This window comes from Saccostrea echinata, unplaced genomic scaffold (genome assembly GCF_033153115.1).
Source record: "Saccostrea echinata isolate AGI-Se365-2 ecotype Australia unplaced genomic scaffold, CSIRO_AGI_Sech_v1 ptg000051l, whole genome shotgun sequence".
In the NCBI taxonomy this organism is placed as follows: domain Eukaryota; kingdom Metazoa; phylum Mollusca; class Bivalvia; order Ostreida; family Ostreidae; genus Saccostrea; species Saccostrea echinata.
This window is the reverse complement of record NW_026889800.1, coordinates 3,254,687-3,371,830: the sequence shown is the minus strand read 5'-3', so window position 1 is coordinate 3,371,830 and position 117,144 is coordinate 3,254,687. Positions and strand designations below refer to the sequence as shown.

General features: G+C 34.3%; 5 protein-coding genes across 5 annotated transcripts; 2 read left to right on the top strand and 3 right to left on the bottom strand.

Annotated features, from left to right (window-relative positions):
• Positions 1-1,717: 1,717 nt before the first annotated feature.
• Positions 1,718-14,858, bottom strand: LOC133203481 (proprotein convertase subtilisin/kexin type 5-like). The gene is made up of 4 exons (XM_061339259.1): positions 12,279-14,858; positions 11,927-11,977; positions 2,134-2,215; positions 1,718-1,896 (listed from the first exon to the last, which is right to left on the bottom strand). Exons 1-4 carry the CDS (start codon positions 14,856-14,858, stop codon positions 1,718-1,720), a joined length of 2,892 nt encoding a protein of 963 aa, XP_061195243.1.
• A 3,617-nt stretch (positions 14,859-18,475) lies between these two features.
• On the top strand, positions 18,476-39,737 carry LOC133203480 (uncharacterized). Its single transcript, XM_061339258.1, has 7 exons — positions 18,476-18,905; positions 22,076-22,117; positions 22,208-22,338; positions 27,377-27,691; positions 37,302-37,394; positions 37,483-37,518; positions 39,544-39,737. The coding sequence occupies exons 1-7, from the start codon at positions 18,476-18,478 to the stop codon at positions 39,694-39,696; spliced, it is 1,200 nt and encodes a 399-aa protein (XP_061195242.1). The 3' UTR covers positions 39,697-39,737.
• Positions 39,738-40,549: 812 nt separating this feature from the next.
• LOC133203772 (glutamine--tRNA ligase-like) lies at positions 40,550-71,324 on the bottom strand. Its single transcript, XM_061339560.1, has 22 exons — positions 71,157-71,324; positions 68,828-68,981; positions 68,487-68,596; positions 68,190-68,265; positions 67,767-67,891; positions 67,383-67,452; positions 66,605-66,676; positions 65,926-66,011; positions 65,542-65,628; positions 65,190-65,289; positions 53,704-53,891; positions 53,072-53,202; positions 52,433-52,525; positions 47,940-48,077; positions 47,665-47,752; positions 44,473-44,558; positions 43,977-44,139; positions 43,549-43,641; positions 43,030-43,157; positions 42,357-42,423; positions 40,852-40,977; positions 40,550-40,652 (listed from the first exon to the last, which is right to left on the bottom strand). Exons 1-22 carry the CDS (start codon positions 71,268-71,270, stop codon positions 40,602-40,604), a joined length of 2,346 nt encoding a protein of 781 aa, XP_061195544.1. The 5' UTR covers positions 71,271-71,324; the 3' UTR covers positions 40,550-40,601.
• Positions 71,325-75,189: 3,865 nt separating this feature from the next.
• On the bottom strand, positions 75,190-110,686 carry LOC133203771 (regulator of nonsense transcripts 2-like). The gene is made up of 43 exons (XM_061339558.1): positions 110,519-110,686; positions 109,256-109,390; positions 108,657-108,767; positions 107,477-107,651; positions 106,690-106,882; positions 106,480-106,524; positions 106,117-106,201; positions 105,756-105,832; positions 105,455-105,535; positions 104,999-105,148; positions 104,497-104,714; positions 103,704-103,746; positions 103,161-103,292; positions 102,711-102,803; positions 102,000-102,039; positions 101,805-101,863; positions 101,518-101,610; positions 101,259-101,331; positions 99,798-99,941; positions 99,016-99,033; positions 97,673-97,767; positions 96,907-96,992; positions 96,560-96,668; positions 96,336-96,393; positions 96,014-96,069; positions 94,213-94,329; positions 93,622-93,807; positions 93,437-93,478; positions 92,939-93,040; positions 92,002-92,061; positions 91,046-91,184; positions 89,603-89,742; positions 89,214-89,397; positions 87,939-88,031; positions 87,719-87,798; positions 87,225-87,308; positions 86,373-86,468; positions 85,413-85,494; positions 85,113-85,213; positions 84,621-84,683; positions 83,989-84,067; positions 76,275-76,386; positions 75,190-76,100 (listed from the first exon to the last, which is right to left on the bottom strand). Exons 2-43 carry the CDS (start codon positions 109,365-109,367, stop codon positions 76,091-76,093), a joined length of 4,116 nt encoding a protein of 1,371 aa, XP_061195542.1. The 5' UTR covers positions 109,368-109,390; positions 110,519-110,686; the 3' UTR covers positions 75,190-76,090.
• LOC133203442 (uncharacterized) lies at positions 82,297-83,586 on the top strand. Its single transcript, XM_061339223.1, has 4 exons — positions 82,297-82,377; positions 82,519-82,767; positions 82,833-83,320; positions 83,421-83,586. Exons 1-4 carry the CDS (start codon positions 82,297-82,299, stop codon positions 83,584-83,586), a joined length of 984 nt encoding a protein of 327 aa, XP_061195207.1.
• Positions 110,687-117,144: the final 6,458 nt, after the last annotated feature.

Below are 117,144 nucleotides of genomic sequence, written 5' to 3'. Positions count from 1 at the left end.
TTATTTATTCCTAAGACATCTGGTAAAATGTATGGCAATATCTATCAATGTACGGCGGTAAATGTTCTTATATCTATCAATGTACGGCGGTAAATGTTCTTATATCTATCAATGTACAGCGGAAAATGTTCTCAAATCTATCAATGTATGGTGCTAAAAGTTATAAAATCTGTCAATGTATGGCATTAAGTGTTATCTACTGAAACATTTTCATGCCTAGGCTTTTATAAAGAATTGACCTACAGTATTCCCCCACCCATCCTCCTGGTACTTTGTCAGCAGAGAGCTCCCCACTCAGGGGCTGGTCTTTATTCTTATTGTAGACCTTGGCTAGAGCCTGACAGCGAAACTGACCCGGCGAATCACACTGGTCCAGGATAAAGAAAATCTTCAGCCAATCAGTCACTGTGGAAATAAGCAAATAGTGGTAAATGATTGCAACCATACAAATGGGACATTATATAGAAAATATTAAATATTTCCTAATTCATGTTTTGCTGTACTATGAATTTGGACCATTAAAAATTCGCTTTTTCTGTGCGCATGCAATTGCCATTTTTCGGAGATTTTGACCTGAACATAACAATTGCATTAGTTTCCATCCCCTGAGGGCAACAGATGCATCATTTTTGCCATAATAGATTCTTTTCCCATCTGTACTTTTTACTATCACAGAATCAATTTGGAAAACTAGTATGATATAACTCATGTCCTTATTAAATGTGCTATGACCTTCACTCGGCTATATCTCAAAGGTTCATCGTCATGTCAAGGTCATACACTAGTGAAGATCATGATTGACTAAAATACGCTAATTAAAAACGTTTGCATATTAATGCAATGCTAGCATTCTCTTTCGCCTATTATATCTTCCCAATCGTTTGAAGTAAATAGGTCTCTTGATTTCATCAATTTCTCAAATGGTGATCACAAAATTTAAACTTGAGTTATTAATACACTTAGTACTTACCACTGCCACTAATATCTGATAGCCCGCCTTGATTCTCCACAGCACACATTATATATGTCTTCACTTTGTCACGGAAATACCTTCTGGGCTGAAATCTAACATTATAACTTCCAATTTCCCCTTCATCTCCAATTTTCGCACCTGAAAAATAGAACAATGACAAAACTTTGGGTGGGGTAAGGGGGGAGGGGGGGGGGGGAAGTATCAATCTGCAGTACTTCTTTATGTGTGCATACAACTTATCCTAAGATCCTATCTAAGATCCTATCCTAATTCCAGAAAAATTGACGTAGTTATGTTTGGAAGGGGTGCGGCTGCCACGTTTGTGTCAATATACTATTTTTTGGTTCTGTTTGCCTAACCATGCCTCCCTCCCCCCAACACACCAATTTTTATACCTGACCAGACACTCTATAACATTAGCAAACGAAGGCAGAGTTTATTTCATAGTGTCTTCCTAAGCAAATAATTGATTGTTTTATGAAATGAAAGGTATCATAGGTAAGATAAGGGCTGCCTACAAATTGAATGAATAAAGGTTACACATTAAAAAACTACAGGCAAGTTCGTCTTCGTGCAGCATCGTACATTACAGATAAAAATTGAAATAATTATTTACATCAGATTTAAATATTATATAGTAGCGTTCTTAACATGAAGAGTCCATATTTGAAATGAACGTTAAGTTTGGAACAGTTTAACGCTTTTGGAAACTACGATAAAACTACAAGTTTTTAAAAAGGATGACTACCTCGCCGTCGTACCTCCGATCATCTTGAATTTTTCACCAGTCTGAGCACGCCACCATACTATCCAGACTTCCACATTCTTTACAAATGGTCTGGCCTTTTCGTTCAAATGACAATAAACTGACAGAACTTTTGATTTCCCGATTTCCTCTATCTTCACAGTTACATTAACTACATCTGCAATGAACAAAACAGATGGTGTTTTTTAACTGCAGTAATGTAAGAGTAGATTTAATACTTCATTCTTAAAATAATATTTATTCAAATGAAAACTGGCAGCAGAGATGCGAAAATTTCGAAAATTGTATAGAGGTCTAAATCTTTTATCGCAATAGAACTAATAATGAAGCAAATTTTTTTTTTCTCAAATTAAATTCTGCCTCAACATTCTTGATCAGTTTTTTATTCAGTTACCTTCCCATTTCTTTTTGCTTTTATCAATATGTCTCGTATTATACATCTCCATCGCTGTCAGGTGTTTCTTGTTTTCCGAACCCTGTGGTAAAATTCAACAAAGCTGTGAATAGATTGAGAGACACTCTTTATTTCCTCAACATTGGCAATACAAAAAGAAAATTATAATTACCAAAGATGAATCTCCTCGCCACAAGAGCCACAGTATAACTAAAACTACAAAGAGAACCATTGTTAGTTTTTATCAAACTGCATAATCCAATGTGAAATTATTCTGTTCATTTTATGTCGATGAATTATATACGTGTCACTCAATAGTTAAATATTTTGTTTCGGACTGTCTTTTCTACAAGAAATCCTTTAGCTTCGGATAACATACCAATGTATTTTGGTCTTAAGGTCGGACGAATCATTTTTAGCTAATGCTTTAATAACCTAGTCAATTAGGAAAAAAATTCTAATCTAAAGAAGAGAAAAAGGGAGAGGAACGGGGATAAAACATTGGAAAAAAGGTGGTGGGGGTCGAAAGAGGGATACATCCCTTCCTATCCCCACGTACAGGTCCTTCCCATTTCACATCTAAAGTAAAAGATCTGGTATTTTATATCAGATTTGTTAACTTTAACTTTTTACAATTTATATTTCATTATTTGAACGATTTTCTTATAAGTTTGAATTCAGTAAGATCAATACAATACGGACAAAACTCTAAAATGCGTGATGTACTTAAATATTTTATCAAGTACAAGTCGTTAGAACTCTAGGAATACCATTCTTTCTCCCAGTTTCAATAGTTTATAATTGTTTGATTATCTAAAGTTGAAAATTTTAGAGGCAAGATAACAATAATTTTTTTGGTTCAAGTATTTCTTTATAAGTTCGATAATTAATACCCTAAGATGAATTATAAACATTTTCAATTTTGAATATTTTGGTCAACATTTTTCCCCCATACTAAACTGTACATCTGTTTCGTCGTGATGAAATTGAAATTTTCAAATCAAGTCAAGCTTTGAAAAAGTATTCTACATAATATGTACATTAAATGTGTATTATTAAGTTATTTATTTTCAAATAATTTTGGGGAAAACTATGCATTTTGTTGCCCTCAAGAATACGGGCGTGCCTGCTGCGTGGAATGGTTATTCATTATTCATAGTTTAAAAGTTTAAATGTCAAACAGACGATTTCGTTGGCTTGCCAAAGATGGACAGACTGCAAAGTAACGCACTTAGGAAAATATTACATTTACATTGAAATTGTGAAATACCTTATCAAATTGTAATATTTAAGTCTGCTGATCTTATAATTACGATAAAAGTATAACAAGATAATTAGGAATAGTTAAATGGATATACATCAAAGTTTCGGTACATGTAGGTGGGAAGAATTCAGGCGCGGATCCAGGATTTTTTTTCCAGGGGTGGGGGGAGGGGGGTCCACCCCTGTCAAAAAAATTTCCAATCCAGAAATTTCTTGACAAGCAAAAAACAAAAAACAAAACAAATGTAAATTGAAAAGTCCATTCCCAAACGTTAAAATATTTATTTCATGGTGATGGCGCGCGGTTCACTTTTTCTGGGGGAAGGGGGTCCAAAGTATTTTTTTTATTTGTTCAGTATATATACTTTAATGACTTTGCAAATTCCAGGGGGGGGAGGGTCCGGACCCCCCCCCCCTCTAGATCCGCGCATGGAAGAATTGCTTTTGCTTTCCGTGCAACAACAGTCTTAAAATTTGAAAAAATTAGTAAATAAAATCAAACTGAAAACGACATGATTGTTTGTTAAAAAAAAATAAAAAACGCTCCATGCAATGTTCGAACCAAACATTCATCTGATACGGACATGTAACGCTTACCCCTAAGCTATCGTCGCCACATATTCATTGTGGGTTTTAAAATGACAATAAAGCATTTTTTATGCTTTCTGGTTCTTCTCTCCATTTTCTTTCTTTGAGTTAAAATATACATAAATAACTATTATATACGTTTTAAAATCGTGGAGAGTTGACCCAAAGATACCAAATTTATAGAAGACATGTGTACAAACTGTCAAATTTTGTACCAAATTAATTATCTAGCCATATTTTAAAACACATCTTAGCAAAATTAATCAAGACACAATGTCGGAAAAATATTTTCTTTCTTCAAAGAACCCCAGACATCAAATGAATGTTAAAATATCACGTTACAGATCAATAAAATTTTCACTTTTCAAGTGCGCCCGGATTCCTGCCGAATGCCAATCAAAAGCGCCCTCTTCTTTAAGACAACTCATCCCGATGTAAAGATACCTCTCATTCATTCTTTTTTCAAACATTTTTATACGTCTTACGATTAATGTCTATGTGCTAATGTATTTCTGTCTCAAAACAATTTACGTAAATCATATTTCTTTTCAAGCAAAAATTTTGCAATTTATATAGTTTTCTTATGAAGTAGGCTGACTTTTTCTTCTACCTCTTGCACAACTTCAATATCTTACGAAGTCAAAATAACAACAAAAATTTAGTACATCCTTGTGCAATTTTAAGAATTATTTCATCAAAAATGAAATCATAAATATTTCTCATAATACATACGAAATACGTATGAAGATACAGGGATGACCAGATGATTGAACATTGAAAATGATGCCGACTGTTCCGACCTATTTTGACTTCCTTTTAAAGGTTTCCCTTGGAATAATTTAAAGTTTTTGAAATCATTATTTATTTTTTTTTTTTCTGAATATATGCTGTCCTCAAGTACTATTCTTGAAAGTTGCTTGTACACGCATGTACATGTATTCGCCGGAAATTCGGAGTTTGGATAGGCTAATCATCCTTTTGAGTATTAATCTACAGTTTGCATAGTAAATGTTTTTTATCATGTTTCGTGTTTCGGTAACGATTCTGATGCCAAATATTTTTATTATAACATGTTAAATATTAGGGATGGGTATCGCCAAAATTTTTATATCACGACATATCACGATTTCTTCCAGAAATATCACGATAATATCATGATATGTTTGAACACAATTTTTCTTATAAATAAGTTGTGAAAACATGTCTTCACCTTTTCATTTTTATCAATATATTGATAAGGCATGTTTTACTGTTTTACAACATTTGTTTACACATCCTGTAATTGTAATGCAAAAGATTAAACAACAAAATTTATTATTCCAACATTTATTATTATACGTATCACGTAATAAAAAATTGCGATATACCAGTATACCAAAAAAAATCGTGCTTATCGCCGTTTGAAGTTTCATTTTAAGGAGGCTGGGGGGTCAACAAATTAACCATCAGATATAACTTAAGTTTTTAGATATGATATCTTAAACTGTCAACTATCATTTGGCAAAGAAAAATTTCATAAATTTTAGTTTTAAAATCTGATCATTTTTGTATATCTTTATATGGAGCTCTTCTTTTAAAGGAGATCAATATAGTCTAAAAATGGCCACAACCACCCAGCCCTCTTAATAATAAAGTAAAATAGTTAAGACCGGTGCTATACCATTCTCTATCCAGAGTTGTCGTTCCCGCTACGCTCCCACATTGTGAGCGAGCGGAAGACAACTCTGGATAGAGAATGGTGCTATACATCTGTACAACATATAATATTCGTGAAAAAAAATAAAAAATTTTCAATAACTAGTCTGTTATTTGTGTTTGTAAATATGTATCTCTTGTACCAGTGATCCGGTTTTGAGAGAATAAAGAATTAAAAAACAAAACAAATAAAACCAGAATACATATTAAAAAATAAACATTTGGTGGAGCATGAAGACTAGTGGCGAGTTGTCTGGGGGGGGGGGGGGGGGGGGAGTCTCTATGTCATGATAGATATAAATAAAGACACCAAGAAAATTAAAAATTAGGAAACGATAATTGAACTTTCTTTCTTTTTTTTTTCTTTTTTAATTTTATCAAGTTAAATGTGTGTCAAGGGCACTCAAGGCTTATTAATAGGGAAATCAACCAGGTTACTCTTTCCAGTTTTATAAGTGTTGGCAAGACAATGACCAAGCACCAGACAGCTCAGTTACGCTACAACTCCATATAATTTCTGTCACATTAGAAGTCCAGTTAGCACTGTATGGGCAGGGGCGTAGCTTGGCTTAAAATTCTAGTGAGGCAAAACCATAGCGTCAGGAGGTATGGGGCCACCTAAGGCCCCAAGTAGGTCAGGGCAGCGCCATGGTGGTGGTGGGTGGGGGGTGGGGGGTAGAGGGGGGCACCACACACCCCTCCGGACAGAATATGGATTTGGGTGTTTTATCAGACTTCTCCTGCACATAAGTATAGTTAATTTTACCAGTTTCATAGCGTGGATATGATACCACATATTATTAAAATATCTAAAAGAGCATCGTCAGAAACCCACGAAGCAAGAGAAGCTAGACCACCACAGGTTTTCGACGATGGTTAAAGAGTTAATAAATATGTTTTCTAAAACTAACACATTTTAAAATGAATACATTTTTTTTTAATTTTGTTTTTATATCGTCAAAACTAATAATTGTCAAACATTTATCAGTTTTTAATTTTTTCCAATCATTGCCTACTTGGAGTTTTCAGTAATGGAGGTAGAGCCCAAACCTTGTTGGTATGAACGTACATTATAGAATTGCTTAAATTATAATTTTTACAAGATATTTTCTGCAATGTATTATTAACTATATATGGGAGGGAGTGTTGGTGGTTAAAAATCTAGTGAGGCAGTTGCCTCATTGCCACAATGGAAGCTACGCCCCTGATGGGTCTATGGACAATAACCTGGTAAAACATTTTCCCCGTTTTGTATCGTAAAAAAGAAACAGGGTCTTCTTAATCTAGCTGTGACATATTCATTTATGGTCATTAAGAATGCCTACATTGTAAACTTACGAAGAAACGTTGAATTTTCCATCTGATCTCTTGAATATTTCGTCTGCCGTGTTTATCTCTTTGTTCCATATTTTCTGCATTTCGAACCCAATGTTTAAAAAATAGTATGCTGATAAAAATCGAGGAAAGTAGATCTTCGGCGATAACCAATCTTACACTGCAATTATTGCAATAATATTGAAGGAAAATGGATTTGACCAATTTAGCCCAGTGCTGGTGCCTAAACCGTAATCAGAGGAGTAGTAGAGTATACAGTACTATAGTATTCACTGAGCCCGAAGAGCAATGTGATTATACTAAGCTGAGATTGCTGACCAAACACAATATGAATTCATTCATTTCATGATTTGATAATCAAATGATACAAAATCGTTTAGGAAACCCTCTCTTTTATTTATTTATTTATTTATTTATCTGTCTATTTATTTATTCATTTATCTATTTATTTATTTATTAATCTTAATTATCGTCTTCTGAAGAGAGACGTCAGATTTCCCTGACAACAAAAATAAGCATATTCAATCATAGCAATTAAGACTATATTTGATATATTTTTGTGTAAAATGTAAAAAATAAAAATATTTTGTTTGTTTATTTGCTTGATTTATATGCTCCCTTAGAGAATTTTTCAAATTTATATTGGGTTCTTGTGGAAGGTTGAAAATTTAGACCAGTAATCGGCACTCATGGTCGGTGAGGAAATTATACCGCAACACGACACCTCTATTCACAAGGTTTTATCCGAAAGACAGGAATATTTTTAGATGATTGAATTATTCCTAGTCCTCTGATTAGATGAAATGCAACATTATAGGGGGAAAATATGTAATTTCAGGCGTCAACGCATGAGTATATTTTATATTTTTTTTTTCTAAATTGGACAAAAATAGAGTTGGGACTTAAAATGTTTCGTCCATCTGCTTCTGAGCTTTCAGGTGAACAATTTACTTTCTCCCCCGCCAGACCCATTCTATCACAAAGTGTTTCCAGATTAATACCAACGGCAAGCAAGAGCAGTTGATCTGCTGGAGCCTTTTACAACTTTTGGTATCCGTTGACAAATTAAACCATTTTTTTGAAACGATTTAATTTTTTTTTAAACACGGGCATGACCAAGATTACCGCGAAGACAGACAAGATATGACTTTCCAGACACTCTAAAAAGCGAAAGGGATCACAGTGCTGCTTTACAGAATTTCACTGAAGGATCTCTCTGAAGGAAAACGGGATCATGCATTAAACATCAATTTGATGCAAATGTTGAATTTTAAGGTAAAAGTGATCAATCATAAAATAGTAAAGAATACATTGTGAACAAGAAAAATCACAGACATCCCTGGGTAGACCAGAGGTGGGATCATGTGCATAAGAGGAGTAAGCATCCCCTGTCGACCTTTCACACCCGCTGTGACTCTTGTGCATTGCTCAGGTAGAGTCCGAATTCACATCGGTATAAAAATGATGGCATAACAATTGATGAGGAACATGTCAGTCATAACAATCCAAAAAGGGGTTGTAAGCTAATATGGAGGTAGAATGGTGAATAATTTTAAAACACTATTGAAAGCTAATTGTGACTCACATGCAAACGGAAATTATTGAGGAAAGGAGCCACCAAAATGGCAGGGTACAGAAGAACACCACACAGAGCGACTGGAGTAGCACCTAAAATACCCAGTTAAAACCAAACTAGATTCCTATTATGCCTGAAAAGATAATTATGACATCTTAGAGTCGAAGACTGGTTGCAATGAAATAAGAAGATAACGAACAGTATTTTAATTAATCTCGAAAGTCCAATGAAACGATACAAAATTGGAGCAGAGCAAACACGGACCTCAAAATTTAGAGGTGGGATCAGGTGCTATGGAGGAGTGAGTATCCCCTGCCGACCGGTCACACCCGCCGTGTGCTCCTTGTCATTTTCAGAAAAAACAGAGAAAATCCGTAGACAGTTCCGTGTATAAATAATGGCCTAACAATTAGTATGAAAAACATCAGTCAGCATTTGACTCAATGATAGGTTGTATGTACTGACAAGGTCATTGTATCGACCATAAAACTTGCAAAATGATGACTTCAAGCGAGACTGTTGATATCCTTGTTTCATCAACTTGTATGTCAATAGCTTGCCTCGTTTAAGAAATTGTTTATACGTAGAGCATGCTCTTGCGTATCGAATCAACTGAGAGACATAAACCCCATATGCAGGTGATTTTCTACATACGATCGCGAGGGATGTCCGTAAAGTCCCAGGACAAGCTAAAATTTAAATAAAAGTTGCGTCATAGATATTCATTATTAGCATATTTATAATCCTTTACTATATGTGAAATACAAATTGAAAATTTTTATTCAATTTTAAGTGTATAATTACAATAATGACTTCATTGTTAGACTTGGGATAGTGACCCGGAGCACAACAAAGTTTTAATGAAAAAGTTATTTATCACTTTATACATTTCATTTGTATTTTGTAAAATTCCGCGGAAATTTGGATGGCTTTTACATTATGAGGTTGACAAAAGTTATAACGTCAAACCTGTAAAATTTGAACGTTCAAAGTTTCGAAATGGCAGAGAAATCGAGGTCAGAGCTTATTAAAACAGGGTCGTCATTGTTCGAAAAAGGGACGTTTTCGGAAAAGGTGCAGCAGAGTGTAGTGATAAAATTTTGTGTAGACATCGGAAAAACACCTACAGAGACCCATAAATTCCTTAAACAGTCGGGAAATAATAGCAAAGTAATCTATTCTTTAGTGTTTAAGTGGCACAGAAGATTTTCGGACGGAAGGGATAGTTTACTGGATGACATGCGTGAAGGAAGACCATCTTTCCGAGATTGTAGTGCTGTAAAAAATGAAGTTCGTAACGTGACTTTGCCGTTTTTCCGTACATACAGTCGTTTTACGCGGACAGAGGTTTGATGATTTGCAGGATATGAGACAGGAAGTGTTAAATAGTATTTTACGTATGAAACCAGAACAGTTTGTGCACATTTTTGATGACTGGTTGAAGCGACATATAAGAAATTTGTTGAGTTAAACGGTGACTACGTTGAGAAAACTTAAATGTATTTAGCTTTTGGCGTCGAGTAACGTCAAGGATTTTCGTTTTAGTGCTCCGGGTATGAGTGTGTATCATTTTTGTATCTGATAGAATATAACAATTTGTGCCTTGTTTGTGATTAAAACTTGCATATTAATAAACTGAAACACGAATTTAATGAAAATAATAGTTTCATATATTTTATCAATGTTTGTCAGTAATTATGAATGTTGTCCACGAACTTTACGAACAGCCCTCGTAAGTTAGGGAAGTTGACGATTTAAAAGTTGAAGTCATCACGTTTATCATAAAGCTTCGTTGTAAGGTTACCATTTTACCCTTTTCTAGTAAAATATCTAGATATGAAACAGATGTGTCAGACTGTGTGGTATCTTTTATTTCAAGCTCACTTGGATATATCGAGTCGAAGTAACTATTCTTAATTGATAATACGTCGTCGATATATCGAAATGTCGAGTTGAAGGTCACAGCAAGTGTTTTCTTCTTCTCTTTCTCTGTAGAAGTTTTTGAATAAATTCTGCTTCATATGAATACAAAAATAGGTCTGCTAATAACGGGGCGCGATTGGTACCAATGGGAATTCCAACAGATTGTTGGAAGACCTTATCTCCAAAAACTACATATTAGATATTTTCAATCAGAAACTCAAGCATCTTTTTAACATCAACTTCAGAGTACTTGTGTGTATAATCAGAATGCTTTTTAACAAAATAATTTTGCAAATGACCAGTGACATGTACAAGGTAAGTATATATTGACAAGTTCCATTTTTATTGAAAAAGCAGTTGTCTATGATATCAAAAAGCCTGGACTTCAATTTATCATGGGGTATGGTTCTATAAAGTGTTGAAAAGTCGTACGTTTTGATGTTATTGATTTTATAATAGAGAAAAAAAATTGATTTTAAATTTTCTTAAAGAAGAAAGAAAATATGCTGAAAGGAGTAGAAATGTAAAATATAGATCAATACAAGAAGGGGAGCATGTTTTAGTTCAGCAACGATAAGAAAATTTTTAAAAAATACTCATTGTGTAGATATTGAACATCTAAAACAAAATTCTCTTATGAGTTCTTCCTCTTCCTCTTCTTTCAACTTAAAGAATTTGTAGAAAATTTAAAAATCAAAATTTTTTCGAAAGATAGTAACATTAAAACATATGACTTTTCTACCTACTCTTTATACAACCATTCCTCACGGTACATTACAAACTAGGATTTTTGATATCATAGACAACTGCTTCTTCAATAAAAAGAGAACTCGGAATTTTTGCATAGCTTGTGTCTGGTCATCAACAAAATAACTTTGTTAAAATCACTCTGATTCTACACACAGTTACCCTGAAGTTGATATTAAAAAGATGTTGGAGTTCCTCATTGACAACATAAACATATATGTAGTCTTTGGAGACCAGGTCTTCCAACAATCTGTTGGAATTTCGATTGGCATTAATTGTGCTCCTTTATTAGCTGGCCTTTTTTCCTATGAAGCAGAATTTATTCGTAAACTTCACAGATTTGTATTGTTTTTAAATTTTTGTAGATCGATCACTTCACCTTTTTCATTAAGATACAGATAGTTCCCATTTGGCTTACTTCTATCTGTTTTCAAACGCGGAATGATTTGATAAGTGGCAATAAATATTTTAAAATCAGTTGTACTATGAATAAAATGTCAAGATTATAGAAATCCTACTAAATGCATATTCAGTCGACATAAACATCTTAATTGAACAACCTTATACAAAAGGCTCAATTTTAACACCCCCTGTACACATTTATTTCGAATCCTAAATATAGATCCATCGTCAGAAATGTTAATTATCGTCATTATCATCAATTACGACATTGATTTCACCAACTTCTAATTCTTCTTTTTTCTCGTTTTCGTTTTCCTGAAATATATAATGCTATCTCATAAATATGTAATGTTATGTTATAAACTGTACCATATGTTACTGAATAAACCAGGATGACTTTATATACATGAATATATTTTCTCCTATTTATTGTAATCATATCAAATCAATATATACCATAATTCCATTATATTTAAAAAGGTCATGAAGTGTAATACATTTGCTTTTGTATTTCAGACTGAGTTGGCAACCTTAGTTTGGTTATTTTCCTACTATTTACCAATGTCAACTTGTACATTGTAAGTTTTTCCTTTCAATATTAAAAATTAATGTGTACCTTTAATATTCTCCGTCCGTAAATCAGGAGTCTAATTCCAAAGGCAACATCTGCAGCAATAATGATGAAGAAAATCCCTGACCAAACGTAAACAGGATGTAATGATTTGCAGTACTTTTGATCTTCGAAGTACAAAAGATATGTATGCAATGGACATTTTTTTCTACACCAGATATCGTCAATATATTCCTTGCATTCACTTTTACGCATACAAGTCATATTTTCTGCTGCTAAATAGTAATCCCCACAAGATGACAAACAGTCCCCATTCCTTTCAAAAAGGCCAATTTTTTTAAAAGGCGCTTCTTTAGGACAATCAGATTTACATTGCATGCCATGGGGATATGTATTTTCCGGACACTTATTTACACAGTTAAGGTATATGTGATACGATGGACATCGTTTAACACAGTTCTTTTTATTTATAAAGTCTGCATGTTTTGGACATTTTTCTACGCATTCTTTTTCATATGCATTCATTTTATTGGGACAATCTTCATAGCATTTTTTTCCGAGTTTGACATTTGGACATGAACTGACACAACTTCCTTCATTGTTGAAGGAGGCTAATTCCGGACATTCATCGATACATCGTCGCTGGAATTCAACTTTATTTTTGGGGCACCTGCTAATGCAGGTATTATTAAAAGATATTGTCGTGTTTGGACATCTCTCTTTGCATAATCCTAAGTACTCAAACTTAGCCTCTGTCGGGCATTTAGGCAGACATTTGTCTCTGTATCCAAATGACCCGGGAGGACAAGTATCATAACAGCTTTTGTCTGCTTCATAAGTGTTGTTTTTACAGCTTTCTAAACAGTCTCTTTCATAATCGTATGGACGATGAACGGGACACGTCACCAAGCATGTACCATTATCACGATACAAGTGAAGTGGACAATCATCGATACAGCTTCTGTCCATTTTATATGTATTAATTTTACAATTCTCTGTGCAGTTTCTGTGATAATCGTATGGCTGATGAACGGGACACGTCACCAAGCATGTACCATTATCACGATACAAGTGAGGTGGACAATCATCGATACAGCTTCCGTCCATTTTATATGTATTAATTTTACAATTCTCTGTGCAGTTTCTGTGATAATCGTATGGACGATGAACGGGACACGTCACCAAGCATGTACCATTATCGCGATACAAGTGAGGTGGACAATCATCATAGCAGTTGAATCCTAGTTTGTAATGAGAACAGTTCTTCACACAGTGTCCTCTGTAAATGAATGGAACTTCTCGTGGACATTTCAAGACACAGTTTCCATCAAATACATGATAATTTTCTGGACATGAATTGTAACAGTTTTTGTTAAGTTTAACTTGTCCTTGTTCACAATCTTCTACACAATGATAGAGTAGTCTGCTGTACTTTCTGAAGCTCTTTAAATAAGAAGCTTGTGAAGGGCATTTATCTACGCACGTGTCATTGTATACATAATTTCGTGAATATCTGCCATAGCAATTATATGTGCAGTAGGTATCAAACAAAAACATTCCTGACGGACATTTAATTTCACAGTAATATCCCTTCTTCCAATCATGTAGCTGAACTGGCATATCACTTGGACAGGTCATTACACAAGATTTATTGTACAATTTTGTGCCATACGGACACTGTTTAATACAACGAAAGTTGTACCCAATCTCTGGACAAACATCAGCGCATTTTTTTCCGTCATCAAATTTACCAATGTCTTGGCAGGATATGCATTTACCTTCGATATGATATTGTTTATATGAAGGACATTTCAAGACACACTGGTTACCCAGTACGTATTTAAACCCAGGGCAATTTTCCACGCAGACAAAAAGTGCATCATTGCTATAATGTTGTTCGTCAACCAAGCTAACATTATCAGGACAGGTCCTGAAGCAGGTATTATTAAACGTAAATTGTGCGATAGATGGACAAGAATCGTAACATTTATTTTCATACATAAATTTTGAACATTTATTGACACATTCTTCTCCTTGCTCAAACATTCCTATTTCTGTGCAATTAACACATTCACCTTCATTAACTGATGTGTCCGAACTAGGACAATTTTCGACACAATCCAGGTGAAAGCGGCGGTGAATACAAAAAGATGAGCACAGAAAATTGCTTCCAGTTTTGGTCATATATGGATGATCAGTTGGACATTTTTCAAAACATGATGAATTATGTATCATTTTTCTGCTGGAATTGAAGCAATCAGCATAACATTCGCCAGAGTCCATGACAAAATTATGTGGACATTTAGATGCACATACCACAAAAGCAGAAATCGGTTGTTGTATTTCGTAAGATGATGTGATATTGACTTTTCCTCTATCCTTGACCGGTAAATGGACATGAAATGGATCGGATTTTGGACATTGAAGAAGGCATGCATTTGCATATAACACCTCATTTGTCTGACACATATCAACACAAAGATTATTGAGGGAAACATACTTTGAACATGACGACACACATTTGTACAGTAAAGCATTAAAAGGGGATGTTTCTCTTGATATAAATTTTAAGGAGTTTGGACATTTTTGAAGACAGAATCCGTCATCATAAAAAGGTTCATCCATTGGACATTCCCTTTCACAAGTGGTATTAGTTTGAACAGTTAAGAAGGGGCAAGATTGCAAACAAAAAAGGGAGTCTTCGTTTTGAAATATATATCCACTGACGCATTCTGCGATACAAGATTTCTCGGTTTGGTTTATAAAGTAACCATATGGGCAATTTTTTAAGCAAATTGTGTCATACAAAAAGCGACCTTTAGAACATTTTGTAAGGCATTTATTTTCTTCAACAACTGTGTTGTTGGGACATGATACGACACATTGTTTTCCATAAGTATACTGACCCATGGGACAATGTGAAACGCACGTATTTCCAGAAACATATCGATTTTGTGTACAGTTGTATAAACAGTAGCGTCCTTCAATTTTTGTAAATATAGAACAATTAGAAACGCATTTGTTTTCTTCAATATATTGGTTCTCAGAACAACTACTTACACAGAGATTTCCTGATAAATACCGATCTTTAGAACATTTCGTTAAACAATGTCCATTTTCAATTATTTTTGACTCCGAAGGACATTCTTTGACACAGCTGCCATTATAAACGAGCGGACGGTCTTTAAGACACTCAATCAAGCAGCTATTGTTATATTGGACAGTGAAGGTCGGACATTGCTGGAAACACTTCATGAAATAGCATACGCTAGTGAATGGACAATTACTTTGAGGACAAAAACCTTTGTTTAAATGTTTGTCTCGGCAGTATCTTACGTCACCTCTTTGATGGTCCTCTATACCTTCCCCGCATCTTTCTGTACATATTCTTCCGGATATTAAAGGTGTCAAGCCAGAGCATCTTTCAACACAAAAAACGTTCTGTGGATACCTAGATACCCCGCCTTTATATAAGGTATTAGCGGGACATAAGACACACATTCCTTTGTAAAATCCTTTTGGATATTGACATACAGTCGTTCCAAAAATCTATAAAAATAATAATAATAATGTATATAAGAGGAGTATTTTAAACTTTGACAAGAATTAAGAGTGCATAATATTTTCACTAACAGGTTTAAACTGCTACTGACGATGAAATATTACCTAGAAGAAATATAGACAATAAATATGATTGAAACGGTGAAAAAAGACAAATAGTGATTGATCTAAATCATGTAAAAAATAAGAATCGTGAACAAAAACACGGACCCCTAAAATACAAGACGTGGGAGCAGGTGCCAAGGAGGAGTAAGCATACCCTCACTCCCGATTGAAGGGTCACATCCACCATGACTGAAAACAAGTATTAAAACGATGACCTATAGCTAACAAATTGTATGAAGCAAATCGGTTAAATTATAACAAAGCAAAACGTTATATTTGCAAACAGTATGAAACACTTTGTATGAAGTGCATAGATTTTCAACTTCTACTGGAAAACCAATTTATCAATTTCAGCCAAATTTGGCATATAACATCTATGGCTGAAGCAGGATGACAATGATATGGTCTTTGTCTATGAGACCTGAGATGTGTTCCTTTTTCATAACAATTAATCATCCTTTTGAACATGGTCTAATTATTAATATTGATATACCACAAAAGAAATTGCTGAAGCCTGGTTAAAGCCGACCCATGTTTTTCTGAGGAGTCTCAAAACGTAATTTAAGGCCACTTTTTGGACTTCAACGGTGCAAATAATTCTCTTGGGGTTTGCATGTAGAGACAGTATGATGCAATATATTGGTACCAAATGGCGGCGTGTTTACATTCGCAGATGAAAGTAGGTCAACATTGTAATGTGAATACTTTATTTCAGAAATTGAATAAATTTACCTAGTACTTTGTAAGGTGACTCTTTCAGCCCATTACACTTAGTAACCGTCTCGAAATGGTCCTATAAAGGCTTTTGACATGCTCCGGTGATATGTCGGTCCAGATGCGCTGGATTTCACGAAAGAGATCATCCTTATTCTCAATTCTCCCTACCTTTCCTTGAACCTCTCTTTTTATAAAGAGGCGCAGATTTTCAATAATGTTGATGTCAGGATTCTAGGCCGGCCAGCTCATTGTTCTAATGCCGTTTCTGCGCAAATAATCCTGGGTTGAACATACTCAGTGTACAGATGCATTGTCGTCTCGGAAAATATAATTTCCAGTTGGAAATGACGGACTAAAACTGGCCAAAAATTGTCGTCTAAGATTTTCTTTTATTTATCAGCATTAATTATATTCTCATCCATTTTAGAAATAGTGCCAACTCCGATCCAAGCAAGGTGATACATCCCATTATCATAACATGGAAACATGGTTTGGTCTTCCGTGCCTTTATCAAATCCGGCCTCCAACCCTTGTTCCGGCTTCTCCAAATATAAACGTAAAAATCGACACCAAGAAAAGCGCTTTCTTTGGTTAAACTCTCGAATAACTTTTCCCCCTAGCAACCCGTCTCATGAATCCATGTTTGTATAAATGTAATTGAGCAGTTTGTTTAGATATTGGCCGTTCTTTATTTTAATTAAATTTGTCCGTTATATCTGTAAACTCTCTTTGCATCTTTACAGGCCTTTTAAGCTTACGATAGTCTCGGTCTGTCACGATAGGTTTTCTGTCTCGTCTCGGGATGTTTTCAATGGAACCTCGACGTTCTACACGCTTCTTAAAACTTTCTGGACACATCCAATGTTTCTGATAGGTAGCTGCTAGTTTTCCCTTCTTGTTGAAGCTACCAAGCGATTTCTTTTACCTCGTTGCTCAACTCCTTCTTTTTGCGCCTAATCTTGCTTTCGCTGATTCATTTTTGTTTACGAAGCAGACGACAACAAAATCACGTGACACATGAAATGTCACATGATTAATCAATGTTATAAATAACTACCGAAATTCCAGTTCTATTACTAAACTACTTTATTCATCTGTTAATATGTAGGTAAAAACGCGAATTGTAAACAAGCCGCCATTTTATATGAATACACACTGCATCATACTGTACTTATAACACACACACACACACACACATATTTATTTTTAAAATGAAAAACCTAAGGAATAAAATTTGTTCACAATCTCCTTCACACAATCTTTTTAAACCATGCAAGGAATATTAAAGAGATAAAATAAAGTTGTGCATTTCAAACATCTTAAAACCAATATCAATAAATTTTAATATTTTTTCTCTCTCTCTCAATTAATTTTGATTTTCGTAAACTTTGTTACAGTTTCATAAAGATTCAATACAGCGAGAGATCCTATTTTTTTTACATTTTTATTCTATCTTATGTCATGGCAACCAAGACACTTAGAAACTATATTGCTATATGTTTCTGGTTACAAACTATAATTATGAACAAATTTTTCATCAAAATCCTTAAAGACAGATACGAGGTAGTATTTGTCAAGAAATATCTAAATAAATTGAAATAACTTACTGTTAGAAAAGCGAAATTTAAACAACATAGTACTCCAAATAAATGTCGCGACTCCATGATATTAAAAATTAATACTTTTAACACTTGTGGCCTTTACACAAATATATCTACCCTGTCTAGTTTCTTTTTAGGTTCTAAGTATTTAAAGTATTGATTTTAGTCATATGTTTCTAAAAATATCCATTCCAATTTTTGTTCTTGGTTTCTTTTTTAAAGTCAGTGTTTAATATTCAATTTGTTCTTCGTGGCAAAATGGAGGTTACACAAATCCCGCTTCCTTACGGAAAAAGCTATCATATTTTCTTGTCGTTTTGCCATGAAGACGAAGAAACTGCACATTCCTTATTGAAGAACCTTGAGGATCATTACAAATTGAGGTGTTTGTATCATATCAGAGACTTTGTTCCGGGGGTGACAAGTATGGATAATATTCTTAATGGTATAGAAAACAGCATGAAGATTGTCTACCTTATTTCCAGCAGGTTCAAGGAAAATGAAACATGTAAACGAGAAATTTCTTACGGGATCACGGCTTCCCACAAACAATGTGAAAATACCATGATACCTGTTTTACTTGAGAGAATAGAAATGCCAAGAGAATTAGAAACGCTCAATTATATAGACGCAACCATTCAGGATATAGATATTGCCTCCAAAATCTATGATGCATGTCTTTTTGAAGGTTGGTATGCCTTTGCTTTTTTTTTATTCTTTTACATCACGGTTTTTTTCTATATAGCCGAAAGCACATTTAACATTCCTGTTAATCACAGCTTTTCATTGTTAAAATAAGCCCACATAGTCTTCTATGAAAGATATGAACATTTTAACTATTTTGTAAACCTATTGTACAATTTTTCTCTAGAAAATATAGGTAACTTTGCAAATCATGTCCATTAAACTAACTGAAATTCAATATAAAGATTTTGGTTTAGGTATATTTGGCATTATTAGCAATGTAACTCGTGTAGCCCACTAGCTTTTTTATTTACCGTAGGTTTAAAAATGACGTTTGTTTATTATTTTAATATTTTCCGACAATTACTTTATTTTTTTTAAGTGTACTCAATGAAATATGAAGAAAAGGAACAGTAATCCATCTCAAAAGTTCGTAATTTGGAGCAGAACAAAAACCATTAAAACCTTAAATTTATTTCTTGGGTGAATAATGTAAAGTATGGTTAACAGGTGTATTGCCAACTCATAACTATTAAACCTAATGAAACTTTCAATATGCTTATTATGCTCCTCTTTAAGAAAAAAAGAGGGACATATTTGTTTGCACCTGTTGGTCGGTCAGTTGGATTGTCGTTCGATCGGTTGACAAAAAGTAGTCCGCTCAAGATAATGAGAAACCCTTTGTTTGAAAGATACCAATCTTAGTAAACTGGTGATACTAAGGAAAATATCTTTGATATCACAAGATTGAAACTATTCTGGACATAGGTTGTTTTTTTTTTTTTTTTTTTTTTTTTTTTTTGCTCAATATCGTGAGAATCCTCTCCTTTAAATACATCAATCGTGGTACATCCGTTTTCGTTAAACTTCGGATATTTTACTAAAAAAGACAATACTGGCAAATTAATTTCAAAATTTCACGATAAACGTGATGACTACAACTTTCTGTCGTCAACTTCCCTTATTTATTTAGCAGTACATGTATACCGTTATCACCTGCATATCTAGTTTATGTCTTCCAGTTGATTCGATACGCAAGAAAATGTTCTTCCTCGAATAATTTCATAAACCAGTCAAGTTACTAATAAAGGACAAGACAGGCTAAGACCCATTGTGGCCTCTGATTGGTGGTGTCTCCAAAAGCGATACCATAGTTCATATATCATTACTAAGCTTTTGTCATCCTCTTTCAAAAATAATGAGTATTGATTTTTAGTTATTGGGTGCACAAAGGTCTCAGGAAGGTCACAAAATACATGTATTTCCGCATTTTCTCATTTTTATGCAAATTTTCATCAATTTTATAGCATATTCTGTTTAAGAAAACACAGAGCACAGGCTTGCAGATCTATCAAAGAGCTAGGTTCACTTTATGCATAAAATGGCCCTGTAGATATACCAATTTATTGACTAACACTTTATGTTCCATTGTGAACATCAAGATTAAGCAGAGACTTAATGCTTTCATTTCCTATTAAAAATTTTCTCCTTAAAGCCAAGGTCTTGGAAAACAGGCTTCATGGAATAGCAGTGTTCTTGAATTTTAAGGAAAACAAGTATATTTGAGTACTTTCACAGAAGAGAAATAATATGAGCGCACCCTCTGATCTAAAAAAAAAATAAGCATGTTTTGTAATCCTTAGAAATAGTTCTATCATTTAATAGTTGCATATTTTAGGTCAGAGGTTGCACTCTATATTAAATATCGAAAAATAGTTTTAAAAATTTGCTGTTTTTGTAGAATTTTCAGGAAATGAGGAAAATGACGCATTTCATGACGTCATAATGCATTACCTAGCCAGAAAATTAAGTCATTTTTGATAGATATGCCGTCATCAAAGGTCTAAATGATATTTAATGCATTGTCAACTAAAACCAAGCAGTTTCAGTTTTTCTGAAATTCACAGGGCCAAAAAAGGCCCTATGTGAACCTTGTTCTTTATATATTTCATGCACTAGCGCCAAATTCTTCTTGTGTATAAAAGTCTCAAATAGGCAAGCTCGTGCTCTATGTTTCCCAAAGAGAAAAGTAACTAAAATTTGGCAAAATTCCAACAAAACGGAGGATATTCGGAAAAATGACCAACTTTGGCACCCTCTTGTGCCTCCCTGTACTCCTTTAATCAAAGTTATTGCTGGTTTTAAAACAAGCAACATTTAAAGTTCTTAACTGCAAAATATCACAATTTTAACTGTGTTTTGATTTTTACATCAAATAAGGGGCTAAATTTGTTGATGATAAAGTATCAACAGTCTTCTTTAAAGTCAACATTTAGTTAATTAAATGGTCCATGCAATGACCTTGTCAGCAAATATAAATTATGTAATCTATCGAAAGTCGAAAGTTGATTGACGTTTTTCATACCAAATGTTGGGTCATTATTTTCATCCTGAATTGTCTACGAATTTTTCCGTTTGCCTGATCACGACAATGAGCACACGGCAGGTTTGACCGGTCAACAGGGAATGCTTACACTTTCATGGAATCTGATCCCACCTCTAATGACTTTAGAAGTCCATGTTTGCTCTTCTCTCAATTTTTATTGTTCTAATGTACAATTGATCTTGATTACTGTTCTTTTCTTTTATATTTCATTTAACACTGAGGATAGACAAAGTATCGTCATTTAAACAAAAAGGAACTCTGTTGATTTGATGACACAACGTCAAATGCCAAAACAACTATGAATACAGGAAAACATTGTCGACTGTCAATATCTTAAGAAATGTTTGTCTAATGGTTAGAAGTAAAACTTAATGCTGTGATTGTCCCTGAGTTGTAAATATTTTTTTTCAATACCATTACAGACATTCAAAACCTGTTTTTTAAACCTTTTCTTGTTTAAATGACAAAGCAATACTTTTTCGAGACCCAGTGTTGAATGACATTGAACCAATTATCAAAAGGGTCTTGAATTTCATTTCAGATACGATAGTGTTTGTAAGAAATAGCTGACACTTCTGCCATCGACTTATTTTCATTCATGTTCATAAAATTAAATGCTTTGCGTGTATTAAAGTAAAAAAAAATAATGTGAACTTTTTATTTTAATACAATGATCCATTCCGTAAGATTTTATCTACATTACAATTGAGAGAATAAATGCAATTAAATTCTCTATTATTATTGATTTACAAGATTATTTGTTCAAATAACTTATTACTTTATTTCAGCTCAAGATAGAAGTATTTTACCTACGTTTATACCTTTGCGAGGTAAAATAATTGATTTCTTCCCCAATCATTGAAATGAATATTGATGCATTATTGCAGTTTTTTATCATGATCTATTATATTTACTATTAGAGCTATACAATGGACAACCTCTTCGAGTAATGGAATCAGAGAAGCATTGGGAATTAGGAATTCCTATTTTAAATTTCTATGAGAATACGAAAAAACGTCACGTCATTAACAATAAACCTAGGTCCCGTCAGGTAAAATATCAATTTTTATATATTTATTTATAAAGCTCAAAAAACTTTCTAACATGATATACTTTTGTGAACTAATTGAATGCACATAATAAACGTAAATATATAGCTACTAAACAAAGGCACAAACAAAAATTATGAATGATTTAGCAATTTTATCATAATTATTAGCTCACCTGAGCCGAAGACTCAAGTGAGCTTTTCTGATCGAAATTTGTCCGTTGTCTGTTGTTGTCATTGTTATCGGCGGTGTCGTTGTTGTAAACTTTTCACAATTTCATCTTCTTCTCCAGAACCACTGGGCCAATTTCAACCATACTTCCCACAAAGCATCCATGGGTAGAGAGGATTGAAGTTTTTTCAAATGAAGGGCCACGCCCTCTTTCAAGGGGAGATAATAGAGAATTGGTGAAAAATTAATAGTATCTTTTTAAAATCTTCTTCTCAAGAACCACAGGGCCAGGAAAGATGAAACTCATGTGGAAGCATCCTCAGGTAGTGTAGATTCAAGTTTGTTCAAATCATGACCCCCGGGAGTAGGGCCACAATGGAGGATCAAAGTTTTACATAGCAATATATAGGGAAAAAAACCTTTAAAAATCTTCTTCTCAAGAACAGCAAAGCCATGATGTTATATTTATATGGAAGCATCCTCAGGTAGTGTAGATTCAAGTTTGTTCAAATCATGAGCCCCGGGGATAGGACGGGGCTACGGTGGAGGATCAAAGTTTTACATAGAAATATATAGGAAAAATCTTTAAAAATCTTCTCAAGAACAGCAAAGCCATGATGAGTCATATTTATATGGAAGCATCCTCAGGTTGTGTAGATTCAAGTTTATTCAAATAATGACCCCCGGGGATAGGGCGGGGCCACAATAGAGGATCAAAGCTTTACATAGAAATATGAAGAAAAAATCTTTAAAAATCTTCTCAAGAACAGCAAAGCCATGACGAGTCATATTTATATGGAAGCGTCCTCAGGTAGTGTGGATTCAAATTTGTTCAAATTATGATCCCCGGGGGTAGGGCGGGGCCACAATGGAATATCAAAGTTTTACATTGAAATGTATAGGAAAAATCTTTAAAAAGTCTTCTTCTCAGGAACAGCAAAGCCCTGATGGTCATATTTATGTGGAAGCATCCTCAGGTAGTGCAAACTCTTTTTTGTTCAAATCATGGCCCCTGGGAGGTAGGGTGGGGCCACAATGGAAGATCAAAGTCTTAAATAGAAATATATAGGAAAATATCTTCTTCTGAAGAACTGCAAAGCCATGATAAGTCATTTTGATATGAAAGCATCCTCAAGTAGTGTAAATTCAATTTTGTTCAAATGATGACCCCCAGGGGTAGGGTGGGACCAAATGGGGGATTGAAAATTTTACATAGGAACATATAGGAAAATATATTCTTCTCAAGAACTGAAAATCATGTTTAGTCATTTTGATATGGAAGCATCCTCAGGTAGTATTAATTCAATTTTGTTCAAATGATAACCCCCGGGGCAGTGGCAGATCCAGGAATTTCGTAACGGGGGTTGAGGGGAGTAGAGGCAGTGGGTCTGGGGGCTGCATTGAAGCCCCCAGTGGGTCTAGAGCAAGGCCTTGGTGGGGGTCTGGGAAGCTGACGAAGTCTTACAAAGAAGAGATGTTTTGTCCTTGATGTTAGGACAATGGACATATGAGTTATATATGCAAAAATTCAAACGGGGGCGCACCGGCCCTGGATCCGCCTTTGCGGGGGTAGGATGGGGCCCAATGGGGGATCGAAAGTTTTACATAAGTACATACAGAAAAAATATTTCTTCTCAAGAACAGAAAAACTATGTTTAGTCATATTGATATGGAAGCATCCTCAGATATTGTAGATTCAAGTTTGTTCAAATGCTGACTTCTGGGATAGGGAGGAGCCACAATGGGGGATCAAATTTTTACAAAGGAATATATGGAAAAATCTTTTTTAAAAATCCTTTCAAGTACAACAAAGCCATTTGTTAAATTGACATGGAATGTAGTTTAAAATTTAAGCCCCCCCCCCCCCGAAATCTTTTCAATACTGAACAGATTTGTGCTTTTGCCTAGCCAATGTGCTCAGGTGAGCGATGTGGCCCATGGGCCTCTTGTTACAATCATGACTGAAATTTTCTTCCTTTTTTTAATATTAGTAGGAGTATTTGCTCGAATAATAGCCTTAATATTTTCACAGAGCTATTTGGGAATTGAGTACCATTTCCACTGAAGTATCTTCCATATGTCTTTTAATCTGTTGGCATGTTTTAATTGTCATCTCCTTATTCCTCCTGCGTTTTAGATTGAATTTCAGTCGAGAATGCTTATGGGCTGTGTTAATGTAGAAAATGCACTGCGTTTGAGAGACTCTCTTGTGCTCATCAGGAGATACCGAAAGATGTTAATATGATGTGTACTTATCCCAGAAAACTTTTTGTATGAATCATTTTGTTGGATGCCATAATTCAGAGAGCTCAAAAGCTTTTCTCAGATAAAAATATAATTTTTACATTTCCTTTTTTTTGGGGGAGGGGGGGGAGGTCCTGATTCAAACATTAATACAACATTTGGGGTCAAATAAAGAAGACTGGAGCCTACTAAATAACATGCTAATAACTTTTTTACAATCTAATTGCAATTGCAATTAATTACAATTGCAAAAAATAAAGGTCTGTAAAAAGTTAGCTTTTCACATGCCTAAATGAATATAAGCTGTTATTCGGTCAAAAAGAGAAGTAACTAAATTTTTTTCGCCGTCTTCAGTCCCAATGGTAATTTCTTTTATTTGTTTCTTGTGGTGGCTCAACCCTAGCCCCTAGATTTAAATGAATTTGAATAAGTACTACGTTACTAAATAGATATTCGCATCATTTTCTTGAAACAATACAAATTTGGATCAGAGCAAACACGGACCTCTAAAAAACATCAGAGGTGGGATTAGGTGTCATGAAGGAGAGAGCATCCCCTGCCGAACGGTCACATCCACCTTTTGCGCATTGTCATGATCGGGCAAATGAAGAAATTCATAGACGATTCAGTGTTTAAATAATGGCCTAACAATTAGTATGAAAAAAGTCAATCAGCATTCGACTTAATGATAGATTGTATTTGCTGACAAGGTCATTGTATCGACCACAGAACTTGCGAAATGACGACTTTAAACAAGACTGTTGATATCCTTGTTTCATCAACTTGATTATGAATAGCTTGCCTCGTTTTAGAAATTGTTCGTAGGTTTAGCATGCTCTTGCGTATCTAATCAATTGAGAGATATAAACACCATATGCAGGTGACAAGGGTATATTGTTACATAATAAGGGAAGCTGACAATGGAAAAGTTAAAGTCATCAAGTTTATCATACAGTTTTTTTCACATGTTGATGCTTTTATATACGTGTTCGTACTACTGACTTTGAAAAATTAATTTTGTAAGACCATCTGAACTTATTCAGTAGCATGGTTGATTTATCAAATAAAAGAAAAAAACAATGAAAATATCTAGAGATATAAACATAATTAACATTTATTTACTATTGATGTTATTTGCGGGCGGATCCCGAACTGTACTTGGGGGGTGTATCCTTTCCCTTTTAAGGTCACCTGAGCCAAAGGCTCAACTAAGCTTTTCTGATCAAAATTCTTCAGTTGTCTGGTGTGTTCCCCATTGATGCTTTGTGTGTTGTTGGCGTTGTCATAAACTTTTCACATTTTCAACTTCTCTAGAACTAACGGGTCAATTTTAACCAAACTTGGTACAGAGTAAAGGGGAATCAATTTTGTTCTAATGTTGTTTTACCTCCCATTCGAGAATTTTTCTCTCATATAGAGACGTCACCATATAAGGTGAAGGGCTTCAAATTTGACCTTTACTCGGCACTCAGGGCCATTGAGCAGTGAGGGATCTTTATCGTGCCACGTCTGCCGCCACACGAGGCCTCGGTTTTTAAGGTCTCATCCGAAGGACCCGCATCTTTCACTTCAAAGTGCCGAGCGCATGGCGAAGGAACAGTTGCTACCCATTCTTTATCGACTTAGGTTAGTGGCGGCCGAGATTCGAACTCACGATCTCCCGATCACAAAGCGAGCGCTCTACTGACTGAACTACCGTGAACGGTAATATAATTTTGAAGGAAGAGAAAACTTTTTTTCTTAATTGCCTTAATTTCGTTCTAACTGAGATTTTTTAAGGATTTAAAACACATTTTTATTTCTTAAATATTTGATTTTATATTACATTGCCATTATTGTTGGTTAATGTAGAAAATCAATAATTCAATCATTCCCCTGTTCTTTATATAATGTCAAGCATGGCTCAGATCTGCCTCGATATCATCAGTGGCAATGCTGTATGGCAAAATGACTTCGGGGGATTAAACTATGAAAAATGTTTAGCGCTTTAGTGTTTGGTGATTGTCAGAGTTAATGTCTTGCTGGGTACGTATACTCAGAAACCCTTATCTAAAATCATTATATACATTTTAACTCCCAGGTTAAGAGCTAAAAAAGTTGAATTCCACTTTTTTCAGTGATATTATTGAAACCAGAGATGATACTGAAGACTTTCTGGAAAGCCAAACTTCCGTTTATTAGCATTATCACTAATTTTTGAATATTTATGCAGTTGTGAGAAACTAACAAGGATTTTCGTAAATTTTTGTACTCGTAATTGTATAACATTAATAAATTAATTTGTAATTTTATTAACATACACTGAATAAAGAGTTTGGGGATCCACCCCTTGGTGCTAGGATCGGGCCAAATTTCGGGTCAAATTTTAATGGAAATAATGAGGGGTAAAATCTATTTACTATGAAGAACAGCATGGAAAATTCTAGAATATGGGTTGACCTCATACTTACTTACATCATCATAATCAATATTTACGTTAACAGTATTTTACAGTGCACTTCATTGATATTTTACCCATTCTCTCTCAAAAATATGAAAATATATATGGTTTCATATGCAATGGTGACTGAGAAGAGTACTATTTTCCATGGGTTTCGATCTTGTTTTTTGCTTCTTTGTTTACAGATTGATTTCCTTTGCGATAAAATCATAAAGGATCTGAACTCTAGCAGTTACAAAAAATGGTACCTCTTGCACGATCCTGGATTTCTATGCCTTCTCTGGTTTCTTATCAGTTGTGGGTTGATAGCAATTATCCTCGCATGCTTTTTTATTTACCTTATCCACAAGGCCGAAATTTCACATGAGGTAATGGCTGCCGCTTGTTCTACCGGCATTATTATACCAGTTGTGACGGTATCCGTTATCTTCTGTCGCTGTTGCGACAAAACCACTTCAGCAATCATGGCAATTGCAATGGAAAGATATCCAATTCGGAAGGTGAGTGTTAATAATACGTTATATTTGTAAGAACAGTCATAAAACTATTTTTTATGTAATTTGAATATTATGAATTATACCTTACACATAACAAAGTAATCATTCATTTGGTAAATGTCTTCTATTGATTCTTTGATTCTAAATTGTTTGGTATGTTACACAAACACACACACACACACACACACACACACACACACACACACACACACACACACACACACACACACATATATATATATATATATATATATATATATATATATATATATATATATATATATATATATATATAATTGTCTCTTAATTAGGGCAATTTGTCTTGCTTCACCTTTCATAATCAATTATCTCCTAGACCCTCGCTGTACTTTACGCATGAAGGAACATAGACAAATTTGTTTTCACACTTCCATGTAACCGTGTAATTGTTAGTTGCATTTTTAAATATTATTTAAAAATTAAAAACTTATTAAAAATATGTCTTTATACTTCAGTAGTTCTAGAATTATGTTGGCACCGTGAGTCAATTTTAAAACATGACTGGGCCATGAAAGGTGCTGCTAGAATCCTATTCTCCCGTCACAGAAAAGAATATTCCAATGCAAGAACAACATAAAAACTTACTTTTCAACTTATATACAACTATTCCCCACGATAAATTAAAGTTCAGATTTTCTGACATCGTTGATAGCTGCTTTTTCAATAAAAATGGAACTCGTAAATTTACTTACCTTGTCATTGGTCATTTGCAAAATTACTTTGTTCAAAAACAATCTGATTGTACACACAAGTACTCTGAAGTTGACATTAAAAAGATGCTCGAGTTCCTAATTGACAATATCTATGTGGTTTTCGAAGACTAGGTCTTCCAACAATCTATTTGAATTTCCATGGGTACCAATTGCGCCCCGTTATTAGCAGACCTATGTTTGTATTCACATGAAGCAGAATTTGTTCAAAATCTTTTACGTGAAAAGAAGAAAACACTTGCTGTGGCTTTCAACTCGACATTTAGATATATCGACGACGTATTGTCAATTAAAAATGGTTATTTCCATTCTTATGCCGACACGATATATGCCGGTGAACTTGAGATAAAAGATACCACAGAGTCTGACATATCTGTTTTGTATTTGGATATTTTATTTGAAAAAGACGTTAATGGTAATCTAACAACCAAGCTTTATGATAAACGTAATGACTTTAACTTTTCAATCGTCAACTTCCCTTACTTATGCAGCAATATACCCTTATCACCTGCATACGGGCTTTATATCTCTCAGTTGATTCGATACGCTAGAGCATGCTCTACCTATGAACAATTACTAAAACGAGGTAAGTTTTCACAAACAAGTTGATGAAACAAGGATATCAGCAGTCTCGTTTAAAATCATCATTTCGTAAATTCTATGGTCATACAAGCACCTTGTCAGCAAATACAATCTTTCACTAAGTAAAAATGCTAGCTGACTCTTTTCATACTAATTGTTAGGTCATTATTTACACACTGAATTGTTATTAATCCGTTATTTCCCGATCACAACAATGAACACACGGTGGGTGTGACCGGCCTGCAGGGGATGCTCACTCCTCCATGGCACCTGATCCCACCTCTGATGTCTTAGAGGTCCGTGTTTGCTCTGCTCCTATTTTGTAATGTTTAATGGACTCTTGAGCTCGAATACTGTTCGTTATCTCCACATATTTCACCTCACCAAATTTGTTTTTCATTTTGTACATACTATCGAGGAATTTTTATTAATGCATGTTTACCACACGATTCTAGCAGCACTTTTCAAGTATTGTTGAATACAAACTTTCGATATAAACAAAAATTATGTTTCAAAGTATACGGCGTAGTGTTGAACTTTAGCACTTTTGTTGTTAAGAATGACAGAGGAAAGGCTGATTGGGATTTCAAAACACAGTCTTTCTACATTAGAAGAACAAGAAGTGTTTGTGAAACACTGATGCCCCCGTAAGGCAACTTATAGCGAAGGTTAAATTTTCTCAAATGCAAATAAAATATGTTGGTACCCAAAGTAAGGTCTTGTACCGAGGAATATACTTGTAAAATATGAAAGCCTTAGCAGCAACCATTGGAAAGATATGGAAAAGGTTAAAAGTTTTCAAAAGTAAGTCAAACATCAAGGTCAAGGTCAAAATCAATGGTGCCCAAGGAAAGGCCTTCTCACAGGAAATACACATGTGAAATGTGAAAGTCCTAGCACCAACCATTTAAAAGATATGGCCAAGGTTAAAGTTTTTCAAAAGTAGGTCAAACTCCAAGGTCAAGGTCAATGGGCTATAATTGTTGATATCCAAAGTAAGGTCTTGTCACAAGGATAACATTTGTGAAGTATGAAAGCCCTAGCACCAATCGTTCAAAAGATATGGCCAATGTTAAAGTTTTTCAAAAGTAGGTCAAACTCCAAGGTCAAAGGGTCAAAGTTGTTGGTATCCAGAGGAAGGTTTTGTCACAAGGATTACACATGTGAAATATGAGAGCCCTAGCGTCAACCGTTCAAAAGATATGGCAAATGTTAAAGATTTCAAAAGTAGGTCAAACTCCAAGGTCAAGGTCAAAGGGTCAAAGTTGTTGGTATCCAGAGGAAAGTTTTGTCACAAGGATTACACATGTGAAATATGAGAGCCCTAGCGTAAACCGTTTAAAAGATATGGCAAATGTTAAAGATTTCAAAAGTAGGTCAAACTCCAAGGTCAAGGTGAAAGGGTAAAAAGTGTTGGTATCCAGAGGAAGGTCTTGTCACAAGGATTACACATGTGAAATATGAGAGCCCAGCGTCAACCGTTCAAAAGTTATAGCCAATGTTAAGCTTTTTCAAAAGGAGATCAAACTCCAAGGTCAAGGTCAAAGGGTTAAAGTTGTTGGTATCCAAAGGAAGGTCTTGTCACAAGAATTACACATGTGAAATTTGAAAGCCCTAGCATCAACCGTTCAAAAGTTATGGCCAAGGTTAAAGTTGGGAAAAATTTTGTAAAACTGGGTCAAACTCCAAGGTCAAATTTTCAAATATGATGGTACCCAAAGAAAGGTCTTGTCATAAGGAATACACATGTGAAATATGAAAGCCATAGCTTTAACCAATCAGTAGTTATGAGCAATGTTTAAGTTTTTGCGGACAAACAGACAGACAGACAGACAGACGGACGGACAGGGCAAAAACTATATACCCCCGAATCTTCGTTACGGGTGCATAAAAATGATACAAATATTAAATTAGCGTACCTGATTCTTAATAGCTTTAATTCCTTATGAATCACACATGATATTCATGGTATATACTTTTAAACTCAAATATCATATATTTGTTTACATGAATATTCTCGTTAGTTTCATTTACACTTGGCAAATATTTGATCAGCAGTTATGACGTCATGAGTTCGGTTTTTAATCCCCGTGACAATTACTTTTCTATTTATATTCCCTACTACCCAAACTTCCTCACCATAAGCGGAAAACACGCCAGGTTACTTACTTAGGCCTCTTCATGCCAGGTGGCACTTAATAATAATAATAATAATAAAACTTTATTTAAAGAAGGTAACCTGGTTAGTGCATGCATTATTCTTCCCCAGAGCCTTCTATATATCAATTACAAAGATAAACAAGTACACATGTAAATATACAATTCAACATATAACAGTGATAGTCATAAGGAATTACAATCACAAAATTATGAATAGAGTGTCCATGTCTGATAATATGTACATACAACTAACAATCACATTGTAGATAGGATATCAAAATCTTACTGTGCTCAAATAATTGTACGACAGATAGCTGATAATGTAATTTTCTACATTACACTTAAATGCTCGTAGAGATTGAGAGAGTCTTATGTGCTGGGGAAGTTTATTCCATAGGTGCACACCTGAGTACTGAAAAGAAGTCTTGAATAAGTTTGTACGGAACTTTGGTAATTTAAGGTCATAATTAGTTTCAGATCGCAGGTTATAAGAAGCTGAGGAGTGAAATTCAAATAAATTACAAAGATATTCGGGAGTCATTCCGCTGAAAATTTTGTATAATAATATGTATTTGTATAGATCAACTAGCTCATAAACTGTTAACCATCCAAGTTTCTCAAACAGTGGTTTAGAAGAAGAATCAGGACTTGCGTCAAGAATAATCCTGGCTGCCCTTTTTTGTAATTTAAATAGTCTACCCATGTCCTGCTTGGGGGCATTACCCCAAATAGTCAAACAATAGTTAATAGATGGTAGAATATAAGCATTGTAATATAGTTTTCTGGTATGTAGGGGAAGAAATTTTTTTATCTTACGTAGAGTAAATAACTTATAGTTTATGGTTTTACAAACTGAATCAATATGATTTGCATACTGTAACTTATCATCAATATGTACACCAAGAAGTTTCTCAGTTTCAACCATTTCAATTGTTTTGTCTGAGGCATAAAGTTGTAAATTTGGATTATCTAGTTTTGATTTTCTTTGCTGTGTCCCCATTAGCATACATTTTGTTTTGTCTACATTTAATACCATTTGGTTTTGAGCACACCATTTCTCAATCTCGCAAAGATCTGAATTTAGTGTATTTTCTAAACATCTTGCATTATGATTATTAGAATACAGAGTTTCATCATCAGCAAACATATCAATATTTGAATTGTTTACATGTAATGGAAGGTCATTTATGTACAATAAAAATAAAAGTGGACACAAAATTGAGCCCTGTGGTACTCCTGCTGTGACGGGTAGAATATTGGAGACACATGTTCCAAATTTAACACACTGGGTCCTGACGTAAATATATGACTTAAACCACTTTATAGCTGTATGGTCAAATTTGTAATGGGTTAATTTCTCTAGAAGAATATTATGATTCACCAAATCAAATGCTTTACTAAAAACTATAAATGTAATACCGATTAGTTCACCACGATCCATTGCATTAAGCCAACTTTCTGTTAGTTTTGTAAGTGAAGTTTGACACGAATGGAGTTATCTAAACCCCGACTGGGATTGTGTTAGTAGATTAAATTCAATAGTGAAATTTTGTATTAGCTTAGCTACATGTTTTTCTATCAATTTAGATATAGTCGTTAGAATAGAAATTATCGATAATTATTCGGGTCAGCTTTGTCATCTTTCTTAAAAATAGGTGTTACTTTGGCTTGTTTTAAATTTGTTGGGAAAATACCACTTACTATACTAGCGTTAATAAGATGAGTTATTGGTTTACATATATATTTAGATGTGACTTTCAAAAGATGCGGTCCAATAAAGTCAACGCCAGCTGATTTATTGAATTAAGAGAATTTAACATGTTAAAAATTCATTTTCCTCAATTATATGAATACTAAAAAAGGTTTCATCATCAAGCTTAGACCTAACAAAATTACGTAATATATTTGAATCTTTTCCACTCTGTTGGTACCATGTTGGTTCTCCAAATGTCTTGGAACAAATTATATATGACCTTTGATGTTGCTTCAATGTCTGCTTTTAGTAACTCTGCTGGGATGTCATCTACTCCTGCAGCTTTGTTGTCTTTCATCTTTCTGATGGCCTTCTGTATTTCCTCTACACTTATTTCCTCCACATTGATGTCAAGTTCGGCTATGTTGTTGTTATCGATATTGATATCTGGTGGTTGAGTTGGGTTTCCTCTATTCAGAACTGATCTAAAATGTTCTGCCCATCTTTCCATGATGTCACTGTCCTTGGAAAGGATGTTGCCATACTGTTCTTTCACAACATTAAAATTGTTGGTAAATTTGCCAGACATCAGTTTGGTGATCTTATAGAGTTCTTGAATATTTCCAGTCCTTGCTGCTTCCTCAGCTCTACTTACATTGTCTTCTATATGCTTCCGCTTGTCTCGCCTCGCACTCCTTTTGACCTCTTTATCCTTATTCTTGTAAGACTTTGATAGGGATTCCTGCTCTAGTTGTCTTTGCAGTCTAGGATCTTTGATTTGATCAGGTTACTCTCTCAATTATTTTTTTAAATTTGTTTCTTTGTCAGCAAACACAATCTTTCACTAAGTCAAATGCTGACTGACTTTTTTCATACTAATTGTTATGCCATTATTTACACACTGAATTGTCGACGGATTTTTCCGTTATTTCCCGATCATGACAAGGAGCACACGACGGGTGTGACCGGTCGGCAGGGTATTCTCACTCTTCCAATGCACCTGATCCCACCTCTGATGTTTTGGATGTCCGTGTTTGCTCTGCTCCTATTTTGTATTGTTTAATGGACTTTTGAGCTTGAATACTGTTCGTTATCTGTATATGTTTCATTGTTTGCTACACTGAGTAATGAACTTAAACATTGTTTTCAGAACTATTTTAAGAAATTCAGTTATTGGGCTTATACAAAACTACTATAAATAGAACGTTCAATGAACCCTAACTCCGTCACCAAGGCCCTCTACAATATGTCAACGAATTGATTTTAATTATTTTTCAGTTTGTTTTTTTTTTCTCCCTTCCTCTTAAACTGGTAAGCATAAAAATTAGTTTTGAAGATTTAAAATAGTATTAAATTGTATGTTAACAAAAGTATCAACAACAGAAAAAATAACGTTAATATAACGTATTTTATCCTGCAACTACCCCTTGCATTGACCTAAGAAAGGTAACCTATAATAAACCAATGCCCTAATAAAGCCTCGTGCATGTATTTCGACGTTATAAAAGCATTGTCATGCACATTGCAATGTTTACGCATGGCGTCTTCATGGTTTTAGTTTCAACTGCAGACATGTGCCTAAATCGGTTGAAAAACAGCTCGTTTTGGAGGTCTGGTGTAAAAATATATCGCAGGATAAACAAAATACATAGATACTGTCTTGAAATATAAGCTCGGGTCGAAAACGTGATAGAGGGCTCGGCAAGCCTCGACCTCTATCAGGTTTCCTTACCCTCGCCCAAATATCGCTTATATTTCAAGACAGTAGCCTTGTATTTTATGTTTACAATGTATATGTAATAACGTCACGCTACGAAAAATTATCTCCAACGTGTAGCGTATTAGGGCAAATTGAGACGAAAAATCAAATATTTTTAGCCATATTCAATATGGTATGTCTTATTAATCCTTTGTCAAAGACTTTCATATACGACTGACATGTAAAAATGAGCATCAGAGGTATCGATGGAATAACGCATAAAGGAAAAAATGCTTTCTGATTTCACATAAAATATGATAGATACAATAGATCACGTGTAATTGATATATTTTTTGACGCATTCTTGAACTTGACTGTCATAATTTCTCGGCATTTGATAGTTGATTTTCAGCATGTAAAAAATGACATCACAATCGCATTTGTTTTGTCCCATTATCCCTTGCACTTCGTTATTGGGGACCCCAATAACGAAGTGCAAGGGATCATGGGACAAGACTACAATCGCATTCGTTTACAAACAGCGCGGAGTTAGGGTAGTGACGGAGTTAGGGGGCTTGGCGATACCATCCAAAAATGACGAGACTTACTTTATATTGTGTTTTACATGTTTCCATTCGTTTCTTGAACCTGAAATGAAACTTTAAGTTTTTTCGGGATGTAAATACGGATTGGTCATGTGATCAAATCCCATAAAGCCCTTAGCTTATTACTTATAATTACATTTGTGACCGATTTATTACAAATAGTAAGGTACTAAAGTTTTAAACCCAGAAATGATTCATTTTTTTTCAAAACTAAACGGTATGAACACGTCGATCACTCACGACGTCACTATGAAATTACGTAGATCATTTATGACTAAACAATCAATTTATGGTTACATGACGAACCTGTTTTACTTAAGGAATGTTTTTAAGATTTGCGTGAGTTATTGGTGTGTAAATCACACAGACTTGTCACGTAGACACGCTTCATTAAAAGTATGCCAACGTGTAAGTCTGTGTGATTTACACACCAATAATGCACACTAAACTTAAAAACATTCCTTATATGTACATTTTACATGCTTAAATGCACCAAAAATATACTCAGTGTTTGAATTTCTCGCTGCCCTATAACGTCATATTTTTATTAACGTCTCTGTAGCCTCTCTGTAGCGAAGGGGGTTTAAGTTTGTTCGTCCTCTTTCAAGGGGAGATAAGTGAACATTTGATGACATCTTTTAAAAATGTTCTTTAACTCCTTTTTACGAACCACTGGGCCAGAAACGATGAAACTTCAGTGAAAGCTTTATGACGTACTGTAGATTCAATTTATTCAAATCATGATCACCGGGCGTAGGGTGGAGCCACAGCAGGGGATCAAAGGACATATCTAGGAATATATAAGTAAAATCTTTGAAATTCTTCTCAAGAATAGCAAAGGTATGGCCAGTCATATTAATATGAGAGCATCCTCGGATAGGTAGTTTGTTCAAATAATAACCCCCGGGCGCACGGTGAGGCCACAATAGGCGATCAAACTTTTGAATAGAAATATAAGTACAAAGGCAAAAACCTTTAAAAATTTTCTCAAGAACAGCAACACCATGATAAGTTATATCAATATTGGAACTTCCTCAAGTACTGTATATTCAGGTTTGTTCAAATCATGGGGGTAGGGCGGGGTAACAATAGGTGATCAAAGTTATACATAGGAATAAATATAGGAAAAATCTTAAGATTCTTCCTTTAATGAACAACAAATGCATTATATGGAAGCATTATCAAGTACTGAGTAGTTTGGAATCAAGTTTCTTCAGATCAGGGCCTTTTGGAATAGGTTTAGTCTACAGTAGGGGGTCAGGGCTTTACGAGGGGTACATAGAATGGAATCTTTTCAAGAATGAAAAGACCACACTTAATAATGCAGAACATAACATACGTTGTATGTGACCTTTATATATTTATTTATTTTGAGCCCTTTGGTAAGAGTTGGGCCGAAACTAATCAGAGATCCAAGATTTACATGCATTATGTGCATAATTAAAAAAATCCACTCCAGAACAGCATGGCCTTTTTGATCGTATTGATATTGAAGCATCCTAATGTTGTGTGGAATCAACTTTGATCCATTAAGACTAGATTTAGGTCCACAATAAGAAGTCAAAATTGATTAAATTAGGCCAGAAAACAATAGTCCTGTTTCCTGCTACCCGATCGACCGACAAATTTTTTTTTTTTTTTTTTTTTTTTTTTTTTTGCACTCGACCTAAAGCATTTTTTTTTTAGTTTTGGTAAAAAAAAAAATCGGGTATTTCCGGAAATTCATGTTCCAAAACTGAAAAAAAATATATATTCAAGTGGTATTTCATAAAATTCTCTGTTTTAAATATGGACTTTCATAAAATACCACTTGAGTTGTGCATCAAACAACATGAAATTTCCTTCTAAAAGACAATATTGACATGTTTAATTTAATCTTATATTAGTTCATATCCAAAAAACACCGTCGGAAAAAAATACCTATCCTATTTTTTTTTCAGGCTGGTAGCAGGAAAAAAAACTATTATGCTTTGGCCTTAATGAAGGATATTTAAAAAACAAAAAACTGTTCAAGAAGAAGAGACTCGTGTGAGCGTTCTGGTCCATGGGCCTCCTGTTGCCGAAGTCTTCAATAATATTTATTGTAGTGAAAAATTATTTAAACAGGTTATATTTTATTTTACAGAAGGAAAAAGAGCTTAAAAAGATTATGTGGAGATACCTAGTTGAAAACTATCAAACCCTGAAAATTCTACCACTTCTTTCTACAAATGAAAAGGTAATGTTTTCGCTTTTTAGTTGTTGTAACTAGACAGGAGCTAGAAATTAAACTAAAAGTAACTGAATCTCAATTATTCATTTTACAGATAATTGTGTTGCATTATGATACAGACCCTTGTAAGGTAATAAATGTTATACACTTTAAATAAGTTTCGACTTGTTTTTGTGAAAATGAAAGACTATTTAAATAATTTACATCACGACCTTTGAAAAAGCTAAATTTTTCATCATTGTTTTATTTTTTTAAAGAAATGTCTTACATATTTATTCAAACGGAAGGAAGGCAGTGATGAATCTGCAAAGGTATTTATCAACTATAATAGTTATATATAATAATATATATATATATATATAATTCAGTTCAAAGTATGTACATGTACACATGAAGAAGGATTGTTAAATCCAGAAAGCGCTTGTGTTAAATGAAATTTGGAAACTGTGCATTTTCCATTATGATTATTTTTACTGTGTGAATCATTTTTTAACTGCTTTTGAATTTTATATATATATATATATATATATATATATATATATATATATATATATATATATATATATATATATATATATATATATATATATATATATATATCAATTACATATATAGCACAAGAACACTTAAAAACTTGTGATACTTACATTCTATCATATAGCTGATTGTATCAAGCATTCTAATAGTAATTTATTAGAATGATCCTAAATATATATACATATATATTTCCCGAAATGGTTTACATCTTAAGTATTTGTACTACAAAACAGTTGTATTAGTTTAAAGACACTTGATCTTCGGGAGTAGTAATGTTTGATAAACTTGTCTCTTAAATTATGAAAAACTGGACAAATGAATAAAAAATGAAATTCATCCTCAATATCATTTAAATTACATAAATTACATTTCCTATTACCCCTTATTAAGTTATCGTACCTTCCAGTTTCTATAAGAATATTTCATTCTCCTCTAAAGGACAGGGTTTGGTAATGCCCTATAATTTGACATAGAAACAAAAATAGTTTGTTTGAGAGTTTGTAATTATGTAACTTAGATGATGATTGTTTTAAAACCATCACAGCGTACATGGAGGATACAAGAGGGTGATAAAGAAAAAACTTTATTAATTACCCAAATATCTGAATTCTGATAAAAGATTAGCGGCACCCTTGATTTGGATTCGGCAAGAATCTGGGCGCACTTGAAAAGTGAAAATTTCATTGAAGCAAACCATATTTTAGCACTTTATTGATAAATCGGGTTCTTGTCAATGTCATGTAGGAAAAGGCCACGGGCACTTGTTTCTGTAATAAATCATTTAACCCATAGTATGATAATATACTGCATATGGGGTTTATATCTCCCAATTGATTAAATAGGCAAGAGCATGCTCCACGTACGAACAATTTCTAAAACGAGGCAAACTATTGTCAAACAAAGTGATGAAACAAGGATATCAACAGTCTCGTTTAAAGTCATCATTTCGTAAGTTCTATGGTCGATACAATGATCCGACTTTGTCAGCGAATACAATCGATCAGTAAGCCGAGTGCTGACTGACGTTTTTCATACTAATCTTGGGCCATTATTTAAACACTGGATTGTCTATGGATTATTTCGGTCGCCCGATCATGACAATGAGCACACAGAGGGTGTGGCAGGTGGATAGGGGATGCTTACTCCTCCATGACATCTGATCCCACCTCTGTTTTTCAGAGGGTCGTGTTTGCTTTGCTCCTGATTTGTGTTGTTTCAATGGAATTTTAAGCTTGGTTATAATCATTGTTCGTTATCTCCATATTTCATTTTCCTGATATTGTGTTTTGAATCGCTGAAGTATACCTTGAATTATTGCAAAATAAGTCATTTGTTACAAAATGCTCCATTTTTACACACGTTTCTCTATAAATTTTCCATCTCTTTGTCATCGCTCCATGATTTTAAAGTGTCATTTGTGTGCATTTTGACCAAAACAAAAACCAACAACAAACATTTGTGAATAAAATATTGAATTAAATATTTTTGATCGATGCATCAGATGAAATCAACTGTGATTATCCGAAGTCGATCATATAATTTTCTGAAAAATTAGTGTATTGAGAAAATTTTTATTACAAAAACTTAGATTTTTACATTTTCCTGATTAATCTTACAGAAAGAGGCCGAGGAGAGGATTCTTAGATTCATAGAAGATAATCAAGATAGACTGGCCACATGGACATTCCTTGAAGATTTTAAGTTCGACCGACACAATACCTATCGTCAGAAGAAGTGCTTTTGTCAGTATTTGGAACCATATGTTATCTAAATTGAAAGAGAACACAGAAACTATATTTATAAAATCTTGCACCTGCCAGTCTCATAATTGTACATCAACATTATTTTTTTTTTTAAAAATCGAAGAAAGGAACAAAATGACGAAATAGAATCATTAGAAATGTAATTGTAATAGTTTATACTTGTACTATTAGATGTCAAAACAGAGCTAAACATAAATTTTAGATTGTGCTACAATAGTTTGTGTCATGCTAAGTATACTTTAAAGTTTATGGCAGATTTTTCTCTTTAGTATTTGTTATACGTTAATTTATTTGCTTGCCACTTAAAAACATGCTCCTTTTTAAAAAGCATGCATATGACTGTGTATACTAACCAAATATTATTACTTTTACAAAAAAAAATTACAGTCAAACCTCATTATCCTGAACTCGATAGGACTGACAAAAGACTTCAAGATGGGAGTTCGAGATATCAAGGGTAAAATACTTTTGAAGATACACATTGTCGGGATTTCCCAATCACTTCGACATATCCATGGTATTCAAGATATCGATGTTCGAGATACCAAAGTTCAACTATATATAGTAATCCCTCTTTCTGTAACAGTTATAGTTTAACAACTTTAATTGGGATCAATAAAATTATGTAAACTTTTCTATAATATGCAGTACACACGTGTTATATTCCAAGCCTTATTAATAAAACAGCCATATGTATAAGCTGTCTGGACAGCTTTAATTAGGAAATACACGAAATTTTTGTTTTGATATGTTTATAGTGCACAAAAAATACTGAACAAAAAAAGTATTTCTTTACTGTAATCTTTATTCATATTATGAACAAATCAATTTCATAAAATATAATAGTTTTATTTACAGTCTTATTCTGTGTGTTATATTGAAGTATTTTTCTGTCCCATTTCAATAGCAGTAGTTAACTTTTGCCTGGATCTTCTTTCAGGGTAACTGTTCTGTTGAACACCATCTTAAAAAAAACAGAATTCAATGAACTTTGGGAATATCAAATGCACAGTAATAAGCATAAATAAATATGTATAATGTTTCTGAGAGTCAGATTTCATTCAGTCATAAAACATACATGAAAAGTCATCCTCTAGTTGGAACTATATTCTGGTATAAAAAGTCAAGAGTAATTTATCCTCATGTTATTTAGATTGACTTACCTTAGTGGGACTTGAGTCTTTGTCGACAGCGAAGAAGCCTAACCTCTCAAACTGAAACTTGTCAAAGACTTTGGCATTTTTAACTGTGGCATCTACGTAGGCCTGTGGGATTATCTTCAGAGATTCCTGTAACAGATATAAAGAAGAGATAAAAAATGACAGGTTTTGACTCCAAACAAAAGTCATAATACACCTAATCAGCAAAGATCTTAATGAGGGGTACTTACCAATGAAATTATAGCTGATGTGCTTAGATAATTACCATCAAAGACATTTTATTACATTCAGGAACTAAAATGGTTTATATCTGATATTAAGATATAAGATCAATGTTCTGGTTTATACATGTATCTGTGATATTTTCTTGTGAGGGACTTACAGGGCTTATATCTGATATTAAGGTGAGTATTACTTATAAGAAGGATTTACAGGGTTATATCTGATATTAAGGTGAGTATTTTTTATAAGAGGGACTTACAGGGTTATATCTGATATTAAGGTGAGTATTTTTTATAAGAGGGACTTACAGGGTTATATCTGATATTAAGGTGAGTATTACTTATAAGAGGGACTTACAGGGTTATATCTGATATTAGGGTGAGTATTACTTATAAGAGGGACTTACAGGGTTATATCTGATATTAAGGTGAGTATTACTTATAAGAAGGATTTACAGGGTTATATCTGATATTAGGGTGAGTATTACTTATAAGAGGGACTTACAGGGTTATATCTGATATTAAGGTGAGTATTTTTTATAAGAGGGACTTACAGGGTTATATCTGATATTAAGGTGAGTATTACTTATAAGAGGGACTTACAGGGTTATATCTGATATTAAGGTATTTTTTATATGAGGGACTTACAGGGTTATATCTGATATTAAGGTGAGTATTACTTATAAGAGGGACTTACAGGGTTATATCTGATATTAACGTGAGTATATTATATAAGAGGGACTTACAGGGTTATATCTGATATTAAGGTGAGTATTACTTATAAGAGGGACTTACAGGGTTATATCTGATATTAACGTGAGTATATTATATAAGAGGGACTTACAGGGTTATATCTGATATTAAGGTGAGTATTACTTATAAGAGGGACTTACAGGGTTATATCTGATATTAGGGTGAGTATTACTTATAAGAGGGACTTACAGGGTTATATCTGATATTAAGGTGAGTATTACTTATAAGAGGGACTTACAGGGTTATATCTGATATTAAGGTGAGTATTTTTTATAAGAGGGACTTACAGGGTTATATCTGATATTAAGGTGAGTGTTTTTATAAGAGGGACTTACAGGGTTATATCTGATATTAAGGTATTTTTTATATGAGGGACTTACAGGGTTATATCTGATATTAAGGTGAATATTACTTATAAGAGGGACTTACAGGGTTATATCTGATATTAAGGTGAGTATATTTTATAAGAGGGACTTACAGGGTTTATACACTGTATCTGATATTAAGGTGAGTGTTTTTATTAAAGGGACTTACAGGGTTTATATCTGATAAAAATCCACCTGGAACCTCTGCTGGATCTTCTGGGTTTTTGTGAAAAAATCTGAAATATTAGAAAAATGATTACAATTTTTGTGTGTCGACCTGGCCAAATTACAGCTTCATTTGTTTGAAGAAGATAAGAGGTTAACATATCAAAGTTTTCTGTAATAACATAATGTTATTAGAGAAAACTTTGATATGTTAACCTCTTATCTGATTCAAAATAGCTGTTTTAAAGATCAATGATTTAATTCAGGAACAGTCAAATCTCATTATCTTGAACTCAAAAGAACAGAGGAAAAACTTCAAGATATCCGAAGGTTAAAGATATTGAGTGAAAATACAGAAAGAAAACAGAAGTTCTGACATTCAAATCAGTTTGATATTTGAGACAACATGTATGGGGGGATACCAAAGTTCAAATAAACATTTCAAGAGAACGAAGTATGGCTAAATCCATTTAGAAGCTCAAGATAATGTGAGCAAAAGGCACAAATATAGGGGCATACTACAACACCCTCCATACTTCATGGTTGGTATAGGATATAAAATTTTACCATCAATTTACATTAATTTCCTTTAGATATAATTAAAAAATGCATACAAATTTAGGGGGGAAGCAGAATAGCTTAACTAGCATATAAAGGTACCCATTAATCATACTTACAATTTTTCGTAGAGTCTGACTTCGCAGACCTGTGGATCTGACACCCAGTGAATGAACCCCTTGGGTTTCTCTGTTTCACTTGTCTTCTTACAGGATGCAATGACTTCTATAACATTTCCACTGTTATCCTAAAAGCAAAAATAAACCAAACCTCCTCATGTATAAAGTTTTTCCTCATCAACAGAAAATTTTGCTTTTCCTTAGAACATTAAGAATACCCTGAAAATGCTAATTTTTTGTTGGTCAGGAGATTAATTTTCATTGTTTCCATAGTATGAAAAGACCTAGTTTCAAGTCCACCACAAAAAATTTAATTTCAAATCACTATACCCTACATTTCTTCAACCACAAAATCAAAACCAATCAGACCTACTTTTTTTCCTCAATCCAAGAAAATGTGAACCCATGAAAATAACTGAATATGTAGAACATGATTATCACATATCTAATTCAGCAATTATAACGGCATAAACAGGGAATTTTTATGATACCCATTATCAGAGCATCAACTCTGGTTACCTTAACAACTTTTTCTACTGTGAGGACGTAGCCCGCATGTCGTAGACCGACTGGTTGATTCTCGGCAAATCTCTTGTAATTCTTGTCAGCACTCTGTAAAGAAAAATCATCAGCTGTGAACTCAGCAGCCATGTGAGATTATTTTCAGAAGACCCAGCACACCTGGGCTTCCTTTTCATAACCACCTTTTCAAACTAAAACAGAAAGGCACATGCCACTGCAAATAATAATCTATATTTGCTTTAACTTCTTTTCTTGCAATATATAATGATGTTCTCTTATAACTCAATTAATGAATAGTTAGTCAATTCACTACTCTGTATTCTGTCCAGTGCATGAGAGTACACAACTAATGATAATATAAATATTATTTCCTAACAAGTCTGTTTCACTGAATTAAACTGTAGTTCATTCTTTATATGTTATACCTCTCTGAAATCTGTCTTTTCGATGTAAATCACAGGTTTGAAGCTGATCGTGTGACAGCCTCTCTTCTCGTCAGCTGGGAAGTTAGGTACAGTCAGTGAGGTGGGTTGGTCTGGTGGAAAATTTGTGATGGTTACTTTCAGAGGGTCCAGGACGGCCATTGCTCTGTAAATACATACAAAACAACTAGTAAAAAATTAGAATATAAGACTTCTTAAAGAAACATAAACCAGTCTGAAACATCTAAAAAAAAAAAAAGAAAGAAAACCTAAGCTTTTTAAGACAGAGATTTCATTGCTCAAACAGTTAATACCAAAATCAAGTAAGACTTCAGCAGAAAGTAAAATGTGTATGGTAAAGAAATATTTTGGAGAAAGTCATGATGTACAACAAAATTATGAAAAAAACTTTCTTAAAAAAGCAAAAATCATAGATCTGATATAATGTGACATGCTTAGTGATCAATGATGATCATCGATGGCTGTAACATTAACTGACCTTGGTGCGGTGACATTGAGTACATCTCTAACACAAGATTCCAACATGGAGGGGTCTATCACTGTCTGCGCCATGGTCACACCCACCTGTAACACAGTAAACCAGACAAGACCAGCATTACATAGAGAATAATAATCTTAGAATGCATATTTGATCATACAGAACCTTGTTTAAAAAAATTCTATTTTTAAATTCTGCAGTAAATTAGCACAAAATTAACATGACACAGAACATTCCTTTGTTGTCTCCATACAAACCACTAGTGCTGTTGCCATTTTCACAAAACATCTTACATCTAACTAGAGGTCCATGGGCCACAACGTTCACCTGAGCAATTTGGCTTAAGAAAAGCAGATATCAGTTCATTATTGAAAAGATTCAAAATATAAGTGGTCCTAACCCCCAACCCCCACCCCACCCCCACCCCTTGGGGGTCATGGTTTGAACAACCTTGAATCTACACTTACTGAGGATGCTTCCTCTCCTTTCTCTGAATAATAATGGCTTTAGAAGATTTCTTTCCTCTATGTTACTATGTAAAAGTTTGATCCCCTGTTGAGTTCCCACCCTACCCTGGGGGGTCATGATTTGAACAAATTAGAATCTACACTTACTAAGGATGATTCTGTACTAATATGACTAGTAATAACTTTTCTGTTCTTGAGAAGAAGATTTTTAATATATTCGATCAGTGCATATTATCTATTCAAGATATATTACTAAAGTCAGGTACTCTTCACACAATTGCTCCGAAGAAAATAGTTCCATTCATGATCAGTAGACACAACATTACAACAAATGTTAAGAATAATGATGTGTATTCAATACGTTAAAGAAAACAAAATTAACATAAAAAGATTTTAAGAAAATCACTTTTCCCCAGAAAAGGAAATAAAAAGTTTTCATATTCCTACGCTTGCTGCCTCCTCAGTCTTTTTCACGAAAATATATAGGTCATCCTTTGATTGATAGTGATAAATCTTTTCACCAATTATATAACTGTCATGATTATTGTTCGTTAATTGCTGTATATTTTCTTTTGAGTGAGAATATTAATCATTAACTGTGTGTGTGTGTGTGTGTGTTTTTCTCTTTTTTTAAATAACGGAATGGTTATTATGTGGTTAAACACCTGCATTCGTAACTTCTCGGCAATGCAACGTGATTTGCCGAGCTCGTCTGAAAGGATCTTCGCACGTGTGTAAACCTAGTCTATTTGGTCTTGCAAGCACAGGTATGTGCACCGTTCACTAGTGACGCTTAGATCATGTAGACTGGGTATCAGTATTTGCTACGGACATGAAGAAGAACTATACACCAGTTTCATAACAAGTGCAGGTTTTTTACTCAAGCCCTAGACTGGGCTAGAGGGGCTGAGTTACCTAAAACGATGCTAGGTTATTGATCTACTCAGTTTAAAAACACGAAAATATACTATATTTGTAAATAAAAACATTTCTAGAAACAAAAATGAAGTTTATCTTCAAAACGTCTCTATATTCAAAATCTATATAAAGTGTTAAATGTCGGATTTTATTCTATGACGAAGGAGTGATGCTCCACAGCTGCAACCGATCTCACGCTTTCCTTTGCGTTTAACAACGGCCGTCAATGCATCTCTAGACGAGTTCATTGATTACTCTTGTTGACCCATCTTTAACATCTGCCTATACTTTGAGTGATAGTACTTTAATAGCACAAAATTAAAAAATAAATTAAAATCTATCCTTGATAGATCTATAGTTTTGCTATTTAAAAAATTGGGCTATCTTTGATCTTTGCTTGGACTTGTTTCGAATTTTTACAGAAGATTCTAACACTGGAAAGTTAGATGGTACACATGTAGCAAAGGCCCATAGTACGCGGGATTTTTTCGGAGCCCCCCCCCCCTTCACTTTGAAAACGTTGCTACAGGCCTTTAACATGCTATTTGGATTAAATATTCCTGTAAATGAGTGAGCTGTTAAATACATCTTTAAAATTATACGGTTAATTATATTTAGTCTATGTTCTATGTGAAATTAAAACTATTTCTATAGGCATCTGCAACGTTGTGATAATAAAAGTCACTAATCGCATGTAACGTTATATACATGTATGTACATGCAGTTTCCTTAGTACATGCATATTTTATTCAACAAAAGATGTTGAAACTCAGTAGCCTAAATATTATGTCATTTTAGGTTATTTATGGCCATTGTATAGTTGACTTTCTACAGCTTGAGTATTTCTGGCGTTTTATCAGTAAATAGTTTTTTTTTTAAATTAGAAATCATCTGAGCACAATGAAAATTCGAATAAATTAAAAGTCGAATTTCTTGGATATGTGGTAACCCATATCTATTCTTGTTAAAGATATTTCCTATATACATGTATTCCTATGTATAACTTTGATCCTCTGTTGCTGCCCCATCCTACCCTTGGGAGTCATGATTTGAACAAACCTGAATAAACACTACCCGAGGATGCTTCTGTACTGATGTGACTGATCATAGCTTTGCAGTTCTTGAGAAGGTTTTTCAAGGTATTCCTATATATTTCTAACTTTGATCCCCTGTTGTGGCCCCACTCTACCCCCGGGGGTTATGATTTGAACAAATTTGAATCTTCACTATGTAATGAAGCTTTCACTTAAGTTCACCTTTTTTGAAAAATTAATGACATCTTTTAAAAAATCTTTTTCTCAAGCTGTGCTTCTTGAGAAAAAGATTTTTTAAAAGATTGCCATTAATTTTTCACTAATTCTGTATTATCTCCCACTGAAAGGGGGGGGGGGGGGGTGGCCCTTCATTTCAACAAACTTGAATCCCCTTCACCCAAGGAAGCTTTGTGGCAAGTTTGGATGAAATTGGCCCAGTGGTTCTTGAGAAAAAGTTAAAAAAGTGAAAAGTTTACAGACAGACAGACAACATATGACAGACAAATGATGGACACATTTCGATCAGAAAACCTCATCTGAGCCTCTGACCCAGGTGACCTAAACATTTAACAACTGTAATTTTTTGTTTAATAAATATATTTACTTTTTTCTTAATATTTTTTACAATGTAATCTAAGTTAATAGAAATACGTTTTTTTGTGTCCTACTACAGTTTAGATACTTGCTGAGGATGCAAAATTGCCAAAGTCATAAGGTTTTTAGTGAAAAGGGCCAATGGATATTAAACAGAAGAAATCTGCAGTATGGGTAACCTTTGCACAGAAGAGGTTGATGGCCTCTGGAGGGAATCCTCTTCTTCTCAGGGCAGTCAGCGTGAACAGACGGGGATCATCCCAGTCCCTGTATATCATCAAATATATATATATATATATCATGAAGATTATCCAACAAATACTTCTCTCCATCAAAGTCTGACAAAATCCTAACACTTAATTGTATCCTAAAATATTCCTACATCAATAAGTTCTGACACAAATAGTACTAAGATATGTCCTTTCATACTTTTGTATTCCAATAACTTACAAACCTGACGTAACCTTCCGTGATAAGTTTAGCGATCTTTCTCTTGGAGACAACAGCATAGTTGAGATTCAGGCGGCCATACTCCCACTGTACAGGGCAGTAGACATCTATAGCATTACACAGCCAGTAATATGACGATCGTCTGCAGAGGAAATTATATCAAACATCTATAGCATTACACAGCCAGTAATACGACGATCGTCTACAGAGGAAATTATATCAAACATCTATAGCATTACACAGCCAGTAATACGACGATCGTCTGCAGAGGAAATTATATCAATCATCTATAGCATTACACAGCCAGTAATACGACGATCACCTGCAGAGGAAATTATATCAATCATCTATAGCATTACACAGCCAGTAATACGACGATCACCTGCAGAGGAAATTATATCAATCATCTATAGCATTACACAGCCAGTAATACGACGATCGTCTACAGAGGAAATTATATCAATCATCTATAGCATTACACAGCCAGTAATACGACGATCACCTGCAGAGGAAATTATATCAAACATCTATAGCATTACACAGCCAGTAATAGGACGATCGCCTGCAGAGGAAATTATATCAATCATCTATAGCATTACACAGCCAGTAATATGACGATCGTCTACAAAGGAAATTATATCAAACATCTATAGCATTACACAGCCAGTAATATGACGATCGTCTGCAGAGGAAATTATATCAATCATCTATAGCATTACACAGCCAGTAATACCACGATCGCCTGCAGAGGAAATTATATCAATCATCTATAGCATTACACAGCCAGTAATACGACGATCGCCTGCAGAGGAAATTATATCAATCATCTATAGCATTACACAGCCAGTGATACGACGATCATCTGCAGAGGAAATTATATCAATCATCTATAGCATTACACAGCCAGTAATACGACGATCGCCTGCAGAGGAAATTATATCAATCATCTATAGCATTACACAGCCAGTAATACGACGATCGTCTGCAGAGGAAATTATATCAAACATCTATAGCATTACACAGCCAGTGATACGACGATCGCCTGCAGAGGAAATTGTATCAAACATCTATAGCATTACACAGCCAGTGATACGACGATCGCCTGCAGAGGAAATTATATCAAACATCTATAGCATTACACAGCCAGTAATATGACGATCGTCTGCAGAGGAAATTATATCAAACATCTATAGCATTACACAGACAGTGATACGATGATTTCTCCGTAGAATATGACAGTGCACTCTGTGCCTTCACATCTCTGAACTACCAAAATATGACGTCATAATGGAAAATGACGTCAGGTCACTGCAAACCTGAGGTGTTATTACGGGGAGAGTGTCATGAACTTTACACTTTATTTCAAACTGCATGTAAAATGCTAGACAGCTATTGCAAAATTCACGGGTCTTTAAAGGTTTTTTAAGTCTTATATGTCCGAATATTTTAAAAATACACCGCTTACCTACCCTTGATTGAAATTCATCATTTTCAAAATGCTTATGAAAAATATACTTTTGAAATGTACTCTGTTTTATACCCGTGGTTGGAGGTAGAATTTATTTTGTGTGTGTAAAAGAGTCTGGCGCAGGTGATTAATGAGGATTAATCTGAGAATTTTTGTGGAAATCTGTAAGAAAAGGTTGTTCTCTAACTGAATCTTGCTTGGGAAAAATGTGTGTTGGCTTTGTTTTAATACAGATTACGATATTGTGTGGAAAATACCCTCAAATTTGTAGGTAAGTTGAATTTCTCAGGAAATATTTTGTACCCATGTAATACTATGACTTTTCCCAAGCACATTTCGGATGCACAAGGATACGATGAGTTTATTTATATTTCAAAATGATAATAATTATTGTGTTAATCAGCTGCGCCGAAGCGATTTATATGTAACACTTCAAAAATTATAAATGACCGTCACATGATCAACAAAGTCATGTGATATCATAACAAATATGCTAATATATAGCCGAGAAAACCCTTTATATAAATTGAAAGTACTAATGTTCAATACTTATAAATTAAAACCAAAACCGACCTCGCAATGACATATTATGTTTTGAGCGCATTTTAAAGCTTCGGGAAACCTTAACATAGCTGCGTACACAGTCAGTAATACGACGATCGTCTGCAGAGGAAATTATATCAATCATCTATAGCATTACACAGATAGTGATACGACGATCGCCTGCAGAGGAAATTATATCAATCATCTATAGCATTACACAGCCAGTAATACGACGATCGTCTACAGAGGAAATTATATCAAACATCTATAGCATTACACAGCCAGTAATACGACGATCGTCTGCAGAGGAAATTATATCAATCATCTATAGCATTACACAGCCAGTGATACGACGATCGTCTACAGAGGAAATTATACCAATCATCTATAGCATTACACAGCCAGTAATACGACGATCGTCTACAGAGGAAATTATATCAATCATCTATAGCATTACACAGCCAGTAATACGACGATCGTCTGCAGAGGAAATTATATCAATCATCTATAGCATTACACAGCCAGTAATACGACGATCGTCTGCAGAGGAAATTATATCAATCATTTAGAGCATTACACAGCCAGTAATACGACGATCGCCTGCAGAGGAAATTATATCAAACATCTATAGCATTACACAGCCAGTAATACGACGATCGCCTGCAGAGGAAATTATATCAATCATTTAGAGCATTACACAGCCAGTAATACGACGATCGCCTGCAGAGGAAATTATATCAAACATCTATAGCATTACACAGACAGTAATACGATGATCGTCTGCAGAGGAAATTATATCAATCATCTATAGCATTACACAGCCAGTAATACGACGATCGCCTGCAGAGGAAATTATATCAAACATCTATAGCATTACACAGCCAGTAATACGACGATCGCCTGCAGAGGAAATTATATCAATCATCTATAGCATTACACAGATAGTGATACGACGATCGCCTGCAGAGGAAATTATATCAAACATCTATAGCATTACACAGCCAGTAATACGATGATCGTCTGCAGAGGAAATTATATCAATCATCTATAGCATTACACAGCCAGTAATACGACGATCGCCTGCAGAGGAAATTATATCAAACATCAATAGCATTACACAGCCAGTAATACGACGATCGCCTGCAGAGGAAATTATATCAATCATCTATAGCATTACACAGATAGTGATACGACGATCGCCTGCAGAGGAAATTATATCAAACATCTATAGCATTACACAGCCAGTAATACGACGATCGTCTACAGAGGAAATTATATCAAACATCTATAGCATTACACAGATAGTGATACGACGATCGCCTGCAGAGGAAATTATATCAATCATCTATAGCATTACACAGCCAGTAATACGACGATCGTCTACAGAGGAAATTATATCAATCATCTATAGCATTACACAGCCAGTAATATGACGATCGTCTGCAGAGGAAATTATATCAATCATCTATAGCATTACACAGATAGTGATACGACGATCGTCTGCAGAGGAAATTATATCAATCATCTGCTTTCCTTGCAAATTTACTCAGGGAACTTCTTTATTAGAAAGCAGTCCTAATACAGCTTTTTAAAAGAATACGTTTTTTTTCAGACTCCCTTTATGCATTGAGCAGTTAGGGGTAGATTAAAGATTTCATTACATGGAAAAAAAATATTAAAACTTGATAAACTTGAAAGGATCTATGGATTTTTCTAGTTGCCCACAACTTATAGAGTCTATCATTGAAATAAAAAACAAAGCCACAGCAAAGATAACCCAGGGTTCGACACTTACATTTTTAGGCTTTTAGTCCAGCCGAACTAGTGCTTCTTTACTTTTACTAGTACACACGAGATTTTACGAGTCCGTTCAAAAAAAAAAACACATCAATGTTTTGTAATGGTTAATTCAAAAATAAACATTGCAATGTACTTTTTATACTTTTTTGAAATAAACAAAGCATTTACGTGAAATGTTTTATTCCAAGATTCGTTGAAATCTTGCAATCAGGAACTACAATCATATACCCGAACTCGTTTGTTTTTCTCTATACATTACATCCAAACATCTGACATCTTTCTCCATGTGTCATACTAATTCATGATCACTAAAATGTTTAATTTCATACCAATCAGTCCTAAAATTGAGCGTCGAATTGACTTGGAATTACTTAACTTCCCGCCAAGAAGTTAGAAAGCTAAAAATACATGCAGGGTTTTCCAGTGAAAGTTGTCGAGAATCAAACATTGATAATTTATTGATTTTTTCCAGAAATTTTTATTAGTCCCTTCGGACTAATAGGCCACAGATTTTATAAGTCTGAATGAAAATGTATCAGTCCGAGATTAACGGACTAACGTTAATGTCGAACCCTGTGACCTGACTATACAGTACTCACAATATCCCAACCCCATCCCCTAAAAAATGATGAAATCACAACAAGCATATTTATCTTTTCATCTCCAATGAACAAAGCATTACGTACCTTGATTGGAACTCTTTTGTACAAAGAGAGTGGGTGATGTTCTCTATGGAATCACACAAACAATGTGTGTAATCATAGGTCGGGTATATACACCTGTAGATTAAAATAAACACCCAATAAGAATATGTGTAATTCAGAAATCATACATACATGTATTTCAAAAACGTGATAAAATCTAACTCAAAAATATTATTTTGTGCTCTGTAAACCTAAGACTATTGTTAGTGTTAAACACATTCAGAAATTAATGACATTTATTTTTTAAAAAAGTAATTATTTCTATCTCTTGTCCTATACCTCACTCTCCTATCTCTTCATCAAATTGCCCTATATCTTCCTCCCCTTTTTCACCACTTGTTCCCTGTGCATTTGAGGGAAACAAGCTTATTTATTTTCACCCCTTTCTTTACAACTTATCCCCTGTGCAGAGGTGGTGAGCAAATTTGATTCTGTAACCCTCCTTTTTCTAACCACTTATCCCCTGTGTGGTGGTGGAGAGTAAATTTAATTCTGCCCCCCCCCACTTCTCCCCTGTGTGGTGGTGGGGAGTAAATTTGATTCCCCCCCCCACTTCTCACCACTTATCCCCTGAGTGGTGGTAGGGTGTAAATTTGATTCTGACACCCCCCTTTTTCTTACCACTTATCCCCTGTGCGGTGGTGGGGAGTAAATTTGATTCTATAAGCTACTGGGTCCTTCTTCCCTTCCTCTAGTGTTGTTTTCATCCTCAGAGTGGCCTCCCCTTCTCCAATCTTACCATTCTTCATATCCTGTAGTAAAAAAAGAAAGAGCATATATAAATACATAACAAACTTGTACTCAGGTAACACATATAATTATATAAATAGACAACAAACCTGTACGCATGTTTAATTGTTTATCATTAAATCCCAGTGCATGAAACCTATTCAAACTTTCATATATGTACATAGCCATTTCACAGGATAGCATAAATCCACTTAACTAATCCACAGTGTTCAAGATAAATTCCATCTAGTTTCCCATCCTGGATGATATAATTAAAGTGACCTGTGTAACCTAACCTCAATGATATATTACTTAGTAGTATTAAGTAAAGTGACCTGTGTATTTCTCTAACCTCAATGATATAAGTGAAGTGACGTATGTATTTCTCTAACCTCAATAATGTGAGTGACCTATGTATTTCTCTAACCTCAATGATATAAGTGAAGTGACCTATGCGTTTCTCTAACCTCAGTGATATAAGTGACCTATGTATTTCTCTAACCTCAATGATATAAGTGACCTACTTCAAACAGCTGTAGAGACTCCTCGATCGGCCGGTCTCTCCACGGGGAGTCAGGAGTGTCAAACCCCTTCAGGTCCTCCGACCGCATGTGACAAACGTAGGCATCCCCCCGCTTTATCAGCTCTACAGCATACTCATAAAGCTTGTCAAAATTGTCTGAGGCATGGGTCACCTTGAATGGCTTATACCCTGATGTGATAAAAAAGATTCTAGACATTTAAACAGAGGAAGAGCTGGTATAATAAGATTACTTTCAAACCTAGAATATATCCTTGAAATTACATCTGGGTGGTGAAATTCTAGCCCTAAATATAAATCCTACAATACATGTTCATCTTCAAAGAAAATGATAGTGCACCCATATGTTTGACTTTATAGCTGCAATGATATTTAATTATTTTAATCATATGTTTTATGTGAATTGGGTCGTTTTCCTTTGTACTATTTATGTTATGAATATATGTTTAAATATTTTAAGAGACTTAAGGAAATGGAAAACAAACATGATTATAATAATTATTTAGTGATTTCTGCATTTAAAGAAGACAAAAAACTTGTATCTAGAATATCTTGGCAAAGAAAACTGTCTTCATTACTACAAAAATTAAATATCACTTCTTTGGATATTTCTCACACAACCTTGAAAAACAAATTACAAGAGCATTACCAAAACAAGATACATGAACAACTGAAAAATATAAGCAAATCAAACTCTGGAAAGTTAGCTTTTTATAGTAAAATTGTAATTCAAAATGAATACAAATTGCAAAGTTATTTAAAGCTGCCTTTAAAGAAAAGTTTTAGATCTGTATTAACAAAATTAAGGATCAGTGCCCATCCATTGTATATTGAAACGGGCAGATACTGTAAACCCCCTATTCCTAGAGAAAAACGTTTATGCTATTCATGTAAATTATTTATTGAAGATGAAAAACATTTTGTTCTATACTGTTCAAAGTATGACCAATTTAGATGCAATTATACTGATATATTTAATGTAAACACATCTACTAGTGATAATCCCATTAGAAAAATTGTCAATCCTACAAATATTACAACTGCTAGAAGGATATGTTGTTTTTTGAAAAAGTGCTTTGACACCAGAAAAGAAAGTCAGCAATGATTACTTAGAAATATGTGAATATACTCTACATTATTTTGTTCAACTCACATTTGTCATTTTGTATATGTATGTATTATTCTTGTTAATTCATTTTATGTCATGACTGTATGCCGACAAGGTAATTGTCAATAAAGTGAATTGAATTGAATTAATCTTATGAATTTGCTATTTGGCTTTATTTAATTCATGTATTGAATAAATAGGGAGGGGGAAAATTCATTACAAAAAATATGTTTACCATAAACAGTTTTTCACAGCAAAACCTTAAAAGATTCTTGCATTTATGAGTCACTGGAAACAGTCTTTGAAATGACTATACAGCAAGGATTTGAAAGAATTTTGCATATATCACAGTTTTATCTGAATTAAATGCCAACTACATGCATTCAAATTGAAAGTACATGTAGTTGATCTATGGCTATAAGCATGGGGAAATCATCTCTTGCATTAAGCAAAAAAATACAAATGGTAGTTAACATAACACCAGCTGCAGATGCTCAGGTGTCACAATGCTGATCTGTGTTGATATGGCCCTGCTATTCTTCATTTTCAGATTTGTTTCTAAATTCCCTTCTTTAATTTGATAAAAAATTTTGAACCCATACTGCAAACTAAAATCCAGCCCTAAGGAGCTATGATTTAATCAAAGTTGAATCCACACAAAATTGGGATGCATCATATGACTAAAATGGCCCTGCTGTTCTATGAAAGACTTTTTCCCCTATAGAGAATTTGGATCTCTGATTTTAGCCCAAATCTAACCCCAGGGTTCATAATTTAAAAAAGAAAACCTGAAACTACACAACTTAGGAATGTTTTGCTTATTAATATGATTTAGTGTGGCCTTGCCACTCTAGAAAGATACCTTCCTATATACTCCCTTGTAATAATAAAACTCTGATCCCCTACTGTAGGCTCCACCAATTCCCTGGGGACCTGATCTAAACAAATTTGAATCTAAACTATCTGAGGATACTTCCATATAGAGATGAGTAATAATTGCTTTTATTATTTATTAGAGGAAAATTTTTCCTATATATTCCTATGAAAAACTTTAATTTCATCTTGTGGACCATCTGGGGGTCATGATTTGAACAAACCTAAATCTACACTATCTAAGAATGCTTCCACATTAATATAACTAATCATGGCTTTGCTATTCTTGAGAAGAAGATTTTTCACGATTTTTGCCTATATATCAATGTAAATCATTGACCACCTAATGTGGCCCCACCCTGCCCCCAGGGGTCATGACTTAAACAAACCTGAACCTAAACTTTTTCAGGAAGCTTACACGTAAGTCTCATCTTTTCTGACCCAGTGGTTCTTCAAAAGAAGATTTTTAAAAGATGCCATTTATACCAATCCTTAATTATCTCCCCTGAAAGAGGATGTGGCCCTTCATTTGAATAAAAATAATCTCTTTTATCCAAGGATACTATGTGTCAATTTTGGTTGAAATTGGCCCATGATTTTAGAGAAGAAGACGAAATTGTAACAAGAAGCCCATGGGCCACATCGCTCACCTGAGCACTGTGGCTTGGAAAAAAAGCAAAAATCAGCTCAGTATTGAAAAGCTTAAATGCATAAGTGGTCCCGACCTACCCCTAAAACAGGGGGGTCATGATCTGAAAAAAATTGAATCTACACTAACTAAGGATACGTACATATTTCTTTGACTAACTGTGGCTATTTTTCCTACAAGTTTGAACTTTCATTGTGGCCCCACCCTACCCCTGGGGGTCATGATTTGACAAACTTGGAACTACACTACCTAAAGATGCTTCCATATAAATATGACCAATCATGGCTTTGCCATTCTTGAGAAGAAGATTTTTAAAGATTTTTTCTATATACTCCTATGTTAAACTTTGATCATCCATTGAGGCCCCACCCTACCCCCAGGGACATGATTTGAACAAACTTGAATCTACACCACCTGAGGTTGCTTCCATATAGATATGACCAATGACAGATTTGCTGTTCTTGAGAAGAAGATTTTTAAAGAGTTTTCCTAGTATATACTCCTATGTAAAAAGTTGATCATCCATTGTGGCCCCACCCTACCCCCAGGGGTCATGGTTTGAACAAACTTGAATCTACACAACTTGAGAATGCTTCCATACAAATATGACCAATCACAGCTTTGCTGTTCTTGAGAAGAAGATTTTTAAAGAGTTTTCCTATATATTCCTATGTAAAACCTTGATCATCCATTGTGGCCCCACCCTACCCTGGGGGGGGGGGGGGGTGTCATGATTTGAACAAACTCGAAACTACACTACCTGAGAATGCTTCCATATAAATATGACCAATCAGGGCTTTGCTGTTTTTGAGAAGATATTTAAAGATTTTTCCTATATATTCCTATTAAGTAAGTAAAACTTTGATCGTTCATTGTGGCCCCACTCTACCCCCGGGGGTCATGATTTGAACAAATTTGAATCTACATTACCTGGCGATGATCCCACATGAGTTTCATCTTTCCTGACCCATTGGTTCTTGAGAAGAAGATTTTTAAAAGATGCATATGCCATTAATTTTTCACTATTTTGTAATTATCTTCCCTTGGAAGAGGGTGTGGCCCTTCGTTTGAACAAATTTGAATTCCCTTCACCCATGGATACTCTGTGCCAAGTTTGGTTGAAATTGGCCCAGTGGTTCTGGAGAAGAAGATGAAATTGTGAAAAGTTAACGACGATGACAACAACAACAGACAACGAACAAATATTGATCAGAAAAGCTCACTTGAGCCTTTGGTTCAGGTGAACTAAAAAGTTTCTGAAAATATTTATGTCATTGAAGACAACAATGGTGACAGACAACGCACAAATTTTGATCAGAAAAGTTCTCTTGAGTCTTTGACTCAGGTGAGTTAAAAAATCAAAACAAAGAGATTTCCTAAGTTACAAATTATTTCAATCATGGTTACTAACTATTTGAAACTGCATAATTTTATTTTTAACAAGAGGCCCAAGGGCCTTAACGGTCACCTGAGTATAATACAACAATTTAGAAGTTAAATACACTGATAGTTGAAGCTTTGTTGCCATAAGCAAGAGAAGTAGGAAGATCAGGATCAACAAAATAATTAGTCTAGTATTCAGTATCAACTCATAAATTAAGTTCTAATTTGTCCCCCACTTAACACTATGCAGACTATTAACAAACTATTAGTGCTTCTGTACTATTTATAAACCCATATTAAGACCTCTAGCATTGACCTCTCTTATGGTCTTTGAAGAACTTTTAATAAGATAAGTTATTTTTGTCTCATTTTTATTTATCTATGACTTACAGGTCTACCTGTTTATTAAAACTAAGAAAGTACTTTTTTAATTATACAATAAACATTCTTGCATAATTATCTTATTCTATTAACCTTTCAAATACATTATTTACAGTGATTAATTATCAAAGGTGAATGGAAAAGGGGAATAACTTCTCTCAGTAGAATACAAATTAATAGAGCCCTGCTCAGGATCAGAATGCTTAGACCAATGGTCCAGATGTTTAAAAATCTGGTAGAAATACGCTTACTTATATCATTTAAACTTTTACTCAGTTTGCTTTCAATATGCCCGGAAGCAGAGAAGAATTTCACAGGTACAATGCATTTTCACTACAGATTCAACAAAGCCTTACCCTAACACCAGAACCCAAGACCAAGGGTCAAGAAATTTACAAATTTGGAAGAGTTACCCTCATCATCATAACTATGGACTTCAAAGAATTAACACTTTTCCACTATATTATCAAAAGCCCCCCCCCCCCCCTCGTTATGCCAGAACCCCTGACCCTAGGACCACAAGATTTAGAAATTCTGTTCGAAGCTCCCATTTTCAACATAGCTAAGCAATTTCTTTATCAGCTCAACACTAAGGAGCAGACAGGATTAATTAATGATTAATAGAATTAATGCTTTTTCACTATATAATCAATAGAGCCCCCCCCCTCAAGAACCCCAAAAACTGAGGCCATATATTTAAAAATTTTGAAAGAGGCATCCTTGTCTATCATAATCATGCACTTAGTTTGTTTATATAATCTCCAGTAGCAGAGAAGAAGATTTTCAAACAATCAATCAATTTTCACTATATAATCAATAGAGCCCTGCCCTAACACCAGAACCCCTGACCCTGGGGCCATGAAATTCTAAATTTTTGAAAAGGCATCCTTATGCATCATAACCATGCACTTAGTTTGTTTAAATAATCTCCAGTAGCAGAGAAGAAGATTTTCAAAGAATCAATGCATTTTCACTATATAATCAATAGAGCCCCGCCCTAACACCAGAACCCCTGACCCTGGGGCCAAGAAATTCACAATTTTTGAAAAAGCATCCTTATGCATCATAACCATGTACTTAGTTTGTTTAAATAATACCCAGGAGCAGAGAAGAAGATTTTCAAAGAATTAAAGCATTTTCACTATATAATCAATAGAGCCCCGCCCTAACACCAGAACCCCTGTCCCAGGGGCCATGGCTTTCACAATTCTGGAAGAGGCCCACCTCCTCCTCATAACTATGTACTTAGTTTATCACCTTAATGCCCAGGAGCAGAGGAGAAGATTTTCAAAGAATTAATGCATTTTCACCATATAGTCGATAGAGCCCTGCCCTAACACCAGAACCCCTGACCCTAGGGCTATGAAATTCACAATTTTGGAAGAGGTACTTTTGCTCATCATAACTATGTACTTAGTTACTTTATTTAATATCCAGAAGCAGAGAAGAAGATTTTCAAAGAATTAATGCATTTTCACTATATAATCTATAGAACCCCGCCCTACACCAGAACCCCTGACCCTGGGGCCATGAAATTCACAATTTTTGAAAAGGCACTTTTGATCATCATAACTATGTACTTAGTTACTTTATTTAATACCCAGGAGCAAAGAAGAAGATTTTCAAAGAATTAATGCTTTTTCACTACATAATCTATAGAGCCCCGCCCTAACACCAGAACCCCTGACCCTGGGGCCATGAATTTCACAATTTTGGAAGAGGCACTCTTGCTCATCATAACTATGTACTTAGTTCCTTTATTTAATACCCAGGAGCAGAGAAGAAGATTTTCAAAGAAATAATGCATTTTCACTATATAATCAATAGAGCCCCGCCCTAACACCAGAACCCCTGACCCTGGGGCCATGAATTTCACAATTTTGGAAGAGGCACTCTTGCTCATCATAACTATGTACTTAGTTCCTTTATTTAATACCCAGGAGCAGAGAAGAAGATTTTCAAAGAAATAATGCATTTTCACTATATAATCAATAGAGCCCCGCCCTAACACCAGAACCCCTGACCCTGGGGCCATGAATTTCACAATTTTGGAAGAGGCACTCTTGCTCATCATAACTATGTACTTAGTAACTTTATTTAATACCCAGGAGCAGAGAAGAAGATTTTCAAAGAAATAATGCACTTTCACTATATGATCTATATAGCCCCAACCTAGCACCAGAACCCCTGACCCTGGGGCCATGAATTTCACAATTTTGGTAGAGGGCTCCATGCTTATTACAATGATGTTAACAGTTTGACTGCTTGATGTCCAGGAGTAAAGAAGAAGATTTTTAAAGATTGCATTATTTTTGGTGGTTTTAGCCCCACCCCTCAGGCCCCAGGGGGGCAGGGACCATGAAATTCACAATTTTTGTTCCCCTTCACCCATAAATGCTATATACCAAATTTGGTTGAAATTGGTTGAGCGGTTCCAGAGAAGAAGCTAAAAATGTTCAAAAGTTTACGACCGACGTACAACGTACAACGACAGACAAAAACGGATAGCAATAGGTCACCTGAGTTTACTCAGGTGACCTAAAAAATCATGTATGCCACATGTCACCTGCACACCATGTGTGCATGAATGGCATCTAGACCTCTCTTTCTGACGGAAGTATTACCACATTTTTCAGTTGCATAAAATTATGCACTTTAATAGTCATCATGCAATCAACAACTAATCATTTTTTTTTTTTTGCAACACAGCAAACATCTGCCATTGTATGAGAATATAAAATAGATATCTTTGTCCCACTCTAAGCATCACCAGAAGCTAGTCCACTATTTATGACTGCTTGAACATTTACTGGTATGTATTTCTAGACCTTTGCTAGACTGGAACTTTTGCATCTTACTCAGAATTCTTAAGTACTGGTAAATAAATGTACATTACATCTGGGTTTTCATAATACACATGTACTCAAATTTTTGAGAAACCCTTCTTAGAGTTTTGATTTTTAAGAAACAAATTCAACCTTGATGACATTTTCATCCACAGATCCCAAGATGAGAGCTTTTCTTTTAATCATGCTGTGTGAGTGTTTGATAGGTATGTACTTAATTTTAATCTAAAGTTTTTTCCTTGGATAAGTTTTAATTTCTGAATAATTTCCTTTGCATATTTCAATCTTTATAGAGTATGGCATCTGTGATATTTTATATCAAAAGTGGAAATACTCAATATCAGTGTGCTATAAATTCTATTTAGCCTCTGTCCAAGTCATCATGGGAGATGGATCTCATTCATGCCATGTTCCACCACCATTTCCCATTGATGAAACAAAGTGCATTGCTTATTGCATAAATGAACGCAGCTGCAAAGGTGGATACTGCACTTTTTTTTCAGTTTGGTCTCATTGCAATTGCACTGGCTGCAAAACGTAGTTGTAAAGGTAAACTACTAATAATGCAGCATGTATGGATTTCTCATACAGTATATCAGAATTAATAGAAAATTCAATTTAAAATGCTACAGAATGTATATTATCTAATTCATTTAAAATCAACACATCGTTTCAATAAGAAATTAACATTTCCATTCTGATACTCATGCAATGACAATATATACCGAAAAAGACCTTTAAATAATAGTACAGTTATATATATTTTTAAAATGAGATGCTAGAATATATATTGAATTTTTCTTTTTTTCAGAGAAAATTGAAAATAAGCAAAATATATTATATTTGCTGCTGCAATAAATTGCTGTTGAAGCTTTAAAGGCTTTAGTATCCTAAATTTAATGAGGAGAATGAAGACTGTTAGTATGAATCTATTTACCAATGAAGTATACATCTCTTTTTAAATTGAAAGTGGAAATATATGGAATTGGCTAATACACTTTGAAATTAATCATGGCTTTGCTGTTCTAGAGAAGAAGATTTTTTTTTAAATCTATTTACAATGAAGTATACATCGCTTTTTAAATTGAAAAAGAAAATATATGGAATTGGCTAATAAACTTTGAAATAAATCATGGCTTTGCTGTTCTAGAGAAGAAGATTTTTTTTTTAATTTCCAACGTATTCCTACTTAAGTACTTGCCAACCTCCAACATATAACTAGAGTGTTGCAAGGAATGCATGTGCTGCCTGCTTAATAGCATCATTAAAGACGTAAATAAATCTAAGAGTGGTCAGCTATTATCTGCTACTTGTATTTTAGTTCATGCTTTTGCATGCAAAGAAAAAACATCCACAGATAGAAAGACTTCGACAGATTATATGTGGTTATTAAACAAAAATATGATTCCCCAACCCTCAAGGATAAAATGAATAATGAAATTGAAATTTTCAGAAATACTTATTTGTCATTTTATACATTGTTTAATCCAACAATTCCCCAGTTTTGTGACTTGAGAGATTTCAGTCTGTCTTTACTGCAATTGTCAGTCTACAATTTTATTTGAAGTACAATCTATTTCAGTATACCGATCCCGATGTAATTTCATATTATTTAAATTTCATTTTCTGTGATAAGTGCATATACATGTAATACAGTTTTTCAAAGTACAGTGTCACAAACTCATAAACATGTGATATATATGCTAGTTATCAAAACTCTGTCTCTCAAGATTCAAAAGGAAGGTTTTAAATTAAGCATTCAAAATATTTTTGAAAAGGAGGTCAAGGTCAAGTGACTGTCATGCTGGTATTTTATATCTTATGAAAAAAGTACAAATGCTAAATAGTGCAGCTATACCTCTTAAATGTCAACAATAAGCTGTTTATCAGTGGACCTTTTCACAAAAAATCTTACGACATATTTTTATCTTAAGTGAAAACTTATAATAAAAATCGTTTTCACAAAAATTCCTAAGAAAGTCGTAAGTGCAAAATCTGTCGTAACTTTACGAGAGCCCCAACCCTCTCTTAAGTATTTTAAAACCGATTTTATTGTAAAAATAAAAACGCAAAAACCAAAATACACGTTAAATTGAACTTTGTTATGCAACTTACAATAACATTATATATTTTTTCACAATTATTGTCGAAAAATTGAATGAAATACACTACAAAATATTTACGATGTAAGTTTCACTTAAGATTTTCGTATGACCTACTTTTACGTCAGACTTGTGATTGTGACGTCAGATTATAAACTTCCTTGCTTCGCAAACGATTGCATTCGATATTTGTTGTCAATAATGTTTGTTATGCTGACATTTGTTGAAAACTAAGTTTTATTTTATTTTCACCCACTTATTTACGGATTATAAAGCATATTGAAGTCGTTGCTAGGGACGAAGTCTGTCGTAAGTAAAATCTTAAGTTCAATCTGCTACGAATGCGTTCGTGAAACGCACTTAAGATTTATCGTAAGAAATTCTTAAGTTAAAATCTTCCGCAAAAACTTAAGATTTTTTGTGAAAAGGGCTACTGCTCTATAAATTATTTGAAAAGTGGGTCACTGATCAGTTCAAAGGTCACAAGGTTAGTAACCATCATGGTTATTTTACAAAAGCCATAGTGTCAAGCAATATATGTGCAAAATGTCAAATCCATATCTCTTACAGTTGTGGAGATAAAAGATAAGATGGACAGACAGACGGTTAGGCAGACAGATGGATGGACAGACTGACAGACAGATGAAAGGTAAAGTGATCCCTAAGTGTCACTCTGCTCTGCAGGCAACACAAAAAGAGGGTCATGACCCTCTTTGGAAAGTAAAAAAAATCTGATCATAACATTCATGTAATGACATTCACGACATATTTACCATCATGATTATATATATTACATTACATATTGCATATATATACAATAAGCCTTTGTGTATTGAGTATTTTTTTTTTATTGAAAAGAAGGCTTTTTAATTACAATTGCAGAATTTGAATATTTCCTGAATTAAATATATTGATTAAATTTACATCATGATGAAAAAAGGGCACTGAAGCTTTCATTGTTTAGACCAGAATTAAGTGTATATTTTATTTTGTTTCAATACTGAAAGCCCTTTCAGAATCTGCATCCATTTGAGAAAAAAAACAAGGGAAGTTTGAGTTAATTTTGAAAGTACAGTGTATATCAAATCTTGGTCTTGAATATAATTTTTATCTCCAGACAGAATAAACAAGGCTACTGCAATTTAGATATAATGTACAGTCAGCCTCATACTATCTTCCATCACTTTATTTAATCCAATGAAAGTTTTTTTTCAAGATTCTTTGACTTATACATATTAAGCACTGTTTTTTTTTCTTTTTGTTGGTGTTGTTTTGATTTGAGCAAACTTGAATCTACACTACTTGTTGATACATATAAGAGGGCTGCCCATAAACCTCCTGGACAATGACGTTCACTTTTCACATATCACATTTCACATTCAATTTTTTTTTAAAATTGCAGTCTTTAAAGGTCACAGATAGTGCGCATGACCCAGGGTTAAAATGTCATAAACTTTGAAATAAAGTTTTCAGATTAAAATGACTATTTTCTAAGTTCATTAAACAATCCAAAACTTAATATAAAAATTGAATGTGTTTCAAATAAAGCACTTGTCATCATTTTCTGATATCTTAAGTATTGCTTATTGAACAGATGGTGAAAATGTTAAGAAAAAACCCCAAGAAATATGTTTCAAAAATTGACAGAAAAAGCGACATCGGTCATCCGAATGGAGCAGATTCCAATCATGAAATTATGCTTTGATATAATTGAAACGACAGTAGAGGCAGTAAAACTTTGATTGCCCATTGTGACCCAAGGTTTTCACAACGTGAATAAACTTGTATCTACATTTTGTAATGAAGCTTTCACATATGTTTCATCTTTTCTGGTCAAATGAATCTTGAGATGTTTAAACGATGTCATTAAATTTTCATTAGTTCTGAATTATCTCCCTTTGAAGGAGAGCGTTGCCCTTCATTTGAAGAATCTTAAATCCCCTTCACCAAAGAAGCTTTGCGGCAGTTTGGTTAAAACTAGCCAGTGGTTCTTGAGAAGAAGTTGAAAATGTGAAAAGTTAACAGACAGATAAATGCCAGACATATTGTGATCAGAACTTTCAGCTCAAGTAAGCTAAAGAGGACACGGACAGATTCTTGGAGGATGTAAATAAAGACATAACCTACCCAGCCATTCCACCATTTCTCTGATTCCAGTGAAAAACTTTTCTTCTTCCTTCTCTGGATTTGTGTCATCATACCTCAGGTAAGTGTTGCCATTGTGTTTCTAAAGGGATTTCAGGTTTAGTGTAAGTTGTACAATGTTGGATGATTGTTAAAATGACCAGAGTACCCTACTTAGATCATGTACATGTATTAAGAAATGGTATCGGCAAAAACAAAAGGCAGTTAAATTGTAGCTGTCTACTTCCAGATCTATTATCTGACAAAAACTTGTGATGAATACTACAATTAAATTTACAAATGGTTAATTTTCAAAAGAACACAAATACATGTAAATAAGAAATATGATGCACACCTTGGCATAACCGAAGTTAAAGTTGATTGCTTTAGCGTGCCCTATGTGTAAGATTCCATTTGGCTCGGGAGGAAATCGAGTGTGAACCTGAAAATATTAAATTATTTTAAAATCAGTAATACTGTACACAAAACATTAACCCTAAGCTGATTGATTTCTAGGCTGCATCAAGTCCAGTCAGTTCTTAATTTAATCTTAAAAACTCATATACTTTGAGAAGTTAAACACAACTCTACCATTCCTCAGAGTAACAAGAAATTTATAGTTACTAATGATAGCTACATTGATCTGAAGTTTCTTTACCAAAAGTGATTGTTTACAAGCACAGACTATAAAATATGACATTCCAGTAGCAGTCCCTCTAGTAAATAATGCTATGCATACCTTCCCCCCAATCTCCTTAAGGTGTTTCTTTAGGAGGTCCATTGTGTTGGGTGTGATGACATACCCGTCAGTCTTGTAATTCTCCCCTACAAAACAAAGCCTAACATTACAGACTGCCTATAAAGGCCATGACGTTATATACAGGCAATACTGTAAAAATAAATGTACTTTTTTAATGAAAATAAGTAAAATCCTTCAAAGCGATTTTTAACAGTCAAAGAATTAAAATGAGAGTACATTTATCTTCATCTACAAAATTCTTTCTAAAAATGCACATTCAATATATTTTTTCTCAAGTAGTCTTATATTTATCTGTGAATTGTGTACCAGTTTCTGAATTGCATGCATTGTATCACCTGTTTTGTGTATTATATTTATCTGTGAATTGTGTTCCTATCTGTGAATTGCATGCCTGTTTTGTGAACTACGTACTTGTTTTGTGTATCTATTTGTCTGTGTATTGTGTACCTGTTTGTGAATTGTGTACCACCTGTTTTTTGTATATAATTGTGTATGTGTACTTGTTTGAACACTGTATGCCTGTTTGTCTGTGCATTGTCCCTGTTTTGTGACTTGCGTACCTATTCAGTTAATTGCATACCTGTCTGTGAATTGTATACGTGTTTTGTGACTTGCGTACCTATTCAGTTAATTGCATACCTGTCTGTATATTGTATACCTGTTTTGTGGAACTTCATAGCCTGTCCCATCACCTCCATAAAGCTTTTCACCTCTCCATCTTCACTGACAACTGTAGACAGAAGGAAGAAATATTGACTCATAGGTCATCAGAGTTCATTTTCAAATTTGATTTAAAAGTTTATATTTCTCCTAACCTCAGTACTGACCTTCAGTGAAGATTGTTGTTACATAGAAACAGGTACGTGTTAAAATTAAATACAGTAAACTCATTTAGTACTAAATCCAATCCTTAGTAAAATTCTATGCTTATTTCACATTAAATACTGCACATCTTGTGCTGTATTGATGTAAATTTGACTTCAGAATGACATTAAACAAGAGCAGGGAAAATGAACTGTATCAGTTTTTTATGATCAATTATGATATTTTTGTCGCCAAATTTTTACATGACCTACAGCTTTCTACAGACATGGGTGTCTTTTTGCAGCTATTTTCTATATGTCACATATTTCATTGTGACCTACTGCTTTCTAGAGACTGGGTTCCTTTTTATAGTGAAGTTATTTGTATATTTTACATATTTTCAGTGTGACCTACAGCTTTTTACAGACTGGGTTTCTTTTTACAGAGAAGTTATTTTTATGTGTTATGTATCTTCAATCTGACCTACAGCTTTCTGCAGACTGGGTCTCTTTTTACAGTTATTTTCTATGTGTTACATATTTTCAGTGTGACCTACAGCTTTCTACAGACTGGGTTTCTATTCAAAGTGAAGTTATTTTCTATAAGTTACATATCTTCAGTTTGTGACCTACAGCTTTCTGCAGTCTGGGTCTCTTTTTTGGGTCCTGGCTTTGTCCCACTGTTGTTCTGCTCTTTAACAACCTACAGAACAAAAACATGGCACTGTAACCATGGTATCTATGGTGGAAGTGTCCTTCAAAAACATGTACTTCAAAAACAAATCTTAGGCTTTAAATAATTCAACATATTTAAATATTTATTGTCTTTCATTTTTGAAAAGTTCATGAAATTTGCCTGGAAGGTTCAAGGCTGATTTAGGATCCATTCGTAATCTAAATACAATGACTATCAATTGTTTAGCCACTTTTGGGATACATTATGTCAAGAGAAAATACAATTCTTATCTTCTTGTTTAGCTGGTTGTAGAATCCATTAGCTAGGACTCTATCCCTTACCTTTTTCTTGGCTGGTTTTTCTAGGTCGGCCTCAGTTTTTGGACCCAGTAGATCTAACACCTGCATGTCCACTTCATTCTTTACAATCTTACCATCAGCAAACTTAAGTTTGGATCTAGCCTCTCCTAAAATGTAACACACAAACATTAATATCAGAGACAGATAAATACATGTAGGTATCACCACACAATATTTTTACCTCCTTAAAAAGGAGAGTTGCATGGATGTTAATTGTAGTACCTATATATGGCTATACATTCTTAGAACTGACATACATGTGTTAAGATGATAAAGAAAAATTTTTATTTCAAAGCATTTACATTTTATACTTATAATGACGGGGAAAAAACTATAAATAAATAGTTGAAATCAACAATCTCAATCAAATTATCTGCTCATAGAACTAAAGATTAAAATGTGTACCCATCAGAGTCCCCATGTTAAACCTATATCTCTTCTCCAAAAGCTCATTCTTGTATTTTGCAATGACTTCCTCAACCTGTTAAAGAAAACCAAGAGTATAATTTAGAAATATATATAATAGAGGAACAAAGGTGAAGAAGGATTTTGTATTTTTAATTCACTTGAATTAATCACATAAAATTATAGTTACAGTATATACAAAGAGATTCTACAATATTAAAATTACATTCCTTTAGTTTTTTTTATGAATTTATTGGGTATATTTATCTGTATACAGCTATCTCCTGTCCCTCTTACCGCAGCCTCCACTTGGTCTGGCGTGATGACCACCCCCACACCACACTCCTTCTCAAACCTCTCTATGTCTACTGGAGGGAGGGGGTGATGAAGCAGGTAGTCCAAGGCAGCTGGAAAAAAATAAGTCATGCACAGACATTTATATTAACAGGTCACAGATATAAATGCATCATAAAAACTATCAAAGAATCTCTAATAGGACAAGTATAGAAATGTCATATGTGCCTTTTTGAGTATAGTGCAAACACAAAAGCTGGAACAGATTCTTTTAGAATTTTTCACCTGTATAGCCAAAAGGACCTTAGGAATACATTTATTATTCTGGAAAACTCTTGACAAACCATTAAGCTGTATCTCCGTGGTGATTTCACGTTTGATGATGTACTCCACCAGCATGAGTTGGTGGCTCTTGATCTGGGCCTTTAGTTTGGTAGCGATGTTATACAACAATTTACCATTCTCCTTGTCAATCTGTCCTGGAGCAATCTTCTCTGCCTGCAGAATGATGAAGAATGTCATTCACTAAGTAAATCTTAGTGTTCTCAATTGATAGCTATTGGTTATGTAGTAAACTGTTTATTTTAGCTATATATAATATTTATGCTGTTTGTAAAAGAGTTTCTCTCATAAAAATGCTGTTATTCACTCTGCGGGGCGAATAATATTTGACGTTATTGACTTTATGTCAAATGAAAACCATTGATTGACGTGAGGTCAGTATTTCAGTGTTTTATAGGTGGAGGTGCTTTTAAATACAGGAAACGGAAATCAAGAGTTCAGGACTGAAATACATGTACATAATAAACATACAAATTCCAACCGTTGTTTTATATGTTATATTATCTACACAATATAAAATAAGAAATTTACAAATGAAATTTGAAAGGTTGCCTGTGTGCATAAGCATTTTATGCAAGGACATAGGGCCATACTTATTCACACGGGTGCGAATAACAGGAGTATATATATACCGACAATCTTTCCAATTTAAAGCTAAAATGTTCTGGAAAGGGAAGACTTCCCGGGAAAAGGGTTTCTTTGGGGGAGAGTATATAAAAAATGGGGCTTGGAGTTTTTTTGCGGGATATTCACTCTAAAATTGGCATTTTATGAAAGGACATAGGGCCATACTTATTTGCACCGGTGCGAATAACAGGGGTATATATATACCGACGATCTTTCCATTTTCAAGCTAAAATTCTCTGGATTTTTGGGGGGATATTAATATTGAGAAAAAGGCATTTTATGTATGAAAATAGAGTTATACTTATTCGCACTGGTGCGAATGAACAGAAGTAGATTTTTTACAAACGTCATTCTCAATTGTTTAGCAGTGTTAACTGAGCCATAGGTGAACGTTATTCATGCATCTGTTATTGTTCCTATTGTTAGGAGTAAATGTGATAGCGTATTTTTCTTTAATTATTGTTATGGCATTGAATTTAAAGGTCTGATAGAGTAAAGAAGAAATGATGTCATGTATGTACAGAGATGTATTCCCTGTTCAAATGATATTACGTGTTTCATAAATTCACATAAATATACAGGACGATGTCTCTGCAAATGCATGGCTTCCTTACATAATAGAAATTATCATTGAAATGGCAGGAAAATATATTTTATTCCGTTACAGGTGTATAAAAAACATAAAATATATTATACAGTTGAGTACATGATTAATTTCCTCAGTTTTAAATTAACGTGTAAACAAACAATAGATAAAACATGAAGATAATTATGGTTTATTCCGTTATAAAACAAGCATGAAAACATAAGATATATATAACACTTTATTCCCTGATAGATAAATGAACATGAAATTATTCATGAAAAAATGGTTTATTCCGTTACATTATATAGAGAGTAACTTAATAAAATTTATTTCCTCATGCAAAAGAAATAAAGAAAATCACGGAATAAACGCTATATATTCTCTCACATTTAAAATTTCATTCAATATGATTAGTACTGAAATTTAATCGGGGTTTGAAAGAATTCCGATGAAATAAACGCTAATTTCTTAAAATATATATTCTTTCAAAGGGAGGTATAAAATACGAAAATAACGTCATTTAATTGGGGTTTAAGAATATACGATAAGTAAAAAAATTACAACGGAATAAAGGCTAATTTCTAAAAATATATATTCTTTCAAAGGCAAGTATAAAGTACAAAAAAGTCATTTAATCGGATTTTAGAATATATATTATAACTTTTAAAAAATACGACAGAATAAAGGCTAATTTCCTAAAATATATAATATGTTCTTTCAAAGGCAAGTAGAAAAAACGAAGAAAAAACATAACATCAACAACGTCGAATATTATTCACTCTGCAGAGCGAATAACAGGATAATGCCGTTAACATTTTGTATTAAATTGATGTGAATTAAAAAGTGTTCACGTGATACTTAATGCCAGTTAATAGTTAAATGTTAAATACATCAAGCATTTATAATGCCCAATGTTTGGGGGGAAAAAATTCCTTTCATGAATTTGTTTGACCGCTGCCTTATGATCTAGCCAGTAACATAATGTTTACCTGTACATATGCTTGCACTTGTAATATGTCATAAAGTACTACTATATTACCATAGTGTTGCGTCACGCGAAGTACCGACAGTCAAAGATGAACTATTCCAACAAATCCACTTCCTCTTAATAAACCTACCTGTTCTATAGCAGTTTTTAGATTCTGTGAAACAGTTTCATTCTTTAGAGTTTCTTTTGCCTTCTGTTCGCTAAGACCGATGGCCATGAACGCCGAAACGACTTCAGCAGACATCACTCTCAGAGTGTCAGCGTGAGTGTTCCGTGATGATGAAATATTAGAGTGACCTCCCTTTCCGGAATATTATATTCTAGACAGGTCGTACAAAAGATAGTCATGAAATAATCCCAATAAGAAAATCAAAGATTATGACCCAGACCCAAACTTAAAAAAAGGATTTGAGATGGAAATACAATGAGGGGCAAAATTGAAAGTTCAATGTCTGACCAAAAAAAAAAAAAAAAAAAACTAAGATCACAGTTTTCATCAAGAAACCCCTTTTAACACTTTATGTATGATGACTTTGAAATTTTATCTTTGTAGACAGCAACATAAATTTAAGGCCATTCCAAGTTATTTCCTATGTTTAGCATCCACCCTAAAATCAAAAACCTATCTTTCTATCCGGGAAAAATACACAAACCGAAAGGGAAAGAAACACAACATCATTATTAGAATATAACTGTAGAATTTCTCATTACTATAATATATGAGAATTGTCCTCGCATTGTAACAAAGATGAACCACTAGTTAATTAAAATTAAAATTTTTGGTACACAACTTTAAAAATCTGTGATGCCGATCTCAAAGAAGTAAATTATGTTGCAAATATTGAGACAACGAACATTGTTATACCTTCAAAAAATTAGTTCCTTTATAAATCTATACTTAAAAAGTCTAATATTTCTAATGTTTTACTGCATGAGCGATCATAAAAAATCGATGTTTGACAGCAGAGTGAGATACTGGACCTGTGGACGAGATATTGGACCGCTTACGTCACACTGTGGGCAGGATCAGCAAAATCTTATTTGCATTCGTTATTATGGAAGCCAGCAAAAGATACATGTATAACAAAAAATAAATAAAAGGTATAACAAAATATTTATTGACTGTGTTCTCGGGCAAAATGCGTTTTGTCGGACCCTTGAACCAAACTGTTTGCCTTCGGCCTAACGACCTCAAGCAAACAGTTTGGTTCTTGGGTCCGACAAAACGCATTTTGCCCGAGAACACAGTCAATAAATGTATAGCAGTCCATTCAAACAATACAAATCGGGAGCAGAGCAAACACAGACCTCCAAAAAACATCAGAGGTGGGATCAGGTGCCATGGAGGAATGAGCATCCTCTGCCGACCGGTCACACCCGCCTTGTACTCCTTGTCATGATCGGGAAATAACGGAAAAATCCGTAGAAATTTCAGTATGCAATAAGTGGGACGAAATGCAAACTTGATCTTTAACTAATCAAGGTAAAGCCACATACCAAAAATCAGCTCAATATAGCAGCTAGTTCCATGAGCTTTCAAAAATACTTTTAAAGAATATATAAATATAATACTTACAATTAAAACGTTTTTTTAACTGATGATAAGTAAGATTTTTAAAAATATTTTTTATACTACGGGAGCAAATTTGTATGAGTATGTTGATTTTGAATGGTGTTAAAAAAAAGAAGAAAGTCCCTCTCTAGTACCTCTCTAGTATCTCGCTTGTCAGAGTTACCTCTCTTGTTTTTATTTATAGTTCTTAAAAATAATCACTCTCTACCATATCATGTCTGTCATTCGTTCGTACTTTTGCTAGATTTGTGAAAACTTACAAGAATACTTTTCTTTTCTGTTGGAAGAAGTGTGATCAGTTTCAAATTTTTGGCAATTAAAGCATTTTACAACAAAAATTTATGCACGATGTACCAATGCTTCAATGTTCACATGATCGATGTGTTGAGAATGGTGGGGTGGATCTTATACAGGAAAACGATTTCCTCTGCAATATTTTGAAAATATACTCGTGTCTAACAAATAACTTCAATTTGTCTATATATCAAAATCGCATTCGTTCATCCATATTCAATTATCCAGAAAATCACCTAGTCTGAAGCTTCTATACATGTATAGGAAATGCATAGCCCAGATCAGAGACGTATAAAGCTACAATAACATATAGTAAAGAAACGGGTCTCGAATAAAATTCTAAATATTTTAAATAATTAATATCAGTGGACCAGAAGATCAAGACGTGAATTAAAGATATAAATGAAAATAATTATTTCAATGACAAAAGTGAGCAAGACGTGTCAAAACGTAAAACACGTGGATAAAAAAATCTGCGTCGACACTCACCGTCTGCAACGTCATATCTTTATGACGTTATTTCTCTGTTTTAGCAAAATTGCCATAATGCCCTTTTGTCATGGGCGCAATCAAATTTAAAAGCAACATGTATGGTAAATTAATTCAAAAATATTATTCATTTGAACTTGTGAAATATCTCAGGCCAGCGTAAATTTATTGAAATTGAATTTTTACAAAAAGATAAGATTCGCAAATACTCAACCATCAGCCATCCGAGTATACTTTTTTTTCGAACCTACTATCATCTTCGAGTGCTTACACAGATAAAATGTCAAGGGCCTTCCGTGGCGAAGTAATTCTAGTGTTTCGTTTTGAAGTCACGACGTAATTCAGGAGCTTATTCTAAGTCACAGGTCCCGACGTGGGGCGTGGAAACTAGTCAGTCAAATGAGACCGTAAAAAAAACGTAGGGCCATGTAGTGTCACAGTATACATGTAGATGTTGGCACGATAAAGATCCCTTACTGATGCTTTATGATCAATGGCCATAAGTGCCGAGAAAAAGTCTAAATTAGGAGCCCTCCACCAGGCAGGTGTTCAAATGTCGACCCAGCAATTTTTAAAGGTATTTTAAAGTAAAGAAACAACCTATTTTCAAGGACCCAACTAAAGAAAAGAAAAATACACTGCATGGACGTCTCAGGAAGCCGTACCATAAGCCAACTTTCAAGATTTCAACACTATCTGAAAAGAGAGTACCTGTATAAACAATATTTAATTCAACCAAACCATATCAAAAATGATTAAAGTTTCATATATCTAATGTTATAGTCACGAAGTTTACCCCATAAATAAAAAGAATGAAGAAACGGCATTCAAATTATATTCAAGATGAAATGATAATACAAAGATATATTTACAAATCCTATGGTCCTATATAGTAAAAATAGAATCATACATGAAGTGTTTTTTAGATCGAAACGAATGAAATGGAGTGAAATTTATTGATATGCATACACAAATTTGGCCCCTCTTCTGCTCATGAGGCAGGCTTTGTCATGCTTACAACGTATACAATTTAATTTTAGAAGACACATTTGTAAATACCATCTTAACACTCCTTAGTCATGGTATATTTAATTCACGAAATGTTTCAAGAGTGTAGGATTCCAATAAGTTAAAGATATATATTAAGATTGATCGATACATCGCCGTTGTTTTATAACACTAAATAACCCTCTGTGGCCACATGTCGTGGGCGCCAAATGAGAGTAAAACAAAAGCCGCCGTTCTGATAAAAAACGAATTTTAATGAAATTGTGTTTTATAAAGTTGATAAACAATAAAAATAAATATTTGAATAATCTTATTAAAAAAAACTTTTCAGTTGGCACGATTTAAGTGGGTCGGTCGCGTTAGGGGAAACAACCCTATTTTTTATTTTGGCCTCATGTATAATATTAGTATGCAAATTAACAGCTGACCATTCTTAGACTTATTGAGGTCCACGCTGAAAATACCTTAGCAAGGTTAAATCGGATGCTACGGGAAAAAGCCAATTTTCACATGCACCAGCATGCTAAACAGTTTGCATCTGTAAGAACTTGTCCTTATTTATTTATACCGCATAAGTTTACGTTTTTAGAACTGTTTATGGCTTATTTATACAGTGTGCGACAGAAAAATCTCACACTTGACAAGCCTCTAACACTTGTAATAATGCAAGAAATACATTATCCTTGACCCAAGCACCTCTTCATGTAAAATTTCTGATTCCCAGTTGTGACCAAATCTTACTCTAGGGGCCATAAAAATGAACAAATTCAATCTTCTGTCTGTATGAAAAAGACATAAATTTTTGTCCAACTTCTCCCTTTTATTCATTCATCAAAATGGTAAAGAACATTCCATGAGTTTTCTTTGTACATTTCCTTACTTACCAACAAATATTTTTACTTATCCAATTAGAATCAAAACTTAGGATACATTTTATGTAATGAGATACTAACAAAACAATACCTGGTACCTTACACACACACACACACAACTAACAATGAAAGCAAATACAACGTGCAATCTTTCAAAAGATCTAACAGCACTAGAACAATAAAACATCACAAAATTCTTTTTGAGGAAAAATTCATGTCTGCATCATTTATAAATACATGTATATAGAATCAGAATTCCCTCTTAAAAATTAAATATATTGCAATTTGAGACAGATCTAAAGGAAAAAATTAATTTGATGTCCAATTCTAAAAAAGTATTTCAAAAAATCCATTGAATTCTCAGATGATACATGTATATCTTCTATATGGCTGGTATTGTTAAGTCATCCTGAGTAACATATTCTAAATAAATATATATTTTTTTGCTTTAATAGTAAAATAGTCACGAGGGATGTGTAAATTTATAACAGCTAGGGCCACAGAAAGTTGTAAAAAGTAGAGACTAACAGCAGTGTACATACATGTAATGTATAATGTGTAAAGCACTCTATAATGGATTGACCAGACATTGTGAATCTACACATTTCCCACCACAACAAAAAAATAATGATTTATCTCATCCATGTGTTCCACCCCAGTAAATCACCAATCACTGTATTGTACATTAATTGTTTTCAACAGATCAATGCCAGAGTTAAGTCCCCTGTAACTTTTTATCCCAGTGTTTGACTACGGCTTCGGACTTGATTTCACTGGTATGACATGACCCTGTTTTGGGAAAGGGCTCTCTCTCACTTTCATTCTTCATCATCTCTTCCTATGAAAAAAATTAAATAATTGATATAAATGAATATATTTTTAGATTTTTTCCAATTAAATGATTCAAATTCAATCACTTATTGGCACACTTTGTTTTAAGAATTAAGGATCATTTATCTGATATTCACTAGAATGCATGCTCTTCTTCGGTCGACACGATAGGTCCTCTTACTTGGATCCAAAGATTAGATCAGCGTCGGGGGCCCCTTTAGGATGCTGGTAGCGCACTCTTCTCTCTCTGTTAGTATTGACCGGCATTACACGATTCAGGGAGGCTATCATCTCTGTAACAAAAGAAAACACACTCACTTACAACCAACCTGATAAAGAAAACACACTCACTTACAACCAGCCTGATAAAGAAAACACACTCACTTACAACCAGCCTGATAAAGAAAACACACTCACTTACAACCAGCCTGATAAAGAAAACACACTCACTTACAACCAGCCTGATAAAGAAAACACACTCACTTACAACCAGCCTGATAAAGACAAGAGGCCCATGGGCCACAACGCTCACCTGAGTCAATATGGCCCTGCTGTTCTTTGTCAGCAGATTTCTTCTTCTATATATTCATACGTAAAGCTTTGATCAACTGTTCTAGGCATAACCTATCCCCATTTGCCATGTTTTGAATGAAATTGAATCTAAACTTTCTGAGGATGCTTCTATATTCATATAACTAATCATGGTTTTGCTGTTCTTGAAACGGAATTTTAAAGATGTCTGCCATCCTACCCTGGGGGGAAGGAAGGGAGGGGGGGTTCAAGATTTGAACAAACTTGAATATACACTACCTAAGGATGCTTCCATATCAATATGACTAATTATGGCTTTGTTGTTCTTGAGAAGAAGATTTTTTAAGATATTTCTTATATATATTCTTTTGTTAAACTTTGATCCCCGATTATGGCCCCACCCTACTACTGGAGGATGCCTTGAACAAACTTGAATCTACAATACTTGGGGATGCTTCAATATCAAAATGACTAATCACGGCTTTCCTGTTCTTGAAAAGATTTTAAAAGATTTTTCCTATTTATTCCTATGTAAAACTTTGATCCCCCATTGTGGACCCACCCTACCCCCGGGGGTCTTGATTTCGACAAATTTGAATCTACACTACCTAAGGATGATTCCATATCAATATGACTAATTGTGGCTTTGTTGTTCTTGAGAAGAAAATTTTTAAAGAATTTTCCTATATATTCCTATGTAAAACTTTGATCCCCCATTGTGGCTCCACCCTACCCCCGGGGGTCATGATTTGAACAAACTTGAATCTACACTACCTGAGGATGATTCCATATCAAAATGACTAATTGTGGCTTTGTTGTTCTTGAGAAAAAGATTTTTAAAGAATTTTCCTATATATTCCTATGTAAAACTTTGATCCCCTATTGTGACCCCACCCTACCCCCGGGGGTCATGATTTGAACAAACTTAAATCTACACTACCTGAGGATGATTTCATATCAATATGACTAATTGTGGCTTTGTTGTTCTTGAGAAGAAAATTTTTAAAGAATTTTCCTATGTATTCCTATGTAAAACTTTGATCCCCCATTGTGGCTCCACCCTACCCCCGGGGGTCATGATTTGAACAAACTTGAATCTACACTACCTGAGGATGATTCCATATCAAAATGACTAATTGTGGCTTTGTTGTTCTTGAGAAAAAGATTTTTAAAGAATTTTCCTATATATTCCTATGTAAAACTTTGATCCCCTATTGTGACCCCACCCTACCCCCGGGGGTCATGATTTGAACAAACTTAAATCTACACTACCTGAGGATGATTTCATATCAATATGACTAATTGTGGCTTTGTTGTTCTTGAGAAGAAGATTTTTAAAGAATTTTCCTATGTATTCCTATGTAAAACTTTGATCTCCCATTGTGGCCCCACCCTACCCCCGGGGGTCATGATTTGAACAAACTTAAATCTACACTACCTGAGGATGATTTCATATCAATATGACAAATCATGGCTTTGCTGTTCTTGAGAAGAAGATTTTTAAAGAATTTTCCTATGTATTCCTATGTAAAACTTTGATCCCCCATTGTGGCCCCACCGTACCCCCGGGGGTCATGATTTGAACAAACTTAAATCTACACTACCTGAGGATGATTTCATATCAATATGACAAATCATGGCTTTGCTGTTCTTGAGAAGAAGATTTTTAAAGAATTTTCCTATGTATTCCTATGTAAAACTTTGATCCCCCATTGTGGCCCCACCCTACCCCCGGGGGTCATGATTTGAACAAATTTAAATCTACACTACCTAAGGATGCTTCCATATCAATATGACTAATTATGGCTTTGTTGTTCTTGAGAAGAAGATTTTTTAAGATATTTCTTATATATATTCTTTTGTTAAACTTTGATCCCCGATTATGGCCCCACCCTACTACTGGAGGATGCCTTGAACAAACTTGAATCTACAATACTTGGGGATGCTTCAATATCAAAATGACTAATCACGGCTTTCCTGTTCTTGAAAAGATTTTAAAAGATTTTTCCTATTTATTCCTATGTAAAACTTTGATCCCCCATTGTGGACCCACCCTACCCCCGGGGGTCTTGATTTCGACAAATTTGAATCTACACTACCTAAGGATGATTCCATATCAATATGACTAATTGTGGCTTTGTTGTTCTTGAGAAGAAAATTTTTAAAGAATTTTCCTATATATTCCTATGTAAAACTTTGATCCCCCATTGTGGCTCCACCCTACCCCCGGGGGTCATGATTTGAACAAACTTGAATCTACACTACCTGAGGATGATTCCATATCAAAATGACTAATTGTGGCTTTGTTGTTCTTGAGAAAAAGATTTTTAAAGAATTTTCCTATATATTCCTATGTAAAACTTTGATCCCCTATTGTGACCCCACCCTACCCCCGGGGGTCATGATTTGAACAAACTTAAATCTACACTACCTGAGGATGATTTCATATCAATATGACTAATTGTGGCTTTGTTGTTCTTGAGAAGAAAATTTTTAAAGAATTTTCCTATGTATTCCTATGTAAAACTTTGATCCCCCATTGTGGCTCCACCCTACCCCCGGGGGTCATGATTTGAACAAACTTGAATCTACACTACCTGAGGATGATTCCATATCAAAATGACTAATTGTGGCTTTGTTGTTCTTGAGAAAAAGATTTTTAAAGAATTTTCCTATATATTCCTATGTAAAACTTTGATCCCCTATTGTGACCCCACCCTACCCCCGGGGGTCATGATTTGAACAAACTTAAATCTACACTACCTGAGGATGATTTCATATCAATATGACTAATTGTGGCTTTGTTGTTCTTGAGAAGAAGATTTTTAAAGAATTTTCCTATGTATTCCTATGTAAAACTTTGATCTCCCATTGTGACCCCACCCTACCCCCGGGGGTCATGATTTGAACAAACTTGAATCTACATTACCTGAGGATGATTTCATATCAATATGACTAATTGTGGCTTTGTTGTTCTTGAGAAGAAGATTTTTAAAGAATTTTCCTATGTATTCCTATGTAAAACTTTGATCCCCCATTGTGGCCCCACCCTACCCCCGGGGGTCATGATTTGAACAAACTTAAATCTACACTACCTGAGGATGATTTCATATCAATATGACAAATCATGGCTTTGCTGTTCTTGAGAAGAAGATTTTTAAAGAATTTTCCTATGTATTCCTATGTAAAACTTTGATCCCCCATTGTGGCCCCACCGTACCCCCGGGGGTCATGATTTGAACAAACTTAAATCTACACTACCTGAGGATGATTTCATATCAATATGACAAATCATGGCTTTGCTGTTCTTGAGAAGAAGATTTTTAAAGAATTTTCCTATGTATTCCTATGTAAAACTTTGATCCCCCATTGTGGCCCCACCCTACCCCCGGGGGTCATGATTTGAACAAATTTAAATCTACACTACCTAAGGATGCTTCCATATCAATATGACTAATTATGGCTTTGTTGTTCTTGAGAAGAAGATTTTTTAAGATATTTCTTATATATATTCTTTTGTTAAACTTTGATCCCCGATTATGGCCCCACCCTACTACTGGAGGATGCCTTGAACAAACTTGAATCTACAATACTTGGGGATGCTTCAATATCAAAATGACTAATCACGGCTTTCCTGTTCTTGAAAAGATTTTAAAAGATTTTTCCTATTTATTCCTATGTAAAACTTTGATCCCCCATTGTGGACCCACCCTACCCCCGGGGGTCTTGATTTCGACAAATTTGAATCTACACTACCTAAGGATGATTCCATATCAATATGACTAATTGTGGCTTTGTTGTTCTTGAGAAGAAAATTTTTAAAGAATTTTCCTATATATAATCCTATGTAAAACTTTGATCCCCCATTGTGGCTCCACCCTACCCCCGGGGGTCATGATTTGAACAAACTTGAATCTACACTACCTGAGGATGATTCCATATCAAAATGACTAATTGTGGCTTTGTTGTTCTTGAGAAAAAGATTTTTAAAGAATTTTCCTATATATTCCTATGTAAAACTTTGATCCCCTATTGTGACCCCACCCTACCCCCGGGGGTCATGATTTGAACAAACTTAAATCTACACTACCTGAGGATGATTTCATATCAATATGACTAATTGTGGCTTTGTTGTTCTTGAGAAGAAAATTTTTAAAGAATTTTCCTATGTATTCCTATGTAAAACTTTGATCCCCCATTGTGGCTCCACCCTACCCCCGGGGGTCATGATTTGAACAAACTTGAATCTACACTACCTGAGGATGATTCCATATCAAAATGACTAATTGTGGCTTTGTTGTTCTTGAGAAAAAGATTTTTAAAGAATTTTCCTATATATTCCTATGTAAAACTTTGATCCCCTATTGTGACCCCACCCTACCCCCGGGGGTCATGATTTGAACAAACTTAAATCTACACTACCTGAGGATGATTTCATATCAATATGACTAATTGTGGCTTTGTTGTTCTTGAGAAGAAGATTTTTAAAGAATTTTCCTATGTATTCCTATGTAAAACTTTGATCTCCCATTGTGACCCCACCCTACCCCCGGGGGTCATGATTTGAACAAACTTGAATCTACATTACCTGAGGATGATTTCATATCAATATGACTAATTGTGGCTTTGTTGTTCTTGAGAAGAAGATTTTTAAAGAATTTTCCTATGTATTCCTATGTAAAACTTTGATCCCCCATTGTGGCCCCACCCTACCCCCGGGGGTCATGATTTGAACAAACTTAAATCTACACTACCTGAGGATGATTTCATATCAATATGACAAATCATGGCTTTGCTGTTCTTGAGAAGAAGATTTTTAAAGAATTTTCCTATGTATTCCTATGTAAAACTTTGATCCCCCATTGTGGCCCCACCGTACCCCCGGGGGTCATGATTTGAACAAACTTAAATCTACACTACCTGAGGATGATTTCATATCAATATGACAAATCATGGCTTTGCTGTTCTTGAGAAGAAGATTTTTAAAGAATTTTCCTATGTATTCCTATGTAAAACTTTGATCCCCCATTGTGGCCCCACCCTACCCCCGGGGGTCATGATTTGAACAAATTTAAATCTACACTACCTGAGGATGATTTCATATCAATATGACTAATTGTGGCTTTGTTGTTCTTGAGAAGAAGATTTTTAAAGAATTTTCCTATATATTCCTATGTAAAACTTTGATCCCCCATTGTGGCCCCACCCGACCCCCGGGGGTCATGATTTGAACAAACTTGAATCTACACTATGTAATGAAGGTTTCCCATAAGTTTCAACTTCTCTGGCCCAATGGTTCTTGAGAAGAAGATTTTTAAAAAAAGACACCAAATTTTCACTTATTCTTAATTATCTCCCCTTGGAAGAGGGCATGGCCCTTCATTTGAACAAACTTGAACCCCCTTCTTTCAAGGATGCTTTGTGGCAAATTTGGTTGAAAATGGCCCAGTGGTTCTGGAGAAGAAGTCGAAAATGTGAAAAGTTTACAGACGGACGGACGGACGGACAGACGGACTACGGACAAAATGTGATCAGAAAAGCTCACTTGAGCTTTCAGCTCAGGTGAGCTAAAAACACTCTCACTTACAACCAGCCTGATAAAGAAAACACACTCACTTACAACCAGCCTGATAAAGAAAACATACTCACTTACAACCAGCCTGATAAAGAAAATGCACTCACTTACAACCAGCCTGATAAAGATAACACACTCACTTACAACCAGCCTGATAAAGAAAACACACTCACGACCAGCCTGATAAAGAAAACACACTCACTTATAACCAGCCTGATTAATAAAACACTCACTTACAACCAGCCTGAAAAAGAAAACACACTCACTTACAACCAGCCTGATAAAGAAAACACACTCACTTACAACCAGCCTGATAAAGAAAACATACTCACTTACAACCAGCCTGATAAAGAAAATGCACTCACTTACAACCAGCCTGATAAAGAAAACACACTCACTTACAACCAGCCTGATAAAGAAAATGCACTCACTTACAACCAGCCTGATAAAGAAAAAAGACTCACTTACAACCAGCCTGAAAAAGAAAACACACTCACTTACAACCAGCCTGATAAAGATAACACACTCACTTACAACCAGCCTGATAAAGAAAACACACTCACGACCAGCCTGATAAAGAAAACACACTCACTTATAACCAGCCTGATTAATAAAACACTCACTTACAACCAGCCTGAAAAAGAAAACACACTCACTTACAACCAGCCTGATAAAGAAAACACACTCACTTACAACCAGCCTGAAAAAGAAAACACACTCACTTACAACCAGCCTGATAAAGAAAACACACTCACTTACAACCAGCCTGAGAAAGAAAACACATTCACTTACAACCAGCCTGATAAAGAAAACACACTCACTTACAACCAGCCTGATATAGAAAATGCACTCACTTACAACCAGCCTGATAAAGAAAACACACTCACTTACAACCAGCCTGATAAAGAAAACACACTCACTTACAACCAGCCTGATAAAGATAACGCACTCACTTACAACCAGCCTGATAAAGAAAACACACTCACGACCAGCCTGATAAAGAAAACACACTCACTTATAACCAGCCTGATTAATAAAACACTCACTTACAACCAGCCTGAAAAAGAAAACACACTCACTTACAACCAGCCTGAAAAAGAAAACACACTCACTTACAACCAGCCTGATAAAGAAAACACACTCACTTACAAACAGCCTGATAAAGAAAACACACTCACTTACAACCAACCTGATAAAGAAAACACACTCACTTACAACCAGCCTGATAAAGAAAACGCAATCACTTACAACCAGCCTGATAAAGAAAACACTCTCACTTACAACCAGCCTGATAAAGAAAACACACTCACTTACAACCAGGCTGATAAAGAAAACACACTCACGTACAACCAGCCTGATAAAGAAAACACACTCACGACCAGCCTGATAAAGAAAACACACTCACTTACAACCAGTCTGATAAAGAAAACACACTCACGACCAGCCTGATAAAGAAAACACACTCACTTACAACCAGCCTGATAAAGACAACACACTCACTTACAACCAGCCTGATAAAGAAAACACACTCACGACCAGCCTGATAAAGAAAACACACTCACTTACAACCAGCCTGATAAAGAAAACACACTCACTTACAACCAGCCTGATAAAGACCTTAATTATCATTTTGAGAATTAATACTTCTAGTTTCCATGTTCTACTTTCATTGAAATGTTGTGCAGTCTTGAAAGTAAATGCTGTATATATGTCATGATGAACTATAAATAGTAACCTTAAACTGAAAGTAAATGCTGTATACATGTAATGATGAACTATAAATAGTAACCTTGGTAGTCCTCTTCCTCCTGTCTCTCATGAATCCCCAACACGACCTGCTTCATCCTCTCCTTCTCTGCTTTCTCTGCCTGTAATCAATAAATTAATTCAAAATGTCAGACAGCTATACCTAGCAATACAACATTAATCCATCTGTGAAATGTCACAGATACATATGTCAATACAACATTAATCCATCTGTGAAATGTCACAGTTACATCTGTCAATACAACATTAATCCATCTGTGAAATGTCACAGTTACATCTGTCAATACAACATTAATCCATTTGTAAAATGTCACAGTTAGATCTGTAAATACAACATAAATCCATTTGTAAAATGTCACAGTTAGATCTGTCAATACAACATTAATCCATCTGTACAATGTCACAGTTAGATCTGTCAATACAACATAAATCCATTTGTAAAATGTCACAGTTAGATCTGTCAATACAACATTAATCGTCTTGTGAAATGTCACAGTTAGATCTGTCAATACAACACTAATCCTCTTGTCACACAATTCTGCCTGTCAATAAAACAATAATCCTAAAATTTTAATTCTTTTAACAGAGAATCTTTTGGGAGTTGATTTAAGGAAAATGAATTTTTATAATTGAATTGTAAATTGTAAGAATGACCTGTTCTCTTTCTCTGTACTTTGTGGCAAACTCCTCAGATATCGGAACATTGAGATTGGTGAACTAAACAAAACAAAGAAATAAGGCATGAAAATACAATTGAATGTAAATCTTAATCTTGTGTAATTTCAGGTCAATATTTTATTGTATTTACCTGTATTTCGAAGTGTTTTGGGGTATGGAATAAATATATTATCTTTTATTGTTATGTAAACAATATAAACAATAAACAATATACATTATAAACAAATTTTAAATCATTAAAGTAATAACTTTTGTAATAACTTGTACTTTATGCCCATAGTAACCTTAGATGTCCCTTTCCCATGTGAAGAATATAACTAATACACGTATGTTCCAACTTTTGTCAATGATGCATGAGGACTCTCTCATAAGTTGGACACAGAGTTTTGAACACAAATTTAAATTTCAAAAATCTGATTACTATTGAAGTATGATACAGTAATGTCACTTTTATATAGACACATGTACCTGTTGTTTGTTCCCTCGTCTCGTCATCAACACAAATTCTATTGACCTGTCTTCTTCTTTAGGCACTTCCTCTTCTTGCATTGAATACAGATTCACGTTTACTGAAAAATCACAAATTAGTCTACATGAATATGTACAGTATATTGAATTTGATTAACACTGCTTCAATATGCAATTCACTAAACCATTTGCAGGATCAAATAAATCTCATAGAGCACACATGCATGAGAAAAAAACATTGCACAAAACTTCATCAGTCCTGTCACTTTCATTGTAGTTTTCTTTTCAATCTCTTCATACCTATTTTCTTGTTCTTGTCTTTCAGATTCATCGGGACAGCGATATCCAACTGAGGGACTTTTAGAGACTCATTTGTACGTGCCTAAAAAAGAAAAACAGAAAATGGAATATATTGCAAAATTCATCTCTAGTATTTGGCATTGGGTACATACCTCTAATTATTTTTAAAATCAGTAGGGGAAGAAAGTAGTTCACTAAAATGGAATAGTTCCCTAACTTTCAAGCAGTATATAAAATAAGTAGGTCATCTGAACTAAAGATGCTTGATATATATGAAAGAAGAAAAAATTCCACATTCAAAACCATTTTCATTTTTGTGTTAACTTTGAAAGGGAAGGAATTGAATTGTTTGATATGTGCATACCCTGACTTTGGGAATTACCCTACTTGTACTTTAATTTTCAGATGTTTCTGCGAACATGTGCATTTTGCCTGAAAACGAATCTGACATGCCACCTCAAAATTTTAACCAGTGAGAGAGAATTTGACGAGCTTTCATTTGAGGGGTGTCCCATCCTTCAATGAAAATTAGGGGAGGAGCTGTGTGAGAAAACGTTATCATTGCCACCTATGGGAAATGTATTAGTGGACTGTACCCTACTGACAGCTTTAGAATAATTTGTTTTTTGCAAAGTATTATTTTTATTCTCTGAGACAATCAAAAAATCTTAAAATCAGAGATGGTTAACACATGCTCTCCATGCCACCAAATAAAAGGGAAAAAACGTGTTGATTTTAAGCCATGGTCAAATGAAAGAAATTTCTCACCAAGATCATTAAAATGTTTTTGTTATCTGTCTTATTTTGACTGTATGCCAACATGGTGATGTCAATAAACTGAATTGAATTGAATTGAAAATTTGTAAATGTTTGGAGAAATGTGTGAATTTTGTGCCTCTTTATGGAATCGTGGCAACGTGGAATATATTCCATTATGAGTCAATCATCAGACAGGCTTACCTGAATATTCTCGGACATCATTTTGTCAAAAGCTGTCATAAAATCCTCATCTTCAGTACACTTGATGTGCTTAGGGCCACCTTTCATAATTGTCATCTACAAAATAATGACAATGAAGTCCACATAGTGATTCCCAAACAAGTGTTCAGAAAATATAACCTTTTTGTGAGAATTAAAATTTTCCCCAAAAGATGAAAATATAATGGACAGTGACCCATTTGTTCTGTAGGTAAAACAAAAATGAATTTAAAATTTAAGAAAACCGATGCAATATCTTAAAGTCAGTCTTACTTTTTTTTACTGAGATTTAACAGAGAGCACAGAGAAAAGCACAAAGTGTCACTTGACACTGCCATCTATTAAAGCAATGCCTGGACAAATAGAAAATTGGGACTAAGCACATTGATTTCAATAATTTTTTTCTGCAGTAACCTCTAGACCCACAATGCAACACAAATGCATCTTGCTGCAAACTACATTCTCCTTGTAACAACAAAAGTTCACCAAAAAAATAAACTCACCTTCAAGTTGATTTATTAATGGATATTGCATGCATATAAATAGTAGAATAAATGTTTTTTGCTAAAAATTTGCACTTAACAGACAGTTATGGAAATACATTACTATCATATGATGTCATGTGACATCACAGTCTAGATACTGATCCAAATGAAGAGGCAGATTTAAATATTAAAAGTGAATAAGTATCCAGCAATACACAACTGTCCTCGCCCCAACAGTCGCACGGTCAACATATTAATTCTCCTCATAAATGCCAAAACTCACTTCTCAGTTCTTTATTTCAGTCTATAATTAAAAAGTATGTTGTACTTTCACTTTGTACTTTCTCACCTGATCGTCCTCTTCATTTTCCCCAGCACTCTCCATGACATCATCATCTTCTTCATTATAACTGACTCCTCCCTCCTCTTCTCCCTGTAAAACCATTTCATACTACAGGTGTATATAAATATATGTTAACAATTTTACTGCCTTTCACAAATATCCATAAGAATTGTCTCTTTTCAAGAAGAATTTCCTACATAAAGAGTAAAATTTATGCAGCTTATAATGTATTATCATATATTTCAGGGATTTCCATTGAGTGAAAAAAATGTTCTTATATCATGTTTATGTTAAGCATACTTAATATCAGGTACATTGAGATGCTGTACTTTATTTCAGAGTTAGAACCCTTGAGCAATTTTTCTACCAGATTTATAAAAGTAAAGTAAAAAAAACCACAATAACTAAAGGTAAAAGGAATAATTCCTCTTTCTACTCCTCAACAGCATTTCTGTGACCCATTGACAGAAGCCTGGTGTTAATGTTGCTGAATTTCTCACCTCTTCATTATTGCTCCTTTGGCTGGTGTCCTCCTGACTTGTTTCACTCTCGTCCACTCCACTCAAACTTAGATCCTCACCTTCAAATAAAAACAGTGACTAGTAATGAAGTATTGAATCCGAGCTGAACAGAACAATCCACATATTGTACATGTACTGAATCAGAGTTGAATTTAAACAAGGACCCAGCAGAACTTTATAGGACTTTTGTCATTCTTACCATACTCCTCCATCTCCTGTATGGTCCCCAGTCCCTCCTCTGTCTCACTGGCACTCCCCTCTTGGTCTGTTTCTATAATCGTCAACACCGAGGCTGAAATATTAAAATGTAGTTGTAAGGGTCAATCTGTTTTCATCACAAACATAGACATCATACAGCCTTAAAATTTCATGTGTCCATTTCTGATCTTCATTTACATGGTTGGTAGACAATTTGGCAGTTATTTTTCTCTGAGAAACCTATTTTTTTAGAAAACGGAACAATTACAGTATTTCAATTGAATTTCAGATTTCTTACTTTCATTTTTGATTTGTTTTTCTCTATTTTTCCACAGTGACTTAGAACACAAGACATTTCATAGTTGTTTTACATTTTATTTTCAGATGACTGACCTAGATCTTTACGTATATTCTGTCAAAGATACGATAAAGTTTATCATGCTTATATTTACCCCTACCTTCATACTATGTGTAACCTCTCTTCCCAAGCTCTGTGTTATACTGACCTACTTTCTGTTTGTACTCATTCTCTAATTCTTCTACAGCTTTACACACCTCCTCGTAGTTCTGCTGGAGTTTTTTGTTACATTTACCTACTTTTTGTTTGTACTCATTCTAGCTTTACACGCCTCCTAGTAGTTCTGCTGGAGTTTTTTGTTACACTTACCTACTTTCTGTTTGTACTCATTCTCTAAGTCTTCTACAGCTTTAAACGCCTCCTCATAGTTCTGCTGGAGTTTTTTGTTACACTGACCTACTTTCTGTTTGTACTCATTCTCTAAGTCTTCTACAGCTTTACACGCCTCCTAGTAGTTCTGCTGGAGTTTTTTGTTACACTGACCTACTTTCTGTTTGTACTCAGTCTCTAACTCTTCTACAGATTTACACGCCTCCTCGTAGTTCTGCTGGAGTTTTTTGTTACACTGACCTACTTTCTGTTTGTACTCGTTCTCTAACTCTTCTACAGCTTTAAACGCCTCCTCATAGTTCTGCTGGAGTTTTTTGTTACACTGACCTACTTTCTGTTTGTACTCGTTCTCCAACTCTTTTACAGCTTTACACGCCTCCTCGTAGTTCTGCTGGAGTTTTTTGTTAAACTGACCTACTTTCTGTTTGTACTCATTCTCTAACTCTTCTACAGCTTTACACGCCTCCTCGTAGTTCTGCTGGAGTTTTTTGTTACACTGACCTACTTTCTGTTTGTACTCATTCTCTAACTCTTCTACAGCTTTACACGCCTCCTCGTAGTTCTGCTGGAGTTTTTTGTTACACTTACCTACTTTCTGTTTGTACTCATTCTCTAAGTCTTCTACAGCTTTACACGCCTCCTCGTAATTCTGCTGGAGCTTCAGTTTGGGTCGTACACACTCCATCGTGTCAATCATCAGATTTTCCACGTCCACCGGAAACGGTCTACTCTCCATGTAGATAGTACTGCTTCTCTTAAACCAGTAGTAACGCTATCATAATAGGAAAAAATTTACATAATTATATAAATTTCTATGCTGATTTGAGATAGAGATTGAGAATTAACAAGAAGGTTTGAATAATCTAATCACTTTTGTAGTTCTAAACAGATCTGAAAACAACTGTAATTGATGGAAAGTTCTAAAGAGAAGTGAGGAACTGCTTGGAAGGGGGCAAGTAAACAATCCAGTTTCTTACCTGGAAGTATGCAAGGAAACAATCCAGTTTCTTCTTACTGGACCCTTTGTCGAAGTATGTACCACAGGTCTCCAACAGCACACAAACCAGACGGATCCTGAACAAGTGTTCTGGTGGATCTAATGGGGACGGGTTAGTCTCTGAAGAAAGAGTGAACATATACATGATTTATAAATTAAAACTAGAAAAATGTCCATAGGACATGAATGCCCCGTCGAGGGTATATTAGTAATGCAACATTTTAACACAAATTGAGAAAAGTGAGGTCAAGGTCAAAGGAAAGGTAAAGGTCAAAAAACATTGATGCAGTTGAATAGCTCTCATCGGTATGTATCAGCATATGAAGTTTGACACTAATTTAAGAAAAGTGAGGTCAAGGTCAGAGGAAAGGTCAAGGTCAAAATATATTGATGCAGTTGAATAGCTCTTATCGGTATGTATCACCATATGAAGTTTGACACTAATTTAAGAAAAGTGAGTTTAAGGTCAGAGGAAAGGTCAAGGTCAAAAAATGTTGATGCAGTTGAAAAAGTTACATCAGTATGTATCAGGATATGAAGTTTGTTAAAAATATCTTGAATGGTTTCATTAAAACTGAGCTTAACACTAATTTAAGGAAAGTGAGGTCAAGGTCAAAATAAAGGTCAAGGTCAAAAAAATGTTGATGCAATTGAATAGCATACATCAGTATGTATCAACATATGAAGTTTGATTACACTTTCTTGAATGGTATCTTTAAAACTGAGCTAAACACTAATTTAAGAAAAGTGAGGTCAAGGTCAAAAGAAAGGTCAAGGTCAAAAAATGTTGATGCAGTTGAATAGCTTACGTCAGTAGGTATCAACATATGAAGTTTCATTACACTATCTTGAATGGTATCTTTAAAACTGAGCTAAACACTAATTTAAGAAAAGTGAGGTCAAGGTCAAAGGAAAGGTCAAGGTAAAAAAATGTTGATGCAGTTGCATAGCCCTCATCAATATCTATCAGCATATGAAGTTTGATAAAAATATCTTGGATAGTTTCTTTGAAACTGAGCTTTGAACAGAGCTAAACGCAAAGTGTGACGGAAGGACAGACGGAAGGACAGAAGGACGGAAGGACGGTAGACGGACATGACAAACACTATATGCCCCGGCCATATTCATGGCGGGGCATAATTATAGAAATTAAAAACATGTACATGACTGTATATATTTGGGAGTTACATATATATGTACATAATCATCTCATGACTCTTTGTTTTAATGGTGTGAGAATGGATTTGCTAGAATTTAAACAAGATTTTTGAATTATAAACAAGGAAGTATACTTGCAATGTATCAAAATAGATACAATTTATTGTCTCAGTTTGGGCATTTACTCATCTAACTTGTAACTGTACAATTACGATTAACACTTTTCATTGTCTTAAGACTGATTAGTTTTTCAGTTCTGCCTTACCATCCATAACTACTCCAAAGGTTATGAATGAGTAGAGAGTTTTGAAGATGACTGCGGATTCCACCATACGATAATTGTACAGCTCCCCCAGATACTTGACACAGCTTACCCTCCTCTGGTTATACTTAGGGTGGTTCACCTGCAAATTGTATATACTCACGTGTTCTCTTTGATTTATATATATCATTTGGAATATGCATGTATCTGTATCATTTTGTTACAAATCAGTACTTTCCATGGCTAAAAATAACTATGCAAATCATTCTAATCTTACTATTTTCTTGTGTCTATTCTCTTGTATCTTATATTTGAATACTTTTTCTGTATCATTTTGTTACAAATCAGTACTTTCCATGGCTTATATTTGAATACTTTTTCAAAAAAAAGTGAAAATTCCTCAATATCAAAATATCATTTGAAGTAAAATCTGTTTTCTTGTTTTACTATATACAAGCAGCTTGAGGTAACTATTCTATAACTACCATAGGGACCTTAATTAGGGCTGTCACAGTTCCAAAATTTTTCAGGTCGGGTCGTTTCTATAAATTTTTGGTTTGGTTTCAGGTTTTTCGGTTCGGTTATTTTTGTCTATTTCAAACCTTAATTTCATGAATTAAACTTTAAAATCTTTATTTGTTATGTAAAATTCACCTTGAAAACAAGTTTTAACCATGTTCATGTCTTGACATCACATGAAGATGTTTATATACCACTGTTATCATAATCATTCTTTTGATTTCCACACCATTTTTGTATAAAACAGATTCTAATATGTATATAAACCAGACCCAAACTGAAATCTGGAAAAATGGAACCAAAACCAAACGAACAACTTGGACCACAGGTTTTGGTTATTTCAGGGAACCGTGACAGTCCTAACTTTTACAAACCAAATACTGCAGGATACCCAGTAGTCTGTAATATTATTATACACTGTTTGTATATTTAGTACTGACCTCCATTCCCAGTCTGATGTCCTCCAGAACTCCGTCTACCACCTGGATGGCTATGTGTTCCTGTCAGTAGTAAAATAAAGAGTACGCAGTCACTATAGCTAATCAACAAATCATCATATATATAAAGATACCCCGTCTACCACCTGGATGGCTATGTGTTCCTGTCAAAAGTAAAACAGTGTGTACACTATAACTAATCAACAAATCATCATATATATAAAGATACCCCGTCTACCACCTGGATGGCTATGTGTTCCTGTCAAAAGTAAAACAGTGTGTACACTATAACTAATCAACAAATCATCATATATATAAAGATACCCCGTCTACCACCTGGATGGCTATGTGTTCCTGTCAAAAGTAAAACAGTGTGTACACTATAACTAATCAACAAATCACCATACATTAAAAGGCACCCCGTCTACCACCTGGATGACTATGTGTTCCTGTCAAAAGTAAAATAGTGTGTACACTTTAACTAATCAACAAATCATCATACATTAAAAAGGCACTCCGTCTACCACCTGGATGGCTATGTGTTCCTGTCAAAAGTAAAATAGTGTGTACACTGTAACTAATCAACAAATCATCATACATTAAAAGGCACCCCGTCTACCACCTGGATGGCTATGTGTTCCTGTCAAAAGTAAAATAGTGTGTACACTGTAACTAATCAACAAATCACCATACATTAAAAGGCACCCCGTCTACCACCTGGATGGCTATGTGTTCCTGTCAGTATGGCAGTAAATAGGTGATACACAGTGTACTCTATTACTAATACACATAATAATTAATACCAGTGACTCATTAATGCTACCACAACTTAATTATATAGAACACAAAGTAGCAAGTGAAATAATTTTACAGACTTGTAGTGATATTTTGTTAACTATCTAAGAAGACATCTTATAATTCAATTGTCCTCTATACTCACGTGATAGGGGGCCAGACCAGCCAATAGATTGGCAGCACAGTGAATGGAGTTGTAGCGTACATTCCACACAGCAATCATACACTTAGTGGCATAGAATGCGATCTAGAATAAAACAAGAGATCAAGTACATGAATCTTCTACATAGCAACTGCTTGTCATTCTTAACATTTTGAATATCAAAATGTACAAAATACTTGTACTTTTGATTTCTAAACACACATGATGCATTTATCAGTGCGAAATTACTTACAAGGAAACCACACACAATCAAATTACTCGCTTTTATTTTTATATTGCTGAAATAATGCAAGAACTCTTGATCAATACTCCACTCAGGAATTCATGTATAGAAATTTCAGGCCATATATATATAGTACTCACTAAAAATAAAGATTCTACAGTACATGTATGTATTTAATGAACTGTATTACAATGTACATGTATCTATTAACCCTCAATTAGAGTGAGCTTCAGGCTAATTTTGTTCTTGGGAATTACCTCTGTATCGTCCCATGGAAGCCTTCTCATCTGTCTCAGGACCTGAAATTAGACATCACAAATAATTACCATGAGAGATAATGATTAACACATCACAGAAGACTCTTTAATATCACAGGTTACCTCATCTTGCATAAATAATCAAATTAACTTTGTGAAGTTTCACTGAATCAGCTGATTCTCACCTTCTCTGTAGTGACTTTAGACAGATCTTTGTACAAGAGTTTACGGATGTACTCGTGCATTGGGGGCCTGACTTTCTGGGCAGTTTGCTGGGTCTCGGGTGGATTGCTGTAGTAGAAAGCATTCTCTATCATGGTGGTGTACCGACTTTCTAAGTGAAGAGCAGCCTTCTTCCTCATCATGACGTCCTACAAAAACATCAGAATTATTTACACCACTCATACCATCCTACTCAGTCCAGCAGAATTACTTCTCCTTTCCTGTTAGGCTATCCTTAAGACCATTATTTGTGTTTCCTTACTAATTCATGCATCAGTCTTGATGCTTTAGGGTGAGATATAAATAAAATCTATCAGTGTTATTACCAGAGTGAGATATAAATCAAATCTATCAGTGTTATTACCAGAGTGAGATATTAATCAAATCTATCAATGTTATTACCAGAGTGAGATATAAATTAAATCCCTCAGTGTTATTACCAGAGTGAGATATAAATCAAGTCCATCAATGTTATTACCAGAGTGAGATATATATCAAATCTATCAATGTTATTACCAGAGTGAGATATAAATCAAATTTTTCTATGTTATTACCAGGTAGATTTTGGTCCTGTGGTGGGAGTCCTGAGATCTGTAGAGAAATCGTCCACAGGAATCTAACAGAGAACAAGCCATCTCTATGTTGTGGTGGGAGAAGTCAAACATCAACATCTACTCAATAAGAAAATAGATCTCAGTTAATTCATATTCATTTCAAGGAACTCAGTGTATATGAAATACCGTAATTTTTGGAAGATAGGACGATACTTTTTTCCTCAGAACCGCTGGGGTCGTCCTATTTAACGAATCGTCCTATCTAAGGCTCAAGTTTACGAAAAATGCCCCCCAAATCAGTAAAATTTACGTCAATTTTAAAGCAAATCTGTGCTATTTTCGTATTTTTTAAAATTATTTTCCCGAGAAAAAAAAAACAATAAAGAATTAATTATTTATTCCATTGATTTCTTACAAAAGAAGTTCCATTAAATATCCGTCGATGTACAAAAAACTTATAATATCACCTAGTAAATAACGTCTCAATGTATATTTACAACATGTGAAGTTGGAAGTCGCAATCGTTTACTAAAAATAAAACCGCAACCGTATCAAAGTTTAAAATATGGAAGAGTTTTTCACAATCGCAATTGTAATATTTTTGTTTACCATTTATTTGTAACGATTAATTAATATAGTATACCTAAATATTTTTTCATTGTCTTGTGTTATTTATTTACGGGTAAATGTAAAATGCGTGAAATAAATTGTTGCCATTAAATTCCTAAAATTATTTACCAAATATACCGCTAGTCATAACTCTTTTGTTTTATATCCCAAGGGGTACAATGAATTATACAAAGATTGGCTTCTAATAGAATTTTAATTGTCTGACAGATAAAGGGATATACACTGTGTACACAAAGGTGTTAACACCTGTGTTGGTTTGAAAACCCGCAGGGCATGATTAACAGATCCACGTGCCTTTACAGGGGTATTAGTGCTATACATCATCGAACAAACAAAACTGTGAAATTCATGATGACTGTTAAATTGCGAATGTACTCTCAATTAAATTTATTTTTTACAACAATATTTCAAGCAAAAATATAGCATGATAATATGATTAATTTCAATTGCTCACTGTTACATGTAATAGTCAATTGCGTGTTTTAGCAAATCCCTGGACAAGAAATATAAAAATGGCGGTCATCGAAGTTAATATTGTACCCCAGTAAATAATTTCGGCATAAAAGAATGTGTCCACGATGTTCTAAAATGGAAATAATTATAGTTTGATTTCGGGTATTTCCCTAATTATAGCTATTGTATACTACCGTATTTATGTGTTTAACGACAGAGTCAAACTACGACGGCATTTAACAGGCAAGTTGGAGAAAATACGATATATCACATACAACGAAGTTTTAACTATGTTTATATAAAACACTATTAAAATGCTGTACTCATAAAAATACCGGTTTATTTTATCAATACGTAAATATCACGGGTTAAGTTAAAGAGGTTTACATGTCTGATGCGTAGTATCTACGTAAGAATATATAGAAAATCGATAAACAAAGCCTCGTCCTATCTTCCGAGTTCGTCCTATCTAAGGATTTCTTAAAAATTACGGCTGAAAATGAGCCTTTCGACCTATATACCCCATCGACATATACCCCAAAAATTACGGTACTCTCTGAGTAAATCAGTCTTTGCTATAAAATACATGACCGAATATGGATTTCATTAAAAAAAAAATTCACCGATGCAAGAACAAAGAAATATTTTGATTATTCTTTGAAAACTTTTAATACATGTAATTTCACCTTAAGTACATGTACATGTATATGTTGTTTACCTTCAAGCAATGAAGCGCCTCTGACTTTGGGAACAACTTGAATTTTACAAGTTCACCTTGAAAAAAGAAAAGGAGAACATTTTTATTCACTAACAAGATTGTGTCTGGGAGCATGTGCAGAAAGCCATTGTGCCAAACAATATAATTGTGCAAAAAAATCATTAGATAACAGAGAGACACAAAAATGCACAACAAAGTGATCCCTGCTTTGCTCTGCTTTGTGGATGGTACTTATAATATTTTCTTTATTAATTTGGCTTGGATCATTACATTTTTATAACTTATGAATGGCTTCAATATCTTCACTATATGTCTGTCTTACCTATAAATCTCACAGTCTTAAGCTTAGATTCTATGTTAATCTGGTCCTTCTTTCTTACCTACAGAATAAAAATCAAAGATATTCAAATTATCAAAGTTTACTCATCATCAAAAAATGAACTCTGTATTTGTTATATGTATTTCAGTCTATGCCTATTTCTCTAGAATTAACAATCAGGAAATCTAAATATCCTATAAGTGTCCCTAAGTCTACTTAAGACTTACATGCCACCTGAAATCTCCCTTGAGAAGCTGAACCAGATCACTGGCCACGTCTGGCATACAGGGGTACAGGGTAGCCACAAACCGAGAGTAGAAAGGCAAAAGGTCATACCTACAAAAGTCATCAATCAACAAGTAAACTCTTAATTTATGTCTTATGGAGCACTGAAGAGTAGAGCATTTCACAACCAAAATGAAATTAAAATGGTGCAATATAACAAATACCCAGTACCTGAGTATACTTATAACCAGTAAATACAAATATTTCCATTTTTCTACATGTATTACTTGTAATAATTAAATGGGATGAGATTTGAAGTCCGAGGTGGGTGTGTCTTGTATGTACTGACCTGGTCCTGTGGACGGTAAACAGAGCTCTCACTAACTTCTTCCTGTTACTCTTGGTGTTGAAGTTCATACAAAACTCAACAGCTGCCTGAAAACACCAATCTCAATAAGCACTATGATTACTTTGCGATTCTATATACATGAAACTAAATATACTACTTAGCTTAAATTTTCTAAACATAAAACAAACAATAGTGGTATGATTTTTCTGACATTTTATTTCTAATTAGACTCATTTTGCTTGCATGATTTTCAAAAATAAAAATTTTTTTAAATCAACAAATATTCGTGTATGTTATGTATGAGTCCTTTATAGACAGAGATCTATATTTTTGTCTATAAGGTCTTGGTGGACACAGTTCTGAACTCTACCTTATCTAGACAGCTTAACCAAATTCTTGACTGTTTTTAGGAACAGTTTCAACTTTAATATGTCAATGAGGTATTCCAAAAACACAGTCCTTGGTGTACCTTGTCAATGAAGTGTTGATTCTATCTAGTCTATGAGGCTTTTGTTAACCATACTTTATCAAGTCTTTATTAAAAATAACTTCTTTAAAAAAAGACCTCCCCCCCCCCCAAAAAAAAAAAAAAAAAACAGGGATTTGAACTACACCTTGTCTATGAGGTCATTGTCACCTCTACCTTACATGTACAGTATATCTTAACTTTACCTTATCATGAGGTTTTTATAAACCATATTTTATCAAGAGGTCTTTGTTTAGCTGTACAAGGCACCTTGTCTATGAGCTCCGTATAAAACTATACCTTATCTATGAGATCTTTGTTGACACAGTTGGGAAGTGTCTGGATATATGCCTCGTACTGCATCTTCATTAAACTTCCTGTGTCTGTGTCTTCCTCTGTGTAATAAAAATAATGGATGTAAATTCTTTATTTTTTTCATCAAGAATTGTATATTTTCAAATACAGTAACAGACTGAATACAATAAAACTATGGCAATATCAGCTAAATTGGAATAGGGTGTTCAGTTATTTTTCATAAAGACTCCAATTTTTATTAGAGTTCCGATGACAAGTATGTTATACATTCAACTCCTTACCTAACTTGAAACAATAGCTCAACTGAGCTAAAAATGAAATAAGAGACCCAAAGGCCTTAACAGTCACTTGAGTATAATACAACCCTAGGCAGAGAAATGCATTTTCACTATATAATCAAATGAGCCCCTGACCTAGGGACCCAGAAATTTCACAATTTGGAAGAGGCACCCTTGCCTCAGTATAACCAAGTACTTAGTTTGTTTGCTTTATACCCAGAAGCAGAAATTTAAAGAAGATTTTCGAAGAAATAATGCATTTTCACTTTAAAATGAATAGACCTCCACCCTAACACCAGAACCCCTGACCCTGGGGCCATGGATTTCACAAAGTTTGGAAGAGGCATCCTTGCTCTTCATAACCATGCACTTAGATTGTCTGCTAAGTATACATGGGTAAAGAAAAAGATTTTTAACGAATTTATGCACTTGCAATTAATGATTATTAGAGCCCCAGCCTAACACCAGAACCCCTGACCCTTGGAAAGGGAATTCCATAATTTTGGAAGAGGAGCCCTCATCATACATGTAACCATACAATTACTTTCTCTGCTGAATACACAGGGGCAGAAAAGAGTATGTTTTAAAGAATGTATGCATTTTCACTGCATAATTAATAGAACCCCTCTCTTACACTAGAACTCCAACCCTGCATCCATGAGTTTAACAATTTTGAAAGAGCCAACCTTGCTCATTATAACTATGCAATCAATTTGTCTGCTGAATATACATGGAAAGAGAAGAAGCTTCTTGAAGAATTTATGCAGTGGGTAGGGACCATGAAATTCCTATTTTTGTTCCCCTTCACCCATAGATGCTATATGCCAAAATTGGTTGAAATTGGTTTTAATTACTGGTTCTAGAGAAGAAGCTGAAAATGTTCAAACGTTAATTCATGAGACACAAGAATGGACAATAAACAGATAACAATAGGTCACATGAGTGACTCAGGTGACCTAATAAAATTAATGTAGAACAGAGATTTTAAATAACTTCTTAATCACAAATTGAAAGGAAAAATGTAAACAGTTTTTTTTTTGTATAACTCACTCTTTGGTTGCAACAACCCTGCAAATGTAAAATATTGCTACACATTTGAAAAACAAGAAAATTATTTTTGGGGGGAGTTGTTTGAAATTCTAAACATTTTCACACTCTTCCAACGTTTGCATTATTAATTAGTGATAATAAATCCATATCTGTTTACAAGTGAGGCTTACCCTAATACTAACTTCAACTTACACTTACTGTCAGCATCATCTAACATCCCATACTCCTCACATACACTTAACGTCAGCATCAGGTAACATACCATACTCCTCACACACACTTACCGTCAGCATCAGGTAACATCCCATACTCCTCACACACACTTACCGTCAGGTAACATCCCATACTCCTCACACACACTTACCATCAGCATTATCTAACATCCCATACTCCTCACACACACTTACCGTCAGTGTCGGGTAACATCCCATACTCCTCACACACACTTACCGTCAGGTAACATCCCATACTCTTCACATACACTTACCGTCAGGTAACATCCCATACTCTTCACACACACTTACCGTCAGTATCAGATAACATCCCATACTCCTCACACACACTTACCATCAGCATCAGGTAACATCCCATACTCCTCACACACACCTACCGTCAGCGTCAGGTAACATCCCATACTCCTAACACACACTTACCGTCAGCATCAGGTAACTTTCCATACTCTTCACATACACTTACCGTCAGCGTCAGGTAACATCCCATACTCTTCACACACACTTACCGTCAGCGTCGGGTAAAATCCCATACTCCTCACACACACTTACCATCAGCATCGGGTAACATCCCATACTCCTCTGCTATTTCCTCTTCCTGTGCCTGATCCTCTGCCTCTTTACTCTCCACTTCTGCAATCTGTTTCTCTGTTTCCATTTCTCTTTCCACATCCTCGATCTGGAGGCTTTCCATGTCTGTCATAAACACAACCAACAAAAACTGTACTTTAATTATCAGATTTCAGAGAAGAAAATCTACATTTACATGTATACTGCAGGCTAGGACTCATGAAATAACAAACCTCATACACAGGCATCTTTTATGAACCTACCATTTACATTGGCATACGAGGGTTGTCCGTAAAGTTTGTGGACAACATTGATATTTACTGACAAACATTGATAAAATATATGAAACTATTATTTTCATTAAATTGATGTTTCAGTTTATTAATATGCAAGTTTTAATCACAAACAAAGCACAAATAGTTATATTTTATCAGATACAAAAAAGATACACACTCATACCCGGAGCAGTAAAACGAAAGTTCTTGACGTTACTCGACGTCAAATGCTAAACACAATTAAGTTTTCTCAACGCAGTCACCGTTTCACTCAACACATTTCTTATGTCGTTTCAACCAGTCCTCAAAAATGTGCACAAACTGTTCTGGTTTCATACATGAAATAATATTTAACAACTTCCTGTCTCAGATCCTGCAAATCATCAAACCTCTGTCCTCGTAAAACGACTGTATGTACGGAAAGTCACGTTACGAACTTCATTTTTTACAGCACTACAATTTCGAAACGATGGTCTTCCTTCACGCATGTCATCCAGGAAACAGTCTCTTTCATCCGAAAATCTTCTGTGCCACTTAAACACTAAAGAATAGATTACTTTACTATGATTTCCCGACTGTTTAAGGAATTTATGGGTCTCTGTTGGTGTTTTTCCGATGTCTACACACAATTTTATCACTACTCTCTGCTCCACCTTTTCCGAAAACGTCCCTTTTTCGAACAGTGACGAAACTATCTTAATAAACTCTGATCTCGATTTCTCTGCCATTTCGAAACTTTGAACGTTCAAATTTTACAGGTTTGACGTTATAACTTTTGTCAACCTTATAAAATAAATGTAAAAGCCATCCAAATTACCGCGGAATTTTACAAAATACAAATGAAATGTATAAAGTAATTAATAACTTTTTAATTAAAACTTTGTTGTGCTCCGGGTCACCATCCCAAGTTTAATAATGAAGTCATAATTGTAATTATACACTTAAAATTGAATAAAATTTTTCATTTTGTAATTCACATATAGTAAAGGATTATAAATATACTAATAATAAATATCTATGACGCAACTTTTATTTAAATTTTAGCTTGTCCACGAACTTTACGGACAACCCTCGTACATGTAAATATGCCACTGACAAGGTGTTTAAGCTCGGAAATTAAAGTATCTACACTGTTTATACTTACACTGTAATAATATGATTAAGTTACCTTCATCCAGACAAGATAGATCATCCTTGCTGCCATCTTTAGCTGCTGTTTGTTCACTGTCCTTGTAGCAAATCTATAGAAACAAGCACAGGGTGAAGGCTTCATAATTTTAGTGACAGTTAACTTAAGCTTTAAAACTGAATATTGTGAAAAGTTCTGCACTTTTATGCACGCAAGCAGTTTTAAATGAAATATTAAAGAATCATTTACAGTGTACTGTCTTTCTTTAGCTGTGTTTTATAGAGAATATTTCCCTTACCCCTGGAATGAATGCCTTGAGGTCTGGTAAAGTTTCATAAAAAGATCTGGCATCCTCATCTTCAAACAGAGTGCTGTCCCCTGTGTACTGAAACTATAAATTACACATTAACCTACACTGTATGTTTATGACCAAGATGCCCCTTTTTTCAATGATATTAAACTTTTAAACCTCAAAGTTTTGAAATAATTAAATGGAGGTTAAATGCCTACATTTTCAACAATTTGTGATTGATGTACAACTACAAATGCAAAAGTGTATCTTTGAATAGACTTTTTTTTCTTTACCTCTGCACTTGTCTCAGGATTAAATATGTCAAACCCAGTGTCATCATCTCTTTTGATTTCTGAAATAAAATTGTACATTAGAAAATAAACTAGTGAGTACTTACATGTAAATCCCAGACTGAGTATATATATGGATATGGTAATGGCATTTACAGCATATTTATGACAGTTTCTTACTAGAAAAGCTTATCTTACCATCTTCTGGTAATTCAGGTAAATCTTCATCCAACAAGTCCTACAAAGATGTGACTCATTATAACAAATGTTGAACAAGAAAGAATCTTCTAAAAGAGATGCAGTACATGTATAATTATGTATGTTACTTTTTAATCATTCCTAATGTTTTCTAAGCACCGATACATCTAATATCAGATTAAGGCCAAAATAAAATTGTTTGTTCCAAATTGCTCCCTGCCTCATTGAAATACTACATTTTCGCAACACCTTATTTTCACAAGTAAGCAATTTGGTTTTTATTAGCAAGACAAAAATTTCGCGAGCTGTGCTTTCTGTTGTATATAATCCTTTACAATAGAAATATGAGCAAGAATAAAAAATTTTGCGAGTGGACCGACTCGCGCAATTACGCAAAAAATAAAATTCTCATGAATAAAAAGTTTTACAGTTACCCCTACTGAAAATATTTTATTGTCAAAATTAAGAGGAATGTATTTTTTTTAGAGTCAAAGCTTGTGAGATACACTACTATTTGTATTTACTTATCAATAAAAATTTATTCATCAATTTTTGATTAACTTCAACATGGAAAAAAAATTTCCTCCCTTCCTTCTTCATGGGTCGGGAACCCTCAAGGCGGCAATTCCAAACAAACATTTTTTATGGATGGCCTTACTTAACCTTTATAATATACTTAAAAGTGTCATGTACAATATGAACATAACTTACTGCAAACACTGCAGTATTGGTAAGTAGTTTCTGGTATGCCTGTAACATTGTGTCGAACTTCTCCTTTCTCTCGGAACTTAGCTCACCTTTAGTCTAGAAAACCAGAAAATGTATGTATAACTCTATTCAAATAAATAACTTCATAATACCTATAAATTCTCTGTCAACAATATTATTCTATATGCTCGAATCAAAATATGCATATAATTAGAAAATATTTAATATAATGAAACGTTTTTATTAAAAGGATGGGTTTTTTTTATCAGACATAGTAACTTTCAAAGAAGATACAGCTTTCTCTTGTCCTTTTTATCCTTCATCTATGAATAATTTTCTAGGATTACAATCCATTGACCCCTGACCTGTAGAATGCGTCTGTTCTGTCTCTCAATGTTTTTGAGTTCCTTGTGGTCAGTCAGTAGGTATTTACATATAGACTGTATTACTGACCTGTAGAATGCGTCTGTTCTGTCTCTCAATGTTTTTGAGTTCCTTGTGGTCAGTCAGTAGGTGTTTACACAGAGACTGGTAGTACTCGCCCAGTAAATTACGACAACCCTTCTGTCTCTCTGGAGGCAGCAACTACACAAAAAATCATCATATTAATAAAATTAAAGTCATCTAATTATACAAAATGAACAAGAACGTGCACAAGAATGTTTAGTATTCTGTAAAATCTCTTACTTTTGAGGAGTCTGATTTTCATGGTTTGTGAAAAAATTACTGATTCCCTTAGACATAATTTCATGGTTGGTAAACATACATCATACTGTACTTTGTAATAACATTTCATGGAGGACATGAACTTGTGGGTCTCTTTAATCATACCATGAAAATTACCCCCCCCCCCCTTAACTTTGTGATTTCACAGTATTACCCCCATACCCCCCTCCTCTGACTCTCATAACTAAGGGTAGGAAATGAAATGACTTCCTTTTTGTTGAATTTTAAAAATTTCACAACAAATACTTTACCACTACTACAGTAACTTACTGTACTGCGAGGAATTTCTACTCCATGCTTCTCTGCCAACAATCTACAACACATCAAGATTGTACACATGAATACCTGACAAGACCATGCCATCATAAATTTGAAATGACCATTTCAAACATCATCAGACACAATACCAAGCATGTCATAAGAAACAGTCATATACATGTACATTATGTCTTTTTTAGAAGTATTCTTTTTTAATTTATCTTATACCATATCAATACAGAACTTATCTTTGATTTAAATTAAAAAAAATAGTAAAATGCCAAAAAAATTTGGGACACTACGTTTATTCTCCTAACTTGAAAGCATTGATCAAACCTGTCTTGCTTCTCCAGCATGTCAGTGAATTTGTTCCCATATGGATTGTGCTTTTTACCCATTTTTACGGGGCAGGGCAAATGCACCGTGGATTTTACTGGGCATAGTCGTCCCCACAATGCTTACCTGATATTATGGGGCAGAAGTCTGGCATAGTTGTCCCCGCAGTGCTTACCTGATATTATGGAGCAGAAGTCTGGCATAGTTGTCCCCGCAGTGCTTACCTGATTTTACGGGGCAGAAGTCTCGCATAGTTGTCTCCGCAGTGCTTACCCAATTTTACTGGGCAGAATTCTGGCATAGTTGTTCCCGCAGTGCTTACATGATTTTACAGGGCAGAAGTCCGGCGTAGTCATCCCCGCAGTGCTTACCCAATTTTACGGGGCAGAAGTCAGGGGTAGTCGTCTCCGCAGTGCTTACCTGATTTTATGGGGCAGAAGTCTGACGTAGTCGTCCCAGCAGTGCTTACCTGATTTTACGGGGCAGAAGTCCGGCATAGTCATCCCCGCAGTGCTTACAGAAGCTGGTCAGTATGGTGAGGTTGTTATGTTCCTCCTTGTCACTCACAGTCAGTAGACTCAGCTGACCGGCCAGGACATTCAGTCCCTCTCTCAGGCTAAACAGCCCCACCGACAGTAACTCAGCAAAAAAGCGCAGGTCTACTCGGTACTTACTTGGGTTACTTATCTGAAAATCAACACTATAGGGTTTAGATCTACATAAATAGGTTGTATTTTTGAATGGCTAATACTTTATACACATAAATGAAGCTGCAACCTAAACTCAATTAACCTTCCTTTTTTCAATAAATTTTACACGATCGTTCATTTCTCTTAAAATGTTGTGGGATAATGATACTACAGAAAAAGACTTCATAGTGTTAATAAAGGTATCAAAAATTTGTGTAGAATTTTTCAGAAATCTCTATCTTTAAAATCATCACCTCACCTTTGAACACCATCAGACTTTACCTTTTCATCTTTCTTGTTCAGAAGGTATTTCTGCCAATTGTCCATCAGATAGTTAGAAAACTCTGAGTACCTCTGATAAAACAAACAGCAGATGTGGACCCCACAGGCAATGTCCGACATCTTTAACTTCGCTTCAGTAATGGCAGCAGCCTACAACATAAAATTTCATTGTTGGAAAAATTCAAATTCCATCTCAACTTGTCAAACGCAGTAGATTAATAATTAAATAAATAATGTGGTCATCCACACCAGAAAATCGCTTTTATATGAACATACATGTACGCTGTACATTTAATTCAGCATTATTGATACATACATGTACTGGCATCATAGAAATAACCACCACCTGTATTGTTTGAGCTACTGATTCTCATAATTAACAATAAGCACTAATATCCATGTTTACAGTACTGTAAATGCATATTCTTAATACAAATTGTGAAAAAAAAAACTTACAGCTTCTCCTATGTACTTGTTGAGATTAAGGCCTTTAAAATCTTTTGTCAAACTGTCTTTTTGTGACTCTGTTAAGTTTTTCTGGAAGAAAGATCACAAAATGCTAAATATCAAATAATGCTAAATAAGTTCTTTTCTCACCTGAACAATGAACCATCTGGAGATCATGTTTCATGTAAGTCATCAGCACTTTGAATTATACAAAAATGATTTGAAAAAAGAAAACCACTGGGACAGCGAGATCTCATGATATTTCAAACAGTTGCAAATCATTGTTATTTATGTCTCTGGGTACACTCACAAGTTTCTTGACAAACGCTGTATTCTTCTTAAGACTGGAGTCTAATCTACTAAAGAAGGATTCATCTGGTCGGTTTTCTACAATATTTAATTTAGACATGCACATGTGCATAAAAAACATGTAACAGATTCATTTAAAAGACTTTGAAAATGACTATGAGTATCTGGAATAGCTGTATGTATCAATTACCAATATATCCATTATCTTGTTGAGGCAATTTGAATAGGAGTAAATTGATACTGAATCCATCATAAGTAACCACAATAGAAAGACTGTAATACCATTTCTATAACAATTCAGTAAAGCTTACTATACTGATCCTATGTATTAACACTACACGGTTTACAATACTCAGTCTGACCTGCTGCTTCCTGGTTCTGCTCTCGTAACTTCCTCTTCGTCTCGTATTTCTCCAGACACTCCTGTTGGTAGTCCTTTACAGTTTTCTGTATAAAAAAGTTCATACCTCAACCTATATTCCTCTTGTGTGGTTTCTCATTGATATAATGATATACATGTACTTTTAAGTTTATACATCTGTTAAGAATTCAAAATACTACCCCCTTTATCCCATTTCCCAATAGTAACTGTCTCCATAATAGTATAATTATTATTCTGTCATTAAATAACACACACTGATCTACATATCAGCTACATTGATCTTTTTAAATTAACAAATTTCAGCATGCTGTACTTATTCATAAAAACAAACTTTTCTACTCACAATTTCCTCCTCTAGGAATCTCTGTTTTTCTTCTTCTTCTTTCCTCTGTCAGAAAAAAATGGAAATCAAACAAATAAACAATATACAGCACAAAAAATATACATACAGCACAAAAAATAACATACAGCACAAAAATATTCATCTTCACAATTACAGGAGACATTTCAGTCCTCAGAACACATTAACAAAATTAAGTGACATCCTTCATACCTTCTCTTCTTCTTCTTTCCTGATCCTGTCCTCCTCCTTCCTCTTGGCCTCCTCCTCAGCTTTCCTCTTCTTTTCATCCTCGTTCTGCCACTGCTCCTCTAACTCAGCCGCGGACTTTATCTCCTTACTGCTGCTCGTCTTCTTATCATCTCGCTTATCTCCCCTCTCTTCTGAAGATCTGTTATCTTTAGCACTGTGCAATTCAAATTTAATCTTTATAATATTCCATTGCTTCCATCATAAAATGCTTTTTTTTCTTTTAATTCATAACGTCAAATTAAAACCCAGCATTTAACTGAAGTAAATGTGGATTAACTCACTCCATGTAGCTTACAATGGATCAAGTTAACCAAGAACCACTGTGTTCCAACTTTATCATGTTTATCTGGTCTGAGAAAAGACTGTGGTAATGTCATTTCATTTTAGCCTAATATGGTATTGTAAAGCTGTAGGAACACCAAGACAGTGCTCATCTAATATTAACAATAAAATTAATCCAGGTTAAGTCGGTCCAGATTTTAAACTTAATCAAAACTTACAGAATTTTTTCCATTCTTATTCATATTCTTATATCCATATTCACATATGTCCACCACTCTTGTCCCCAGCAGAACCTTTATTAACTGATTTAGTTGGTACCTATTCTTTCTTCAAATTTGTTTACCACTCTTGGTACCAGAAGGGCATTTATTTACGGATTTAATTTGGTCCTTATCTTTACCTCTGTTTACCACTCCTGTCACCAGCAGGGCCTTTATTTACGGATTTAATTGGTCCTTATTTTTACCTCTGTTTACCATTCCTGTCACCACCAGGGCCTTTATTAACGGATTTAATTGGTCCTTTTTCTCCTCGCTGTGACCACTTATCTCCCCTGGCTCCAGGTCCTGACCTTGAGTCACCTCCCCTTTTAGAATTCCCTCCCCTGTCAGCATATCCAGAATCAGTCTGACCTTTGGCACCTTAATCAAAGTACAGGATAATGGAAATTATCATTTTTACATGACATTAACTTGTTTGTATATACCCTTAAATGTGCATCTTCCCAAGACACAAGCTGTACACATGCTTCACACAATATACACAAAATGCTGCATGGTTTACAATAAACATGATAAAGAATTCATAGGAAATGATAACAGTTTACATGAAATTTCAGAATTCTGCACTGGAAAAAACTTTATCAGAATAAGCTTATCACCATCTTTTTTCCTGGGTTTATGATTGAAAAAAATAAATAAATAAATCCACAAGACCGTATTACATTATCAAATGGTGTCTGAGTGTGGAAAAATGAGGCGTTGTTAAAGAGACATTTCAAAGAACAGGCATATAACACATAAAGAATGATTCTTTCCAAAAATATTGGATTGTGTTTTACAATTTTGGACAGAAATTTGATTTTGAGGCATCCTCCACATTAACAGAGGGGTTCTCCATAGACCTAGAAGGTCTTGCACTCCTGTTTTTTTTTATTATAGGTACTATAACAACCCTTTTTTCATTCATTGAAATGACAGAAAATTTGCTAAACTTGTATGTCGACTCCTATAATACAACATAATTATGTAATTGATGGCAAGCCAATGAAAAATCACAAATAATGATGGATCCCTTTTCAATGTGGTGGCCATTTCTCATAATGTTAAATCCCAATAGACTTTGAATTTGCTACCATGCCAATATACTACCTGAATTCAAGGGTTCCTATAAAAGCAGAAATTTTGGGGAAAAAAATAATTGTTTGATCTAACCTAGTTTAAAAGCTTAAGGATTTATGTATTTTGAGATGTAATGTAAAAAGTGATGTCCTTGGTACTGCAGGACATCCCCATCATTATATACCCCCCCCCCCCAAGTTTTTCAAACAGGGAGTAATATAACACATTGAGAGTAAAAAGCACCAAGTGTCAAAATGCTGATGGTGATAAAAAAAACTCAGCATGATTACTGCATGAAGAATATACCTCTTTTGGTGTCAAACCCTGAGGTTCCCCCTTTAGGAGGTGACGAGGCTTTGTATGAGGACCTCTGAGGTCTGTCGTCATAACGTCTCGATGTATCTGACCGGGGTTTTCCTGCAATAAACAAAATTATGAAATCAATACATGCTTAGAGTTCATCCATATATAAATTAGTGGACAATACATTTAGATATTCATCATAATGAAAATATTTATTTCAGGAATTCCATATCACATTTTCAACTGAGCCAACAATTTAGAACATAAAATACATGAACAGAGGAGGTGTCTAGTAAAGTAACTGATATACAGTGTACTAAATAAAGCAGAATGTTAAAATTCTAACAGAACTGAGATAAATAAGTGGATATCTACATGTTCTTCAATTAAAAAAAAAATCATTTAAATTATTGGATTTAATACAAATTCTGTTTCGTGCTTCATAAACAGAATACAAATAATTATTGTGAAATGTTGATTTTTCTATGGTTTGAAAGGAGAAAAAAGTATGAGGAGCAAGTCAAAATAAATTTTTGTCAAAGTTTTGAACCAGAATGAGATATCGCTGTAAGAATATTGTTCTACACTTGACCCTGACTGACCTGAGGAGGGTCTGTCTGATGACCTGTATGAGCCACCTCCTGACGCGGACTTATCTGAGTTTCTCGTCTTACTAGGAAAACTTTTGTCGGCTGATTCCTGAGAGTCACTCATGATAGTAGCTGGTCAATCTCCTACTAAAAATTCAAAAATAAAATTTGTCTGTATACTGTTTCTTTTTTTTCTGTTACAAGAAACAAATTACAACACCAAATTGAAAGATTGTGCTATCACACCATTAAATGTTTGATTTCATGTCCCCTAGAAGTTAAAAATAACAAAAATAACATCTGTTATAGTGAATTTCAAAGATCTAAATTTTTATACATTGATTTTACATTAATTTTGAACTTCATTGTAAATTTTGTATTTCATACATCCTTAAATACATTGGTAGACATACTTGAGTGAACAAATTCTATGCTGTGAATTCGCTATGTATACTTAAAGTAATTCATTATAAGGTATAACAAATTATGGATATAGCGAAGTAAATTAGCAGGTCCCCATAACTTTGCTATAACCAAGTTTTACTGTATACAAAACTAATGCTTCCTATGCCTAAAAACAAAAAACAATGTTGGTTTGAAAAAAATCTATAAGTGGATCATATATTATTTAGATAACTGTGTAATATAAAAATTAAACACTACATTTCCCTCAGTTATCACACTGATTAGAAATATGAACCACATGTTCATTTTTAGCCAGTATTTGATTTAGTTACACATATTTCAATGTGGACAGAATGTTCTTTCAAGGTAAAACTGTCCTATGAACATGACAGAGCATCATAGGTCAGAATGAGAAATTTTAGATTTCAAAGGGGGAGGGGGTTGGCTTGGAAGGCAGATGCACAAGCTCAAAAGTTTCATTTGATAACAATATAATTTGCTATTCCTATTTTAGTGCAATTTCATTTGTATTCAAAATGCAACAGATATACTCCATTCTTAAGCAATATAGTTATTGGGGTATATGTGATGAGGCCATATCCTTAGTGTAATTTCAGTGAGATTAATCCCTACTTTTCTAGTGAAGTTCGATTAATTTCTATAACATCAATTTTCGGTGTTGGGCAATATTAAGATAATTGTCTAACTCAATGGAAGACAAGACAAATATTCATTTACTGATATAACTACAAGCAACACAATGACAATTGTACCCTTCTATATTATACTCTGAGTTGTTTAACATGATCCATGTTACATTTTTTTTCAATTTGAGAAAATTCGGTCCTACCGTTTCCCAAGTACACTTACTCTACTTTTTCAGCCTTTAAATATCACACCATTTTATAGGACTAGTTCAGATTAACGACATCATCAATCTTCATTGATGAATTATAATTGTGAAACTCTTGTTAATGAGTTAAAACTACTCCAACTTTCCGTTTCTTTCAAAACATGGCGTCTGCTACTTGAGTTATCTACCTTGTCCGCTAGGGGTAATATGAGGCAGTCTTACATAAAATAATTCGTAAGGTCGCATCTTCCATTCACAAAAAAGACGAGTTAATAGTAAATGCTTTGCATCAAATCGTCTGCAAAAAAATTAAGCATTTAAGGACATACGCAACGTAGTTTGAACTTTATTGTCTTTTTCCCTGGAATTGAAGAGTTCCAATACTTAAAGGAACTGTGTGCTACATTTTAATGTCTATTTATGCTGGTGCATGTACACTTCTTCTAAAACAAGTTGGATAAATAAAACATCTAGAATATATGTTTAGTATTTTTTGTATATTTTTCTTTTTGAATTATACATGAATTTTCATCAATTGATATCATTTCAAAACCCCTGGTAATGCATGCTGATTTTTTGTCTACGAACATCTAATGGCACTATAATCTTAAATTAAGAATATCTTGAAAAATTATCAGTAGGTACACTGTAAAAATTGTGTTTAGGAAATAAACACTTCTATTACATGTTTAGATCTAAACGTGTATAGTATTGTGTTTAACAACTAAACACTTATGTCTTAACATGTTTTATATCTAAACGCGTTTAGCAATTAAACACATTTTACTGTAAAGTGCAGAGTTATCTTCCCGGAAATGACACACATATATTTGAACGTTAATTTGAGCGGCTACCTAAACAAAGAAACACAACAAGCTAAGGTGATGTATCAGTGAGAGTTATGACAACCCAATTCAAGGGATAACCATGACGAAATAGTGAAATACGTGAAAGGGCATCTTGTTACTGCAATACATTAAAGGTTTGTTTTCTTCTTCTTTGCATTAATTAACCACGATAAGCAACGTAAATAAAGTTGACTTGGGATATCTTGAATTCGTTCATAGACTTGCAGGAGAGGAAATAATATTAAATGTCATTATCTATATTTATATCAGTGTAGTTTCACTAAAATTTGAACAATTTTGTTTTTCTAAGTAATGTAAAATATCAGTGATAGTGTACTTCTTCTAAATCTGGCTTTCTTTCCTACAGGCACCGTACGTAGTCCAGATCGAACTCAAAATACACGTATCAGAGTACCTGGTGTCATCTTCAAGTGATTGTTGTTGTTCCATAATCAACACTTTGAAACTTCATTTGTTGAAGACTACTGTGTTAATTCGGCAGTGTTTACAATTATCCTCGTGCACTCGAAATCGGTTACTTTCTGGCAGTTATTGATGGGATATAGATTATAATATGTGGTGCTTTGGGACTTGCTGAAAGTTCATAAAATTTGATATTTTGTGATTGACATGAGGAAAACTCTGCAGCCGATTCAAATTATAATGATTATAATAAATATATATATAAATATACATTGTGTCTTTTTAGTTTAACAATTCTTTAATAAAGCCTTTTAGAAATATTCAATGAAGTTTTGATATTAAATTGTCAGCTTAATATTATTTTCTTAATAATTTTGAAGATAAAAAGTTTGTTATCTATGTGTCGTTATTAATTATGTGTCATTCTGATTGAATTGTTGAGACTAATCAAATCTATTCAGTTCTATCTCCTACATTATTAGTGTAGATTAAGTACATGTACTTCGCACAGTGTCCATTGTATTGTATAATTAAATACATATTCCAGCGTTCAGTGGCTTTATGGAAAATAATTAATATTGGTTACATATTTTGAAAATTTTGACAATTATGCGCATTTAAAAAACATATACTTTTTGTGCCTAAATTTACGAGTGTTTTGTTTTTCTGCAGGTACAAATTAAACTTATGATGTGTTTAGATATTAAACACATCTGCTGTTATGTGTTTAGAATTTAAACACTTGTGTTCATGTGTTTAGATATGTTTAATTCCTAAACACACAAGTGTTTAAAATCTAAACACTTTCTAAGACATGTTTAGGAATTTTACATGTTTAGAAATTAAACATATAAAAAAGGAGGTGACAAGAAAGTGTTTAGAAAAGTGTTTGAATTGTAAACACATTTTTTACAGTGTAAGGTACGTTGCGTACGTCCTTAAAGTATTCCAACAAGAAAAAGTCCATGGAAAACACTCACGAATTTTTGATATGAAATATTTTTATTTCAAAGTAAAATAAAATGCATAAACATTTTATTACAAATTGTAAGAAAAACAAAAAAATGGCAGTGCTTTAAATTTTCTTTGCATTTTTTTTATCAAAAAGAATCAAAGATAAAGATAGGAATTTATTATGAAAAATAAAAATCGACAAAATTAATGTCTATCCCAAATTTATAATCATGAATGTTTCATGATCTTCAGACAAAAAGGACGTAAACTTTACTTGTTCTAAAAAAAAAAAAAAATCACTTTGGACGCTGTAATTGATATCTGGAAACTCATAACGATTAGCGTTCATATCCATGCGCGGATCTAGAGGGAGGTTTGGATGGTTTATCCTTCTGATAAAATCATAAATTAATAAATACCTGGGAAGAAATGAAAATAAAAATAAAATGTAACGTATGTAGTACAGGCTGTTGAAACAACAATTCAATATATACTTATCAAAATCACCATGAAGGTTCACAAAATTAATACACATGATGTAAAGATACAGCTGACAACCGGACCGGGATCTGAAAATCAATCTTTCACATTATTCCAGAACACATTTCTAAAGTAAACACATCTTTTAATAATTTCAAGAGACTATATGTAGTAGTATGTAACGTACTTACTAATAACTATAAATTCCAGTTTAAATAAAATTTGATAAGTACAGAATTAATCATTGAAAATAAATTATTAAAAATGAAATATAATATTCCCCCTTTTCGGGGAGGGGTACGGAGGGGGGTTAATTATTAGTTATCCAGGTCCAGTCAAAGGTGTACGGGGATTTACCCCGGGTTTTATTCCATACACCCTGAGGCCGAAGGCTACATGTTCTGTATGAAGACTACATGAAGGCTACACGTACTATAATCATTTCATATTTCTCTATTTTAGGCTCTAAAATGGAAATAAATATTCTGTTCTTCTGTCCTATACATCAAACCATGCATGTGAAGTATTTTATTATGTTTAGCTGTACAGATCGTCGGTGTCAGCTGTACGTACCTCTGACTGTCTGATCCGTTAGCCTGTCCGTACCTCTGACTGTCTGATCCGTTAGCCTGGCTGTCTGTGCAAGTGTAAACTCAAAAGATTCATCGCAGGACTACAGTACGTTATGGTTTGATTTCAATAAAACACGTATGTTAGTTACAGCAGAGTAAACAGTTGTTGTGCCTTTTAATTTCGGCAAACATAAACTGTTACCATCAGGCCCGTAGCAACGGTTTCAAAGGTGTGTGGGGGGGACTTCCCCAAAATATCTGACAAGCAAAATAAAAAAAAGGTGGGGGAAGAAAAGAAAGAAAAAAATTAAAAAAAAGAAAAACCTAAGTGTCTAAGATCTGGAATTTGCCAATTCTTGATCTTAAAGAAACAAAAACTTGGTGGGGGGGGGGGGGGCAGTATCTAAATGAAAATTTACTACAGCAGAATACTATACTCAGAAAATAGTGCCCCCCCACCCTTTCTACGGGCTTGACCATGGCTATAAACAAGAGCTCCATGTATTTCCCTATGTAAAACTTGGATATCCCTTATTGTCATTTAGGGCCTCACCCTAATTCCCGGGGCCATAAAATGAACAAACTTGAATCTGCACGGGCACTATCCAAGGCTGGTTGTATATTATGGCCTTGCTGTTCTTGAGGAAAAGATTTATGAAGATTTTTACCCTGCATGTACATGTATATTCCCATATAAAAAAAAAAGATCTCCTACACCCATCTCCCGAGGCTATAATTTGACAAGTTTGATTCCTCACGATTGAAGTTACGCTTTTATATTTTATTTTTATATGATTCTCAGATACTCAGTGATGTTATAATCTACAAAACTATCTATTTGTCAGGTTAATTAAATCAGCAAGTACTTGTATTAATATTCACTGTTCTGATGCCTTTTGGTCTGAGAGAACGTGTTCGAAAGAGGTGCATGGTATTTTCTACAAGACCAATGCACGTTTAAACTACTTCAAGTGAGTGACTGGGTGTGACACCCCATATTTTGGGACCCAATGCCAATTTAATTGTTTGGAGATTATACAAAAGTTGTTTGGAATATATCCATCTTTGTTACACTTTTTTCGAGAAATTTAAAATGAGCACGTTAATATATGTATACAAAAAAAAATTAACGAGGTTCTCAAAAAAAATACTCTCCCTATGCATTTCACACAGTATGGCCCAAAACTTACTCATTAGAAAAGTTTCTCTATCATTTGAAATGATAACAATTGTTCCAGTATCATAATTTTGTTTGTTAATGTTATATCTTTTTATTTTACTGTGTTTCACAAGATTAGCAATTCTTAGCAAAAAACCACACTACCTCCGAAGGCCGTAATTTGAACAATGTAGAATCAACACTATGTTGGAAAGCTTCCACATTTACTTCATCTTTTCGGTTCCAGTGGTTCTTTAGATTTTAAACAAGAAGCCCGTGGGCCACGACGTTCACCTGAGTAACTTTGGCCCTGCTGTTTTTCACCAGACTTTCCCCAATGTAATACCTATTATGGCCCCATTCTACCCCCAGGGGGTCATAAATTTAACAATTTGTAATCTATACTACCCCTGGATGCATCCACATAAGTTTCAGCTTTCCTGGAACAGTGGTTCTTGAAAAGAAAATTTTGAAAGTTATTTTTCTATATATTTCTGAATCAATGTAAAAAAAACTTGGATTCCCTATTGTGACCCTGCCCTACTCCTGGGGGTCATGATTTTAACAATTTAAAATCTACATTACACCAACATGCTTCCTTATAAGTTTCAGCTATTCTGGCACATTGGTTCTTGAGAAGATTTAAAAACAAAATTCCTATATATTTCAATGTAAAACTTGGATTCCCTATTGTGGTCCCGTCCTACCCCAGGGGGTCATGATTTTAACAATTTAGAAGCTACACTACAGCAGGATGCTTTCACATAAGTTTCAGCATTTCTGGCCAAATGGTTCTTGAGAAGATTTTTTTAAATGACCCCATCTTATTTTTGCCTTTTCTTAATTATCTCCCCTTGTAAGGGGGCTTGGCCCTTCACATTAACAATTTAACTTCCCCTTAACCCAAGGATGCTTTGTAATGCTTAACCAACTTCGGTTAAAATTGGCCCAGTGGTTCTTGAGAAGCCCATGATTAAGTAATACAACTTCTAATGGCCCATGATTAAGTAATACAGCTTCTCACAGATCATGATTAAGTAATACCACTTCTCACGTCCCATGATTAAGTAATACCACTTCTCACCACCCATGATAAAGTAATACCACTTCTTACAGCCCATGATTAAGTAATACCACTTCTCACAGCCCATGATTAAGTAATACCACATCCCACAGCCCATGATTAAGTAGTACCACTTCTCACAGCCCATGATTAAGTAATACCACTTCTCACAGCCCATGATTAAGTAATACCACATCTCACAGCCCATGATTAAGTAATACCACATCTCACAGCCCATGATTAAGTAATACTGCTTCTCACAGCCCATGATTAATAGGGCTGCACTATAATATCGATTTTCCAGTATATTGCGATTTGGTAACAAAAAATATTGTATTGCGATACATTTTTCCAGTACCAGTATATTGGTAAAATGCTTGGGCTTGGGATTTCTAAAGTAAAATATGAAATTTAAGATGCCAGAAACGCTTTCAATCATGCCAAACAATAAGGTTGCTGTTGTATGATTGTATTTCGTTGCAAAACTGAAGTGAAATCGACAATAACTTTTTTTTGTTATAACATATTTATAATACATACATAGTTTTATTAACTCTAATTATAAATGGAGGTTAATAAAATAACAAAAGAGCATTTTAACTGTTATTAAAAATATTGCAATACATATCACAATACAGTTTAAAATATCACAATATATTGCAATACGAAATTCCCAGTCGATACCCAGCCCGATTAAGTAATACCACTTCTCACTGCCCATGATTTATTTCAAAACTGCCTTTAAAATCCAAACACAATCCTCATGATACTAAGGTGAATTGCTAAAATAGAATATGACTTTGAATGATATATGCAAGTTCTTTTATTCATTCATAGAAATATTACAATCATTAATACTCACAACATTCATACAAGTACATTTTAACACATCAAATATGTGTATCAAACAATATGTACAATTAACATTTGAAAACATATCCACTCATGGTTAAAATTCACCAAATACAATGTACACAGATTCTTTGTTTTCACTTCTATATTTTCAGTCCTCATTTATCACATGCAGTCACCATCCCCACTCTCTCTATCAAAGGACAATCCATCACAATTTTGATACCCCCCCCCCCCACTCTCTTCCTCCCTCAATATCCTTAGTGCAGTAGAATCCATCACACTTTTGACA

Coding starts and splice junctions, on each gene's coding strand:
- LOC133203481 (XM_061339259.1), bottom strand. CDS start 14,858: ATGGATGAACCTTTTTATGATGACGGATTCTGTCTTCAAAAATGTCCA. Junction 11,978..12,278: donor ACGGACGGAGAATATTAAAG/GTACACATTAAT, acceptor TATATATTTCAG/GAAAACGAAAACGAGAAAAA. Junction 2,216..11,926: donor AAGTTGGTGAAATCAATGTC/GTAATTGATGAT, acceptor ATTTTACCACAG/GGTTCGGAAAACAAGAAACA.
- LOC133203771 (XM_061339558.1), bottom strand. CDS start 109,367: ATGAGTGACTCTCAGGAATCAGCCGACAAAAGTTTTCCTAGTAAGACG. Junction 103,293..103,703: donor TAGAAATTCCTCGCAGTACA/GTAAGTTACTGT, acceptor TTTTTTGTGTAG/TTGCTGCCTCCAGAGAGACA. Junction 89,743..91,045: donor CTTTGGAGTAGTTATGGATG/GTAAGGCAGAAC, acceptor CTCTTTCTTCAG/AGACTAACCCGTCCCCATTA.
- LOC133203772 (XM_061339560.1), bottom strand. CDS start 71,270: ATGTCTGCTGAAGTCGTTTCGGCGTTCATGGCCATCGGTCTTAGCGAA. Junction 68,266..68,486: donor CAGACCAAGTGGAGGCTGCG/GTAAGAGGGACA, acceptor TTTCTTTAACAG/GTTGAGGAAGTCATTGCAAA. Junction 65,629..65,925: donor TTAAGGAGATTGGGGGGAAG/GTATGCATAGCA, acceptor TAATATTTTCAG/GTTCACACTCGATTTCCTCC.
- LOC133203442 (XM_061339223.1), top strand. CDS start 82,297: ATGCACTCACTTACAACCAGCCTGATAAAGATAACACACTCACTTACA. Junction 82,378..82,518: donor AGAAAACACACTCACGACCA/GCCTGATAAAGA, acceptor AGCCTGATAAAG/AAAACATACTCACTTACAAC. Junction 82,768..82,832: donor AGAAAACACACTCACGACCA/GCCTGATAAAGA, acceptor ACTTACAACCAG/CCTGAAAAAGAAAACACACT.
- LOC133203480 (XM_061339258.1), top strand. CDS start 18,476: ATGGAGGTTACACAAATCCCGCTTCCTTACGGAAAAAGCTATCATATT. Junction 27,692..37,301: donor AAAGATATCCAATTCGGAAG/GTGAGTGTTAAT, acceptor TTTATTTTACAG/AAGGAAAAAGAGCTTAAAAA. Junction 37,519..39,543: donor ATGATACAGACCCTTGTAAG/GTAATAAATGTT, acceptor TTAATCTTACAG/AAAGAGGCCGAGGAGAGGAT.